The sequence below is a fragment of the Xenopus laevis genome, chromosome 3S (genome assembly GCF_017654675.1).
Source record: "Xenopus laevis strain J_2021 chromosome 3S, Xenopus_laevis_v10.1, whole genome shotgun sequence".
NCBI classification, from domain to species: domain Eukaryota; kingdom Metazoa; phylum Chordata; class Amphibia; order Anura; family Pipidae; genus Xenopus; species Xenopus laevis.
Window position 1 is genome coordinate 15,599,434 of NC_054376.1, and position 144,179 is coordinate 15,743,612.

At 41.2% G+C, this 144,179-nt stretch overlaps 2 protein-coding genes and 1 non-coding gene across 21 annotated transcripts; 2 read left to right on the top strand and 1 right to left on the bottom strand.

Annotated features, from left to right (window-relative positions):
- The first annotated feature begins 8,820 nt into the window (after positions 1 to 8,820).
- cd74.S (CD74 molecule S homeolog) lies at positions 8,821 to 24,990 on the top strand. 2 transcript variants are annotated; one of them, NM_001197112.1, is given in 9 exon segments: positions 8,821 to 9,083; positions 15,397 to 15,575; positions 17,462 to 17,547; positions 17,912 to 17,974; positions 19,126 to 19,221; positions 19,827 to 19,929; positions 20,835 to 21,029; positions 22,066 to 22,137; positions 24,273 to 24,990. In NM_001197112.1, coding segments are annotated over 9 exon segments (879 nt in total). In that variant the 5' UTR covers positions 8,821 to 9,003; the 3' UTR covers positions 24,278 to 24,990.
- Positions 24,991 to 29,768: 4,778 nt separating this feature from the next.
- Positions 29,769 to 76,705, bottom strand: tcof1.S (Treacher Collins-Franceschetti syndrome 1 S homeolog). 18 transcript variants are annotated; one of them, XM_018254408.2, is made up of 30 exons: positions 76,429 to 76,699; positions 71,632 to 71,684; positions 70,598 to 70,725; positions 70,329 to 70,411; positions 68,474 to 68,645; positions 68,095 to 68,168; positions 66,645 to 66,815; positions 62,870 to 63,067; positions 62,577 to 62,771; positions 62,300 to 62,479; positions 62,023 to 62,202; positions 61,746 to 61,925; positions 61,469 to 61,648; positions 61,192 to 61,371; positions 60,915 to 61,094; positions 60,623 to 60,817; positions 60,329 to 60,520; positions 54,347 to 54,538; positions 54,055 to 54,249; positions 51,877 to 52,026; positions 51,463 to 51,789; positions 51,212 to 51,376; positions 50,961 to 51,122; positions 47,906 to 48,094; positions 47,470 to 47,667; positions 40,608 to 40,767; positions 39,907 to 40,332; positions 35,717 to 35,829; positions 32,658 to 32,704; positions 29,769 to 30,401 (listed from the first exon to the last, which is right to left on the bottom strand). In XM_018254408.2, the coding sequence occupies exons 1-29, from the start codon at positions 76,528 to 76,530 to the stop codon at positions 32,675 to 32,677; spliced, it is 4,950 nt and encodes a 1,649-aa protein (XP_018109897.1). In that variant the 5' UTR covers positions 76,531 to 76,699; the 3' UTR covers positions 29,769 to 30,401; positions 32,658 to 32,674.
- LOC108712638 lies at positions 35,357 to 64,521 on the top strand. The gene is made up of 3 exons (XR_001935017.2): positions 35,357 to 35,437; positions 49,025 to 49,147; positions 64,435 to 64,521. It is a non-coding gene; the product is annotated as an uncharacterized LOC108712638 (transcript).
- Positions 76,706 to 144,179: the final 67,474 nt, after the last annotated feature.

Sequence of the window (144,179 nt, forward strand, 5' to 3'; positions counted from 1 at the left end):
GTGGTGTGACATGACAGTCTTTAAGGGGCTTATTTATCAAAATCCGAATTTATCTGATTATTTAAATTAAAAAAAGTCTGACCAAACTAGAATCCACGATTTAACTTTTTTATCAATAAAAAAGCTTTTTTTTTTAATATATTTTTATTATTATTTCATTAAACAACAATCATTTTATAAGATGACATTTAAAAATAAAAAAGCTTGATTACGTCAGTTCGGGTAAAAACTCGATAAAATCAAGTGATTTTTTTGGTGTTTTTTTTCCGAATAGCACCATTTTTTCAGGAGTTTTCCCGAACAGCCCACATTTTCCAGATTTTTGACCGAAAAGCCCAAAAAGGTTGGATTTTCTGGCTAGTTCCAGCACAGACCACAGAAACTTCAAAATAGAATAGGGACCTCTGCCATTGACTTATGTACAACCTCGGCAAAATGGCGAATTTTCATAATCAGACTTTTTGTTGCATCAGACTTTAATAAATCTCGAAAACATTTGAGTCATTAAAAAAGGCCCGACTGGAGTTTCGCATAATACTAAGTCATACACTTTATCTTTGGGAATATGAGGTACAATGGTATTGTGGGTCAGAGGTCAATGTTTAAAGGAACGTATGTTTAAGTTAGCTCTGGCATAAAATATATTGGGGGAATGTAATAAAAGTCGCAAAGAGCAAAACAATTGGCACAAATAAGAATGAAAAGTCTAATTTCGCAAAAAGCTATAATAAATTCGCAAAAAGGCGAATTTAATCACACAGAGGCATAACTTTTTGCATTGCGAGTTACCGACTGAAACCGATAATTCCCCCAATAGTGTATTGTGGATGCCGTGTTGAAGTCAATGCACCAATTACCTTGTGGGTACAGGTCCTCTGTGAAGTAACTTGTGGCTTCTAGAGACGATTCTGTTTTCTCAGCTGCAAAGAAAAATACATTTTACATAGACATATAGTATCACATGTTTTGGTTGCAAAGGGCAGGTTCCCATTGACCAAATCCTCTGTAAGGCTACACACTTATTGTTATTGCTACATTTTATTACTCATCTTTTTATTCATGCCTCTCCCGGACTCCTAAATTAAATCAATGCATGGTTGCTAGTTTTTGAATGATTTGTCTTCTTCTGACTGTTCCCAGCTTTCACTGAACTCATCTAAAAACAAATGGTCTGTAAGGCTACAGTATATAATGCTCATATTCTATTCTCCTTCTATGCAGCCCCAATCTTATTTTTATTCCATTCCATTTTATTCTCTTATTGAAATCAGTGCATGGTTGCTAGGGTAAACTTGAACAAAATAGCCAAACAGCTGAATAAAAAGCTAAATAACGCAAATACAAATAATAAAAATATGAAAACCAATTGCAAATTGTCTCAGAATATGACTCGGTTTAAATTTTAAACTTCAAATTGGCAAAAACCTTTTGAAAAAAACTCTTTATTTTTAGTGATATCCTGAAAAAAACGAAACTGAGAAAGTTGTGTAAAACGTGAACAACCCCCTTTAAAGCCACCATGCGCTAAAATTAGAGAGTGCAGTTCATTAGACTATGTCAGCACTTCCCTGCCATTAGTGCCATACAAATAAAGATTTGAATAAAAATCAAAACAGTTTCTTACTCACACAACCTTTATACTGTCTGGAGTGTTTTTAATCCCAACATCCAAGACTATACCTACTACTCCCCTTCTTTATATGTCCTGTACTAAAATAGACTTGTACCTAGTGAAACCCCATTCACCTCCTGATATCCAAGGCGTCAATCCAGGGGGGGGCCAATGCTAATCCTCTCAAAAAATATTATACATATATTGTACAAATTCTGCTGTAGAAAACCTTCTTTCCTCTGCTTCAACTCCTTCATATGGGGAGCTAGCACAGAGGAGCTAAGCTTATGACATGACAACGAAGAGCTCATCTACAGACACAGTGAACAATTTCGTCCATTCTCATGTTTTTTTCTCACAATGCAACATTTCCCCCCAGAATTCAAGTGGACCTTTTGTACAACACAGCTGCGCTTGATGCAACTGTGTCTGATTCAGCAAAATAGACGCAACTGTGTGTGCACTGTGCCGCTAATCAGACCTAGTTCTGCCAAATATTTTAGAAATCAGTCAGGTGTCATGTTTGGTGTTCAGGTGCAAGCGTGCTGTGCCTACTGATGCAGGATGCTAGGGGAATCCTACAGCTACTGCCATCTCCAGAATCAGGGTTCCTTGCGTCAATAGGCGCAGCAGTGGCTAAATTTGTGATGGAAGACAAGAAGCTTGACAATTGTATTTGCCCACTGCATCTGAGGATGTAAATAAGCCCTACAATGTTCTCTAGCAGGAAATACGCAAGCATAGATTGCCCTAATATACTTATTATACAAATCCACTCTATTGCACCAAATAGCTGACTGGCTGACATCAGCCACCTGGTACAAAAAAGATGTGGAAAACAGATATACAAAGTTATCTAGTAGAGTTAAGTCTAAAGCAACTGGACTTTTTGAGTTTTCTTGAAAACATTTCACCCCTCATTCGAGTGGGAAATTCCCCTAAGGGTAGTAAAGTCACGTGGACACTGCAGTAATTGGATTTTATTCTCTGGGAATTTGGTACTACCTTCAGACAATTGCCGCCTTTGCTCTATATCTATATGGACATAATCATTGGACCCTAACCTTTTTTTTACCTGTGAGCCACATTTAAATGTTAAAAAGAGTTGTGACGCAAAACAAGCATGAAAAAAAGTTCCTGGGAGTGCCAAGCCACAAATTCAAAAATAAGCACCTGCTTTGAGGCAACTGGGAGAAACATCCAAGGTATTGGTGAGTAACATGTTGCCTGTGAGCAACTGGTTGGGGATCATTGTACTAAAGTATTGGTAGAAACTCTACAGCAAGTGCTGCTCGGTGCGCCTGCATGTAGGTGCTCCTTAGGAAATAGGTGCCGCACGCATGCGCAGATGGTGCTGCGTGTCGCCTAAAAATATTTTTTTTTGAATCCGATCGGGAGAGGGGACTGGCCCAACAGTCCAACACTGGTGGATTTTATAATAAATAAATGTAACTACTCTCTACAAGTCATTTGGTGCGGTATAACTTGAAGCTGTGTTGTTTCACCTACAATCTGTAAAGAAATCATCTGGTTTTATGATACTAATTCCATCTACATTGCCATGTTCTTAGATGGAACACTCACAAACTGTCTCTGTGAGTTCCAAAATTTCTTTGGAAGCAAGAACAAAGATAAAGAACACAGAACTGGCACATGAAATTGTTCTCCCGGGCTTTAAATACCTGGGTGTGCTTTGGCTGGGGTGATTTTCTTTGCTTGGGAAGGCTAAAGATGGCCATACATATAAAGCTCATGTCAGGTCATATTATACCCCAACTTCCTCCTGTGGCTCCCAATGACATCACTAGGGACTAGCAGAAGTGCAGACTGCGGTTCATTTCCACCTAAATTGTGCTGGATTTAAACATTCTCAGCAAAGTTTCTCTTTTGTTTCTTCTTATGTTCTCATTTACACTTTCTAAAACCCTGCAGCCCTTGCCACTGGTATTCTGTTACATCAGTGCTTTCCAACTCAGGGGGATTAGCTGGGAAGGACACTGAGAGAGAGTCTGGTATCTTGATACTAAGGATCCTATGTGCCTGTGCATACATGACCCATGAGGTCTGTAGCTCTGCTCTTTTTGTTATTATTGATCTGAAACTACTGCCAAAATCTATTTTTGTTGTTTGGAACGAAAAACTGCCTTTCTTTTGTGCCTGTTGCTGCCAGCTGAAATAAAAGCCACTTTTTCTTTAAAAAACTTTTGCTGTCTTGACACTTACTCTGTGGGAACCTGTCATAGGCTGAAAATGGAATCAGTGTTGACCACTCCCTGTTTTTAAATCACACCTACTTTAAACCACACCCATGTTACCACAAGACCATGTCTACATTAATGGTGGTAGTACACCAAAAAACCAAATGGTTGGTGCTCACTGGAAGGACCTGACTTATCACTTATATGTGAAAAAAGTTAAGTCATATCAAGACCTAACCTTAAATCCATATGCCTCCTCCTCCCCTGTGGATAACACAGCGCCCCAGCACATGATTAAACACCTTAGGGGCCACTGACAATAATTTTAAAATGCTAACAAACCCCCAGAACAAATACCAGGCTTATGTTCCACAGGCAGAGCAGGGAACACACAGGCAGAGTATGGCACACACAGGCAGGGTCGGACTCCCACTCCCATACACTGATGCGAGGTTCGGCGCATCAGTGTAGGGGAGCAGGGGGCTGGAGGGGGGCCCTGGACAGCAGTCCGACATCAAGTATTGCATACCCAAGGACCATAATGACACGCCCAAGAAGAATAGGGCAAGCATAGTATGGCACACCCAGGGAGCATGGGGGAGGCAGAGTATGGCACACACAGGCTGAGTATTGCACACACAGTTAGCAAAGGGAAGACAGAATAGAGCAGGAGGCAGCGTAACCAGGGCCACTCTAAGATGTACTACATACAGTGACACAGTGCTGGTTCCCCTTCAGCAGTTTGCATGAGTGTGAACAGGTGAACAATGTGGGCAGTTTCAGTCTGGCATGACAAGATGGCAACTCCCTTCTATTAAACTGTGTTTTGTGCAGGGAAACACATATGCAGGCAACGTTTTAGGGTATCTCTCTGTACAAGAGATAAGCAAATGTATTGGGCTGATCCTGCTGAACTGTGCTTAGTACAGGAGAATATCTATGTTATTTCCTCAACTTCAGCAGCAAAATGATATCTGTGTCATGTGTCACCCATGTATAGGTGAATTGTGTAATGCTACCAGTGAAATAACAACATTTTTACTAAACCTGTACTTTATAATTTAATAAATGTATCTAAGTTAAAAAAAGTCCCGAAGTCGCAAAAAGAACCAAAGTCACGAAAGGAGCCAAAGTTGAAATCTTGAAGCCACAAGTTCAGTTCTACTTAACACCAATGTGTGTTTTTTTTGTTTATTAAACCCCTGGCCACCAATGTATTATTTTAATACTCTGTAGGCCCCTGCCACCAATGTTTTTTTTATATTCTGGGGCCCAAATGTTTCTTTTTTTGAAAAAAAAACAAACGTTTATGGGGGGCCCTAGTGTCAACTTTTCTTTTTTACTTATGGGGGCCCTGACCGCCAATGATTTTTAAAAAACGTTTATTGGGGGCCCTGGTGCCAATGTTTTTTTTTAACTTATTGGGGGGCCCTGGTCACCAATTATTTTTTATAACTTGTAGGGGGTCCCTGACCACCAATTTTTTTTTAAAAAAAACTTTAATGGGGGGCCCTGGCACACCATTTTTTTAACTTATAAGGGGGCCCTGACCATCAATGGCTTTTTATAACTTGTGTGAGAGGGGTTTACCAGTTTTAACGCAGATGTCTGTGTGTTTTTTTAACTGTAGTGTGGGGTGGGATATGGGGTGGGACTCGGGGGCTGGGGTGGGTCCCGAAAATTTTGTTGTACAGGGCCCCGTGATTTCTAATGGAGGCCCTAAAGCCAACTACCTCCCACGCACCCCCCTCCTGCACGTGTACCTTTTTTTTATTCAGTGACCAGGGCAGGAGAGGGAGGCCGGGGGTTGGTGTCGGGTTTTTCCTAGTGTTCTGCCGGCCCATTCTGACCCTGCATGTCCCCCACCAATGCTGGACTAAGTCTGAATATGTTCTGTACCAACCAAAACCATAATACTTGTCTTCCTCTGTCTTCTGAGCTTCTATTCCTTCTGCTACATCCTTCTCCTTTCTTCTGCTTCTGCTTACATTAATATTCCTGATAAAGTCTAATCTATGATCAATTCAAATAAAAAACTATAACTTAAGCCTTCAAAATCTGCTGTAATTGTTATGCAATTCCACTTGTAACAAGACATAGACAAATAAAAATAATTGAATGGAGCATGACTTGAGACATCGACATACTTAAGGTTTCCACATGGCCAAAAGGCCTCCAATTAAATGAATCAGCTCCCCTCTTGTGTTATATATCTTTATACTGTGCATCTTATGGTAGTCCTATCACTCTTACTAGCATTGCATATTTAATAAAGATAGTAGCATGCTCCTTTTGGATCTATGAGAAAGGTGGAACTGTTCAAATAAACAATGATGCAAAGCAGAAAAGTTATGTGGGAAAGGCCCAGTCTTGGAAATACCCATGAATCGGTGTTTTCCTCCCTAACTTCTTTTTAGATTTTTTAGAGGAGAAGTAGTCTAACATTCGTCATCATATGCATTCCAAATAATTTTTATAAATCAAGCTGAAGGTCATCTCTTCCAAAATATCCCTTTTTTGTTATGCAGCAGTTGCAGGAAGCTGGTACCATTGAGCAGCTAGTTATGCCACTAATTTGTTTATTTAAGTCACTCCTTTTATTGCTTACCCTGGTACAGCTACATCATATGACATTCCAGACAGCGCTGTGCTTTCAACTATGTGGCCAGTGCAATAATATCACCCCAGGCACAATGCATTTTCTGTAACTGATGATAGAGATATGAATGAAATAATTTGTCTGGTCAGCACAGAGCCCTTTTATTAGCATAACACCTGTGGGATGTATTGGAATACCAAAGCAAAATCAGAACTGATGCCCAAATTTAGGGTCCAGCCCTTTATGTATGAATGGTAGCAAATCCCACCAGCAATTTCCTTACATCTAGTGGAAAGCCTTTGCAGGAGAATAGGCCATTACAGCAGCAATATTAACTGGCTCCTTGGTGTCAGCACTCAGGTGGTCCCCCAGCCAAATGCAGAAAGAAACCCCTAAAATGTCTGAGCATTTTTTCAGTATAGCTAGAAACTGTACCTCACATATGGGATGTGACACTGTGGGGGAGGGGGGGGGACATAGGGAGGAGGCCCGATGTGTGTGGTACAGATTCTAGCTATAGTGCAAAAATGCTCAGACATGTTAGGTGTTTCCTTCTGCATTTGGCTGGGGCAACGGAGCACTGACAACAGGGAGCCAGGTGGTCTGGTATCGAGTTTGTCCTCCCTATGTTGCTGTAACGACCTCTTCTCTCCTGCAAAGGCTTTTCACTAGATGTAAGGATATTGCTGGTGTAATTTGCTACCATTCATACATAATAGGCTGAACCTTAATTCTGGCCATCAGTTCCATACCTCCCAACATTTTGGAAATAAAAAGTGGGGCGACCATGCCCTTTTTGGCCACACCCCCTAATTACCAGGTTCATTTTACAACATTTGGCAGGTTATGAAAGTTTGAACATATTTCTGTTTTTTTTTCAGTTATGACAGTTTTGCTAATCAAGGCGCATTGCTAATATGCTAAACTGTGAGTTTAACTTCTCCAAAGGGACCTGTTATCTAAATTGTTACAATTACTTATTTGCTTATCTTAAAATTGTTACAAAAGTATTTTATCTGCACCTCGTGGCTGTTCTGGGCTCTCTGCCAAAAGCCAATTAAGTTAGAAACATCTTTTTTAAGCTGTTCAGTGCAGATAAAATCAGGACTTTCCACTACAAACACCAGACTACACGTTGAGCTGTCAAAAGCGGGACTATCCTACTAAAAACGGGACAGTTGGGAGGTATGCAGTTCAGATTTTGCTTTGGTGTTCCAATACATCCCACAGGTGTTACGATAATAGAGGGGTCCAGTGCACCCCATTCTCCTGCCCACTTCCTGTCCTGCCTCTGTTCCACCTACTCCCCATGTAACTCCACCCACTCTGCGTTCTGACCCCGTCCACTCCCGTCCAACTTGCTCCTCCTTCCTCGCCGCAGGTAAGAGAGTGACTGAGGAGGAGGGTTTTTTTAATTAGCTATAGAGAAAGCAGACCCCACAGTCCAGGCCCCCCTGTTCCCCAGGCCCCCCTGCGACTGCGGGGTCTATTTCCTCTATAGTTACACCACTGCCCCCCACCCCTGCACTACATGTACACACACTCAGTGTTACCATCCTCTGGAAGCCGATCGTGGAATTGGGCTGGGGCCCACCTTGGTAAATATATCCTACAGAGTTTGCTCCAGGTCCATTCCCAGCAGATATGTTTAAAGGGGTTGTTTACCTTTGAGTTAACTTTTAGCAGGGTCAATTTCGTGGCTGCTGCCTGAGGCCAGATGCCGCCCCCCTCTCCTGCTCCGCACTTAAAAAGCAGCATTGGATCAAAAGGGGGCAGCATCAATAGTGCATTGCGCGCAATAGCGCTCGCTGCACTAGCGGAGCCAAATATCCGGGTTAAAACACGGTTTCGGCTCTTAAAGTTACAAGAATCGGCTTTTTGCCTAGGACCGCAAGGCCTCTGAAGGAGGGTGATAGGACCGCGAGACCTCGGAGCTCAGCGGGGTATCAGTGGGCCCTCATACTGCTAAACATTTAGCCTATTTCATGGCCTTTCCCTATTTCTATGAGAACAAAGAGCAAAACAGATGAAATAATAGTCTGTAAAGAAAAGAGACTAGGAGAATAGAGGTTGAATGAGGAGAGGAAGAATAATAGTACTGAGGGTGGGCCCCTGGTCTAAGGTTTTTGGAGGGCCCCTGGTGTATACAGTATACCAACCATAAGGACTTAAAATGATGAAAACCAAACCCTTTGCTGGCATGGTATATTTCTAAAACATGCATCAACGTCTCACAGTAGATGCATCTGAGTGAGCAACATCTGCACCGAGCCTCGCAGCTCTGCGCCTGCATAGAAACAGGTGATGCAACAGAGAGTCCAATAGGAAAATGATATTTGTTCTTCATTCAAGCACAGCCGACTTGTTCCTCTTCTTAAGCAGTGGGGGGGGGGGTGCTTTCCTATGAGGTTATTGCAGGGAGCTATTCTAATAACTTTCACTTCTCAGTGAGATCTGATTGGACTGTTGGGCAGCTTAATATTTTTTTTACTGTCTTTTCTGGTGAATGCTTCAGTAGCCTTAATTCAGATCAGCAGCCAGCGAGGTCCAACAGCAGTCCAGTCTACTCAGGTGTGCACCCCAAAGAGCAAGACATGGCTGAAGAGTCACAGAACTTGGTGCCGGAGCATGTTCCCGGACAAAGTGTGGTCGACGTGGGAAACAGGGAGCCACGGTATTCACTTGCGCATCCCAATTTCATATTTGCCTTGCTCAGAAATAACAAAATCGACTTCTGCAGGGGGAAAAAAAGTCTAACTTGTAACTAAATTCTGTAACTATAATATAATTTACAAAATTGTAAGCTTATATACTATCTTTATTATTAACATTTATTTATATAGCACCAGCATATTTTGCAGCGCTGAGGTCTCTTTATTATCAGGGACTCTTTTCATTTATGTTTATACTTTTTTAGCGTGGGGCATTCGGCAAAGTGATCCACACTGGGCACATTGTTTATAATACATGTAGAAGTTCTCACGTTGTTATTTAACTATAGCTCCCTGCATTCCCTGACAGCTGTTGGAGGATGTTGGGAATTTTACTCATCAAAGATGAAGATCATATTCTGAATTGTTCTGTCCTTTGTTTACAATACACACTGTCATATCGTTTTCTGGAAAATAACTTGCTTTACTGCACGCACACACACACACACAGTTGTAGTCCTTTCTACTTGTACATCTTCTGTACTAATTTCAGACCCTTTCAATGTAACCCCACAGTTACGGACCATTTCCCTGTAACATCTTACCTTACTGTACACACCACCCCACAGTGACAGACCCGTTCCCTGAAACCATTTTATATCACTGTACACGCTACCTCACAGTTATGGACCCTTTTCCTGTAACATCTTACCTTAGTTTACACACTACCCTACAGTTTCAGACCCTTTCAATGTAACCATTTTACATTACTGTACACACCACCCCACAGTTACAGACCCGTTCCCTGAAACCATTTTACATTACTGCACACACTACCCCACAGTTACAGACCCTTTCCCTGTAAACATCTTACCTTAATTATTGACCCTTTCCCTTTAACATCTTACCTAACGGTACACACAACCCCACAGTTGCAGACGCTTTCCATGTAACCATTTTACCTTACTGCACACACCACCTCACAGTTACAGACCCTTTCCCTGTAACATCTTACCTTACATAGTTACATAGTTAAATCGGGTTGAAAAAAGACAAAGTCCATCAAGTTCAACCCCTCCAAATGAAAACTCAGCATCCATACAGTATTAGTGATTTAAAACTGATTTAATTGATATAAATGCACTGCACTTTAATTTAAAAATGAAAATTAAGCAAGCAGAGAAGATAATCTTCGAAAACTTCTGGTCTAACATCATCTAAGCACAAGCACTTTAATTTATGAATTGTAGTTAATTGGTGTTTATACGGTCTGTGTAAGGTAATTAATGTTGGTAATAAACTGACAATTGTATTTATGATCAAAATCTGTTTTAAATCACTAATCTAATTTTAAAATCTGGGTATTTAATTGTGACCTACCAGTAGTATAAACTAGACTATTACCCAGATGGGCTCTTAATTAATTTTCACCAATCGCACCATTGGAAAAGTTTAGTAGGTAAGGGGAAACTTAGATCTAATTTTGTGACCAATATTATAGTAATTAGCTTCTGCTGGGTACTTTCTTCTTTCTATAAGAAATTACTTTTTCAAGCATTGTGTACTGACTTTGTCGGGCCTCCCATATAGCTAATATCAATTAAATAAAAAAAGGGTACCTTTCAAACCTTTCTCATAAATTATATATACCCATACCTATTCTAACTATAGAGTTTAGTATCACAATTGCCTTTGATATTTTGTCTGTCCAAGAAATCATCCAAGCCATTCTTATAGTCATTAACCCGGCAGTGCATTCCACAACCTCAATGTTCTTACTGTGAAGAACTACCATGCTGCTTCAAATCTCTTTGAAATTTCTTTTCTTCTAGTCTAAAGGAATGGCCTCTGGTACGGTGATCCTCTTTATGGGTGCTATTTGTCTATAATGTCCTCTAATGTACCGTCCACACAACTCCACAGTTACAGACCCTTTCTCTGTAACATCTTACCTTACTGTACATACTACCGCACAGTTACAGACCTTTTCCATGTAGCCATCTTACCAGTTCCAGCCCCTGGCACTGACTCCCTCTTGCTTTATTATACACACAATAACAATGTAATATCCCATTCCTCTAATAGCATTGCCCAGAAATAGTGGAGTGATTTTAGTGGATCAGCTTTATTCTGCCATTGCAATGATTCTGCTCTGTCAAATGCTTGGAGAGTGAGCTCTTTTGTGGCCTTGCTTACACCGATCTGCCCCCTCTGTCCATCTCTAATTTGTACTAATGCCCATGGCTCGTTCCCCAACATCTCCAACCCACACTTACAGTGAGCTACCAAGGCCATACGTGGATCTGGGTGTCACTTGCCAGAATTGTATTGATCTGTCATCTTGCAGCTTTCACTCCTGCAACTGTCATGGGGAAATATTATCTAAGCCAAGGGTTGCCTTTAAGTGAAACAAAAACAAATGGGGAGAAATTCCTTTTCTCTAGAATTCCTAAGACTCTGATTACTTTGAACAACATCAAATGCTTTATAAAGCTGTTATTTCCACTGCTGTTCTTTTTTTAGTGTATGATTTTTTAAAGGGTTGGTTTATCTTTAAATTAACTGTTGCCATGATTTAGAGAATGATACAATTTGTAGTTTTCATTTTTTTTGGCATTTGAGTTAGTTAGCTTTTTATTCAGCAGCTCTCCAGTTTGCAAAATCAGCAATCTGGTTGCTAGTGCCAAAATTACCCTAGTAACCATGCACTGATTTGAATAGGAGACTGGAATAGGTAGGAGAGGGCCTGCATGGAAAGGTGAGTAATAAAATGGAATTACAATAAATCTGTAGCCTTACAGAGCAGATGGGGCATTGAACCCCCATGGAAGCTGGGAATTGTTAGAAGATGAAGATAAACAATTCAAAAACTATAAAAAAAGAAGATCAGTTGAAATGATGCTTAGAATTATCCATTGTATAATATACTAAAAGTTAACTTGAAGTTAAACCACTCCTTTAAGCAGTTTACATTACATACTATAGAAATTAGAGATGCACCAAATCCTTCGCAAAAGATTTGGCCAAATACCGAACCGAATCTGAATTCTAATTTACATATGCAAATTAGGGGTGGCAAGGGGAAAACTGTTTTTACTTTCTTGTTTTGTGACAAAAAGTCACGTGATTTCCCTCCCCGCCCCTAATTTGCATATGTAAATTAGGATTTGGTTTTGGTTCGGCCGAATCCGAATACTGTTGAAAAAGGCCGAATCTTGTCCGAATCCCGAACTAAATCCTAGTAGAATGCACACAAATGTACAATGGGCCGTAAGCCATAACAGCAGCCATATGTGCAATATTATAATCAGATATTATGCATGCCCAGAACCAGAGATCTGGAAGGTGGTGCCCATGAGCTCGGCTGCGCTTACTCTGTGAGCAAACTCTTAGGGGCAATTTCAGGGGTAATTAACTATGCAAGGGGGGAAAGCATGAAGGAGGGACTATCTTGGGTAGTAGGTAGGGGCTTTTTTTGTGAGTGGGGGCCGCATCGCTAGTGCTGAGAGCTTAAATGCCCTCTCTGCACTAGAAGAGACGAATTCTGATTTATATATCAGAATGTTGGCTCTTTAATTTACAAGGAGTGGCTTTTTGCCGCCCCTGGTAACCTGCCCCCTCCGTGAGTGAAAGATCAGTCAATTGACGTCAGTAATTTGCACCTAACACGCAGGGGCGGATTAACGCTCAGGCTAGCCTAGGCTATAGCCTAGGGGCACATAGTGGTCAGGAGTCCATGGGTTTTGTTGCCCCAGGGGGGCCAGCACAGTAGCACCCAGCCCGGTCCAGCAGGAGCAGTTGCTTTGTAGCTTTTGTAGCTGTCAGTGGACACATCGCAGGTACCTCTGGGCCACGTTTTTTAAAAAAGTTGTCCAGAAAATATGCTAATGTCAAGTGCCATTGCCTAAGCTTGAAACCGCTAGCGTATTGATACAGCGGTTGGCCTTTTTTTCAAAAACCTGTTGCGCGTACCGCGCCAAAAAAAAGGTGCTACCTTATAAGAGTGCCCTGTGGAAAATGTAGCCTAGGGGCCTCACATGTCCTTAATCCGCCACTGCTAATACGTAATTTACCTGCCCTATCAAAATGTATAGAATTGCCCCCTGAAGCCCTCTGAGACACTGGAGCAAGCGGCAGAGCAGGGCAAAAGCAGGGTCGGGTCAGGATGGCTCAAACGAAAAGATGTAAACCAGACAGGGCTGAAATCACCTTGTAATACGGCTGATTTCTGTGTGAGATTATGCCGCGTGTGCCTGCACCCGGACCAACACAGTTTGGGGTGCAGGCAGGACAGAAGACTAATGCCAGCTTCTGCTGATTCTCGATCTATGTATATTACTAGGCTTTCTTAAGCCCTGTCTGGCATTAGCCTAGAAGGGAAATATTTACTGAAGTATGAAATTCTTTAAATGATCTTAATGTATAAGTTACAAAGTTATGGTATATTATTAAGGTGTAGTTTAATTTACTTGACCAGTGTGTGCTTCAACAAGCCTTGTCTGACCATAGGACACGAACACTATAAATGAATATTATCTTTATTCTGTAAACAACCTTGCTTTAAATTCTTGAAAGCACGGTATCCAAAAAGAAACATTTTCTTTAGAAGAGCCAATAGGATTCATAGGAATACATGACATCACTTGTTGATAGAAAGGCAGTATGTCAAGTTTGCGTAAGAGGATTTTTTTTTATCCTAACTGATTTTGTTCCCATTAAAAGGGTTGTCCACCTTTTATTTAACTTTTAGTATGACGTAGAGAGTGATATTCTGAGACCATTTGCAATTGGTTTTCATTTTTTTTAATTATTTGTGGTTTTTGAGTTATTTAGCTTTTAATTCAACAGCTCTCCAGTTTGTAATTTTAGCAATCTGGCTGCTAGGGTCCAAATTACCCTAGCAACCATGCACTGATTTGAATATGAGCCCGCACATCTCTAATGGGGGGGGGGTAAACTGGTTTTCAAACTATTTGTTTCCCCATCTTGGTGCTTAGAAACTATTTTTAGGTGCTAGTTGATTTGCCCTTTAACTATAGACAGAATTTACAGAAAGCCAGCAACAGAAGTGACATCAGCAGTTGCTAGGTAAAGCTACATTTAACAAGGCTCTCAGCAAATTGTGTGTGGGGGTAAGCTTTAGTGATACTGAGATTTGTGAAACAGGAACTCAAGCTAATTTTATGGTTAGAAATAAAACAGGAATTAATCAGATTAAACAGATTCATTACTGATCCTTTAACAAAACGTGTGATATTCTCTGCAAGACATAGGATTTCTTTGTAAATGGAAAATTAAGTATTTTGGAATGGTATAACCTAGTAGAAGAACTTATGGAGGAGGATATAGCACAGAATTATTAATTATAATATGGGGGTCACTGCTCCCATCTAAACAACAAATACTCTGTAAGGCTACAAATATATTGTTATTGCTACTATTTATTACTCCTCTTTCTCTTCAGACCTCTCCTATTCATATTCCAGTCTTTTATTCAAATGAGTGAATGGTTTCTAGGGTAATTTTGTCCCTAGCAATCATATTTCTGAAATTGCAAACTGGAGAGCTGCTGATTTAAAAGCTAAAGAACTAAAAGAAACCACAAATGATTAAAAATGAAAACCAATTGCAAATTGTCTCAGAATATCACTCTCTACGTCACACTAAAAGTTAATTTAAAGGTGAACAAGCCTTTTTATCTAGATAAGGGAGATAACTATACAGTTTGGGCTTGCTGATATTACGGGCCCCCATCTAAACAACAAATATTCTGTAAGGCTACAAATATATTGTTATTGCTACTATTTATTACTCCTCTTTCTATTCAGGCCTCTCCTATTTATATTCTGTCTCTTATTCAAATCAGTGCATGGTTTCTAGGGTAATTTGTTCCCTAGCAACTATATTTCTGAAAATGCAAACTGGAGAGCTGCTAATTAAAAAGCTAAATAACTAAAAAAAAACAAATAAAAATGAAAACCAATTGCAAATGGTCTCAGAATATAACACTCTACGTCATACTAAAAGTTAATTTAAAGGTGAACAACCCCTTTTATCCTGATAAGGGAGATAACTATACCGTTAGGGCTTGCTGATATTACGGGGCAATCAAACGGCAGCTCGGGTGTTCAGTGCAAGATATGTGGAACAACATTCTATGGCACCGACTGTCAGGGACCTGAATCACAGAATGTGAGTTTGCTCAAAGGAATTATGAGTTTGCTCAAAGGATTTATGCGGCAGAATTTGTCTTTAACTTTAATTTAAAGAATTTGGAATTTAGATTGCTTTATAGTTGTTATGGCTTATTTCTTTTTTTTCTAATTTTCCCAGCAGGATGTCCTGTAACAAAGGGAGCCTGGTGACAGCTCTAACAGTCCTTGTAGCCGTGCTGGTTGCCGGACAAGCTGTTATGGCCTTTTTCATCACTCAGCAGAATTCCAGGATTCAGGACCTTGACAGAAGCACCAAAAACCTCCAGCTGAAAGCGATGATGAAGGAACTTCCAGGATCACGTAAGTGCCAATATATGGTCCTCATAACTCATGATAACAACCTGTATTTATTTAATTGAGCTTTACTACCAGCACAGTAGATAATGTGTAATATGTTTAATTTGGTTCTGCTTTGGGGCTATTTACAAGGCTCTGGGCACTTTTGCCAGGTTACAACTGAATCACACTCTTGCCCACTTACTCTGCTGGTGGGAGCACCTTATATTATCCCTACTATAATAAAAAAAAAATAATAAAAAATAAAAAGTGAAAGCAACAGGAAAGTCGTGATTCGTTTCAGATGCAATTCGGAGCATTTATGCTAGCATTATGGGGAATACAGAATTATGGGTAAAAAAATGCAGATTTGTTTCCTTTCAAGACTAAAGGGTTCCCAATGCAAACCCTCCACATAGTGTTGTCGTAAGTCCTGTAGTTTATAGCGATAATTAATAGAAATACCTGTGTAATGTCACATAGTTTCTAAAAATTATATATTTATTTTTCACTGCAGTTCCTAGCTCTTCTTGCTAACTACACCTATGCTATACACAACATAAAACCCCTATTCTCCTAATAAAATGTACTTTTGCTGGTTCTGGCTATAAATATAGCCACTGGGGCACTGTTTCATTTGGCTCTGTTCATGATATTTCTTTATTTCTTAGCAAAGGATTTAAGATGCTGCCCCCTCTGCTTCCTCTGCTTCCTCTGCCAAGGCAAAATCATATACCCATGTACTACATACAAAAATGAAAGTGCTAAATGTGCTGTACCTTTGTAGGTAAAACTCTGCTCATAGGGAATAGTTTACACATATTAGAATATACATGGTTTTCAGCTGCTGTTCTGCACTTTATTTCTTTCTGGGAACATCCCATTTACAGTTAATTCACTAATATGTGATTTTTGTTGTTGTTGCAGCAATGAAATCACATCAGGCTATTGCCTTAAAGCAGTGATCCCCAACCAGTAGCTCGTGAGCAACATGTTGCTCCCCAACCCCTTGGATGTTGCTCCCAGTGTCCTCAAAGCAAGTGCTTATTTTTGAATTCCAGGCTTGGAAGCAAGATTTGGTTGCATAAAAACCTGATGCACTGCCAAACAGAATCTTATTGTAGGTTGACAATCCACATAGGTGCTACCAAATACCCAATCACAGCACTTATTTGGCACCCCAAGAACTTTTTTCATGCTAGTGATGCTCCCAAACTCCTTTTACTTCTAAATGTTGCTCACGGGTTCTTAAGGTTGGGGATCCCTGCCTTAAAGCAACAAACCAAATATTAGCAAACCCCTCCTTTGGCGCTCCCTAGTGGCAAAACTCAGAATGAAGTCTATTTTCACTTACTGTATGTAGCAGAATCACTGTTAGAAGCTTAGGTCAATGACAGACTGAGACTTTCAGATACAGGGTCAGACTAGGCTGGCAGGACACCAGGAAAAAAACGGTTCCCCAGCCCTGCTCTATGCATGAAGCCCTTGGTATTTTTTTCCAGAAAAGGTGGCAACCCTAGCTGTGACACACGATAGCAGCCACATTTTTGGTGCCTTACTGAGCTCACCTTCAGAGGAATCCCCTGTTAAATGGGATATAGCCAAACAACCTAATGTAAAATTTGTCAGAATGCTGCTCTGATATTAATACATGGGGGCCTTACACACGAGTCACCATGCAAATATCTTGTGCACCAAAAGCACAAGCTTCAGGTTTTGTACAGAAGGGCCTTTATAAAGCAGATGCAGTCTGGGAATATGTAGGTGTTTATGCTGTTCCTGCTGAGCATTGATTTGTTTCAGTAGTCATCAATATGCGTGGTCTGAGTTTACCAGCCCCTGCTTGCTAAACACTGAAATTATATATAAATAATGATGGTATTTATTTTCCTTCTCTCTCCACCTTTCAGCTCCTGTCCCAAGCAAACAAAAGATGAGAACCTTCAATATCCCCATGGCTTTGAAACTTTATGATGGCTCAGAAATGAATATGAATGTAAGTCTGTCTGAACCTTTTCAGTTCTTATGGCTTCTCCTTATTTTGGAAAATATATAAACCTGTACTGCCCGTTATCCTCCTAGACTCTGCTTGCCTGTATTCCTACCTCCTCTGGCTATTCAATTCCTAAATCTAAACTCAGGTTTTCTTGTGATGTGTCTGTTCTGCAAAATGTAAAAGTCAAGGAATTATTGCTTTTACAACCTGCAGTTTTGACAATTAGGTTTATATATGCATATGCAAATTAAGGCTCAGATTTGGTCCCAGAAGGAAGACATTGTTACTTCTATTATTCTAACAAAACGAAAAAAAAAAAGAAAAGTTATTATATAGATAATTAACTGGTTCTTTAAATCGACAGGACCTGGAGCAAATGGCACAGACCGGTAATAAAATGGAAGATGCTGCAAAATACATGTTGCTGGTGAGTAATGTCACAGTTATGGGTGCATAGGCTGGCTGCACCATAGCTGATGGTTTATTCCTGGCTCTTTCTTTCTCCCACAAAACATTAAAATTGCAGTTAAACATAAATATAAAATTACATTTTTTACCCTATTTCCCTGGCAACACCCCTCAACTCCCCCCAGCCACAGTTCAATCCTTAGCCCTTTAGTTTTAGTACAGGTATGGGATTTGTTATCCTGAAACCCATTATCCAGAAAGCTGTGCATTAGGGAAAGGTTATCTCCCATAGATTCTATTTTAATTAAACAATTCTATTTTTTTTTAATGATTTCCTTTTTCTCTGTAAAACAAAAAACAGTACCTTGTACTTAATCCCAACTAAGATGTAATTAATTCTTATTGGACTAAAAACATTCCTGTTGGGTTAATTTAAAGTTTAAATTATTTTTTTAGTACTAGACTTAAGGTATGAAGATCCAAATTACAGAACCCTTATCCATAAAACCCCAGGTCCTGAGCATTCTGGATAAGAGGTCCCATACCTGAAAGATGGATCAAATAATCCAGTTAGGATTGTTCCGTGACCAACAGCCATACCAAGAAACCCAGGAAAGCAGCTCCCATCCTAAGGTGCCGATATGCAAAAGCCTATCTCCTTCCCAGCAGCAACAGGTGCCTCACAATAAGCAGCCTGCTTAGGGTCGGACTGGGGGGCCCGGGGCCCACTGGCGCTGCTGTCTTAGGGGCCCAGCTCTGACCCCCCCACCCATATTGCAATGCCCCCTCTGGGCCCCCCACCGCTCATGCGAGCGCTTTTACCTTTTGCTGCCAGGAAGAGGAGGTTCACAGCAGTGGTGACAGGTCTGGGAAGACATACTCATGTATTTTAAACTTTAGGTTTACTGCATGCCATCAAAGTTGGAGTAACCAATCAGAGGATCTCCTTGTAAGCCTCTGACAAAGACCCATCAACCCTTTTCAACCACAGGCTTATATGGAACCTACTGCATTTGGCAAATTCTGCAGCTCTTTGTTGACAGAGTGAAGCCTAGTAGTTCTAGACCAACATTGTTTGCTTTAAAGAAAATTCAGGCAAGCAATATATTTTGGTGTTTGGAGAAGCATTTATTTGTAAAAACTTGATAAACACAGTATTCTTCTTTCCAGAGAGGAAACCCTCTAAGGAAGTACCCATCATTGAATGGCACCATCCTGGAAAACCTGAGAGAGCTGAAGAAGACCTTGACTGACCAGGAATGGATGGTGGGTAGCATATGAGTCATTCTTAATGATTGGGATTGAACCTAACATCTCTTCATTACTTGTTGCTTTCCCATCAACCCTCCTCCCTCACTCCATAAGTCAGGCTGCCAAAAATGCATGGTAGTCTTGGCAATATGTCATTAACCAAGAATCATTGCAAAGATTTGGCTATCTGGACATTGGTGTGATTCAGCAGTTCATTAGCCAAATGGGAGAATAAAGTTGATGACCCATTTTGCCATTTTGTAAATCAACATCCTGATTAATTCTCAGTGTGTGCCCTTGAAATAACTAATAAGGAAATAATAAACAAGTATATTCTGCAAAGCAGGTCAAGTCCTTGTGTTCATCAGGTCAAAGTAGTCTGCCCAAAATGTTTTGTTTGACACAATAAACACAGGAGCTTGTCCTTGCTTTGCAGCAAATCTGTGTGCTGATGGTTTATTATTTCCTGCATACACATGGGTGTGCAATTCTTGAGATGAATAATACCATGTCATGGTGCAATTCCACATTAAAAGGAATGCAACATGCCATGGGACCCCCCTTCCACCAGTGCTGTATTTGTAAATATTACAGAATTCATTCTGTTATTATTCTTACAGACCTTTGATGCATGGATGCAGCAGTGGTATCTCTTCTTCTTGGTGCAAAACACTGAAAAGCCAGCTGAACCACTACCATCAACCAAGAATACGGCAGTCACAGGTATTTTAAAACTCTATGGCATAGTCACTAAATGCCCTAAATGTGGTGGAAATCACAAATGAATTTGGCAACCATAAAAAAGCACAGACCCAGAAAACTGAATTAAATTCTCTGAGGCTCAAAGTCCACTATGACAAATTATAGGTCAACATATACATAGGACTTCTTATAAGGCAAGCAAAGCCCTGCTAAAATGTTTAACCCTTACACAAGGAACACCAAGGTGACATTCTTCTACAGACTTATTTTTTAAGATCAGTGTCAGGGGAATATGCTAGAATTCAGGTGCAATGGGGTATGCATAACCAATATTTCCAATGTAACCTGTCTACCATCTGTATTATCTACTCCCTCACCTGAAGGTCTGGGATTGTGGACCCTACCTGGACCCTAAAGGTGGCCATACATGCTACACTTACTTTCTTGAAAAAGATCTTTCCAAGAAAGATCGTTCGTTCATGTAGAGCTGAATCGTCAGATATACAGGTAGAGACAATAGAACTGTATCAGTATCTGACGATTCAGCACTAAAGGTGGAAAAATGTTTCCAAGAAAGATCATTCATTTCAACACACGTGTGCAGAACTGAATCTTTAGATATACAGTACAGATAGAAACAATAGAATTCTATCAGTATCTGACAATTCAGCACTAATATATCAGCCGATGACGGGTGCATTCAAAGGCACCCAATCAAAATTTCCCCCCTGGGCCAATCGACGAGCCGACCAATATCCAAACTTTCTGCTGATATCCGTTTGCTCGTCTCCCACCATAAACAATACACAATACACAATTTGTTTCGTATAATATTATTGGTGCGTGTACGGCCACCTTAACTGAATCCTGAATTTAGTGCATCCCTACTAGAAATATGGTTGTGTGATTGGTATCATATCTTCCAGGCGCACCCCTGATGACTGAGTGCCAGACACTATCTAGGATCCACACCATGACTGGCACTTACAAGCCTCAGTGTGAGCAAAATGGTGACTTTAAGCCGCTTCAGTGCTGGCCAAGCACTGGCTTCTGTTGGTGTGTTTACCATAATGGAACTGAGATCCCTGAAACCAGAACTCGGTCAAGACTTGACTGCAGTAGTAAGAGAATTTTTATGCACTGTTGGGGGGGGGGGTACATGGGGAATAATGGCTGCATGTCACCTAATCAATAAATAGGGGAACAAAGTTAGTGTTATCTAGCATTGGTTTTACTGTGCAACAATCTGCGGTATGTTGCTTTAACAAACCATCTCTGGTTCCTCATGTTTATCCCTTGATAATATGCTGGAAAATGCTGGATTTTGCAGCACATTGCTATTGAGGATACAGTATAGTTCCCATTATGTATGTTTGGATGGGAAAGGCACCTGCCACATTTTGGTTCTTGGGGAAGGCGTACTTGTAGAATTCATCTGTCACATATCAGTATATAACAAAAGAAAAACTCCTGTTATTTTAATCTGCCCCAAACATAGAAAGATTCAGTACCCTCTAGTTTGGTGACAACCTGCATTACTGGGGTTTGACTTTGCCCCTCTAGCCAGTGGGTTATAGGGAGAGGGAGCAGAAAGCTATCAGTTGTGTAATAGTCATTTTTTAATTAAACCCCTAGGGGTACTAGGTCACAATCTTTTTATTTTCATTTATATGGGCTTCTCTATGTGACATTATTTACATCCCAGTAGACAACTTGGTTTGGCCCAAGGTTGTGTTTAGTTTAAAAAATAGCTGTTAATGGAATTATGGATGAATAATTGTAAAACGCAGAACACTGTAAGGGCAGACAGACAGGTATAAATACCTGCAATGATATATTTGTGAGTTATAAGAGCCTGTCACTTGACAGCACAGAGCAAATAGTGGCGGGGATACAATTTAAAGTGTTTCTTAACCTCCAGATAATTTCCATGATGTAGTAACTAGGGACATGTAACTCAGCAAGCAGAAGGTGGTGGTCCATGCGCAAAGTGGAAGGAAAAGCTGTCATTGTAGGGGCTGGTGCAGTAACAGAGAAAGGTTTATTTAGAATAAATCTAACAATTTACTCTACACCATCTCAGAATAGACATTATTTTTCTATAAATGTATTGCTTATTATCATTGTGTTAAAACAATGATCATTTTGACTTTACAGGTATCATGCAGCCAGAAGACCCCATGTTTTTGGAATCAATAACCAGCAGTGATGCTGACTTTGGACCCTTTGGTAAATATTATATACTATTAAAGAAAAACTAACACCCCTCCCTTAATAGTGCCACTGACTCCTTCCTAACCCCATGCTCCTCACCTGTCGGAAAATAACCACATCTGGTTTTTGGCTCCCTGTTGGCCTTCACTAACTGGAATCCAGGACCAGGCTGGCTTCTTTGTCTTCTACTCAGCAATTACTAGATGGACGCTGGATGAGACAAAGCCAAACATGGTGGCTTTCATCCCCAAAACACAATTCTGTATTTACAGATCAGCTATAGTGGAAGCTGTGCAGTTGGGGAGGGGGCATGAGGCCAAGAGTTTGGAGTTTTACTTTTACTTTAAACAATGCTATTTTTTGATGACATGTTGCATGATGGCAAGAATGTCATATCTTATTATTCTAATTACCTAGAAAGATGCCTTATCTTACATATGCATGAGTCATACCTCCCAACTGTCCTGTCTTTCGCGGGATAGTCCCTATTTTGACAGCTCAACCTGCAGTCCCGGCTTGTTACTGAAATATCTCGACTTTCTCTTTGATCTCCTGCACTGAACAGCCAGAAAAAGATACAGTTTATAAAAATACAAAGTTTATAAAACTTAATTGGCTTTTGACCCAGAGTATGTGCCAGGTGCACTTCAATACATTTGTTACAATTTAAGATAAGCAAAGAAACAATTGTAACTATTTAAGATAAGCAGTCTCTTGGGGAAACTGTGACTTGCAGCTTAAAGGAGAACTAAACCCCCCTCGATGTTCCCACTGGCCCCCCTCCCTGCCTCCTTTCTGCACAGTCTTACCCCAGAATTCTGTCCCCTCTTGAAATAGTGACCACACATGCAGAGTGAGTGCAGCGGAGCTCACGGGCGCCATATTCTCCTCTTCGGTAATCTTTTTTATATAAATTTGGAGATCTAAAAAATTCATTAATCAGCACTATAATTTAGGGAAAACTCCAAATTCGTGTCATTTCTGTTAAGTCCTTCTACAAATTTTAAAAGTTCAACTTCTCCTTTTTTCCATATCATAATTACATCATCAATGTAGCATTTCCATAGGGACAAACCTGCGCCAGGTCCCGCAATACCATGGGAAAATATATGTTTTCCTTCTGTGAGTCACTTCTGGCTTATGTGACTCGTGCATGCGGGGTCAGGTGTTGGGGGGAAACAATGCAGGTGTGCGGGTCAGGCTGGAGTTAATCAGGTTTGCATCGGGCGCAGGTCTCTAACAAAGGAGAAGCAACTAAAGGGCTAATCATCGCTGTGTGTAAGATCATTTTACTATAGAAAACTAGCAATAAGGTTATCCCTGGCCTGTGGCAAAGTAATTGTAAAAGGAAAAACTTAGACTCGCACACCCTGGCCGTCCAGAAACAAACGAATCCCAGGTGCTCGATGATAGAGGAATTGGGCAACCTCAGAAGCAACGCAGACACAGAACACACCGGCAAAACATGGGTACTACTAGCAGGTATAATAACCTTGCTCGTTTATTGCTGATGCAACGTTTCGGGGCGTGACCCCTTTCTCAAGCATGCTTATACCTGCTAGTAGTACCCATGTTGTGCCGGTGTGTTCTGTGGCAAAGTAAAACACATTGCTGGGCATCAGCATTCTCACTGGTGAATTAATTTTTTTTCGTCAGCAGAATTACTGGATAGTTTGTAATTAAATTGATATAAAATCAGGCGCAGTGGGGCAACTTTGCTGCTAAAATAAGAAAACCATTCATATTTACTAATTAAACGGGAGATTAAATACAACCATAAACAGGGCAATGGCAAGGAGGTGGGCTGAGGCCCAGTGCCCGGCAGTTAGGCAGATTTCACTTGGGGGGGGAGTTAAATTTGACCAAATCTTTTTTCAATGTCATCTACTTTGCTACTATGTACTGTATAATGGGCATTGTACATACAGTATACTACTCCCGGTAGCCTTGCATTTGTAGTGCAACTGAAGAGTCACAGGACAGAATTCCTGTTCTAGAACTAAGAAAAGTAAAAGAGAACAATAGTAAAAATGAACATTTAATATAAGCTTCATCCCATGGAAACAAGAAGCTCCTAAACAGAATCAATGAAACATTAGCTTGAAAGAGAATCAAACACCCGCAATTAACTTACCCGTGTTTCTTTGCAGATTAAAGCATTGGATGAGCGCATGACCCTCTCTGCATTATCTAACCTGATTCATACAAAGAAGCAAAGAGGATTCCTATTAATCGGACTTTATGTTGTTACTAATTGCAATGGCATTCTGGCCTCAGGTTAAGGCTTAAAGGTAGCGTTTACCACTTTTGTTTTTGAATTCATTTCATTTTGTGTAACAAATAATGGATGACATGGCGCCATTCAATTACTTGGAAGAAACTGTGCCCACAGATCCGGGGACTTGTAATTTAACCCTACCCACCACTTTCTTGTGCCAAAATGGCAATGACAAACAGCACCAGAGAAGATACTCAAATTACTCATTGTAGCTGCACATGACTGAAAGGAAGCACCTACCAGGTGGCCAGACTAACTAGTACTTCTGAAAAGTGGCTTGTTCAAGTCCTTATATCATGGACAATTCCTCCACCTCTAGCCACTAACTAATTGAGTAATTTCTATATGGTAAAGGCCAAAGCATCCCAAGTCATTTGACAATTCTGTAGATACAAATAGAGCTCTGATTAAATTGCTGTTTGTTCATTCATCTCTAATTGGGTATCAGTTACAATACAAACATGGCTGCCATTTTCATTTGTTTTCCTTTTTTCTGCTGTTAATTGCTGCTTCTGTCACATTTGCAGGCGTTTGCACCTTTTTGTATAATGTGCACCTCTATTTCATGCCTAATAAAATGAGTGGTTACATTTTTGCATCCCTATTCTTATTGTCAGAGAAAATGACCTCATATGCTACTGCCCATGTACCCCAAAAACCAACACAGCCAGTTTCTTTTAACTAATCCTTTTGATTGAGATATATATATATATGACAATATGATCCCTATTTTCCTATCCAGATGGTTAAAGCCGTCTGCCACATTCATCCCTGCTTTATTCATATATTGTAATTACTTAAATATTAATTATAAAAATCCCGTCTAATTATTCCAATCTGAGGCTGAACAAATAACTAGTCCCAGACTAGAATAACCATTAGAGCAGGTCCAAGTATTATTTACATCCAAGGCAATACTACTTGGACTGGCACTACCCCCCCCCATTCACTAGCACGTGAACACCCAACCCCCTATATTTAATATATTTAAGACATAGTGAGACAGATTATATAAGCCTCCCTCCCACAGGTACAGTTGTGTAAAGAATAATATCATTCCAACATCAGTAACCTGATCAATCTACTTTGGTAGAAATTATATTTTTACATGGCTACAATACTCTATACTGAACTATGGAAAGACAATCTCCCATAGACTCAATTATAATCAAATAATCCAACGTTGAATTTCCTTTTTTTCTGTAATAATAAAAGAGTACTGTGTACTTTATCCAAAGTTCGGAGCCCCGAAATGTTGCACCACCGCAGTAAAACTTTTGCAAAGGCTTGCCCTGCAGACACAAGTCTCGTGTGCCAGTGTGGTTCTTTTCTATGCAGTTCACTGGGAGGTTGCCGTATCCTCCTGCGCACTGAGCGAACCCTAATATTTACACAAAGGGTGTGCGAGTGTCCTCTTCAATTGAAGAAAATGGAAAACTACCATTCGACTGGAGAGAATAGCCAAAATGGCCAAGATTCAGCCAATGATCAGCTACAGGGTCAAAAAAGATCTAAAGTTACCTGTAAGTAATTTTACAATTAGAAGGCGCTTACAGTATGTGAAGCCAAGCTATCTGCAAGAAACCCCAAAAAGTCCCATTGTTAAAAAAAAAAATTCCTGATGAGCAGGGGCGATCCGCCATTGAAGTGAGCTGAGGTGCTTGCCTCAGGCAGCAGGGCCAGCTAGGTTTCCAGGGGCGGCAAAAAGCCGCTCCTGGTGCCTTTAAGAGTCAAATTTAAGTTTTAAAACAGAAATTCCGCTTTACTAGGGTGGGAGAGCGCAATAGCGCTCTCCGCACTAGCGTTGCTGCCTCCCCACCCGGAAATGTAATCGGGCTGGGGGGGGAGGGGTATTACTGGAGCCACCTCAGACGGCAATTACTACAGGATCGGCGCTGCTGAAGAGCTTACAATTTGCCAAAGAACACATTGACTGGCGTAAAGACAGTTGGTGCAACATTTTGTGGACTGATGAAAGCAAGATTATTCCTTTTGGGTCTAGAGACTGCAGACAGCTTGTCAGACCAAACGCTGAAATCAAGCCACAGGACACTGTGAAGACAGTGAAACATGTTGGTACAAGTATGATATGGGGATGTTTCTCATACTATGGTGTTGGGCCTATTTATCACATACCAGGGACCATGGATCAGTTTCAATACATCAAAATACTTGAAGAGGTCATGTTGCCTAATGCTGAAGAGGAAATGCCCTTGAAATTGGAGTTTAACAAGACAACAACCCCAAACACACCAGTAAATGAGCAATGTTCCAGACCAACAAGATTGATGTTATGGAGTGGCCAGCCTAATCCCGGGACCTGGAACAGTAACATCAAAAAATAAAAGTGTTTTCAAGTAAATACAATATCATGTACTATTGCCCTGCATTGGTTAAAGTTACGTGTTTGCATTAGAAACACTACTATCATTTATATAAATAGGCTGCTGTGTAGCCATGGGGGCAGCCATTCAAACTGAAAAAATAGCAGATACGCACTGTAATAGAATACAATGGGATTCTATAGTGTGCATGTGTTATCTGCTATGTAACCTGAGCCTTGAATGGCTGCCTCCATGGAACACAGCAGCTTATTTATATAAAGTATAGTAGTGATTCTAAAGCCAACACACCAATCGTTCTAGTGCAGGGGAACAGTACATTATATTTTAGTTACTTTAAAACACTTTCATTTTTTGTTGTTACTGTTCCTTTAATCCAATAGAAAATGTGGGGTGACATCAAAAATGCTGTTTCTAAGGCTAAACCAAGAAATGCAGAAGAATTGTGGAATGTAACAGGTGCCAGAAGTTGGTGGACTCCATGCAACACAGATGTGCAGCAGTTCTCAGAAACACTGATTATACAACTAAATATTAGTTTTCTTCATCTTTGGAATAGAACGTGCAGTGTTCCCAATGCATTTGTGTGCATGGAAATAAAAGCTATTGTAAGGATTTTGAGCTTTATTCACTTTTTTAAACACACTGCTGTTATTCTATGTATTAATATTATATGAATTAATTAGAGGGGTTGTTCACTTTAAAACAGACTCTTAGCATGATGTAGACAGTGATATTCTCAGACAATTTTTAATCTGTCTTCAATTTTTATTTGTTGTTTATGATTTAGCTTTTTGTTCAGCAGCTATACAGTTTGGAATTTCAGCACATATCGGGTTGCTAGACTCAAAATTGCCCTAGTAACCTGGCAGCAGTTTAAACAATATGTATAGGAGAGGACCTGAATAGATTAGTAATAAAGAGTAACAATAATAATGTTCCAAATTCCGTTATTTGGATCTCCATACCTTAAAGGAGAACTAAACCCTAAAAATGAATATGGCTAAAAATGCCACGTTTTATATACTGAACTTATTGCACCAGCCTAAAGTTTCAGCTTCTCAACAGCAGCAATGATACAGGACTTCAAACTTGTCACAGGGGGGGTCACCATCTTGGAAAGTGTTTGTGACACACATGCTCAGTGGGCTCGGTTGAGAAGCTAAGTTTAGGGATCGTCACGAATTATCAAGCAGAAAATGAGGGTTGTCTTTAATATAAGCGGATTATTAAATTCTGATGCTAACTGCCATGTAGTGATTATCCATCGTGAGCTTCCAGTAGTGAAACCCAAGGCTCAGCACAGATTTTAGCACAGAAATAGAGACTGACCACCTTAAAGAGTTCAAATTGCTGCTTTGCTGGCTTTTATTTGTACAAAACACAAAATCTTCAGCCCACTGGCTTCACATGGGGGAAATCACATATGCTTCACATCATAGCATTAACAGTCCCAATTCTAACACCCTTACTGGTGTTGACTTTACTCACAAGTTTAGCCCTCAATGGCTTTCAGCAGACCACAAATCCCAGAATCATCTTTGGGCACACTTGAGACACTCTTGTCTCCTGGGAGCTGTTTATCTTGTCTTCACCAGTCCTTTGGAGCTCTCTCTCCAACTCAGGTCAGTGGGGAATCACTCGCCTTCCCAGCTACACACAGGCACCTTCCTTCACTCAAGAAGGCCCTCACGTGGTCCCTCACCCTCCTCCAGCTCCAGAAGGTATCCAGGGGAAGAAGCAGCCCTTAGGTGTTGCTCCACACCTCCTTTTAATTACCACATACCTGTAGCTAATAACTGCCATTAGCTTGGCAGCTGCCAAACTCTTACATGGAGCAAGGAATGGAAGCCCACCCTGGTCTCTTCCATCCACTCCAGGGACCCATAATCCAAGCCGGTACAGAATTAAGCGGCATTACTTGCTGCTGCAACACACTTTTCCCTGGAGTTCTGATTTCACCAGCTTAAGGATAGGACCTCACAGACAATTTCTGCGCAAAAACGCAGGCGTCACGTCAGATGTGACAAAAATAAGGTAAGTAATGAAAATGTCCGATAAAGTCGCAGTGTTGATCCTGTCGGATGCAGATGCGTTTTTGCGTAGACGAATCGCGCAGTAATCGTCCATGAGGTCCTACCCCAATACTGGTGAAATACACACAATATCGTGCCCTTTAGACATCCATATCTTACACCATATTAATTACTAATCAGCCTTATACTGTGACATTTATATTGTACGTGTTCTGTATATTTTGAGTCTGTCCCTAAGCTCAGTAAGTGACAGCAGCACAGAGCACGTGCCGTGAATCAGCAGAAAAGAAGATGGGGAGCTACTGGGGCATCTTTGGAGACAAAGATCTTTACTGCTAAAGGGCTGTGGTTGCCTTGGGCTGGTACAGAAGCACAAAACATAAATGTACAACTATTTCTTTAGTTTAACTTTCCTTGTCCATTAAGTCTACTAAAAAAACATTTACATATGAATTACCCCAATAGGATTGTTTTGCCTCCAATAACGATTAATTACAGTACTATATGAACAACGCTCCTCAAGGTTACTATCGTGGAAGATGGGCAATAGCAATGTAGGATGGTAGCTTAGCACATTGTCCAATGCCAATTAGTTAGATAATGAGTTTTAAATAGTCCATGTTTTTTAAACTGCTCATGTGGCAAGTCAAAGCTTAGTCTGGATTAGGTATTCACAGCATCCAGGATTCAGCTAGATCGCAGCACTTTTTGAAGGATTCAACATACAAGGGCCACGTAAAGCTGGCAACTCCGCTTCTTCAGACCAATTTATTGGCCTGTGTGTGGGATCCTCAGAAAGGCCTGCCAATATCTATCAAGCATCCCATTGGATGAGGACTGAATACAGGTATGGGATTTAGTGCCTAGAATGCTTGGGGCCTGGCATTTTCCGGATAAAAGATCTTAACATACCTTAAGCATGCTAAAAAGAATTTAAACAAAACAAAAATTATTTTGTGCCCAATATGGATTCATGCAGCTAAATTAGGATCAAGTAAAAGGCACAGTTTTATTATTACAAAGACAAAAGGAAATCATTTTTAAAAATTATTATGGGCAATATAGGTGGTGGCCTTTCCATAATTCAGAGCTTTCTTGATAACGGGTTTTAGCGATAAGGGATCTCTGGAATCACAGTAATCTAGTATCTGTCATAACAAGCTAGCTAAAAATAAATGGTCAAAAAAGCCACATTCCAACACCCAAATCACATCTGTTAAAGGCTGATATACAGTAGTAAAAAAATGCATTTTTAAATGAGAGATTACAAAAGAAAAAAAAAAGCCCGAGCGGTCACGTTTCAAACCGCAGATTCAGCAACCTGCGCACATTTATAAATATATAGGATTTTTATTTTGTGAAGAGTCCATAAAATAATTCAAGTCACAGATAAAAAAAAAGCAGCTGTCATTTTAGAATGATTCCACACTTTTAAAAAATTCCATATAGAGGTCAGAGTTGGGAGACGTGCTTCTGCTAAAAAGCAGAATTAAAAAAAAAAAAGATTAAAATCATCCACTTTATTTGCAGGTTTTCATTTCTTCTGGCATCTTCTTCCATATGTACACGCATAAAAAGATCATGGCTTGTAAACCTTTGTATTCGGCAGGCAGATATCAGGCCCTGGTGAAGATAGAACACTATTAGAACAAGAACCATGGCACAATGTTATTTTGAATTTTCTCATTGTAATTTAAATCACTTTGACTTGAATATATTTCAGCTGGTTAGTGCCTAAAACAAAGATGACATCCACTGAGATTCAATGTGCAATGACCAGAGGCGACTGTTCCCCATGGCCTTCCCAGTACCCTACAGGGATAGGAGGAGCCGCATCGCTAGAGGGACACCCCAAGGGGCACTGCCACCAGAGGCAAGTTTCTCTTCTCAGCAAGTTTCATAGGCACCATAATTGCATAGCCATGCTGGCGACTCACAACCGTCTGGCATTCACTCCCTCAAAAAAGCTTTATACTGCTTTCTGCCTGAAATAGCACAGAGGAATGTCATAGGAAACAGGACTCTTCTTCCTCTCCTGTGGGTATCCTTGGTCAGTCCTCTGCCCAGATGATGGCAACGCAGTACCCCAGACTGATGCATTTTTTTGAAGAAGAGAGGCACCAGCCTGGGGTAACAGCAAGCAACCAAAATTACTACAAATTGGCAACACCAGCTTTCTTACCTTTCCTTACCCTTTAAGAAATATTAACTTATGCAGGTGAAATATTGAAGAATAAGTCTAAAAACAACCAGTATTTATAGAATTTGCCAAGCTCTGTGCATATTTGGCGATTCCATATCATTTAGCTACTACTGTATATGGAAACATAAGGTGGGGTCAATATTTCCCATGTCAAAGCCTGATTGCCCTCCTATGCAGGCCTGGACTGGCAATATGTGGGTTCCGGCAAATGCCAGAGGGGCTGCTGTAAGATGTCATGGACAGTCTTTATTTATTGGGCATGTGGAGGGCTGATTGGGCCTCTTTGCACATGCCAGGGCCTATTCTGAACCTCAGTCTGGACTAATCGGGGAAAATCCAGAAGTAAACTAGTCAGCACAGTGTTTGTTCAAGTGTCCACTTCCCACTGGCAATCTATTATCAGAACCTGAAACAGGACCACGTTTGGACTGCCGTTATCCTCTACTAAAAATTCAATAAAGGCATTTTGATTTAAACCTGCAATGTGGTGCTGTTTTAGTTTGCAGTAGTGAATGGTAAATTCCTTCAATAATAGAATAATAGATAATAGAATATGAGCTGCATATAGGAAAGAAAATACCAGCTATTAGCAGCTTGGATTCAACAGCAAAATAGTTTTGAAGGGCACCTGTCATGCAAAAATGTTTCCCCATCAGAAGTGTGGGCTAATAGAGCTCCTGCACTTCAGTTGGGGGAAAAACTGGTTTGCCAAGTGCTACGTAACCAGTGCTGACAACCATGCTGGGGAACGCATGCCATAATGAGCGATGCACATGTATGATGGTGGAATCACTGGCAAGTTCTCTGATCCTACGTCACATACATGATGGACCAGTTATGAGCAGCGTCGGACTAAGGGGGGGGGGTCTGGGCCCACCAGGTCTGCCACATCAGGGCCCCCCGCCACAGCAAATCCCCTTTGTCCTCATTAACAGCAGGAGCCGTCGTCTGTATGGAGCAGGTCTCAGCCAGGCCGGTCCAGTCCAACTCTGCCCCAACATGGCTGTCCATAATGGAATCTCCCACTCCGGGTGATGTGGAGCTTGCAAGGAGGGTTTTTCTTTGCAAAATCCTATTGTATTCGGGTTTCACCCAATCGGAAAGCAGCCTCTATGAGCCCGCAGTTCCGGTCTGGGAAAAAACCCTTTGCATGATAGGTGCCCTTTAATATCAAGCAAAATGTTTTACTTAGTAGTGATCTCAATACATTTATGTTAAGTATTCATTTAAAAAAACAAAAACAAACCCCAATAAACAAATTCAGTAGGGGGTGAATTTGTCAGGCACCACGCAGTGTATCTAATCCTTAAGCTTGCACCATAGACCAGTGCTCCTCTTTTAAAAAGGCACTAAGGATTCTGGTTAGTAGAGTTCCACCATCTTTTTCTATATTCCATTTGTTTAATTGCACCGCCCGGCCACATGTATATTATAGTGATTTTTCCAGCACTATTACCTTATGCTTCCCTGGCTGGTGCTTTTTTAAAGAAGAGGTGTGTCGGCTCCCGGTACAAGCTTAGCTATTAGATACACTTGGGATGCCTAAAAAAATTGTCACCCCCCATGAAATGGCCTTTTATTGTTCTTTAAACTTGAGTCTTTCAAGGGAAAAGTCACAGATGAAAATATAACACAAATCTAATGTAAGGTGACAAGCATACAGATAAAAGCCATACCTCCAGACGTGTGGTCCTCAATCAACTTTATCCACTTTAATTTTCTTCTATAAAATAAATAAGGAAAGGGAACGTCAGCAACACATTCAAACATATAAAACTCTGAGGCATCCATTTCTACTTCCATAGCATTACATTACTGAATTCCCGGGCAACCATAAGAAGCAGCAAGTGCCAAGGTGTTGGTGAAGTTGGTCTGCCCACTATGACATCTCTGATCTTAAAGAGCAAAAATATCTACATAGCTTCTTTCTGTAGCATGGACAACTACCTAAAGGTGGCCATACACGGGTCCTTTAGACAGATTTGGCAGCTTATTTGCCCATGTGTGGGGACTCCCGACGGGTCCTCCCGATTGATATCAGGCCAAAAATCGGGCAGATATAGATCGGTCAAATTTGATTTTTGGTACGACCCAGGACCACATCGGCTAGTTGATGCGGTCCTGCGACCCACCGGAGCCCATTCATAGTATTGTAAGCCCCAAGGCCGAACGTTTGTTCGACTGACTGTTTTGCCAACCTGACTGTCCTATCTCAGCCTGTCAGTTAGAGTTTCTAATGCTAATGGACTACTGCTGCACAAACATGGCAGCTCCCTCATAGACGAGCACGGGGAGTCAGATGGGTAAAGTAAAAGCTTTGAGGAAATACTTTATGGTAAAATTATAAGTAGCAAACAAAGCCAATACTTTGTAAAAAATGGTTTAATTTCTGGTGTCAGTATCTCTTTAAAGGGGTCACCCAGACATAAAAAGCTGTTTAATAAAAGTTCTTTCAATTTAAACATGAAACATAAATTCCTTTTTTAATTAAAGTATCCATAGTTGTTATAAATGTATTTTAAATTCTCAGCTGTCAATAATATATTGCCTGCCCAGCCTCTATGCCTTAGAGTTTAGAATTTTGAATTATTTTCTAGGGTAACAGGTCAACTTTAAAGCAAACCGTGTAGCAACTTCCACAAGAAATTCAGGACTAAGGCTAGTTATTGCATTGTGCTCCATTTGCTATTAGAGGTATGGAACCTGTTATCCAGAATGGTCAGGACCTGGGGTTTTCCAGATAACGGATCTTTCCGTAATTTAGATCTTTATACCTTAAGTCTACTAGAAAATCATGTAAGCATTAAATAAACCCAATAGGCTGGTTTTACTTACGATAAGGAACAACTATATCTTAGTTTGGATCAAGGTACTTTGAGGAAACAGGAATACTTGTGGGAATAAATCTAAACATGGAAAAGCCAGTGAATAATCAGTGCTGCAGAATGGGGTAAAGTCAGCTACGTAGGCTTCCTCCAGTTATTTTTTTTAATTGCTGTACAGAGTACTAATAGAAAGTCTATAGATTTCAGCAAAATTCTCAGTACCTACACTGCCTTTTCCTTGTGTTCTACTACCTCTTACCCTACCTACATCATCTGGTATCCATCTACATCCCTCTTGCCTTTGGGCTCACCGTGCTCTCCTCAATTTTTAAATGTTACCAATTTTGCCCTGCAAATGCAGCTTTATACCCATTTTGCATAGTGCATTCTCCCTTCGGCATCCATTCCTAGTTCTACTAAACTCCGTATTTTTAAGTGGTGTGATTGGAGCATTGCGAATCTCTGCAGACACTCCAATCAGTGGCATAACTCGTATAGACCTCTATAGACTATAGGCCACAGACTATGGGGCCTTCTGCAGCACTTTCTCTGTTAAAATCAGCATGCCTATCACAGCATGGTCACGTGAGAATGCGTGGGAAAAGCTGGCGGATGCAGGGTTGCTGTGTGAGCCAGGCTCCTCCGAACATTTTTTTCCTGGGGGGCCCAGCAACTTCATGGTATGCCACTGAGCATGGCCCATAACTTTATTTAAAAAAAAGTGCAAATAGGAAAAACTGCCCACCACTGACCACAAGGCCTGTGGAACACTGGGATTTTCCCAGGTATTCCAGTGGGCCAATGAGACCCTGGCTAAATACAATGTGAAATTTAAATGAGTGTATTGGCCCTTAAATGGGAAAAGACAAAAGCAGGATTGAAATTAGATTGTAAATTCTTGGGAGCATGCCCCTCCTCCTATTGTTTCCTAACGATATGCAACTGTAACTATATGTGGTTATTTGTAAATGTCAAAGCTCTATGGTTAAGAGAGAATCGTGTGATAGGCATTAATGGGGGAAATGCAATTTTAGAAGCACTGTTCACTTCCCGCTCATGTATTTTAATCTGGGAGGAGGAACTCAGCAACTATATACTAAGAGATGGTAATGCGGCTTGGAGTTTCTAAGGGACAGAGAGGTGCTAAGAGTCCATTAGCCAGACAAGGCTAGTATTTCTTTGCTCACCACACCATCCTCTTGTGTTTATGCTTGGTATAGAAACTTTTTGTTTCCTTTATGGTGAAACACTGAGCATCAAACTAGTCAGGCAGAGAAAACCCTACAGTTCGTGTGGGGAACTTGCAGCTGTGAATTGAAAAAGGCACAACTCACTGTGTGCATTGTGGAATAGGCGTCTTGTGTGGATTTTAACATATAGGTGAATCAAATTGGGCTTTTAAGATTGTTGTTTATTAAAAGCTAAGACTTATTTCACATTTCCTAGGGTCCTTTTCTTTTTTTGTGAACACAGCCTCTGTGGTTTGGATTCTATACATTTTTGTGTATATGTTAACTGTTTAGTTAACGGTTTTAACTGTATATCTTAATCTTCGTAGAGGGCTCGCACACCTAACTACCACTCCCTCCACCTGCCTGCTCATGTTCCCACTCTCCAGCAGTTTGCACCAGGTAAGTTAGTTTGCAGCTTGGCAGGGGGTATTTCTTACAGCTATAGAGGAAGCAGATTCAGACAGTCCAAACCCTCCTTCATGACTGCAGGGTCTACATAGTTAGGCCACTGACCTTTACTCTGTAAAGAACAGAGTGTGGGGGGAGGGGTGGTTGGTGATAGCACTATATAAATAATAATGTAAATGGTAACCACTAATTTATCTGAAATATATAAGGTTTATCTTTAAACTCCCAGTGGCCTGAAGAATGTGCTGTATATGCAGTTTCAGCCATTACCTTTTTCTTTGGTTTAGGGGAGATGCCAGTTGCTGAACCTGGCACAGACTCTGCCTTCTTGGTTTTCTTTGAAACCTTTTTTTCCCCGTCCTTTTTTTTCTTCTCCTTTTTTTCTGAAATTAAAGAAAAACCTGTCATTAAAACATGCACACAATGCCAATGAAGGTCGGTCGACAAGTTGCTTACCATAGACCAATCTATGAATATACTGATGTTAATGAACTTCCCCATTAATAGCGTTTTGTTTTTTATGACAGTTTAGAAGGACAGAAATACAATTTGACACAACTCTATATAATACAATGTTTTAACTTCAAAAAAAGTCTAACTGCAGACTGTAGATGGTACAATTTAATAAATAGGTCTGTCTGTGATCGAAAACAGGTCCTGGCATTTAAAGTACACAGAGGCCCAAACAGCCCCCCATGTGCCCAATAAATCATGACTGTACACGGCAGACCCTCTGACATTTACCAGAATGTATAGAGTGCCAGTTCAGGCCTCAATATAAGGGGCAATAAGTATAAAACATATGGGAAATATGGACTCCCCCACCGCTCCAAGTATGTTTCCATATACAGTAGTAGCTAAAGGATGTGTAAACCCCAAATTTGCACAACGTTTAGCAAATGCTAGAAATATTTGTTCGTTGTTGGGAGACCCATTCTTCAAGATGTTGCCTGTATGAGTTGCAGTCATTTTGGTCTCTTACCCGTTACCCTGGGCTGGTGACGCTCTTTAAAAAACACACAAGTATGGTGTACTGTGCTGCCATTATTTGGGCAGAGCGTTCTGACAGAGGATGCCCACAGGAAAGGAAGAAAATTGCAGATGCATTTTTTTTGAAGAAGAAGAGGGGCAGCACCTTGGAATAACGGGCAAGCAACTAGAATCGCTACAGCTTTGCACCCCTTGAGATTTTACCTTTCCTTGCCCTTTAAACTATAACGCATAGGACATAATTTCCGCTTTCTCTATATTGAACAGACTTGGGCACACGCAAATTCAAAGTTCAGTAAAATCTTTGAAGCTCTGACGACATGGCTGGTTACCTGCATGCATCATTGCTGACCTCTAAGAACACGCGCCAGCATTTACATGGCAGTGGCCGTTCATTGCCCCCATCCCCTTCCTTTGAGCATATGCACAAATTTTCAGCATGGGGTTCCGAGTACCGTGGATTGGTGTACAGGAAATTTTTAAATAAGATTGTATTTCCTACCATCCTCAGTGCTTCTGAACCAATGCAGGTGTGGTTGTGTGGCATGCTGCCCCCCCCCTAAAATTTTGCTGCCCTAGGCTATTGTGGCCTTTAAACAAATCCAGGCCTGGGTACTGGATTTCATTTCAGTCAGGGAACTTTCTGCAAGAAGTTTATGTTTTCTCCTGCATCTGCACGATTTTCCTCTGGGTACTCTGATTTTTTCCCACACTCCAAAAACATACAGACAAATTAATTGGTTCCTGATAAAATTAGCCTTGGTGAATGCGATAGGTACCATAGATTATAAACTCCACCAGGGCAGTGAATGGTGTATAATCATCACTATATAAGAATAAAAATAAAGGGTTACTAGTTGTGCTTTATGGGAATGCATTACTTGCAACAGATCATGCTCTGTGTTTTCTGAGAGCAGTGCTCTGATTTTGAGTATCTGTGCCATAAAGCAAGGCAGGACTGCTGTGTTTTGACAAGGATGATGAATAGAAAAATAGACAATATTTTGTGTGCTTCAACCACCTTACTTAACCTTGTAGGTTGGGTGAAAAGCAGTCCGGAAACCCTTGCCAGGGGTTTGCATAGACATACAGGAAAAAGATTACTGCTGCAGCACCTCTTTGTTGCAAAAAGTGAAAACTTGAATTTATTAGGTGAAACAACCAGGCAACGTTTCAGGCTTGAGAAAGTGCAAGAGTCAGCCCGAAACGTTGCCTGGTAGTTTGACCTAATAAATTCAAGTTTTCACTTTGTGCAACAAAGAGGTGCTGCAGCGGTATTTTTTTCCTGGATGAATAGAATTGGGACTAAACAGAAAGACAATATAAAAAAATAAATCAGGTGTTGCTGAACTTGGCAACTAGAAGAAAAACAGGTTTGTGGCTTCACCTCGGTCTATTCACCAAAGCTCAAGAAGCAAGTACTGCATCTTAGGGGCATTTTTATAAAGCTGTGAAAAAAATCTGATATGTTGTTCAGTGGCAAAGATATATAAATATATACAGCTCATGGAATTCTGAGGTGCAGTGCACTTGTATGCTTATATTTAACAATTAGAGGGTTCCTAGAGAAACCGGTTTTGCTAGACTAACGCTATAGTGACTTTTAAAGGATAACTAAATCCAAAAAATTAATATGGCTAAAAATGCCATATTGTATATACCGAACTTATTGCACCAGCCTAAGGTTTCAGCTTGTCAATAGCAGCAATGATCCAGAACTTCAAACTTGTCACAGGGGGTCACCATCTTAGAAAATGTCTGTGACACTCACATGCTCAGTGTGCTCTGAGCAGCGGTTGAGAAGCTAAAATTACGGGTTGTGGCAAATTATCAAGCAGAAAATGAGGTTGGCCTGTAATATAAGCTGATGCTGCAGGGCTGATTATTAAATTCTGATGCTAGTTGCACTGTTTCTGTGCTGCCATGTAGTAATTATCTGTATTAATTACTAATCAGCCTTATATTGTGACATTTCTATTCTATGTGTACTGTATATTGTGAGTGGGTCCCTAAACTCGGTAAGTGACAGCAGCACAGAGCATGTGCAGTTAATCAGCAGAAAAGAAGATGGGGAGCTACTGGGGCATCTTTGGAGACACTGATCTTCACTGCTAAAGGGCTGTGGTTATATATATATATATATATATATATATATTTAATTAAATTATAAATGTAATTAATTAATCAGTAAGGAAATATGTAGCCAGAAAAAGTCATAAGCCATGCCTCACCAAAATACAGCTTTCAACGGCTATTGACGGCATGACTGGGGTTAGGAGAGTTGCAGTTTGACAACAGCTGAATAGCCAAAAGTTGGGAATGTATACCTGTGCTATACCATCTCTTTAAATTGCATTGCAATGGCAACATATAAGATTAATAAATGCAATGCAATGCAAGCTGGCCGAATTTCTATGCACGCACCCCTCCTTTAGGAACGGCTCCATTTAAATTGCTTGGATTTCTACAAACCGATACTTTTGCGGAGTGGAAAAGCATAGCTTCACAGGGTCAGTCTATCAAAGTGCCAGAGGAATTAATTAAAGCAATAAATCAAAGCCAGAGCACAGCAGTGCCTGTGGCTTAGAGCTACTGGCATGAGAGTTACATGCCCAATGGAGAGCAGCCAACTGACTTTCCTTTTTCTTGTTCTTACCCTGAATAGCTAAACGCATTTTTATTTACAATTGGGGGGCAGGTAACGGATCTAAATGCTGAGCTGTGAAAAGTGGCATTGACAGACAAATTCCATTGCTCCATTTTGCATACCCACTTGCTGTGTTGCATTTGCCTTGTTTACCATTTAAGCAGAGCAAATCGAGTTTGACATTTTTTTAAATGGAAAATGCTGAGCTGTGAAAAGTGGCATTGACAGACAAATTCCATTGCTCCATTTTGCATACCCACTTGCTGTGTTGCATTTGCCTTGTTTACCATTTAAGCAGAGCAAATCGAGTTTGACATTTTTATAAATGGAAACCAGTGCTGTCCCTCATCTTTTAGAATACAGTATGGGAGCCTGAGGAAACCAAGGACTATTTTCCTATGAGACACCAGGCAGAAGGCTGGGAAAAGCTAATCTGTATGTACTTTCGTTATTTGCAAACCCTTTGCACTTATCATATGAAAAACAGATGGACAATAAAAAAACATTTGTATACCATATGTCTCCCTCCAGAGGCTGACTCACGAAGGTTATTAGGTCAGTTTACAAACATCCAATAAGCAACGTAGGGACAGGTCTTGCTGCTTGGAGCGCATGCTAGTGAGCACATAAAATATAGCAAATAGAAGTGTCACAACTAAAAGGCATGCTGTTTAAACATTCCTTTAATAACACAAATGTAGCCTAACATATACATGGGGTAAGTTGCAAACAAGAAATTTGTCTTGTTCAAAACCACAACTTGAAAATAACATAAAATGGAAAGAATATTTACATGCAAATGGTACTCAAAGCAAATACATACTTTTACTTGATTTCTTTTTCTCAGATTTCTCTAGCTTCTTTTTATCTTTTTTGGAAGATTTTGTTTTTGGGGTAATGGCTCCAGCCTCTCCTCCTTCAGACTTTGATTTCTTCTTTTCTTTCTTTCCTTCCTTCTTTGCCTTCTTAGATTTCTTTTTGGGTCCATCTTCCGAGGAGCTCTTTCTTTTTTTAGCGTTTTTCTTTTCTTTCTCAGTGGTCGGTGGCATGGGCTCTGGCACTGGAGTCGTTATATTTAATGCTAAAGTTCCAACATCATTCTCACCAGACAAGTCTGAGACACTGCTGTTCTTTTGCATAGAAACCGAAGCAGCTGCTTTCAGTTCCAGTTTGGATGGCTTCTGCTTATTCTTCTTTGGGCTCTGACCTGTAAGCAGAGCCATTATGGTCTCCTCTTCAGAGTCAATCCCTGCAAACAAAAACATAGTTAGAATACATATAAAGACTAGGTGTGTCCTTAGTGTAACCTTTTATAAATATCATATTATGGTACATAAAAAAACTGCAGGGTCTTCAACAGACCTAACTATGTAATGAAGCCATGCCATGTTTATGAATAGCTGTGGGTTCTAGGATTTTGGAGGGCTGCAAATTACTATCAAATATGATAGAATAATAAACCGGCATCATTGCAGTGGGGACACACAATATCAACATGAAGTACATCAGCTTAGATGTACTCACCTGTAACTGGTGCTGGCTGAGTAGATGTCACTTGCTCAGCTTTAGTCTTCTTTTTCATGGATTTTATGGAATCAACAGAAGGTAGAGTAACTTCTTTGATTTTTGAAGCCCTCTTCCGTTTCTGTGGGGTGGGCACTGCAAGTACTGGTGTTATATGAGACTGCAAGTGAAGGAAAAGAAACAGACTAATATAGTAAGGCAGAATTGTACTTAAAAGACCAATAGGAAACCTGCTATAGAGTATATAGTAGAAACTGGACATTTATAGTGTTCTTGGAAACTTTCAGAAACTTCAGTTCAATGGTAGTGAATTCCCCAGCATTTAAACTCTTAATTGTAGTACAGTCACAGATATCCACAATGGTTCGATTGAACTTCAGTAAGGTGTTGGCTGAAACGCACAGAGGTGTAAAAGGGTGATCTAATCACAACAGGCTCCCTTCTCTGTTCAGGGATGGTATTTACAGTTTGGCCACCTTCAAACAATCTGTCGTCTCTATCCAAAATGTGCACATTGCTGTCCTCAAAGGAGTGTCCCCTTTCCTTGAGCTGTACATAGACTGCACTGCCCTTAGGGGTTTAAATGTCGGGGAATTTCCCCACCACTCAATTGAACTGAAGAAGCCGCTGGTGAATTGTTAATTCACTGTTAATCTTTCGTATAACCAACAGAGGGCGCTGTGTGATATTGCCATCACTGTTAATCCTTCATATAATCAACAGACGGCGCTGTTTGATATTGCAGTCACTGTTATTCTTTCATATAACCAACAGATGGCGCTGTGTGATATTGCAGTCACTGTTATTCTTTCATATAACCAACAGATGGCGCTGTGTGATATTGCAGTCACTGTTATTCTTTCATATAACCAACAGAGGGCGCACTGTTATTCTTTAATATAACCAACAGAGGGCGCTGTGTGATATTGCAGTCTCTCCCCAAGCGAACTGTTGGTATAGGAATGATTAAAAGTGACTGCAATATCAGCTACTGCCCACTGACTCGAGTATAAGCAGAGGTAGACTTTTTCAGCACATTTTCGATGCTGAAAAACTCTGCTTATACTCGAGTATATACGGTAGCAGGAAACATTTTAACAATAGTCTGTCAACTGCCACCTCTAAGCCCAAATGTATTGCTTCATGTAACACTGGCTGTGACACTTTGTTCCTGTAGGAATAGAGGATATAACAGGGTTGAAGGCAATGGTTTGGTGACCAGAAGTAAATGCAAAACAAAGCAAATCCATTCTCATACAGAGAACTTTAATTTCTAAATGTGTCTAAAATTTACCATCAATAATGAAAATGAAGGGATATTACTAAAGCTTATACCTGGTCTCAGAAATGTCAGATACATTGGGTTTTTGTAAAGAAGTCACTGGTAAAGAACTGGGCAGTTTCTACTTCCCACCACTGGCAGACACAGGTATTGATTTAGCTCCTGTCCCAGACTACTTTTTGAGAACTTGGCTGAGAGATTGGTGTAGGGAAGAGGGTTTTTCGAAAACTGGGTTGATTTCTCAATCGAAATAGCAGTCTGATATAAGCTCTGCGCAGAGTCCTTTTAAATTAAGTAATTAGCAGCACCAAGGCAGGTGTGGATCCACTCATCCACGGAGTAAATACAAGTAGTTTCTAGGATCGGTGCACTGGTAATTAGTTTATGAATCCACAGGTACCTAGATGTAAGATATAGTACATAGTGAATTACGCTCCTTTAAGGAAATTGTACAGAATTACCGGATCTACTCACAAGGGGTTTCTTGGTTAAATCACGGGGTTAACACCACACAGCAAGGAAGACAGAGCCAGTATTTAGCACACCTGAAAAAGATGCCGCAATAGTGCAATATTGTAGGGACTCAATGCTGGTTTTACGGGTAGTAGCACTTACCGAGTCACATACACAAGAAAAGCCACATTGATTTAAAACTCGCTGTGTGCCTATGTCTCTCCCCAGGAAGTGGTGTTTGCCGGCCGTAGGGGATCAGGAGATATCACATTGGTGATATCAGATGACCCCTTGTGAGTATATCCGGTAATTCTGTACAATTTCCTGAAAGGAGCGTACTTCACTATATGTTATATCTTACATCTAGGTACCTGTGGATTCATAAACTAATTACCAGCGCACCAATCCTAGAAACTACATGATTTCTCAACCGGCTTCAGGCTCTTTGCCAGGGATGGGCTGTACCCCAATTATGATGGTGCAGCTGCTTTGGGGGGAGAAGATGGCTAGAGGGTTGGCGGAGATTTTAAATTAAGCGTAGGGGGGGATGTTTCAGTAAAGGATTCTGTGGAAGACAAGTTAGATGAGGTAGTGGGCAAAGGAAGGGAAAACAGGGGAGGAGATATGGTTGGGGATACTGTTAAGGACAGGGAGGATCACATGTCATATGTTAAATATGGTACAGTATTAAATGTAAGTTTGCATCTTCACCGATTGTAAAGAGTCCAGCAAATTAATTGTAAGAGTATGCTATAGACCCCCTAATGTAAATGAGGAGGAGGCTAAGCTCCTGATGCAAAAGAAAGTAATGATAACGGGTGTTTTAATTACCCAGATATTGACTGGAGCAACAGTACTACCAGGTCAGTTAATGGAAACAAGTTTATAATTGCATGACAATTTTATGGCAATTAAGTTGTTGAAGAGCCAGCCAGAAAAAATGCTATTCTGGATCTAGCGATCTCTAATGACCCAGAACGTCATTGAACCCCTGGGTAATAGTGACCATAATGTGATCTCACTTAGGGGCAGATTTACTAAGCTCGAGTGAATTTTAGAAGTCCAAAAAGTTTGAATTTATTTCAAACTGAATTTTTGTTTGAAGTTATTTTTTGGATACTCTGACCATCGAAAAGGATACTACGAATCCGAATTTACTTTGATTTGAAGTAAAAATTGTTTGAATATTCGACCATTCGATAGTCAAAGTACTGTCTCTTTAAAAATCCTTCGATTTCAATACTTTGCCAAATTAAAGCTACCAAATTGCTGTATTAGCCTATGGGGACCTTCCAGTGCATTTTTTAAAGTTTTTGGCATCGAATAAAAATCCTTCAATTGATCGCTAAAAATAGTTCGATTCGAAGGATTTAATCGTTCGATCGAATGCTATTTTAGAGCTAAAGCCTTCTAATTCGATATTCGAAATTTCAATTTGATGGTCGAATTTCGAGGGTTTTAACCCCTCGAAATTCAACCCTTGATAAATCTGCCCCTTAATGTCTGCTGCAAAAAAACAAATATACACTGGGGCAACAAAAACTATGAATTCAGAAAAGCTAATTTTAGTGCCTTAAGGGCTGCCCTTCAGAGCATAGATTGGGGCATTGTGTTTTCTGCTAAAACACAGAACAGCAATGGTCTAAATGGTTATTGTTCTTAATTTACTCCCTTAAGGAATAAAAGTAGAAGCACCAAGAAACACCCTATGTGGCTATGTAGTGTAGAAGTAAAGAAGTTAATAGGAAAGAAGAGAAAGGCATTTAAAAAGTACATGTCTGTGGGGACAAAACTGCATTTAATGAATATAAACAGTATAATAAATGTTGTAAAAACGCAATCTGGAAGGCAAAGATAGGAGATGAGGAAAAGGTTTTTTAAGTATATTAATAGTAAAAAGATGCAGGTTGAGAGTGTTGCTCCATTAAATAATGGTACCAGTATGGCTATAACAGATACAGAAAAGGAAAATGTGCTAAATCAGTTATTTTCTTCAGTGTATACAATAGAGGAGCCTGAATTCCCAGGCTTACTTCATAGCTGCACTGATGGCTCAGCTCAATCTAGTCAGTGGCTAACTCAGGATTTGATTCATGAAGCTTTAATAAAATTATTGTAAACAAGGAGCCAGGGCCAGATGGCAAACACCTCTGGGTTCTATCTAAGAAAGCTTAGTTCCATTTTATATGGGCCTCTATTTTCTCAGATTCACTTTCATCTGGTATGGTACCTTTGGAATGGAGGAAAGCGAATATTTAAAAAGGGATTATGATCTCAGCCTGGCAATTACAGGCCAGTAAGTTTGACATCTATGGTGGGCAAATAATATTAAGGCTTGTTAAAGGAGAATTCAACCCTTAACTAAAACAAAAACCCTACCCCCTACCCTACATAGAACCCCCCTCCCATCTCCCCCCCCAGCCTAGCTGTTCCCACCGTGGAAATGCCCCTAACCTTTTACTTACCCCTCGGTGCAGATTAAGGGATCACAGTTCACGGCAGCCATCTTCCGGGTCTTTGTGTCTTCTTCCGGTGCATTGGGCAATTTCCATCCATTTTGATGTATCCGTATTGTCGCAAACCAGGAAATTGCTCAAACTGCACATGCTCTGCTTCACCGGTCTCAGTCTCAGATTACTGAAGACCCAGAAGATGGCTGCCGTGAACTGCGATCCCTGAATCTGCACAGAGGGGAAAGTAAAAATGTAGGGGCATTTACCGGGGGGGGGGGGGGGGTCTACGTAGGGTAGGGTTTTTTCTAGTTAAGGGTTTAACTCTCCTTTAAGGGATCACATTCACATTTTCCGTAATAGTGAATGGCATTATGAGCAGCAATCAGCATGGCTTTATGAAGGATAAGGATGAGAGACACCTATGACTAAGTGCCGGAGGGTACCAAAACGCATAAGGTGGGCCATGTGGGGACAGTATGTATCTAAATTTTAATATGATTCTAAATAAATAATTTATTTTTACTAATGAAAAGCCTTGGGACGTATATATTTTTATATAAATTGTTGTATTTATGAAAAATAGGTCATGTCAGACAAATGTAATTGCTTTTTATGATGAGGTAAGTAAGATGCTGGACAGTGGGGGAGCAGTAGATGTGATCTATTTGGATTTTGCCAAAGAGTTTGATACTGTGCCCCACAAACAACTGCTTTCTTAAGGGTGATATGATAACTATGTATAAATATACAAGGGGATCATATAATAATCTCTCTAATTTATTTACCAGTAGGTCTTTCCAGCTGAAATAAGGTCTCTTATTCTGATTAGAAGAAAGGAGGTTCCATCTAAATATTCGGAAGGGGTTTTTTACAGTCTGTGAAGGTGTGTGTGGATAGGAAACTGGCTACAGGATCAGATACAGAGGGTGGTTGTTAATGGTACATTCTCTACTTCGAGCAAGGTACTCAGTGGGGTCCCTCAGGGCTCGGTATTGGGTCCACTTTTATTTCATTTGTTTATTAATGACTTAGGGGAGGGAATTGTAAGTAATCCATCAGTGTTTGCAGATGACACAAAATTATGCAACCCAATTAAAACCATCCAGGATGCGGCATCCTTGCAACAGGATCTTGACAAACTGGCAATCTGGGCAGCTAAGTGGCAAATGAGATTCAACATTGATAAATGTAAAGTCATGCACCTGGGATGTAAAAATATCCAAGCCACTTATACCCTTAATGGAACTGCACTAGGTAGAAGGACCTTGGAGTCCTTGTAGATAATACAATTGGCTGTAGCAAACAATGGCAGCCAGCAGCATCAAGGGCAAATAAAATCTTGAGCTGTATTAAAAAGGGGCAAGGATTCACGGGAGGAGGATTTATTCTTCCACTGTACAGAGCACTGGTAAGGTCCCATCTAGAATATGCCATATAGTTTTGGTCTCCAGTGCTCAAACAGGAAATTATTGTTTTAGGGAGGGTACAGAGAAGGGCAACTAAGCTGGTAAAAGGTATGGAAAATCTTAGCTATGAGGAAAGATTGGTCAAATTGGGGATGTTCACACTGGAGAAGAGGCACTTAACGGGTGATATGATAACTATGTATAAATATATAAGGAAATCATATAATAATCTCTCTAATGCTTTATTTACCAGTAGACCTTTCCAGCTGACACAAGGTCACCCATTCCGATTAGTAGAAAGGAGGTTCCATTTGTTTTTTTTACAGTGAGAACTGTGAAGGTGTTGAAATATCTCACTGAATCAGTCATACTGGCTAATATATTAGATAGCTTTAAGAAGGGTTGGATGGCTTTTTTACAAGGGAGGGAATAGAGGGTTATAAAACATAGCTTGTAGTACAAGTTGATCCAATGACTAGTCCGATTGCCAGCTTGGAGTTAGAAAGGATTTTTCCCCCCTTCTGATGCAAATTGGAGAGGCTTCAAATTGTTTTTTTTTGCCTTCCTCTGGATCAACTAGCAGTTAAGCGGGTTATAAATAGACTTAAAAGGTTGAACTTGATGGACTTGTGTCTTTTTTCAATCTATGTTGAAAAGATGTAACCTTTAATGGTACAGATAGTGCCTGATAAGGAACACACACAGAAAAAATCCATTGATTTCAGCTAAATAAAAACAGCTTGTCTTCTTCGAGTTTTACATAACTGCGGTATGGACCAAAATCTCTATGTCCAAATACTAAGGATTGGGTTAAGCCTACTGAAGTAGTGACAGATAGGTTAATAAAAAGGTCACCTGATCAGTGTCCTCCATATCCTGTGTCCAGCTATTTCTCAGACTTAAACCCACCCATTGGTGGCAAACAGAAGCCAAAGACTAAAATGTATATTTTCAAATAGAAATTCTCCAGGAGTTTTATCCCAGGGCCTGTTAGCAGCAGAACAAACATATTACATGAAAAACTGCAGGAGAAATAGGGCCAAGAGCACAGATATAAAACAGGATAAAGTATGTTTATTACTATACATTGTATAATTGCACTATTGACACTCATCACTTTTTTCCTTGTATATTTTAATAACTGAATTAAAGAGGCTGGTCAGATGAATTGTAAAATATTTTAAAAGTCTTGACTGGATCTGTCTTGTACCCATTGTACAGAAATATACATTGTTCATTGGCAACTCACAATAATTACTTATATATACCTTAATTCCTGGTTCCTCTTCACTGTCGCTGCTGTCCGAGCTTGTAACAGCTATTTTCTGTGCTTCTGCTGGAGTTTTAGCTGTGCTGCTGACTTTGCTTTTGGTGGCTTTCAGGCTGGATGGTGTGACAGTTTTTGCCAATATGGGTACAGCCTTTCCTTTTGTTGCCCTGATTGGAGCAGGGGTTGGAGACACTATCTATAAAAAAAAAAAAAAAAAAAGTAAAACCTCAAATTAAATTATACGCATAAAAATACTTTATACTATCAACAGAGGGAACCATGTTCTATATGAATCAATCTCAGGAATATGCAACTTCTCAGAATAATCAAACATCCTTTATTTGTATCCTTTAATTGTCCTTTATAATCCTTTAAATATCCTTTTATAGTCCTTTAAATATCCTTTAATTGTCGCACATAAAAGTTCCTTCTACCTCATCAATATCAGTGGTGTCACTGGTCTCCAAGATATTGGCAATCGATGGTTGCGCCACCAGAGTCCTGGATTTGCTCTTGGCTTCTTCACTAGTGTCACTACTCTCATAGTCCTGTTTGGCAGTTAGCTTCAAAGTTGTAAATGCTTTGGTCTTTGATGTTGTAGGGTTCAAGGGAGCATTTAATTTCTACAAAGCCAACGGAAATGGTCAAACGCAAGAATTTTGTATGGAATGATGACAGACGCACATAACGACAACTTTGGTGGGCAAAAGGGCAACTGAATTCTGTAAAATCCACTGTACCAAGCACAGACGGAATACAATTCCTTCCAATGTAAGCTATTGAAATACACCATGTGATCTTAGCAACTGCATGCTTACTAATGGAATGCTTGGGACCTGGGGGTTTTCCCCAATAAGGGTTCTTTCCTTAATTTGGATGTCCATACCTTAAGTCTATTACAAAATCATTAAAACAGTAATTAAACCACATAGGATCCTTTTAGCTCCTATAAGCATCAATTATATCTTAGTTTGGATCAAGCACAAGGTACTGTTTTATTAGAACAGAGAAAAGGGAAATATTTATTTCAATTTTGAATTATCTTATTTTAAAATGTCTATGGGAGACGGCCTCTGTTATTCTGGATTACTGGTTTCCGGATAACAGATCCCTTGCCTTGCTATCAGCTGCTGATTGTATAGTTGATAAAACTGTGGCTAAGGACTTGACAGGCAATGCTACCCTTCTTGAGAATGTAAATATGTATGAATGCTTTGGTTGGTTGTGTCTGTGCTGCTTTGATGTCTGCAACCTAAGCTTTATAGATATCTACTACTACACTGTAGTTCTTGATGTTGGATTTGAAGGGACTCTGTATTTATGGTACAGGTAAAGGATCGGCTATCCAGAAACCTCTGTATTGGGGGAAGGCCATCCCCCATAGACTCCATTTAAATCAAAAAATAAAAATTTTTTAAAAAGATTTTTTTTTTTTCTATAAAAATTGCGCAGTACCTTATATTTGATCCCAGCTAGGATATATTTTTTTAAATAGTCTTAAAGGAGAACCATGGGCTGACAGGTGCCATCTTCTTCTCTTCGGTCTTCTTCAGGAAATAAGCGATATATTGGTGCATGCGCTGAAATTGACTGAAACTGCCTAAGCACCGGCAGAAGACCCAAAGAGCTGGAAGATGGCGCCCGTAAGTTCTGCTGCACTGAATCTGCAAAGAGAGGTAAGTAAAGAGTTAGGGGCATTTATGGAAGGTAACCGCTAAGCTGGGGGGAAGCAGGGAGGGGGGGGCTATAATTAAGGGTTTGGTTCTCCTTTAAAGGAGAACTACCCCCCAATATGAAAAGCTCCATCTACTTCCTTAGATACCTAGATAGTCCCCCATTCCCTGCATTCTACCCGTATAGTGCTCTATTCCAGAAAGGGTCCCTGGACAGCATGCTCATTTATTTATGCAGAGTGCATTGGAGCTCATTGGCGCCATCTTCCGTGTCTTCAGATTTCTTCTGTAAGGGAATGACGTATTTGTCACTTGTGCAGTTGGAGCAGTCCGGTATTTGTACTAACTGCACATGTGCCGCAAAATTCTCTGTATAAATAAGTGAGCATGCTGTCCAGGGACCTTCCTGGAATAATGCACTATGTGGGTAGGAAGCAGTGAGGGAGGATTATCTAGGGTAGTAGAAGGGGCTTCTTTTAAGATGGCCATATGTGCAAAGATCCGATCGTACGAATCATCGTACGATCGGACTTCCCCCATCTCCCAACCATTCAGATCAAAGTCTTACCAGATCAAATAAAGTAGTTAAAGAACAGATCAGCCAATGTTCTGCCCCTGACAGCAATCGTACGATATTTATGTCCGACAAATCTAGTGACAGTCTCCCACTGAAAATCGTATGATCGGCAATACACGCAGAGATATTATCGACATCCGACAGAAATTTTCTAACCTGTCCGATTGACCAAATGACGATCTCCGCCGGATGAAAAATGTCGGTCCGAAAATCGTACAATTTCTCGATTCGTATGATCGGATTTTTTGAGTCTATGGCCAGCTTTATTGTGTGGTTAGTTCTTCTTTAAAGCATGGAGATCAAAAACATGGAACAATCCCTTATATGCATTCTGGCTAACAGATCCTTTACCTGTACCTATTCCTTCTCTGTACCTATGTCAGACAGTCGTATTTACTTTAGTAGATTCAGCCTTACATGAAAGTGTTGTGAGTTATCTCCTCAATTTATGCAACCAAACAATAAGCAGTGTCAGAAGTATGATCATTTTATATCTACAAAAGCATTTTTCCGCCTATGCATTTCTTACACAAAGCATTATATGCAGCTATAGATCACATAAGTGGGCAACAAGGAGCAATATTTCCTCCAGCTTACAGAAAGTTCTCTGAACTAATAAACACATCTTGAACCCCTCACTCACTGTTTAATGAGGGACTGTTCCCTGGCAGCGCTTCTGTGTTGCAGTTATTTGGTCCCTGGTGACTTTGTCTTCTGATAAACACACAAATGATAACACCCAATGTATAGGAATAACTCATATTGCAGTTTTTTCCCTTCCTTGTATCCAAAGTTAAGAGTAAAAATAAAATACTGTGAAGTGCCAAATTTCTAGTTTATTGCTTCCTTTCTGGCAAATTTTATCTACTTTTCTGCTTTGCTCCTCCTAACTGTCACTGCTGTCAGAACTATCAGGAATGGTTGGTGTCTTGGCTGACACTGTAGCAGTGGCAAGGCCAGGCTGCCCCACAGAAAAAACACCTTCAGAGAGGCCCCGGCCCACAGTTATACCTCTCGGCCAGAGCTCACAACTAAAGGCTTTTTATGCAATCACAGTTGTATTGGTTGGTGTTCACATTTTATCTCTATTGGTCAAGAGGACAATAATCAGCACAATGGTCTTTTCTGGTATATCTGGGTCATTGCTTGGTCAAGTTCCGACACATCAAGAATAAACGAAAAAACAAACTCTAAACCTCAACAAGGGTTACTTAACCAACAAGGGAATAATCTACCCACAAGAGTGTTCTGTTCCTCCTCACTATCTGACGAGTTGCTGCTCTCAGCTGTTGCCGGCTGTATAACCACTGGCTTCTTGGTTGGGGTTGCAGCATTCCCTTTCTTGACCAGGAGGGGTGCTTTGCCCTTTTTCTGGGGTGATTGGGGAGGCACTGCATTCTTCTGTTAAAAGAAAAAGTACCAAAAATGCTGTAAAAATCAAAATTATCAAAGTGACCAACATGCCAACATATTCAACTGCCTATCATTACCTTATCATTAAGCTCCTCCTCACTATCTGAGGAGTTCCATGTCTCAGAGCTCTCCTCTGCTAGCGGCTGCGTAACCACCGGCGTCTTGGCTGGGGTTGCAGCATTCCCTTTCCCTTTTGCAGCATTCCCTTTTGTCTGGGGTGATTGGGGAGGCACTGCATTCTTCTGTTCAAAGAAAAAGTACCAAAAATGTTGTAAAAAGGAAAATTATCAAACATGCCAACGTACCGTATTCAACTGCCTTTCATTACCTTATCGTTAAGCTCTTCCTCACTATCTGAAGAGTTGCTAGTCTCAGAGGTCTCAGCTGCTAGCGGCTGCATAACCACTGGAATCTTGGCTGGGGTTGCAGCATTGCCTTTCTTGGCCAGTAGGTATGCTTTGCCCTTTTTCTGGGATGACCGGGGAGGCACGGCATTCTTATTGTTAAGCTCCTCCTCACTATCTGAGGAGTTCCATGTCTCAGAGCTCTCAGCTGCTGGCGGCTGTGTAATCACTGGCATCTTAGCTGGTGTTGCTACATTCTCTGTCTTGTCTTTGCCCTTTTTCTGGGATGCCCGCTGAGGCACTGCAGTCTTCTGTTAAAAAAAAATGATCCAAAAAGTTATAAATGAAAATTATCAAAGTGGCCCATATACCATATGTATTCAACTGCCCATCATTGCCTTATTGTTCAGCTCCTCTTCACTATCTGATGAGTTGCTGCTCTCAGAGCTGTCAACTGCTGCCATCTGTGTAACCACTGGCATCTTGGCTGGTGTTGCTTTGTTCCCTGTCTTGCCCAAGAGGACTGTTCTGCTATTTTTTTTGGATGCCTGGGCAGGTTGTATATTCAGTTAAAAGTAGACACAAAACAACAAATGAAGACAAATGGATAAACGGAGGGCACACCATACAATTAGATATTTGGCAAAAATATGAGTTAGAGGTGCAAAAAACCAAGGTCACCCCTACAAAGATTGGCCTTATAATCAATATACCAAACAATAGGTTATGCACTCTCAGAAAGAAATTTTTAAACATAAACTCAGGTGGTATCAAACAATCTTTTACAGTTTAAAACAATTTGGCAGTTTACAATAGCGTTAACAAATGTTCAGTTTATACAACAATGATATACATAGTAATAGTATACATACCACCCAAATGTTTGTGTGAAGCAAAAAAAGGAGAGCGGATATACTCCCCTTGACAAAGGCATTTGTGATGAAACGTTGGGGTTATTCTTATTTGTGGGAAATATATCCGCTCCTTGTTGCTTCCTTTTTTTTTTTTTTTTGATACCACCACACTGGGGACAGGTGCAAGTCCTATGGTGTTATAGCCTTTGTTACAATACTTTAAAGGGGCTGAAAATAAACGTATAGCATAGTTCAGATGTAGAGAGCAGAGCAAATTCATTGTTATTTTTTTTTTAACTATTCTGTGGTTAAAAATTATATGAGAAATTATAAAAAAGTCTAGCAATAAAAGTTAAGTTACAAAGACAATGTGTGCTTTGAGTACTGGGGACCCCCCCCCCCCCGCCATCATCTGCCCCTATTAACCATACAGAATTTTCAGTTGCAGTCTGGAAAAAGGTTACCAATTAAAAGAAAACATATAAAAACCATGCAGATCAACTGAAATTGCTTAGAAGATTCCATCAATAACATGCTTAAAGGGATTGTTCCCATTTAAAATAGCTTTTATTATGCTGTAGAGTTATATTCTGAGACAATATGCAATTGTTTTTTATTTCTTACTATTTACGGATTTTGAATCATATTTTTTTTAGTCAGCAGCACTCTAGTTTACAATTTTAGCAATCCGGTTGGCAGGGTCTAGATTACCCTAGCAACTATGGAATATGAATATGAGAGGTCCGAATAGAAAGATGAGTAAAAAAAAAAAAAAAAAGTAGCAACAACAATAAATGTGTAGCCTAACAGAGCATTTGTTTTTTAGAGGGGGTCTATTTGAAAGCTGGAAAGAGTCAGAAGAAGGCAAATAATTCAAAAAGTAGAAAAGTGAAAAAAAATATAAAGACGAACCGATAAGTTGCTTCGAATTGGCCATTATAAAATACTAAAAGTTAACTTAAAGGTGAAAGACCCCTTTAAGATTTTCCCATTCCCACTGAATGATTTATATGGTCCAGAAAGGTATACACGGTTAATGAAATTCATATCAAGAGATATAAATGCTGATCCAGCAGAAAATGTAAATGGATAAACATCCATGGACAAACATTTATGCTGAAAGGATGAATGCTGAAGTGCTCAAAAATAAATATTTCAAAAATTACTTCACTGTGTAATACCCACACATGGTACTCATCTCTTACATGCCCCTTCCCATACTTAATCCAAAAATAATTAAATGAAAAATATGACCATCTTGACCATATTTGTATAGGTGTCTTGTTTATCTTGAATAATATCTTGACTTGTTGTATTTGCACAATGCCCAGCTATATGTAGACAAAAAAAAGCATTTGCCACTTCTTTACTGCCTGCTACTGATGATCCATGTGCATTCACAGAGAATTTTCCAAAGGTACGCTGCTCATTCATTGGTCAAAAACAGTAATAAAATAAAGGGAGACTGCAGCACCAACACTACTAGTACTCAAAGCACACTTCATTTATATCAACCTACACAATATGCTAGGGGTTGCCTAAAATTGGTCAACACAGGCTTGGTCAAGAGTGGTGTCTGTGTTCCTGGTGGACGTCTTTTTCTAAGATGAAGCGAAAGGCGCTGCTGTTTTGTGATTAAAAATGCACAAAGTACCAAAAAGGTAGCAAAAATAAAATCTGCTATTTAATCGCATGGCAGCTCATTCAACATCCCATCATTACCTTAGCAATAAGTTCCTCCTCACTCTCTGAAAAGTCACTGCTGCCGGTGCTCTGATCTGATGGTGGCTGTGTCTTGGCAGGTGTTAGCACCTTCCCAGTTTTTGCCAAGAGTGGTGTGTGTGTCGCCGGTGGCCTTGTAGCTATCGAAAGTGCAAGCGTCTTTTTATGGGATGACTGGAGAGGAGCTGCTGTTTTCTGAAAAAACATTCACAAAGTATCCAACGATTAGCAAAGAGACAAGGAAAGACCCAAATTGATCAGCATGGGAGCTCATTTAACATCCCACCATTACCTTAGCAATAAGTTCCTCCTCACTGTCTGAAAAGTCACTGCTGCCGGTGCTCTGATCTGATGGTGGCTGTGTCTTGGCAGGTGTTACCACCTTCCCAGTTTTTGCCAAGTTTGTTTGTGTCCATTGTGGCCTTGTGGCTATGGAAGGTGCAAGTGTCTTTTTCTGGGATGACTGGAGAGGAGCTGCGGTTTTCTGAAAAAACATTCACAAAGTACCCAAGATTAGCAAAGAGAAAATGAGATTTTGTGTACTCACCGTAAAATCTTTTTCTCTCTGGTGGCTTGGGGGACACAGGGAACCATGGGGTATAGCTGATGCCATTAGGAGGTAGGACACAACAACTGAAAAACTAGCTCCTCCTCCGCTGGCTATACCCCCCAGCAGGCGGAGCCTACTCCAGTTTGTCCCAAAGAAGGAACGAAGGAGGTTTTACTATTTTTAAACTTCAACAATTAACTTGAAAACTTATCACACATGTTACTGAGAAAAAACAGAAGAGGCCTCCACGAGGGAGGGAAGCCCTGTGTCCCCCAAGCCACCAGAGAGAAAAAGATTTTACGGTGAGTACACAAAATCTCATTTTCTCTAGTGTGTGCTTGGGGGACACAGGGAACCATGGGGACGTACCAAAGCTGTCCCCCAGTCTCAGGGCGGGAGAGGCCCTAACTGGATTTTTCGACTGCGGCCTGAAGCACCTTTCTACCAAAGCGTGTGTCATGTGCCGCAAATGAATCGAAATGATAGAACTTTGCAAAGGGGTGGATGGATGTCCACGTAGCTGCTTTGCATAACTGTTCTGCTGAGGCCTGATTCCGAAAAGCCCAGGTTGTGCTCATTCCCCTTGTTGAATGCGCTTTCACTTTATCCGGAGGTGTTAAACCTTGTGCTACATAAGCTCTTTGAATCGTCTGCTTGATCCATCTGGATATGGAAGCCTTAGTGGCTGGAGATCCTTTAATTGGACCTGAGGTTAACACGAAAAGAGAATCAGTCTTTCGTACTTCCCGTACTCTATGTAGATAGAACTTTAAGGCACGTACTGGATCCAAAGTATGCAGTGCTGCTTCCTTGGGGTTTTTTGGTGAAGGGCAGAAAGTAGGAATAGTTATTTCCTGGTTGATGTGAAATGCCGATACCACCTTGGGTAGGAAGGAAGGTACTGTACGAAGCACTGCTCTGTCATGCTGAAAAGTGAGGAACGGAGATTTGCAAGATAGTGCACTGATTTCGGACACTCGTCTTGCTGAGGTAATTGCGAATAGGAACACTGTCTTTAATGTTACCAAATGTAATGGTATTGATGCCATTGGTTCAAAGGGAGCTCTCTGTAGTGCTTTAAGAACCAAGGTAAGATCCCATGTCGGAAAGGATTTGCGGAAAGGAGGAACCACATGTGCTACTCCCTGTAAAAATGTTTTGACATCCGATAGGAGGGCTAGCCTTTTCTGGAATAAAATAGAGAGGGCAGAAATCTGTGACTTGAGGGAACCGAGAGATAATCCTAGAGACACACCTTCCTGGAGGAATTCCAACAATTTTGCCGTAGAAAAAGACTTAAAGCCTACTTTATGTCTGTAGCACCATTGTCTGTAACTAATCCATACCCGATAGTATGATCTGGCCGAAGAAGGCTTTCGCGCTGCTCGCATGGTTTGAACTACAGCGTCCGAGAATCCCTTCTGCTTCAGAATGCTGGTCTCAAGAGCCACGCAGTCAAGTTGAGGCTGTGAGGCTTCGGGTGTAGAATTGGGCCCTGATGTAATAGGTCTGACACGTTTGGCAGAATCCACGGCTCCTCTATCGACATATTTACGAGGTCCGAGAACCACGACCGTCGAGGCCAATTCGGAGCTATGAGAATGAGGGTGGTGTTCTCCTTTTGTGCCTTTTTGATTGTTCTGGGTATCAGTGGAATTGGAGGAAATGCGTAGGCTAGTTGAAAATCCCACGGGGCTGTGAGAGCGTCCGCTGCTAGTGCCAGAGGGTCCCGGCACCGCGCAAGGAAGGTTGGTACCTGTCTGTTGTGGCGAGACGCCATTAGGTCTACTTCCGGCAAACCCCATCTGGCAGTTATTTCTTGAAAAATCTCCTCCTTCAGCGCCCATTCTCCTGGGTCTAATGTTTGTCGGCTGAGGAAGTCTGCTTCCCAGTTTTGCAGACCTGGTATGAAGATGGCCGATAGTCTGGCGTTGTTCTTTTCCGCCCACTGAAAAATGTGCCTGACTTCTTGTAAGGCTGCCTTGCTTCTTGTGCCCCCCTGGTGATTTATATAGGCCACCGCTGTTGAATTGTCCGACTGTATCTTTATTGGTTGGCCTGCTAGTTCTGTTTGCCAGTGCCTGAGTCCTAGACGAATAGCCCTGATCTCCAGAAGATTTATGGGCAAGCGGCTTTCCACTTGAGTCCACAGACCTTGTGCTGATTTGCCCTCTAATACCGCTCCCCAACCTGACAGGCTCGCATCCGTCGTCATTAGTCTCCATTGTGGTTCTCCGAGAGGTCTTCCCTTGGAGATGCACTGTGTTCGTAGCCACCAGGTCAGGGATACTCGCGTCTTGTGAGAGAGACGGATCTCTTGAGACAAGTGTTTTCTTTTCCATAATGTAAGAATGTTCCATTGAAGTTCCCGCATGTGGATTTGGGCAAATGGAACCGCTTCTATTGTAGATACCATGACCCCCAGTACCTTCATACAGAATCTGGTCGAATGGCTTGTCTTTGCTAGTAAGGAACGTATGAGAGCTTTGAGATGAACAATCTTTTCCTGAGTCAGGGACACTCTTTGTGTCCGTGTGTCGAACAGTAGTCCTAGAAACACCATAGACTGACTGGGTGTTGTGGATGATTTTTCTAGGTTGATAGACCATCCGAGTTCTTGTAGTTTGTTCATAGCAAGATGGGTTACTCTTTGTGCTTCTGCTAAGGAGGGTGCCTTGATTAACAGATCGTCGAGATACGGGGTTATGGATATGCCTAACTGCCGTATCTCTGCAGTGGCTACTGCCATGATTTTTGTGAACACCCTTGGTGCCGAAGTGAGGCCAAAAGGAAGAGCCCTGAATTGGTAGTGGCGGTTGTGTATGGCGAATCGTAAATACTTTTGATGAGAAGGGAAGATTGGCACATGTAGGTAGGCGTCCTTTATGTCTAGGGACGTCATGAATTGGCCTGGGGTCATTGCTGCAATGATAGAGCGTAGAGATTCCATTTTGAACCTTCTTGGACGAATAAATTTGTTTAGTCCCTTTAGATCCAGTACTGGACGTACTGATCCGTCTCTTTTGGGAACGACAAACAGATTGGAATAATATCCCTTGAAGTGCTCCTTTGGGGGGACTGAGGAAAAGACCTCTGTTTGTGAAAGAGTATACAGCACGTTTTGAAAAGCCTTGAACTTGGCTGGTTCTCTTGGGATTCTTGACATGAAAAATTTGCGAGGGGGCAACAAATCGAATTCTAGGTGATAACCCTGAGTTACCACCTCCTGTATCCAAGAATCTGATGTGATTTCTATCCACCTTTGAGAAAAGTGGATTAGCCTTCCCCCCAGAGGTGTTCCATGTGGCGGAGGCCCCCAGTCATGCGGTGGAGGGCTTGTCCGACGTTCTGGTAGAGGGTTTGCGAGCCTGCCAAGAGGTTCTGGGTTTACCCGTGAAGCGTCCTCTGTTGGATGTTGTATTCCGTGGTGGAGAGTGTCTCGAGCTCTTGTTTTGTGAAGGCCGAAAAAACCTCCCTCTCCGAAAGGAAGAACGGGCTTTTGGTTGAGGAAGTAGCGTGCTCTTTCCTCCTGTCGCTTGACTAATGATCTTATCCAGATCTGGGCCGAACAGGAGTTTTCCCTTGAATGGCAATGATGTAAGCGATTTTTTGGACGATAAATCAGCTGACCATAGTTTCATCCAGAGTGACCGCCGAGTGGCAATAGATAGTGCTGAAGCTCTGCTAACTGCCTGGGTTGCGTCTAATGCCGCCTCGCAAATATATTCGTTTGCGTCTTTAATTTGCGTCGCCAGCTGCGAAAGTTCTTGTCTTGGCACTCCCGAAAGGATCGCTTGAACGAGGGAATCCGACCATGTTTGCACTGCCCTGCTGACCCATGCTGTAGCCAGGATTGGGCGAAGGGCAGTGCCTGATGCTGAGAAAAGGGAGCGTAGTAACCCGTCCATTTTCTTGTCCATCTGGTCCTTAAAGGACGAAGCATCTGGTACTGGAAGAGCTGTGTTTTTGGATAAACGAGAGACTGGAGCATCCACGGAAGGAGGGGAAGACCATTTCTCTGTGGTATCTGCAGAGAATGGGTAGAGTTTGAGGAATCTGCGATTTGGTTGGAAACGACTTTCTGGCTTGTTCCACTCTTGTTGAATTATTTGTTCAAGCTGCGCGTGAGAAGGGAACGTAGGTGAAGATCTACTACTTCTTTTAAATAGGATCTTAGACTTATCTGTACTTGTCTCTGGTTCCTGTATGTTAAGAGTTTCCAGAACGGAAGTGATTAAGTCATCTATCGCTTCAGCTGAGAATTTTGAAGGTTCCTCATCTAACATATCTGAACTGCAAGATAACTCCCCTTCTGATAAACCAAGGGTCTCTTCCCTGCCTAGTGGCACTGGAGACGAACTTCTGGAATAATTATCACTCTCTTCGTCTGATGACGAAGGTGCTCTGCGTTTTGATCCCCTATGTCTGGGTTTATCTAGTCTTGACAGGATTTTATCCAAAGACAATGCTAATTTAGGTATACCAGTAGCTAACTGGGCTGCCCAGTCTGGAATAACTGTCTGTACTGGAGTAGAAACGTCTGGAATAGACACAGCAGGTGTCTGAGGAATTTGGTCTGTTTGAATAGGAGCAGGGCCTGGGGGTTCCTTATCAGACTCAGCCATTTTACACTTAGAGCAAATAGGCTCTTTTTGCCCTGAGGGAAGCTTTTTGCGACACTTGGCACATGCAAGGTATCTTACAGAGGCTGTTTTCCCCCTGGAAAAAATGGCCTCACTGTTTTCCTCAGACATGATATGGTAAGCAGATAAGAGTAAAGATACTCTGACAGAGCTAGGGAGTAAGTCAGGGAAAAAGGGGCTAGTTTTCTAGCTTAATAAGCTGCCGTCCCGACAACTGAGAGTCACAGGATACGCGCTGACTGCAGCCTGAATAGAATGCGCTGTTCCGGTTGGAGGATTTTCCCCCTGAAGCCGCCTTGCTTTCGCGCCAGTGCGCGTCACGTGGTATGCGGCTGCACTTACCCGGAAGCGCTATAGTAATACGCTTGTGAGCGTATGTGCTCTGTTCCTCAATTATGCGGTATAAAAGAAGGAGCGCGCATGTTAAAAAAAGATGCCGGCAGAACCCGCGGCTATGTTCCCCTATCAGTTAGGCGGATAAGCCGTCTGTGCGCACTGTTACCTTTCCTTGTGTGTCGCTGGTAGCGTAGGGTAAGGTGACAGTCTACTCTCCCCTCCGGTCCAAGGGGGAGGGAGGGGGAGAAGGAAGGCTCTTACTGAGATACCGGAGACTAGGGGAAACACAGGTATACTTACCCTCCCCCAGGGTCCCGACGCCTTCCGTGTCCTGGCCAGTTCACTCCTCCTGTGCACAATGAGAGAGGGTGATAAGGCAACTGGATGGTAGTAGCTGTGCAGCAAGTACCCCAGGAACACTTCCCACGATGGGAGAATATATGCCAAGGCATCCTACACAGTGTAGGCGACTGGTATAACTCCTTATGTCATAAAAATAAAAATTTCTTGAGAGAAAAAAGGAACATGTCCTGACCTCCTGAGGACACAACAAAAAACTGGAGTAGGCTCCGCCTGCTGGGGGGTATAGCCAGCGGAGGAGGAGCTAGTTTTTCAGTTGTTGTGTCCTACCTCCTAATGGCATCAGCTATACCCCATGGTTCCCTGTGTCCCCCAAGCACACACTAGAGAAATAGAAAGATTCAAAATGATCAGCATGGCAGCTCATTCAACATCCCACCATTACCTTAGCATCAGGCTCCTCCTCACTGTCTGAAGAGTCGCTGCTTCCAGAACTTTGATCTGCGAGCGGCTGTGCAATCACAGGTTTTGCAGCTGGTATTACCAGTTTTCCAGGTATGGAAATGGTATGGTATGGTATGGGTGTTTGTGAAGATGCAAGTGACTTTTTCTGGGATGACTGAAGAGTTGCTGTTTTCTGATAAAACATATACACAGTACCAAAACCTTAGGAAACCAAAAAAAAAAAAAAATCCCCCTGTTGATCAACAAGGCAGCTAAGTCAACATCTCATAATTACCTTCGCATCAGGTTCCTCATCGCTGTCTGATGAGTCACTACTCCCAGAGCTCTGATTTGATAGTGGTGGTGTTTTGGCTGATGTTGACAACTTCCCAGGTTTGGCCAAGAGTGGAGTATGTGTCCCTGGTGTCCTTGTGGCTGTGGGAGGTGCAATAGACTTTTTCTGGGGTGACTGGATAGACGCTGCTGTTTTCTGATTAGAAACACAAACAGTACCCAAAGATGAGAAAATAGAAAATAAAATGTCCAAATTGATCAACATGGCAGCTCATTCAACAACTCAACATTACCTTAGCATCAGGTTCCTCCTCACTGTCTGGGGAGTCGCTGTTTACAGAACTTTGATCTACCAGCGGGTGTGCAATCACAGGTTTTGCAGCTGGTGTTACCAGTTTTCCAGGTTTGGTCGACAGGGGTGTTTGTGTAGGTGCAAGTGACTTTTTCTGGGATGACTTGAGATTTGCTGTTTTCTGATAAAACATACACACAGTACCAAAACCTTAGCAAATCGAAAAGAAAATCACAAAGTTGATCAACACGGCAGCAAAGTCAACATCTCATCATTACCTTAGCATCAGGTTCCTCCTCACTGTCTGGGGAGTCGCTGTTTACAGAACTTTGATCTGCCAACGGCTGTGCAATCACAGGTTTTGCAGCTGGTGTTACCAGTTTTCCAGGTTTGGCAGACAGGGGTATTTGTGTAGGTGCAAGTGACTTTTTCTGGGATGACCGGAGATTTGCGGTTTTCTGATAAAACATACACACAGTACCAAAACCTTAGCAAACCGAAAAGAAAATCACAAAGTTGATTAAGACGGCAGCTAAGTCAACATCTCATCATTACCTTAGCATCAGGTTCCTCCTCACTGTCTGGGGAGTCGCTGTTTACAGAACTTTGATCTGCCAACGGCTGTGCAATCACAGGTTTTGCAGCTGGTGTTACCAGTTTTCCAGGTTTGGCAGACAGGGGTATTTGTGTAGGTGCAAGTGACTTTTTCTGGGATGACTTGAGATTTGCTGTTTTCTGATAAAACATACACACAGTACCAAAACCTTAGCAAATCGAAAAGAAAATCACAAAGTTGATCAACACGGCAGCAAAGTCAACATCTCATCATTACCTTAGCATCAAGTTCCTCCTCACTGTCTGGGGAGTCGCTGTTTACAGAACTTTGATCTGCCAACGGCTGTGCAATCACAGGTTTTGCAGCTGGTGTTACCAGTTTTCCAGGTTTGGCCGACAGGGGTGTTTGTGTAGATGCAAGTGACTTTTTCTGGGATGACCGGAGATTTGCTGTTTTCTGATAAAACATACACACAGTCCCAAAACCTTAGCAAACCGAAAAGAAAATCACAAAGTTGATCAACATGGCAGCTAAGTCAACATCTCATCATTACCTTAGCATCAGGTTCCTCCTCACTGTCTGGGGAGTCACTGTTTACAGAACTTTGATCTGCCAACGGCTGTGCAATCACAGGTTTTGCAGCTGGTGTTACCAATTTTCCAGGTTTGGCCGACAAGGGTGTTTGTGTAGGTGCAAGTGACTTTTTCTGGGATGACTTGAGATTTGCCGTTTTCTGATAAAACATACACACAGTACCAAAACCTTAGCAAATTGAAAAGTAAATTATAAAGTTGATCAACACGGCAGCGAAGTCAACATCTCATCATTACCTTAGCATCAGGTTCCTCCTCACTGTCTGGGGAGTCGCTGTTTACAGAACTTTGATCTGCCAACGGCTGTGCAATCACAGGTTTTGCAGCTGGTGTTACCAATTTTCCAGGTTTGGCCGACAGGGGTGTTTGTGTAGGTGCAAGTGACTTTTTCTGGGATGACTTGAGATTTGCTGTTTTCTGATAAAACATACACACAGTACCAAAACCTTAGCAAATTGAAAAGTAAATTATAAAGTTGATCAACACGGCAGCGAAGTCAACATCTCATCATTACCTTAGCATCAGGTTCCTCCTCGCTGTCTGATGAGTCACTGACCCCAGAGCTCCCAGCTGCTAGCGGCTGTGTCTTGGCTGGTGTTGCCAACTTCCCATGTTTGGCCAAGAGTGGAGTCTGTGCCTCTGGTGTCCTTGTGGCTGTAGGAGGTGCAATAGTCTTTTTCTGGGATGACTGGATAAGCACTGCTGTTTTCTGATTAAAAAACACACACAGTACCCAAAGGTTAGCAAATAGAAAAGAAAATGCCCAAATTGATCAACATGGCAGATCATGCAACATCTCATCATTACCTTTGCATCAGGTTCCTCCTCGCTGTCTGATGAGTCACTACTTCCAGAGCTCTGAAGTGGCTGTGCAATCACAGGTGTCTTAGTAGGTGTTGCCACCTTCCCTGGTCCGGCCAAAATTGATTTTTTTGTCACTTGTGGCTTAGCAGCTGTAACATCAGTGGACTTCTTCTGGGATGCCTGGGGTGGTGCTGCTGGTTTCTGATTTAACAGACACAGGATAACAGGAAACATTAATGAAAACATTTCAAAGAGATCACCACGACTACAAATTCAACTACCTTAGCGTCAGGCTCCTCAGTGTCTGATTATTTCTTTCAAAGAGACTGATACTGTGGTTTACTGTGATATATGGCCAAAGTTGTCACTGATCGACATTCAAATTTTAACAGTTTTATTAACCCCACACCATTCCACTTTAGCAGCAGAATAAATGCAATTCCAAAATTACTGAACCCCCTTTTATCTGAAAAACCCAGTCCCAAACATTTGAATAATAAATCTAATAATAAACATTGAGAACAATGGATGTATAAGTTATGGGACCCATCATCCAGAATGTTTGGGATCTGGGGATTGCTGCAATGGGCAGTTGATGGCATTAAAAAATGTTAATGCTTTTAACCATATTAAGTGTGGACGTAAACTTTAGAAATGAACCACCACTGTTCTCGGTTATAGGAGAAGAGGTCCTTGTATAAAAGTAGATCAGGGAGACCAATACCTTAACAGTATGAGGGCTCAATTTTGGATCCTGATAAGTTAAGAATCTCTGGTCTAACAGCAATTTGATTGCTAGAGAATCATACAGCATTCATAAATCATTCTGTTAGTTCTTTTATGGATGTTCTGGCATTCCCAGTGAGCTGTAGTTCCTCTCGGATATGCTGGCCTAGCCAGCTATAGCAACAATTTTAGCCAGCTGCAGTAAATAATGACCAATATCTCTAAACTACTGAAATAACATTATCAGGACATTTATATATTAGAAATATATATTATTTTCTATAAGTACACTGGATTTAAGTTATAACCAGGTATGTAAGAAATTATAATAGCACAAACAAGTGTCACCTATCAGTAAGAGTTGGTCTTGAAGTCCCTCTGCTTTCCAGTGAATTTGTGCACTGCCCATTATGTCAATGCTTAGTATGAAGTTGATTTATTGGCACAACATGTTTTGGTTTCTAAGAATCTCAGTCAAATAAAAGGTTCTCAGGAAGTGAACCAACAATATTGACACCATCAAAGAATATCTGTCCTGGGCTGATAAGTTAAATACCCCAAAGGAAAGCCTTTGCATAGCCATATTTCAAAAAGTAAAAAATTCTGACATTTCCTAAACTGTATAGTTGTGTTACATTTAAATTATAAACAGCAGAGGGACATTAACAACAATTGTTGTTTTTCTTTTGCTGCATCTGATTTTTAAAAAAAGCAGTGACAAGTACAGGTATCCTTGTGTAAGAGCCTCTTAAAGATGTAGCTTGTATGAAAATCCCCTTAAGAAGCGTGGGTATTAAAATATTCCTTTTTTTTTTTTTACATTTCTTAATTTAACTTAACAGGACAAAATGGATGGAAGCCAAAGTCAATATCTACATATCCATCTTGGAGAGATTCCTGAAAACGTTAACCAGGAACAGGGCTTTATACCCAATGGAGTCAATGAAGAACCACAAAGGGGATACCCAGAAAACATCAGTCAGACACAGGCACTCCAAGCCAGCAGGATCATTGAAGCACCCAATCAACAAGCCAACACAAGGATACGAACAAGGGGGCAGATGAGAAGATTGTATCAAAAGATTGCAAGGCTTCCCCAGCGCATTGTGGGTGAGGATGACAACAACGACTTGTGTATAATCTGCATGTCAAATTATGAGAGTGGGGAGAAAGTCAACAGTCTGCCCTGCAACCATCAATTCCATAGCAAGTGTATAAGGCAGTGGCTAATAGAGCACCCTGTGTGCCCTCTGTGTATGGGGCCATTTTGCTCTACCTAAAGCTAAAGGGAGCATTACTGAATGATTAATTAAAGCCATCTCTGAAACCAAATACTAAACTAACTGGCTGTGTTTTATGTATATACTGAAAAATATGATTAAATATAAAAGAAAAATTAGGGTAGATAATGGTCTAGTGAAACGAAGAGACATGCTGGGATGCGGTGAGCCAAGATAAGGTTTGCTCCCTTTATAATAAAGTAGTGGGAGGAGATGTGGTAGCAAGGGGGCTCAGTTTGAAAGTGTGAAAGACATTTTGGGGTGAGCTCTAGATATTGTTTGAACTTCGAATGAATGCCGTTGAACCCTGTCATGACTGGGTGGGCTCTTCCTAAAGGGTGACTTAAATAGACACTAAAAAATGTTAAGAACGGCTGTCTTTTTTATCAATGTATTGTTCTGGTTTACAATGCTGCTTTTATAAGTAGTGCTATAGAAATAAAAATATACATACATCTAAAAAACAAGGGAGGGGAAATATGAAGATGTCTAATACAGGTAATGTATACCTGACAGTATTATAATATTGGAGATAACCTACATGGAGAGCTACAGCAATAAATAAATAAAGCAAAGTCCACATAAAAGCCATAAATGTTGCAGCTTTTTCTTTAACCTTGCACAAACTCAAATTAGCGAGTATCCCCAGGACCACTGTAGTCAGGATATCTACTTTTAGTGGCATATTCTGTTCATAGCAACGAGCCAAATGGCAATAGAAAAACTTGTTTTCTAGCTTTTAACCTATTCCAGTTAGCATGTAAACCAGGAACAAATATAGTACCATACTGCCAAGTCACAATGTTACGGGATAACATTTTTGGAATAAAATAGAGCAGAAGTTATATAAACCATGATAGCTTTATTGGCTAACTATTATGATAATCATAGCAAGTGTTTAGAACATTCTAGTTCTTTTTTCAAGCAGACTTGACCATCCCAGATCTTTATATTTACCTTTACAGTCATGCACAATATGATCTGGCAACACAGAGCAGCTGTAAAACAGATAATCACTGCCACCCAGCTTGTTGTGTTGAATTGCTAAGTATAGCTAATGTGGCTGGCCACCTACTCTCAGATCTATCCAGTAAATAAATGAGAGCTATGACACTTGTGTGTTGGCCGCTGAGTTCAAAGTGCCCCTGCCCCTGTCCTTTTGATAGCACCATATTGAATGAGCAGTGCCATCAGGAGCAGTGATGAGTGTTTTATCCACTACTGTTTTTTGTTGGAACTACAAACTCATCCATCACTAGTTCTTGACTCAACAACAGTGTTGGGTTATTAAAATTGTTGCAATAAATCAATAAAAGCAGCAGCACTCCGGTAATATTTGTGGAAAAATTAAAACTTTACTTAAGTGCCAAAGGCAACATTTCAGGCTTTACTCCAGCCCTTTATAAAGGCTTGATAAAGGGCTGGAGTAAATCCGGAAACGTTGCCTTTGGCACTTAAAGTTTTCATTTTTCCACAAATATTACCGGAGTGTTGTTGCTTTTATTGTAGTATTTTACCCTGGCTTGCACCTGGGGCTGCAAAGAGTCTTCCACTTTGTAGCACACTAACTGATTATATTTAAAATTGTTGTAATAATCCCAACAAGCCACTAAAAAGATCCTTGAACTGCAGCAATGACGCCCTTCCCATTTTCACCCAGAAACTCCCGCTTATTTGCTAGCTATTCAACCCAAAATGTGTTTAATGTAATAATTAAAACAAAGAAGCTGGAAGTTGGGGGTTTCACTACTTTTTTCTGTTCTCACACATACCTGGTTAACTATGACTTCACTATCGGATGAATCACTGCTCTCTGACTTCTCAACATCTGCTGGTTTTGTGACAATAGCAGCTTTACGTGGCACAGTTATCCTTGCAATCTTTGACGAAGAAAGCAGAGGTGTCCTTGGTAATGCATGAACATTGGCCAAAACAGTATGTGTCTACAAAAAGTAATGAAAGAAATGAAAAAAGAAAATTAACAAACAGCTTCAACATAGATATAGAATCTGCTTACTATAGCATCTATTTTTTCAACCCTTTAAATTTAAGTAATGTTAACATTAAAAGACAAAAGTAAAAATTTTTAACACATTGAGAAAGGCTTTTCTCTTACAAACCAGATGCAACTTGGCACTGCTTTAGCAGTTTTGCAAGGAGAAATATGGGGAAAAAATGCTGTGTCCAGATGTGCCGAGACCGGCCTCTCCACACAGATTAAAAACTAATTGCTGCCAAAGGTCCATCTACTAAACTGTATATCAGCAATAAGTTATTTTGCGTATTTTCATTGCAATTCATTTAAATAGCTTTGTAGAAATCGGCTTCACTTTGACAGTCTAGTTCTGTTAAGAAATATTACAAAAACAAAATGAAATCCATTGTGATTTATTAGTTAAAACATAAAATTGTTCAAGGGGATGAATTTTTATAGGAACTGTAAAGGCTTAATATGCTTAGCACCACCATCTACTTACACAGTGTACTCAAGCTCATCTAAGCCAGATATATTCTCACAGAGGATTAAAAGTATACTGTAACCATGACTGAAAAGAATGTATGTTTTGTATGTTGTGTATAATATGCATTATGGAGTAAGAGAGGTAATGGCTATACTTTAAGTGAACCACTCCTGCCAAATGCAGGAGTGCTTCACTAATATTAATTTACCTTACATATGCAACAGACAGTGAACGACAAGAATGCCAGGAGATAAATGGAGTGACAAATATGGACATATAAAGCTTATCTATACATGAATCAAAATTGATTAGCCACTGGCCCCATCAAGGACCTCCTCCATGGAAAGTGAATACGATCTCTTTTCCCAATATTCAAACACATGACTCTGCCTGGCCGGTAAAAAAAGACGGCTGATCCCAATGTTTTTAATAGGGACAAAAGAAAAATATATAGGATGGCCAGTATTTTTTTCAAAAAAAGGGGGCAACCCTTGCTACATTAGGCAGAGGTTTCTTGACAGAGCCTGGTGTTGCTGTCAAATTATTTGACATGAGCTGGTTTCCTACAACATTCTTAAATGGATAGCCATCCTTATCATAATAATACATATTATGCATTTCTATCAATGGTCTCACTGGGTTTTCATTTTCATATAGAAAGCCACCAAGATGGATGGTAGAAATTCAGGGAAACAAGTCTCCCAAATATTGGATAAAATACAAATGTGCGTGATTCATCCTTAAACTGCCAGTTACTCACCTGTCCTGCAGTATCCATGTCTGATTCAGAATCAGATGAGCTTTCAGTGCTTTCAGCTGCTGGATTTGAGGATACTAAAATAAGCAAAAAATAAATTTTAAACCCCCAGCCTATAAAAATGCAAACACTTAAAAGCATACACCAACAAAATATGTCTAAAGGTTTTCATATTTAAGGCATATTCAATCCTTCCCAAATCCACTACAAGTTAAAACAGCAAAGTCCAACTCTCTGCCAGTCAACTGCATATGTACGATAATATTTTTACTAACTATAGTAACTCTCTGGATCAAATACTGTTAATTAGTAAAATTAAATATTTTCATTGCAAATTAAAACCACAATTTGCTTTCTTCTTTTTGCTATTTTTTTTCCTCACTTGTCACTGGAGCAGCATTTGGAGGTGCCGGATCGTCTTCACTATCAGATGAGCTGCTAGTCTCCATCACAACCCCTTGAACTTGTGGTGCAGCTGAAGAAGCCTTTTTGTTCTGCCCAATGGCAGTAGTACCCCCTGATGTGCTCTTTGAAACTATGGTGGCTGTCTTCCCCTGTGACACAAAATATATAATAATCATTTTAATTCTTATTAAAACAGAGAAATTAAAATTTGTATATATATATATATATATATATATATATATATATATATATATATATATATATATATATATATATATATATATATATATATATATATATAAAAAAAAGATTATTTAGGTTCAATTTCCCATATTCTTAATACAATTTTTACACAGATAAGGTTGCTGCCTCTCCCTGACCCACACCTGCCCCTTCAAGGCCCACAACTAATGCAGAATTGTTTCCTAGCCTTGTGCGCACAAACAAGCCTGTGTAGGGATAGGACTAGTTGAAAATGAGTAAAGGGGTTTGATGCCATGCGGGTCAATATCAGATGCATGCCTTCTCCCTGCATTCAGCTGGTCGATTTGCATTGTTCCATGTTGGGGAAAGTTGGCAAAAATACTACAGTGGAGATGATTTACCAATATAGAATCTAAACTTCAGCAGTGTATTTGCCTATAGGAACCAACAGACATTTGTTTTCATTTTCTAATTTGTAGTAGTAGATGTAGAAAATTGCGTACATAGCAAATTCATTTCTGTGTGTATGAACAACTTCAATACAATTTTCTTTATTTAGCAAGCTTATTTTAGATTAGAAAATATTAAAGGAGAACTCCACAAAAAAAATAATAAGCTTTTTGAAAAGTAAACATAATTTCAAGAAACTTTGCAATATAGATTAATTAAAAAATATGCAGATTTTTATGTTTTTTAATGTTTTGGAACAATTCCCTAAGCCTAGCCCCCTGCTGATCTCTCGGACTACTTTGCTAAGCTGGCTGACTACTGTTACTTTGTATCAACAGCCAGGTGCCTTTAGCCTGCATCCTGCAAAGCCCACAATTCCCTGTACACATTATTTAAAAAAGGAATGGAACATCACAGTGCAATGCATTGTGGGTTATGTAGTTCCTGCATGCTGTCTGTAAGCTGCGGACACTTTGTAAAATCAGTGTTTAGTCCCTCCTTCCCTGCCAGAATTTCAAATAATGCAGAAAGAAAACTGTTAAACAGCTGGATTTCAGCATAAAAAAGGACATTTATTCATACTTTTTGAAGAAATAGGTAACTGTGATGAGTATATTAGGGATTTATGTGTTATGTGGGTCTCTAACTTAGAAGCTGTACTAGGAGAAAGAATGATCCTATAAGCAAGTCACACTCATTCTATTGAAGCAATGTGCACAGCTCATTAAAGGGGTGGTACACCTTTCAGTGAACATAGTGCGTTATAGAATGGCTAATGCTACGCAACTTTTCAGTTGGCTTTCATTTTTTCTTTTCTATAGTTTTTGAATTATTTTCTGCTGGCTTCAGAGTCTTTACAGCGTTCAAATGGGGTTCACTGACCTCATCTAAAAACAAATGCTCTGTAAGGCTACAACTATATTAATAATGGTCCTTTTAATTACTTATCTCTCTGTTCCACCCCTCTCCTATTCATATTCCAGTCTCTTATTCAAATCAAAGTATGCTAAAATTGCACACTGGAGAACTGCTGAATAAAAAGCGAAATAATTCAAAAACTACAAATAATAAAATATAAACACCAATCACAGATTACCACCCCCTACATCATACTAAAAGTAATTTTAAAGGTAAAAAACCCTTTTAAAAGACAAAAGTCCAACAGAAGAAGCACATACCTTGGTAGTTGGTTTCGTTTTACTCTTTCTCTCTTTAGCCTGTTGCACCTGAGGGGTTGCATTTGAGAGAGCTTTACTTCTAGCTGGGGAACAGAACAACAAATTTTAATATAGCAGGGGTGTAGGAAAAAGTGAGCTAGAATGGCCTTGAAGATGCAGCAAAGACCTAATAGACTAGAGAAGGTAAACGGTGTACTAGCGTATCTAGTATTTGTACCACTCCAAAGCCTGGCACTGCTGTTAGTTTAGATATACAAGGAATATCTCACCTGCAGTTGCTCCTTTTCCCTCATCTTCAGAGCTCTCGGAGCTACTCTCTGGATCTGGCACTCGTACTTTCACCCCCTGATTGTTAGCAACTTGAAGACTTTTTTTTGACTTGTTTTTTTTTGGGTGTCTACATTACAAAGAAATGTAAACATTAAATGCAAAGTTTAAATACACTAAACAATAGGCTTAGAAGCAATTTTATGCTTCTTTCTGCGTGTTGGCTCAATTTCTACACTCGTTCTTAAAAGTGCTCATTTTCTGTATTGAATGACATGATCTATAAAATGATTTCCTCTGAAGCTCTGAGAGCTTAGCACTGCACATCAGAGGAACCGTCTTATTTCAGCTACAGTAAAGATTTACTTTATAATCCCTCACGGGTCTAGTGACGCTGATCTTACCATGACCTCATTATTATTCAATATTGTATCAACACCTAGTTGTGCAAATTCAGCACAAAGAAATGTAATCAAATAATACTAGGAGCTATTATACAGTTTCTCATGACTCAATACACAGTAATGATATCCTATTGTACCCTCTAAGGGCAATTGCACACAAGATTATTAGTCATCTGCGATAAATCTTCCCTCCTGTGAGCGACTAATTTTCTCCAAATGCTTCCCTGTCAGCGATAATGAAGATCACCAATGGTAAAACATGCACCACTTTCCAAAGTTGCATGAATCGGTTTTGTGAGGCAACGTCTTAAAAAGGAAATGGAGCATGTGTTTCCACCTGCAATTTAAATTATTACTGGTGGTTAAGCATTTGCAGGAGATAAGTTGGCCGCAGAAGAACAGATTTATCGCAGGCGACTATTCTCCTTATGTGCCATTGCCCTAAGGAAAAAGTAATATGACCACTGCTACCTGCATAAGAAATAGCAAGACAGCAATCATCTGTGCACATTTAAGAATAGGATAACATCTTAGAATTGTATTTATTTCTGGTTTTTGCCCTTCTGAACATCTAGTAAATATATTTACGAAGGATTCCCTTTCATTTCACGGTTTCCTATAGATGCACTTACTGAATCCAGTCTTTGTAAATATCCTGGAGTGACACTTCAGGGGTAGAGAATTTCTGCATGTGAAAAAGAAATAATGGTAGTACAACAATTTACCTAGCATCAGCATATTCCACAACTATATTCGATAACATTTGTAAGATCAATATACACATATTAAAACCTAATGCTTTGGGTGTTCTTCCCAGATAGTCTCTGCATCTGTCTGCACCTCAAGGCAAAATCAATGGCATGGACAGCATTATTAGCTATGTGGGTAACCTGAAGCAGCTTCATAAAGAAGTGCATTTTTATCCACTACATTCGTTCCCAGAAATACACAGTAAAGGCCACCATACACAGGCCGATAAAAGCTGCAGACAGACTGAGCCGGCAGATTATTGGCCCGTGCGTGGGGCCATCCGACGGGCTTCCGCGATCAATATCTGGCCAAATATAAACCACCCGTATTGGTTCCAAATATTATCTGATCGTTGGGCCCTAGGGCCCACCACTGGATCAGCCCGATATCGCCCACTCCAATGTGGGCATATCGGGGTGAGATCCACTTGTTTGGAGACATCGCCAAACGAGCAGATCTCTACGCCTACGGCCACCTTAAGTGTGACAACTATATACGGGGTAAGGATTTGTTCTATTAAGTAATTGTAATTAGCTTGTAGTCCTTAACATCCATGGGTTTGATTCAGCTGGTTCAAGTGCAAAGACAGCTGGTCAAGACTAGGTATAAGGTACATGAAGCCCTTGCACCAGAATGTATTGCAGCTTACATCATTCACCAAGGTAGCAACAACAAGCAAATGAATGCACAGTCTGGACCAAAAGGAAAAGATGACAAAAGATGCCTAAGAAGATGATAAAGAGGATCTTCTACTGAAATATTCAGGCTGGTCGGTACAGTCTGTTTTTATCAAACAGGAGCATCAGTCTGGGGAATCAGGTATAATCTCTGGGAGGTGCCTAACATTTTGTTGTTCCCCTTTAAAAAAAATTAGACACACACAAACACACACAGATGCTATTCAAACATTTACAGTTCAAAACATTCTATATAATGCACTGTAGTAACAGGTTAAAACATATATTCACAACCAGCATACTAAGGAGTTAATTTATATAGCGAAATGTTATATATTTATATAAAATACATTTAAAGTACTATTTTACAAAACTTTTAGCATTTACTTTGCTTTTAAGGCAATGGCACAAAGGTGCTGGAAGCTGGTTTCTATTCTGCTGAACAGGAAACCTGCGGCTGACAGAACACACATACAAATCGCTCAAGAAAACAGCCACTGCTATGTTTACAAGGAGTATTCACTATAGTGTGGGCTACAGTACAAAATCACATGCACCTTGTTTACCCCAAATTTTTGTGGTGCTTCTGGGTGTCCAGCCAAGCATCACTGTGTATTTTGTCTAAAATAACAACAGGAATGCACTCACATGCATTTAAGCCATTTAGACAGTTTTAAGGAGCCACAATCTCGTCTGTGATTGAAATACGTTTCACTGGATTAAATTTCCTTTCTTCAGAAATAAAGTGACAACATAAGGTGGTAGTCATCCCACTGGAAATCAAAAATTAAAAAGTTGCTAAATGCACGTGAATGCTGTTCCTGTTGTTCCTGTTGTTACACAAGTCTTTGAAGTGGTTGACTGGTTTATTCAAGACAATACACAGCGCCATTCCAGCATCTTTAGATTTATCACTACTAGACATAAAATGATTTACACAGCATTTAATTTTCCTTCACTGCACAGAGGTTTGCTAAAGTGAAAGCAGTGCAGAACCAGGCATACAGATTTAGTACTGACAATGTTGAAAGGAATGTCGACAGAAAAACACCTGAGGGGCCTCAGGTTTTCAATGCGTTTTTAATATCTGTAAAGAGGTTGCTCTCCTTCCAACACTTTTTGTAGTTACAGTTGTTTTCAGACTGGTCACCAGATACAAAAACATATTTCAATGACTTTTTAGTTTCTTGTTGTGACCGTTTTTCGAATATTTTTAAACCGACCCTGTAAACTGTTCTAAATTGATACATTAGTTGATACATTTGTTATCTTTGTCCCTGCTGACCAGAATCCCTGAGTTTCATTAAAGGACATGTAACAATTTTTTTTTTTTTTTAAATTTGTTTGTACATAAAAAAAACCACCAAGACACATTTAACTTTAAATTACCAAAATCTTTATTAAGAAATAACTTGCTGTTACTCCACTTCAGAAAAAGCGACGATCCATCAAGTGCCGTTCGATTTCTCCTCCCTGGCTATCTCCTATATATGGCAGGAAGGAGAAATCAAGCGACGTATGATGGATCGTCGCCATGTCGCCTTTTCTGAAGAGGAGCGCAAGCAGAATAATGTTAAGTTATTTCTTAATAAAGATTTTGCGAATTTAAAGTTAAATGTGTCTTAGTGGTTTTTTTTTCGTAATGTACAAACAACATTTAAAAAAAAATTTTTTTTGATGTTACTGGTCCTTTAAAGGCAACTGTTAGGACAGATACAATAGTTGCTAATATTCCACAGATGCTGCTGAGAAATGTAACAACTAATGTAGCACATTGTTCAGACTCTGCATCTGGATTATGGAGCGGTCAGACTGAAACACCAGAAACAGGAACAGTAAATCATAAACTTTAAACTGTAAAAAATAAAAATAAAATAAAAATGGAATGTAATTGAAACAAGTCTTTATTTCTGAAGACCAATGATGGGCGAATCTGACCCTGTTTTGCTTCTGTGAAAATTTGGCAAAATGTAGTCTATGGGCACCAAAATTTTATTTGACGCATGACAAATTGTATAACAAATTTTTGATGCGCAACTATTTTTTTCACCCATTAGAGTCTTTTGGCATCATTTTTGCGGAGAGACTTGAGAAAAAAAAGTTTTTGGAAGGGGGACAACTCCTTTCGAGAGGTTCATTAAAAGTTATTTGTAACTGCAATTTAAAGCAGCAGTTGTCTGCTGCCCTTTCTGCATTTTTGGTTCTAACTGTTGAAATAATGTAGGAGAGGGGTCAGCCCTCTTCCACTCATGACAGGTAGTGCAACAAAAAACAAGGGATATGTATTGCTTTCACATACAATCACATTTAAAAACTACTGAATAATTTTAATGAATAGATAACGGTATGGGAAAAAGTTACTTAGAATATCTTTTTTTTTTAAGATTAAAATGCAGCCAGTCTGCAACCTACGCTTACCCAATTACAATTACAGCCAATAGCCAATTACAGCCCTTATTTGGAACCCACAGGGATTTTTCAAGCTTGTTTGCTCCACAACTATTTTTATATTTGAACGTGGCTTACGGATAAAAAAAAAAGTTTGGGGACCCTTGGTCTAAGGCAATAATCCCCAACCAATAGCTCGTGAGAAACGTGTTGCCCCTTGTATGTTAAACTAGGGGGGTTGTGGATGCAATCTCTCTCTCTTAAAAGCCATAGATGCTAGCGGCATGGGAGGATCTAGCCATGAAAAAAACAACGTCCCATTAGACACTTCTCTATGTACACACACTTATTGTGTTATTCATTTAGTTCTCCTTTACACTCTTTCATTCTATGCTTACATTCATACACATTCCCAAATACACACACACTTTTCCCTTTTCACTACCATACACACCTTCACATTTCACCATTGTGCAACTGCACATGTCACTCTACTTTGTTTTTAATTACAACAATCAGAACAGAATGAGCGAACCAAATCAGATACATGTAGACCTGCTGTTTCAACACACACCATCCATCATGTGATAAGCATTCACGTTATAGAAATAAGAAACAGACCAGGAACAGGAAGTACTTTAGTCTGCAAACACCCTTTATTGGTGTATTCTCTATTCTGTTTAATTACAACACCTTACTTCTACTTTTCGAAAATGGGCGTTGGTTAAGGCACTTTCTCCCTCTTAAAAGCCGCTCAGCAGTTGGCTGGGGAGGATTTAGCACAGAGTTTGAAACCAAGGCACAGGAGATGTTTACATAAAGAATTAGTACTACACAGAGAGGTAACATTCCTTTTTTACTATGATTAAAGATAAATAATTTAGGGACCACCATGTGGGGGTTTACCTTGACGTGGTATGGTGGCTTATCAATATTATGATCATAACTTTGTAACCAAAAAAGCCTGTTTCAAAATTACATGCACTTGCATATTTACTTGAATCATTCAGACAGGGCTTTAAACTTTTTGAAATTGGCCTCAGGTGTGCATCCACAACCCCCCTAGTTTTGTATTTGCCCCTTGTATGTTGTTCCCAGTGGCCTCAAAGCAGGTGCTTATTTTCTAATTTCTGGCTTGGAGACACGTTTTGGTTGTATAAAAACCAGGAACACTGCCAAACAGCCAATCACAGCACTTATTTGGCACCCCAAGAACATTTTTCATGCTTGTGTTGCTCCCTAAGTGCTGTGATTGGCCATTTGGTAGCCCCTATGTGAATTGTCAACATACATCGAGGCTCTGTTTGGCAGTGTTCCTTGCCTTCAAGCCAGGAATTAGAAAATAAGCATCTGCTTTGAGGCCACTGGGAACAACATACAAAAAACTCAATTTTCTCCTGAATTTTGCTCAAGGGTTCAAAAGGTTGGGGATCCCTGGTCTAAGGTGTCCGCTCACACAAGAACATTTTGTATTAATTCTGACCTGAGCGCACACAGATTTTACAAATTGCCCACACAATTTTAAAATGTGAGCACAAAAGAATTTGTTTGTGCACACAGCCCAGAAAGAATTAGAGGGAGAATTAGTCATTGAGTTTTCTTCCAGGCACTTACCTTGCCGTTCTGTAGTTGCAGTTCTGTGGCTGCTTTACTGTATCCAGCCTGCTGCAGATGCTGGTGAATGAGAGCCAGCAGGGATCCCTCCACTTCCTTCATGATACAGGCTTGACGTTCCCTTCAAGCCTGGAAGCAGCCCTGGGCAAATCAGTCCGTTCAGCTACCTGTCCTGCAACTTGCTCTCTAACTATTTCCAACATGTGCGTGCTGTAGCACTACTTCCGGCGTCTACAAGGAACGAGGGATGAAAAACGGAAGGGGCTAGTTCCAATCCTCTGAAAGGACTTCCGTGACGTCACGATCATGTGATCCGACCATGTGACCGCTCCATTGCGCAGTCATTACCTATTATTGAGCGGTAAATAAAAAACAGGCAGAAGCGTTTATGGATTCTACTGGCAGGCAGCAGCGACCTGCAACTTAATACCCGGGGTTGGACACTTGTAATATTGGGTTGGTACAGGTTTCAACCTCTAGTCTAGGTTTTGGGGCAGTTCACTGTGTTTCTGGATGTTTGTACGGGGTGAAGAGGTTTCACTGTTCTGGATGCTCATGTGGGGTGAGGGGGGATCACTGTGCCTCTGCATTTCTATGGAGAAATTTCCCTCAGTTCTTCCCCCTCTGAAGACAAGGTCAGTGAAGGGGAGGTGGTTTCTTCAGGCCTATTCAGACCCTGAAGGGGGGTGAGAGCTCCCTTGAGTCCCACTCCAATGTCGACCACCTTATACGGGTGGTTTTGGAGTAATTACAAATTGAAGGCACGACTCTGCACGGCGCACATCTAAAAACCTCTTTCAGAAACGCAAAATCCTTAGCTACCTTCCCAGTGCACAAGCAATTGCAGGCGATAATCCAAGATGAGTGGCAGGTACCTGAAAGAAAATATCGGGTTACTAGGTGTTTCACCAAACAGTATGCCTTTCCCATTGACAAATGGAGCACTCCTCCCATAGTGGACGCCCCGGTATCTAGGCTTTCATCAACGCTACTGGTCCCCGACGCTTCAACGTTTAAAGACCCCAAGGCCACCTTTTCAGCCTCCGGCTCAGCGCTTCTCCCAATCCTGGCATCCTGGGTGAGCAGGGCCATTGACACATGGACCAACGCCCTCCTCCAACTGATTCAAGATGATGATGCATCACATCAAGTCTCCCAGCTGGTCTGGTATATACTGGAGGTGGTCTTGGATGCAGCCAAGTTAGTCGCTCGCTCTTCTGCCCTCTTCATGGCCGCTCACAGATCCCTCTTGTTAAAATAGTGGTCAGCGGATCTCAGTTCTAAAAAGTCACTGATTTTCATTCCTGTTAAGGTATCCAAGCTATTTGTGGAGGAACTAGAAAAGATCTCACAGGCTGCATGAGGAAAGGGCACACTGCTTCCCTAGAACAAGACAAAATGGGCATTCGCTCCCAGGTGAAGCAGCTCCTTTCGCAATCTGGGAGCACGCAGTTACAAGAACGGCTCGCTTTCCCGCTCGTCCTTTAAACTGCGGTTGACCAACAAGGGCAAGTCCGCTTGGCAGTCACAGAGGCCCTAGTTCAGACCCACTGAGAACAAGGTTTCCTCCTCCTGACTATGCCACAGGCAGGCTGGTCTCCCAGAATCTTGGGGCAGACATCTTTTTGCAGACACCTCGGCCCGTCACACCAATGATGCCTGGGTCCTCAAAACCATTTCACTGTCTTCTTCTGCGTCAAGATCCCCCAACACAACCAGTTAAAAGGAAAGCCTTCCTAGAGATCGTCTATTCCTTGAGAGAAGCAGGGGTGATTGTTTCAGTCCCACCATCACAATGTTTTCACGGATTCTACTCGAGTCTGTTTATTGTGCCCAAAAGGGATGGGTCATACGACTGGTGTTGGACCTCGAGAAGCTGAAGAAGACTTTTAAAAATTTGAATTATTTAGATAAAATTTGGTCTATGGGAGACGGCCTTTCCATAATTCGGAATACCTGGTTTTCTAATAATCTCATACCTATATTGTTAGTCCCTGCTGAAGACTTTCAGGGGATTTGGGAGCTGTAGTTCAGTAATATGTGTACAATTAATTTCGCACAGAGAAAATGTGATTTCACCACATTTTTTATTTTTAATCCATTAAAACAAATTAGAACTCTTATTTTAACCCTTTAGTGTCTGAAAAGAACACAACCAAAAGTATCATTTGTGTATTTAATATTTTTCTCTTTATTGTTTGCTGTCATTTATTCTTGTAGAAAAATCCTTAACCTCCATTGCTGCTGGTCATCTCTTTGATTTGCAAATACCTCCCCCTGCTGCTACAAGTGCATTTCATTTTGATAATGTCAGTTTCACAAAATTAAAATTTGCCCATAGACTACCTTTAGCAGTAAAAAAAATATGCTGAAATGTTTTCTAGACCAGTAAACAACACAGGCCATCGGGGATATTCTTTCAGAGCTTAGCACAGCTATCTTAGGTTTTCATGACATGACCAATGTATGTGCAGTATAGAAAACTTAAAATACTTACACAAATACACAATCAGGAGGTTCTTTGGAAAAATAAGAAGCTGAATTGGAGGTGCGGCACTCAGAGGGCACTTGAGACAAAAAACGGGGGTAAGTTATCAACACTGGGTACATTTTTCAGTGGGCAGCAACCAATCTAATTGTTTAGCTGCAGCTGGATAAATAAAATCCACTCACTGATTGATTGCTATATATACTCTCCATGTAGTCAAATACAAGAGTCCTCTGCACTCAACCCATTATCAATATATTTAAGACAGAGACATTTTGTGCATACTGCTACTAAAAATGCCTTACCCTTTAAACAAAACAGGGATTGTTTGTCCATATATTGCAATATATTTAAGCTGGCCAACTACGTCAAAGTCATCCCATATCTGGCCAGTCATATGCTTAATTTTATCTGATTCATTTAAGAATTCTATTGCTTCATTATACATTTTACAAAGGGACTATGTTTTACCTGCAACTTACTAGCTGCTTTCAAAGTAAAACTCCCAAACTTGGTTGCCCTTTTATTAGACACCAGTGGGATTACCTGACTATAGCTGGGAAGGGTGGGAGCTACAACATGGAGCTGGCCGCTGCTCCTGTATAAACTATAACAAACAAGGGAAAGTTGTGCTCACCACTATTTTTTAAAACCATTAGGCGGGGGTGCAATGAGGCTGCGACCACAAAATACATATAGTCAAATACAAGAGTCCTCTGCACTCAACCCATTATCAATATATTTAAGACAGAGACATTTTGTGCATACTCTCCATGTGCAAAATTGCCCAGTGTTGATAAATGAGCTCCATAATTACCAAGGGGGAAACCCAGTGCCTTATTTAGTAGTGGGTTAAAATATATTGCCTCCTGCATGGTATGGACTTGAGTTTTTTCATGTATGGCAACCCCCCAGGAGAGTGACTGGATTCTTGTGCAGGTTTGCTATTCTGCTCATAACAATCACTTTTGGCTTTGGGCTTGGCCCTCAGATACTCGGTTGTCACCAGAACCTCCCATACAATAATCCAGTACTCCCACAGTGGCAGGCAAGGGAGTCAAACATATACTCTGTGAAGAAGCCGGTACGGAATGAGCTGGATTTAGTCAGACAGGCCAGGTCAGAACCAAATGACAGTTGCAAGCAAACTCAAGGCCAGGAACAAGCCGGGTCAGAACCAGGAAGTCACACAGGGGACAGGAACAGAACTCAAGGAACCAGCAAAGCAGTATTCAGAGCACCTAGGACCAAGCACACTTGAATATAATGGACCATAAGTCAGTGCAGAGCAGGAGTGCAGAAGCCAGACTAATGGCTTACACTGATCACCTGTGGCCAGATAAGGTACAGGTGAAACAAGCCATGCTTACCTGCAAATACAGGGATAGCAATATAGGTGAACCAGTACTGTTGCTGTCCGCTCATAGAGCAGTGGTAATGTAAACAACATGAAAACACCAGATCATTGGTTCAACTACAGACAGGATGTTACCCTTCTCTCCTCCCCCCCCAAGGGCTGCCACTGGACCCCATAGTTGGTGTCTTGGAGCTGCTTAAAACGAACCTTGACAGGACTTAGAGTTTCAAGAATTTTGTATGGAACAAATAAACGTTGGTCGTAACTGGACAGAGGGAACCTGGAATTGGATATTTTTAGCAGACTACTAAACCTCGGTACCTAGGAGGAGTCCTATGATGTCTATCAATGTCTCTTTTCTAGTGGGTACGAACAAGTAGATTAGGGTACTGCACCTTTTGCTAACCCTGGTCTCTTTGGGCTGCAGCAAACACTGACCTGGGAATATTAGTGGTCTTTACAGAGATATCAGTAAAATATCATTCAACACATTCAAGTAGACTGTCAAGGACTGTAATGGGCACTTAATGCAGACTGACGCAGCCAAGACTCCATTGCAAAATCTCCCCAGTACTCCAATGTGTGGGTTATGTAGCCTTAACCAGGGCAGGATTGCTTGCACAGTGGATAAGGTGGAAATCTATCTCTTCAGATGTAACTAAGCCATTGCCAAGGGGATTTTAATCTATTTACAAGAGAGGAATAGAAGGGACAAACATTTTAGCAGCAAAAGTTGCATCAAGAAAATTCCCAGCAGCCCTTGAATCAATGAAAGCCTTAACAGAAACAGGTGTGTTATTCCAGGACAGAGTGTCAGGAACATAAATCTTAGAACTAGTGTTAAAGGGAGTAGAAGTATAACTCAAATTAATCTCCCCATCCTCATTCAGGCTCAGGAGTTTCCCCACCTTTACTGGGCAGGTACAGACAAAATGGCCTTTAGCACCGCATGCAGAGACCCATTGAACATCTGTGGAATTGTTAGTCAAGTGACAACTTGGTGGTCCCAATCTGCAGGGGATTGAGCAAGAGTAAAAGATTCACAGCAAATCAAGACCTTGCTATTAGGAGCATCACCAGGTCATGAAACATTTCCTGATGCCTTTCCATTAATCCACCTGTATAACTAGGTGCATTAATGCTTTTCCTGTCACAAGTTGCAGAATATGCTGAAGCACAGAGATCAGTGTAATCATAGAGTAATGCATTGGTTTTAAAATATGCTTTTAAAGAGACTCTTGCAGAGTCAGCTGGAGGTAAATTTAAAGCCCAAATTTGGGTATCCCCCTGTAGAGTTATAACAAATTTAATTTTGGCCTCTTCTAAAGGCAAAGAGCATGGCAACAAACTTAAATAAAACTTACAGGTTTCTTGGAATGCAAAAAACTGGGAAAGGGAACCTTGGGTTCTGGTTATTAAATGCAGGCATTTGTTGCAAGGCATCCAGACAAGCAGTTCAGAGTTGCATGAACTGGACTATCTGGTCCTGGTTTGCACTTTTGCACATACAAATGTTGCAGGAGATCAGAAAACAATTGCTCGGCTGGAACAGGAGGCAATGTAGTTCCTGTACTGTTAGAGAAGGTCCTTAGACAGGATAGGAATTAGCTTGTTCTTATATTAACTGACTAGTTTTTATCCCTGTACTGGACCTGTCAGGTAATTGCCTAATACAGACGGTTCCTGTACTGTTAGAGAAGATCCTTAGGATAGGAATTGGTTAGTTCTTATATGAACTGACTAGTTTTTATCCCTGTAAAGGACCTGTCAGGTAATTGCCTAATACAGACGGTTCCTGTACTGTTAGAGAAGATCCTTAGAAAGGATGGGAACTAGCTTGTTTTTATATGATCTGACTAGTTTCTATCCCTGTACTGGACCTGTCAGGTAATTACCTAATCCAGATGGTTCCTGTACTATTAGAGAAGGTCCTTAGACAGGATAGGAATGAGGTCAAGCGTGTCCAAAGTCTGGCCCGTGGGCCAATTGCAGCCCGTTTTCAAATTAACACCGGCCCGCAGCCTCCATCATGAAATTAATAATAACGGGCCCGCCATTTTCTGAGGATCAAAATATATCACCTTGAACTGTAATTATGGTGTCTGAGTCACAAATGAATGACCTGTAAGATAGTGCCAGAACACACAAATCTAGTATAAACTGTGATTAAGAAAAAAGGTATCTTCTTTCTATACCATGCATGTTGAGCATTGTAGAAATCAAATTGTTAAAGGGGTGGTTCACCTTTAAGTTAACTTTTAGTATGTTTTAGAATGGCTAATTATAAGCAACTTTTCAATTTTCCTTCATTTTTTCTAAATTATTTGCCGTCTCCTGCTGACTCTTTCCAGCTTTCAAATGGGAGTCCCTGACCCCATCAAAAAACAAATGCTCTGAGTGGCTACACATTTATAGTTATTGCTACTTTTTATTACTCATATTTCTATTCATATTCCAGTCTCTTGTTCATATCAGTGCACGGTTGCAAGGGTAATTTGGACCCTAGCAACCATATTGCTGAAATTGCAAACTGGAGAGCTGCTGAATACAAAGCTAAATAACGAAAAACAACAACTAAAACACAAAAAACAATTGCAGATTGTCTCAAAATATCACTCTCTACATCATACTACTAAAGGTGAGCAAGCCCTTTAAACAAACTAGATTACCCAACATGCAACAGGCCAGGTACAATAGGGGAGAACTTTGTTTTTTGTTTCCAAAGTACAAGCCTGCTGAGACACAAAACCTAGCATAAATCAGTGCCTTTTTACATTTGTACTATAAGAACCCACCTCGGCTTTAAAGGGGACCTGTCACATGAACAAATTACTTCAAATCCTATTTTATCCCACTAGTTAAGCAAAATAAACTTTAATTACACTATATAAATTATTTGAATTTTGTTTCCTTCGGTCTGGGAATGCATAATTATAGCAAGCAGGCAGGTGCCATTTTGTCGACACAATCCTTGCATCATCTCAAAGTTTTGTTTGTGCACCAGAATGGGGGACCTGACGTCCATCCACATGCAGTGGTTACACAATTAAATGGTAAACTCAGAGGAGGAATGTGTAGAGAGCAGTGACATCTAGGAAGGCATAGAGGAGGGGCAGGCAATATTTGATTGAAAGCTGAGATTTTGAAATGAGTTTACAACGGCTATAAATGCTTTAATAAAAAAAAGAATTTGGATTTCATGTTTAATTTGAAAAGGACTTTTATTATACAGGTTTTTATATCTTGGTGACTGGTCCACTTTAAATAAGTAGCCCAGTTTGGTGGAAAAAACACCAACCTGGCAACCCTGATCCATGCAGTGGATTACAGACTGCGCCCTTGAGTTTGTTCATTCCAGTACACTATAATTCTTTAAGTCTTTGTAGCAAACAGAGTAGGTGGATCACCTTTCAAATATGAGTGAAAATAACCTTGTATTACAAAATTAAAGGTGGGAAAAATCATTATGTCTCAATAAGGTTGTCACATGCTTTTTCTAGTTAATGCAAATAAAAGATGTGTAATGGCTGCGCATTTACACTCAGTAGGCTGGCAGCTCAAAGGAGAAGTGGGGATTGGTCCTAACCTCTGTTTCATCAGAAAGCTATAAATGAGTAACTGTACAGCAATGATTCACACTTTTTTTTAAATGAGTTTTTTTATTTCAAATTGATGTTCAGAAGAAGAGACTGCAGTAGCCTCTGATGGAAGCAGGGAGCTGTAGTGATACTGAATACAGGGAGTCCTTCAGTTACAAACATCCGACTTACATACAACTCACACTTACAAACGGAGGCTATTACAGTAACATACTATGTTTGCTTGGCCTTTATTAGTGTGGTGTTTATACAAATGGCCTGTAGATTTCACTGTGCTCAAGACTTAAACTGTGCACACTTTCTATACAGCTTGTGGTGTTAGAGTTGCTTATAACAATTAGCATTTAGTTTTAATGAATCAGTCACCCCAATCCCCTCTGGCATGTGTCGTCTGCTGCAGAGCACTGAAAGTTAAAAATAAATACTATGTTAAAACAATCTGTCAAGTTGCAAAATTCAACTTAATAACATACCAACAGAACCTCATAAGTAATGTTGCTTATGAAGGGGGTTTTTAAAACTGATTAGGAAAGGTTTGGCTTGTAAGTAGAGTCCTGCAGCGGGTCGGGTACCCGCGGGTTACCCGCAAAAACCTGCGGTACCTTGCGGTTTGAGGGGAGAAGTTCTGGGTGCGGGTAAAGACGCGGTTCTGCGGGTCGCGGGTCGGGCCGCGGGTCTTCTCAATAGCAATATTTACTCCTATGTCACAGCTACTTCCAATGACGTCACATAGTTATATTACTGGCATGAGGCTTTATTATAAATGTAGTTATCCACGTGCTTAAGTCTCTAATCGATTGCTTATAAGCACATTGTCACTGAAAGGGAAAAACTGCTCTTACCCCAGTCCAAACGCAGGGGGATAATACAGTCAGGTTTATTACCACCTATAACACAAGTAGTAAACAAATTAACAACATTATCAATAAACATTGGCCAGTTTTGAAAGTGGATGCAAGTTTAGACTCTATCTTACAAGATATAGTATCTATATGCTACAAACGCAGCCCGAATCTTAAAGACATGCATCCAGGAGCCACAAAACCTATGCAACCCCAAAAATATCAAGGGCTGCTTTCCATGTGGCAACTGCAATGTGTGAGTGACAAAATGAAGAAAATGTCAACCTTCACTGATAGATTTAATAAAAATCATCAGATAAATGACTATATAAATTGTAGGATGAAGGGAGTCATATATGTTTTGGAATGTCCATGTCAAAAATAATAAGAAGGAATGACAACACAGATGCTCAAATCAAGAGTACAACAACATTGCAGCTCGATTCAAAATGCTGATAATATAAGGAAAAGGCCTGTACAGCTAGGCTTCTAATAGCGTCTTATGCGTTTGATGCATGTTTGAGGATTGAGCCTACCTAATGTATCAGCTAAATGATACCATTATATTTTGCCTGGCTGTACTAATGAGTGGTCGTGCTAAACTACAAGGGAGATTTTGATCAGTTTTTTGGGTCAGATATTGTCTGATCTTGCCACACAACACCATACAACACCACACAATTGCAAGAGATTTGTATTGCTAGAATATAGTCAGTATAAAATGATATGTAGAGCAGAAAAAGTTAAAGGGATCCTGTCATCGGAAAACATGTTTTTTTTTTTTTTCAAAAACACATCAGTTAATAATGCTATTCCAGCAGAATTCTGCACTGAAATCCATTTCTCAAAAAAAAACACCAATTTTTTTATATTCAATTTTGAAATCTGACATGGGGCTAAACATTTTGTCAATTTCCCAGCTGCCCCTGGTCATGTGATTTGTGCCTGCACTTTAGAAGAGAAATGCTTTCTGGCAGGCTGCTGTTTTTCCTTCTCAATGTAACTGAAGAAGTCTCAGTGGGACATGGGTTTTTACTATTGAGTGTTGTTCTTAGATCTACCAGGCAGCTGTTATCTTGTGTTAGGGAGCTGTTATCTGGTTACCTTCCCATTGTTGTTTTGTTTGGCTGCTGGGGGGGGGGGTGATATCACTCCAACTTGCAGTACAGCAATAAAGAGTGATTGAAGTTTATCAGAGCACAAGTCACATGACTTGGGGCAGCTGGGAAATTGACAATATGTCTAGCCCCATGTCAGATTTCAAAATTGAATATAAAAAAAATCTCTTTTGAGAAATGTAGTTCAGTGCAGAATTCTGCTGGAGCAGCACTATTAACTGATTCATTTTGGAAAACATTTTTTTCCCATGACAGTATCCCTTTAACTTATAACAATTAGCCTGCAATTTAGCAACACACTCTCAAGTAATTAGAAACAATGCGGGTTAAATTATTGGGTTCCAGTCGCCACCAGTACCCTCCCTTTCACCCTTCGCTTCGTTCAAGCCCAATAATTTAACCCACACTGTGTCATTAGCGAACATGAATATTAGAATTCTAAAAACAAATTACTTTACCCACCATCGTTCCATCCTACACACGTGTTTTTTTAGGGACATGGTCCTGCACAGCTATGAAGATAATATGCTGTGAGTCTGTGTGTGTTGGCAGTGCAAATGAATTTTTATTGGAACAATCATTAAAGGTTAAGTTTTAGATATATTTAGATATTTTTTTTATAACAATTACCTGAACTAGTTGGCTTGTTACATTGTAGATGGAAGTGTGACTGGGTCACTTTCCAATCTAATTTGTTTCAGTTTTGTTTCTAATAGAATGTAGTCAGACCAGATAAAGTTGGACGGTGTGGATTGTGTCAGTACAATTCAATGCATTTTAATGAAAAAAAAAATTGTTTGGGTCGCATGGAAAATTTTCCATGTGGTTTACACATCAGATTCCATTATATGTTGACCCATGCAACTACATCCGACTTGTAGGATCCGTTTTTGTCGATCTGAAAACCATCCTAAAAGATCTTCCATGGAGTTAAGCCCTTCAGAGTTGCATTTTATTGCATTCGTGCTTTGATGCGTTGCTTTGGGATACCAAATGCTGTATTTTCTCGCACTTGATGTGCTTTCATAAGACAATAGGATTGAGAGTTGCGTTTGGAAATCACAAAATCACACTTAGGTGCGTATAAAAAAAACTCACACAAACACAATATATATATGATTTGAAGCTCTTAGCATGCTTTCATAAATGCACAAATAAAACACTGGTGTGTAAGAGCTCTAAATTATTTTTACGAAACACTCCTTTCAAGCATAAAATGAACTAAAGGTATGGGACCGATTATCCAGAATAATGGGGACCTGGGGTTTTCCAGATAACGGATCTTTCTGTAATTTGGATCTTCATACCTAAGGACTCTTACTGACGAGCAGTTGTAGCTGCGCTCCCCTGCGTTCCGTTTTTCTCCTTTCAGCCGCAGGGGAGCGCAGAATAGACGCATTACATTTTTTCCAATGGGGATGTACTCACACAGTCGGGTGTAGGCGCCGAACACAGGTTGAGACGCAACATGCTGCATTTTTCCTGCGTTCGGTGCCTACACGCGCCTGTGTGAGTACAGCCCCATTGGAAAAAATGTAATGCGTCTATTCCTGCGCTCCCCTGCGGCTGAAAGGAGAACGCAGGGGATCGCAGCTACAACCGCTCGTCTGTAAGAGCTCTTAAATCTACTAGAAACTCACGTAATATTAACTAAATCAAATGGGCTGATCTTGCCTCCAATAAGGATTAATTATATCTTAGTTGGGATCAAGTACAAGGTACTGTTTTATTATTGCAGAGAAAAGGAATAATTTTTACAAATTTGGATTATTTCATTATAATGGAGTCTATGGGAGATGGGCATTCTGTAATTCAGAGCTTTATTAATGGGTTTTCTGGATGACGGATCCAATACTTGTATTATAGTGGCCTTTAAAGGTGGTAGATGAGGGTAGATTGTGTGTCTTATACAACATACTGCCTAAATATAATGATGTGTCTGCCAATTATATAAATCTGTACTGCTGTTAGTTATATAATACACCAAATGAAAGAATCCTATATACTAATCGAAGGCCTATCTATGTCCCGAGTGGCGGGGAGGCAGATGCGCACGCAACTTCGGTTAAGGAATGCGCGCGCAACTTCAGCCGAAAGACATAGATGCGGCCTTCGATTAGCAGATGCGCGCGCAACTTCAGCCGAAGCCTTCGATTAGCAGATGCGCGCGCAAGAGTCGGACACTGCTGCGCTTACCTGCGGGACGTCATGTCAGGCCTAGGCGCTCTCTTCACAGGGAGAGTTCAATGAGCGAGCGCCCGCTCTCCTGTCGCTGTTTCCCGGCAGCTGTTCCCGATACACCCGGCTCCCAGCAGCGCGGCTTCATATACAGATCCGGTCACCCCCCAGCTCACATTCTCCGGACACGCCCACAATGACACCATAGCCCCTTATGGTATCCGCCCACCTATTCCATAATAAGCGCAAAACCCAGGACGGGTTAATACCCGGGACTTTTGCCTTTGGTTTTGATGCTCAACTGCAACTTCCACCAACTCCAGCAAAACCGCAGCTTCGCAATTAGTGGCCTAAGGCGCCACCTAGAAAAGACTTTCCCTGACAGATTGACCAATCGCAGCGCTGACTGACTTGCAGCTGTAGAACGCTGCTCGCTTATTGGGTAAGTGCTCACCTTGCGTCACGCTGACATGCGCCCGCCCCCTCCGGAGTCACGGTCCCTGAAGGGAGAGGCAGTTAAAGGGCCAATGGAATTTTCACCTGTGTAGTTTTCTGTCTCTCTGTGATGTAACAGTGATTATCAATGCTGCTATTGCTTTGCATGGAAACAATACCTGAAGTTGCCTTTGAGTGTAGGGGACAGAGCAAAGATCCTATATACTAATCGAAGGCCTATCTATGTCCCGAGTGGCGGGGAGGCAGATGCGCACGCAACTTCGGTTGCAACTTCGGTTAAGGAATGCGCGCGCAACTTCAGCCGAAAGACATAGATGCGGCCTTCGATTAGCAGATGCGCGCGCAACTTCAGCCGAAGCCTTCGATTAGCAGATGCGCGCGCAACTTCAGCCGAAAGGTTAGGATCTAGGGAGGCAGATAGATGCGGCCTTCGATTAGCAGATGCGCGCGCAACTTCAGCCGAAGCCTTCGATTAGCAGATGCGCGCGCAACTTCAGCCGAAAGGTTAGGATCTAGGGAGGCAGATGCGCAGATGCGCGCGCAACTTCAGCCGAAAGGTTAGGATCTTGCGTACCTGCGTGGGTGGCACCGCGCTGCCCAATCAACACGCACCATTCAGGTCACAAGGGTCAAAGCAAACTAATCCGCCCACTGAACGTCTGTATATTCCATTGCGCCCTTTCTCCTCAGTTAAATCTCCTCAAGACTGTTCATACAGTGTGTTGTTCCTCACTACATCTCTCTGCTGAAGCCATCAGGGGCACCATTTGGGGATACAGCTACTAAACGTCTGTATGTGCCATTGCGCCCTTTCTCCTCAGTTAAATCTCCTCAAGACTGTTCATACGGTGTGTTGTTCCTCACTACATCTCTCTGCTGAAGCCATCAGGGGCACCATTTGGAGATACAGCTACTAAACTAGCACAACCACTGCCAGCAGCTACTCCACTGCCTCTGTCACACCAGTTAATAAACTGTCTGCCTCGGTCACCAGTACCGGCAGCTACTCCACTGCCTCTGTCACCAGTGCCGGCAGCTACTCCACTGCCTCTGTCACCAGTGCCAGCAGCTACTCCACTGCCTCTGTCACACCAGTTAATAAACTGTCTGCCTCTGTCACCAGTACCGGCAGCTACTCCACTGCCTCTGTCACCAGTGCCGGCAGCTACTCCACTGCCTCTGTCACCAGTGCCAGCAGCTACTCCACTGCCTCTGTCACACCAGTTAATAAACTGTCTGCCTCTGTCACCAGTACCGGCAGCTACTCCACTGCCTCTGTCACCAGTGCCGGCAGCTACTCCACTGCCTCTGTCACCAATGCCAGCAGCTACTCCACTGCCTCTGTCACACCAGTTAATAAACTGTCTGCCTCTGTCACCAGTACCGGCAGCTACTCCACTGCCTCTGTCACCAGTGCCGGCAGCTACTCCACTGCCTCTGTCACCAGTGCCAGCAGCTACTCCACTGCCTCTGTCACACCAGTTAATAAACTGTCTGCCTCTGTCACCAGTACCGGCAGCTACTCCACTGCCTCTGTCACCAGTGCCGGCAGCTACTCCACTGCCTCTGTCACCAGTGCCGACTGCCAGCAGCTACTCCACTGCCTCTGTCACCAGTGCCGGCAGCTACTCCACTGCCTCTGTCACCAGTGCCGACTGCCAGCAGCTACTCCACTGCCTCTGTCACACCAGTTAATAAACTGTCTGCCTCTGTCACCAGTACCGGCAGCCACTCCACTGCCTCTGTCACCAGTGCCGGCAGCTACTCCACTGCCTCTGTCACACCAGTTAATAAACTGTCTGCCTCTGTCACCAGTACCGGCAGCTACTCCACAGTGTCCGACTCTTGCGCGCGCATCTGCTAATCGAAGGCTTCGGCTGAAGTTGCGCATTCCTTAACCGAAGTTGCGTGCGCATCTGCCTCCCCGCCACTCGGGACATAGATAGGCCTTCGATTAGTATATAGGATAGTCATGCTGTTAAGAAACCTTAACACTAAGCAAGGTTTATGTAACGGTACACGGTTGGTTGTGAAGAGCATGAGACAAAATGTTATCAAGGCAGAAGTGCTTACAGGATCCCATAGCGGTCATACTGTTTTGATTCCCAGAATTGACCTTACCAGTTCTGACCACGAATTACCTTTTAAACTTAAACGATGACAATTCCCCGTTAAGGCTGCATTTGCCATGACAATCAACAAATCACAAGGACAAACATTGGATAAAGTCGGCATTTACCTATCTGAGCCTGTGTTTGGTCATGGTCAACTTTATGTTGCATTTTCAAGAGTGCAGCGTTCATCTGATGTTAAAGTCAAGATTTTAAATACAGCTCACCAGGGAGAACTCATTCAAGGACAGGAGAACATTTTCCCAAAAAATGTTGTTTATAAAGAAATTTTTCAGTAACACTTTACTACCAATAAACTCAAAATTTAAAAATTCTAATAGCAGATAGGTAATAACAAGCAATAGGCACAGATTCACTCTACATCCCCACAAATTAGCGTCGTCAGTTGCTGCCTGGGAATGCAGAGTGAATCAGCACCCATCGCATTTTGCTGCCTCACTGTTGTTAGCATTCTTTCATTAACGATTCTTTAGAGAATCGGGGGTTTACTGGTATATGAGAATATGGTCTGAACTACATGGACAATTCTCGTCAGATCCGTCACATGCAATTAAATGCGACAGGCGCCAAATATTATAGGATTGAGAAAAATCGCAAGTACAAACTATCTGACACAACTGTCAGACGCCTCACACTACGTCTTCATCCGACAGTCGTGTTGTGTGTACTTTGCACCTGCAATTTTGTTGCATGTGCTGGATCTGATGAGAATCGTCCTTGGAGTTCAGCCCTAAAGGAATATTGTACACTTGGTGATTTATTCCCAGTTGGTGTGAGGCTCCTTAGTGCTACTGTAATTGCCAGCTCTGCTGATCGGATCTGAAGAAGGTGCACCGTGTGGTTCAGCCCTAAGGCTGGAACTACACGGTGCGCGTCCTTCCGATCCGATGTGATGGACGTGAGAGGAAAGCAGGCGTTACGTTGGATGCGCCAAATCTAATGTAAGTAATACAAATATCGAATCTACAAATTTATTGCATCCTACACAACATGGCTGTCGGATGCGAACACTGCGCGTTGCGTCTTCATCTGACAGTCGTGTCGGATGCAATCAGTTTGTGGATGCGACATTTGTATTACTTAAATTAGATTTGGTGCATCCAACGTGACGCCTGTGCTTCCTCTTAGGACTGGCACCATGTAGTTCCAGCCTTATTCATAGATTCTATAGTCATTGCAATTAGCTATAATTAGGTGCACTATAGGGTAGAACTACACTGGAGATTTTAAAAAGATTTTGTTGGTCAGACATATGCAACACCACACTACGCCATGCAACACCACGCAACCGCACAAGCTTTTGTAGGATGCAGCAAAATCTGATGCCCCTAGGGTAGAACTACGCGGACGACTTGCAAGCGTTTTCGGTGGATCTGACGCGCCAAAATGCAGGCGTCCAGTCGGATGCGAAGGAAAATAAGGTAAGCTATAGCAATGTCGGATGGTGTCGCAGCTTCATCCGACGCAACATGACTGTCGGATGCAGACACAGCGTGCAGACGCAGAATGCTTTTCCTCTCAGTGCGTCGGAACGGACCAGCTCGCACCATGGAGTTCAGCTTATATTTACTTCATGCCATTAGGCACTCTCACACAAATACTTCCATTTAGACAATTTGACTCCAAATTTCAAGTGTATATTTTTTTTCTTTGATGCACCTCAAATAGAAATCATAGAATTTAGCTTATTCATGCCACAGACATTTCTTTTTGCTACTGAATCATTTCTTTGTAGTGCAAAGAAGATGCAAGTCTTTGGATTAACACAGTGTCTCTCTCATCTACCGACTTTTATTAACATCAGCTGCAAATTCAAAACCCATGTATTTAACTAGGAGCTTGTGAATTCATATGTACCTTATAACTACCAATCAGAATTGATTAGAATAAACAACCGCGATTTAATGTGCGTTTTTTTGGACCTCTGTGTACCTGAAATGCCAGAGCCTATTTTGATTCTCAGTCCAAACTTCCATCAGGCCATGTAAAATACTTAAAATCTGGCATAGTCATCAAGCTTTGTGTTGATTTTCGGGAATCAAGGAGACCGGTGTATAAAGCAGCAGTTGCTTGGAAAATGCTGTTTTGTAAAGTTATGGCATCAATTGTGGCATAAAGCAGCGTAAAAAGATATACACACAACTATAAATACGACTAGTTCTTTTTCATAGATTATTTCAGGGATTGGCAATGGACAGCATAGTCTACACCAATGCTGTCCAAGTTCTGTGGTACCGAGGGCCAAAATTTTACTGGCCTATGTGGAGGAGGGCCGATAATGGAAGTCAGTGTTGGCCACTCCCCCTTTTAAACCACACCCGCTGTAAACCACATCCATATTACCACAAGAACGTTTAAGATCATATCCACATTAACGGTGGTAGCACACCAAAAAACCAAATTGTTGGTGCTCACTGCAGGCAAATCCCTCATTACTTATATGTGAAAAATTGAAGTTATGTTAAAAACATACCCTTAAATCCATATGACTCATCCTCCCCTGTGGAGAATACAACAACCCCCAACACATGATTAAACACCTTAGGGGCCCTTAACAACAATTTCCAAATGCTAACAAACCCCTAACAGGCTTACATCCCACAGGTAGGGTAGGGCAAGCAGCACTGGGCAAGCAGAGAATGGCACACACAGGGAGGCAGGGCCGGGCCAAGGTATTTTTGCACCCTAGGCAAAGGCTTCAATCAGTGCCCCCCCACCCAGTCCTGCATTACCATTTCCCACCTTACCAGTCATATAGCCCCCTGTACCTGTGCCAGAACCTATCATATTGCCTCCATTTGTACCTATGCTAATGGCAGTCAATCCCTCAGATCTATCATATTGCCCTCAAACATCTGTGTACCTGTGCCAGCAGCCACCATATTGCCCCATGTACCTGAGCCAGCAGCAGCCAATCCCTTATATTGCCCCCAATCTGTACCTGTGCCAGCATCGGCCAAAAAATCCACACTATTGCCTCCATATATGTACTTGTTCCAGCAGCAGCCAAATATCCATCATATATCATATCTTTATTGTCATCTCAGCAGTATACGAATATACAGTGAGACGAGACGACGTGGCTCCAGCTAGTACATATCACAAAAAGGCACTTAAAAAATACACAATAAATATGTAAACGTGAAATGTGCAATATATAGGCAGAAATTGGATATATACATGTGTAAACCTTTAGAATTGTGCAAATAAATTAACAGTTCACAAAGTTCAGATTAGAGTCTGAATTTGAGGTTTAAACAATGCAGGATGCAGTTTATCTCAACAGTGATACCTTTTAAAGCTTACATATGGTAAACAGACACAGCATCTGGGGGGCCAAAGAAGGGGGGGTCGCGGGCCGCATGCGGACGGGGCCGCCAGTTGGAAAGCCCTGGTCTACACAAAGTCACACTCAACCACACTTTGGGGCAGATTTATCAAGGGTTGAATTTCGAAGTTAAAAATACTTTGAAATTCGACCATCGAATTGAAATACTTCGACTTCGAATATCGAATTCAAAGTTTTTTTCATTAAATTTGGCTATCCTGCGGTCGAAGTAAAATTGTTTGATCGAATGATTCAAAGGATTTCAGCGATCGATCAAATGATTTTACTTCGACTACAAAAAACTTCGAAAAATGCTCTAGAAGGTCCCCATAGGCTAACACAGCACTTCGGCAGGTTTAATTTGGCGAAGTATTGAAGTTGAAGATTTTTTACAGACAGTACTTCGATTATCGAATGGTCGAATAGTCAAAGTATTTTACTTTGAATCAAATTCATAGTAGCCTATTCGATGGTCGAAGTATCCAAAAAATTATTTTGAATTTTTTTACTTTGAAAATTCCCTCGTCACTTTGACCCTTGATAAATCTGCCCCTTTATCTTAGCATTAACCATTTTACACAGCATGATAAATGTTAATATTTTATTTGTTGGACTGCACATTTTTTTGGAGCCACAAGAGGGAGTTGGGCAGCTCAAAAAATCACTACTAAATTACTAAATCACTACAAAGTAAATTGGGAGGGGGTCTGAAAACCGCGCATAGCAATGGAAATAAATGTCTTTTTAAAGGACAAGTTTACCTTTAAATGCACTTTTAGTATGATGTAGAGAGTGATTTTCTGAGACAATTTTCAAATGATTTTGATTTTTTTATTTGTGATTTTTGTGTAATTTAGCTTTTTATTCAGCAGCTCCGCAAGTTCAGCAATCTGGTTACTTGGTCCACATTAATCTACCAACCATGCGTTGATTTGAATAAAAGGCTGGAATATGAATAGGAGTGGGACTGAATAAAAAGAAAAGTAATGAAAAGTACCAATAACAATACATTAGCGGCCTTAAGCAATTACACACACAGAGCTATTAGTAGCAGCTACTTGTCACGGCTACAAAGTGCTTAGACACTTTGTGTGTTTTAGCAGAGGTAGTTCTCATTATTGTCTTTGTCCAGGGTATTTTCTGGTGCTCTGTACCCACGAAAAGTAGCTGGCTACTAGTAGTTCTGTGTGTCATTGCCCTTACAGAGCATTTGTTTTTATATTTGATCAGTAACCTCCATTTGAAAGCTGGAAATAGTCAAAAGAAAAAGGCAAATAACTATTAAAAAAGAAAAAATTAAGATCAACTGAGCAGTTGCTTAGAATAGGGTCCCAGGGGACGGCCCTTATTTCTTAAAATGGCAATTTTCTATTAATGATTACCCAATGGCGCATACAACTAAAAAAGTATATTTTTATGAAAATAGTTTATTTACATGAAGCAGGGTTCTACAAAGCTGTTTTATGCAATATCTTTTTTATAGAGACCTATTTTGATCTGGGCTATAGTTTTTCTTAAAGGTGAACCACCCCTTTAATTTTGAAAAAGTTATATTCCTTTGTATGCTATTGTGTTCCTTGTTGAACCTTGTCCCATTTAGTGGCCTTGTGTGTCCAGTAAAAAAAAACACTCAATGAAATTTCTTGTGGACATATTAATATAATTATTATCATCAGTCATTCTATAGTGCTAACACGTTTACACATCACTGTACAAAACTAACAATCTATCCCTATAACATTCATACACACTAAAGTCATCAGGAGCCAATTAACCATCTTGTATGTGAGGGAGGAAATCAAAGTACCAGAAAGAAACCCACACATACACGGGGAGAACCATCACGCACCTTACAAATAGTGCCCAGGTTGAAATCGATTTTAGGACTTTAGCACACGTGCATGGGATATTCAGAGATTCAGAGGGTCCTAGAAGAAGCTAGCTATCTAATTTTGGAAAGAGGCTCCAATCCAATTGCTCCATATGATCACTGTTTGTTGGTCTTAGTAGTGTTGTTTTCACATGGATATGAAACTGGCTAAAGGATCATGGACAAAGCTGTATAATGAGGGGTATAGGTTTGTAGGAGAAGTGGGTAAGTGTTCCCTCTTCCATCTAGAATATGGTGTGCAGTTTTAGTCTGCACTGCTCAAATAAGATATTAATGAAGAAGTGCGGAAAGTCTCACTTACAAGGAAGGACTGGCCAAGATGGGAATGGAGTACTTTAGGGGTTATATGATAACTATTATGATAACTATAAGGGGGTCATATAATAATCTCTCTAATGCTTTATTTACCAGCTGGTCCTTCCACCAAACACAAGGGCATTCCGATTGGAAGGAAGAAGCTTTGAAAAAGTTTCTCTCACTGAAGTGCTTGTACTGGCTGATACAGTAGATAACTTCAAGAAGGGTTTGGTTGGAATTTAGGCAAGTGAGAAAATACAGTGTTATTGAAAATAGCTATTTGTACAAAGTTGATCCATGGACTGATCTGACTGACATCTTGGGTGGAATATGGAGCTTTGGGTTTTTTGCCTTCCTCTAGATCAACTTAGCTTTGTAGACCAAAAGGTTGAATCTAATGTCCAGAATTCATATTCTGCTGAATTGCAGCAATTTTTTCAGCTGGCAAAGTCCTGCTCCGTGTGCTTTTACACTTATGATAACACTAACAAAATGGGAACAGAAATGGCCACTGGTTTTCATTTTTAAACAAGGAGGTGTAGGCCCAGCTGCGATCACACCCCCTGCCCCCCGGTAGTTATGTCACTGCCTACTGCACAGATGTGGAAGCTCTTGTGCCCAGTATAACGCTGGAGACTGGGCCTTATAGTTAACTTCCATATTAAAGCGAAAATACAGTATATCGATTTTCAACATTTAGAGCTCAGATTAAACTTGCTTACAGCCACTATAGGAATGAATGGGCTCTGTTAACCCATGCAGTCCCTTGTGGTAAATAGCATAAAAAGAATGCTCATGTGTAAAGGGCCCCTAAAGCTGAAATTAACTGGGGCCAGGGTCGGACTGGGCCGGTGGGACACCAGGAAAAAAACCTGGTTGGCCCCACCAGCCCAGATTCGCACCCATATCTGCTTCTTAATGCCACAACCTCCCTTAGTCGGGAGGTCGCGGCAAAAATATTGCATGCCCACAAAAAAGTCGACGTAGCGGTGGGGCGAGAGGGGGTCCTAGAGCAGAAACACTGGTGGGCCCTGGGCCTCCCAGTCTGACCCTGACCGGGGCTAATCTGCTTTCTAGTTTCTGTGGTCAGCCTGTTACATTTTAGATTTGAGAAAGGAAGAATGGGAAGGCAAAATAGGCAACAAATAAAAACTAAAGACTAGTTAGAACATGCCTGTCCGTGTTCTGATTATACAGAAAAGGATGACAGGCATTCCCTTCATGATTAGATATAGGGCATAAGAATCCCAAAAGCAGCTAAGGGACCAAAATAAAAACCCAGCTTTCTACCTTTTATTGAGGCCTGGAGATCAAACTGGAGATCAAACTGAACACTCTGCAGGGAGTCTGCAGCTGACAGACTTGAAACAGACTTGACACAATCAAGTCCATTAGCTGCAGCCGCCCCCCTCCATCCTTTGTGTAGCAGTCACAATCCATTTATCATGATACAAGGCCTACTTTCACTGCACAGCTACGAAAGAACCATTTATTCTCCTTTTGTGGGGACACCAGCAGAAAGCTTGCACAGACAAGCTTGAAATCTGGCCCTCTGCCTGATCCGAACCAGCACATGGGTGGCCAAATTGCTTGCTTGGCAAACTCGAAGATTATGACCAGCTTTACTCTGGAATCGTTTCTCCAGGGCTCCCAATTGCCACATATTTGCACAACCTAACGGCAGAATGGAAAATGTATTTGTAGTATAATAGTTCTAGACAATCATCCCATGACAGATAACTTTTAAGGTGCCAGTTGACAACATTTTACTGGCCTCCAAATCATTCAGTTGCTGAATTAAAGGGGTTGTTCACCATTAAATTAACTTTTAGTATGATGTAGAGCAGTGATCCCCAACCAGTGGCTTGTGAGCAAAATGTTGCTCACCAACCCCTTGGATGTTGCTCCCAGTGGCCTCAAAACAGGTGCTTATTTTTGAATTCCCAACTTGGAGGCAAGTTTTACAGAGCCTCCTGTAGGCTGCCAGTCCGCATAGGGACTACCAATAGCCAATTCGAAGAAGGAGTCAGCACTCAGCAATGGAAACTTACTGCAAAAGGGGTGCACGTCACAGGTAGCCACTTCCACCCAAACATCAAACTCAATTTTCCCAGATAGACCGCATCACACGTTCAGAGAAATTCCTTAAAAAGCCTTTATTTGCACAAGGGCTTGTATAGGACAGAAATACAGCGACGTTTCAGGCCTACATCAGCCTTTCCTCAAGCTAATTACTGCATCAAGTGAACACGTTTATATACTCTATCTATACACCGCCATCTAGTGGCTACAATTAAAAAAGAAGCAGCTGAACTTCCTCAAATTAATGAAAACACACAATGTTGCAAAATCCATCAGGGCTTCTCTATATCTTGAAACAATTCTTCCTATTACATCCGGGAATGTTGCCATGGGCATTACATCAATCCAAATGATACAAATCTGTAAAATACAAATATGTGAGAACATTATACTACTAAAAAGGCATTATTGGAAAATTTTATGCAGCTCATACTCTCTGTTCAACCCCCCTGGTGTGAGGGTGCCCAGTAATCGTATCTACATTAATTTTTAATAGTAATTTTAATCTGTCGCCCCTGCGATGTAATATCGGGACCCCGTCAACTACTTGGTATTTCAACTGATGGATTCCGTGTCCCTCCCCCACAAAGTGACAGGCCACCGCCTGTTCTCTTTTATTTGTTCTGATAGCAGACTTATGTTCACGTATGCGGTCTCTGACCATACGAGTGGTCTGACCCACATACTGAAGGCCACAGGGGCATTTGATCATGTAGATAACATATGTAGAGGAACATGTAAAGAAACCTTTAATTTTTATTGGAGTGCCCTTATGGGAATGATAAATGTATTCCCCTCTTTGGCAATTCGAACAGCAATTACATAACAAGCACGGGCACGTCCCTGGCTCTCATTCTTTGCTCTGAAGGACCCACTCCTTCCCCACCTTCTGCTCTTTAGTGCACTCTATCTTTCCTCTTACACCCTTGGACTTTTACTCATGAGAACACAATGAAGCACAATAAAGTGTTGTCAGTGATGCCAAGCATTGCACCTTTATAACACCATGGTCATGGTCATACAGTGTCAGAAGGGGAAGGGAGGTGTAAAATGGAGAGGGGAAACTGATGAGATAGAAGTGGAGTGTATGAGTGGAGTAAATTAAAAGATTAAAGATGATAACGAGGGGAAAGCAGAAGATGCTTGATGAGAAAGGAAGATCAGGATATAAATTGAGGAGTGGGTATATTATATGAGCAGGGGGTCCTATGTTCAGTTCCAGCCAGGGACTATCTGCAAGGAGTTTGACTGTGTATCTCCATGTACTTCAGTTTCCTCCTATATTCTAGCTACATACAGGTGTGTTAGTAGGCTCTTAATAAAAAACTTATCATAGCTAGCTAATGTGATAGAAACCTTAAATTGTAAGTTCCACCAGGGCTGTGGTATAATCATGGATGCAGGGAGTGCAATCTCAACCAGGTCCCCATCCCTTTGTGCCTGCTGAAGTCATGATAAAGCTTATTGTGGACAACACAGTGGGCACACATCTGGAGCGCAAATGAGGAGAAGCGGAAAGGGGCCTGGATGACATCCTGAATCCACCACTGTTAGTTACTCTATTGTGTATAATTTTAAAAGAAGAGGGAGAAAAAGAAGAGGAAAGGAAACCCATATAGACAGAACAAGCTACGCGGCTTAGCATTAACTTTAATAGACACCAGCAGGTGGATTTTGTCCCAAAAATGCATTAGAGTATGTTCAGAGTTATAACAACCTTTACCCTGCTCAGTGAAGACAATTTCTATTAATGTCAGTGAGGAGTAACAAGGGTGTGGATATGGGCATTTGTCTACTGTTGCCCAAAATTGCCTTATTTTTGAAGAACTACATCTAGGGTGTCTTGTATGTCTATGTCCCTGCTTCTTTAAACTTGTATAATCTGATTCCTAGTGACAAACCTACTCAGTCATTATGCCAATACACAGCAGAAAGCGAATAAAAGCCTACAGCAGTCTATAAGCTGTGCCCTGTTTGGTCAGGGTTTATTTATAGGAAGGAAGTAAAAGCAGTAAGATTACTGCGAGCTCCAGCTAACCTTTTAGAATTACAGGAATTATTCCGCCAAGCGTTAGCAAAGGCAAATGCAAAATGCAGGACGAGGGTATGGATTTTATGGATTAGTAGCAGCTGAGAGACCAGGGGGAAGGCTTTTCTTGAGAAAATGTATTTGGATTTCATGATTAAGACATCGTTAAGAGCGAAACATTGATCTCTGGCTGCAGTATGGGAGAAATGCAGCAGGATCCTGGCATTGATTAAATTCATCATGAGCAGGGCCGGACTGGGAATAAAAAGCAGCCCGGGCAAAAAAATCAAAGCAGCCCACATGTAAACATGTGATGGTCTCGTACTCATCCACTCATATATTGGGGTACAACTGCAAAAAAGCTGCATTTCTCACTTTAGTGTAATAAATGTAAAATATGTTAAAGGTTCTGCTGCCTGAGCCTTTATGTGGTCAAAGAACCCCTCGGTGACTTCGAATATCCTTATCATTTACAGTAGGGGGGTACATTATCCCTTATAATACATGAGTGATACTCAGAGTTCCCTGTATAACTCAGCCTGCAGCCTTGTGTCTTTATATGGTCACAGAACCCCTCAGTGACTTCTTTTCGGGACGTTCAATGGCACTAAGGTTTGGCCACCAATAAGCCTAGGTACTTGAGCGTGTTCACCTTCTTAATTATCTTGGGAGCGGCCCACTTGAACTAAATATAAAGCGGCCCCTTGGGCATTTGCCCGTACGGACACCCGGGCCTGGTCAAAAGCATTACAGGTATGGGACCTGTTATTCAGAATGCTCGGGACCTGGGGTATTCTGGATAATGGAACTTTCCATAATCTGGATCTTCATACCTTAAATCTACTTTAAAATCATGTTAACATTAAATAAACCCAAAAGGCTGGTTTTGTTTCCAATAAGGATTCATTTTATATTTGGTTGGATCAAGTACAAGCTACTGTTTTATTATTACAGAGAAAAAGGAAATCATTTTTAAAAATTTGGATTATTTGGATAAAATGGAGTCTATAGGAGACGACCATGCCATAATTCTGAGCTTTCTGGATAAAGGATCCCATATCTGAAATAGTTTATTTGGACATAAGGCTAAAATAAAATGATTCTGTTATAACTATTGCTTATGACTTTTTGAGAGACTCACATTATTTGTATGACATGAATGATGAGCATATACACTTAAATGGGGTAAGGGTCATTTGTGACTTTATGTTCCTCATGCTTAGCCTCTTGCTTACTTTACACTATAATTTAAGATTGGGGTATTCTAAGTTCTAAAGCACTATACTCCTTATTTGACATACTTTTATTTATACAGTGGCAAGGCATTTTTACATTAATTGTTTCTGTATTGTTGTTTACGTGTGGCAGGTTGGCCTCTGGCCGTTAGCTGGCACAGTAATGAGCTTACTCACTCGTTCCAGCTGCAGTTTTCACTATTCCGGTAATAGAAGGTTGCAGCGTGAGCCATGTTTGGGCAGGATTGGGATCCATAAATCTATGAGACATGGTTACCTTCAGTGCAGGGACGTGCTTGGGACACGGACAGATGGAAAATACGCACAACTGAGGGCCCAGCGCTAGGTGCCGCCAATATCTCCTGTACTCCCTCTGCATGTGCGCGCATACGCGCGCATACACGCTTGTGAGTTTTTTCTGCAGGAGCGGATCCGGCCCCCCCAGTGGCAAACTATTGAGCATCTCCTGGGTGTGCATGCGCGCGCATCCACGCGCATCAACGCTTGCAAGTTTTTTGGTTATAAGAGGAAGTACAGGAGCGTTCTGGGCTGTTGGGGCGCAAAAGAGCCTGGGTCCACCGGCCCAGTGCGACCCTGTGTGAGCGGCCCACTTGAACTAACTATGAAGCGGCCCCTCGGGCATTTGCCCGTATGGACAGATTGCCAGCCCGGGCCTGATCATGAGGATTTACAGAGAATTAGTCATATTTCCAGTGTACAAAAAAGTTCAATTTGTTATTTGTAGGATGCGCAACAGCACCTGGCAGCTGACATATGCTGTGCAAGTATAATATATTTAGCATTGTGCCTAACAGAACGATTTGCATCATTAACATTAAAACGTTTTCCACTGATATTTTGATGTACATTATATATATACTGTATACTTAAGATCCCTTTATCAGCGGTTTCAGGTGCCTGACATGGATGACACTTGCAGCTGAGTGAAGGGGCATATTAGAATTGGAAATGTCGTATAGTTTGGTGAAAATAATAGAAATATCAGGGCAGCCAGGGTGGTTACAAGTTAAATCTCACCACTTAAGTGGATTATATGTTAATAAACAGCACTACCTGGCCCTAAATACTTACCTCCAACTGGGGCTCCTTCATCCTCCACCAACAGCTGTCTGCTTATGGGGAGGTTATGCTTCACACCCTTTTAAAAAGGGGTGAGGGTCTAAAGGATGGTTTCAATAAGACAAATGTAACCCCAAATATACTCCTCAACGCGTAACACAGCTTTGTTGTTTAGGGATGTGGCATAAAAATGGCTCAATGATCAAATCCGGAATAATGAGAGTTAAATAAATCAAATAGCATAATTTTTTGCATGTAGGGTACTTGCCAAAATAAGTAATCTCTTTCACCATGACTGGATACTTGTACAGTACATTAATAGTCTCTGGGTTATAGATAGAAGCCACACAGAGCTCACTATTTGGCTTACCATTCCAAAGCTACTTTTTTTTAAATGCCAGCAAATTATATTTAGAATAAACAAACTTTCTTTTTATGACACAGCTGAAAGTCTATCAATATAATTGTCCCACAGGTAATGTGGCCTATATATAGGGCACTTATATATATGAGCTTGATGAAGAGAAGTTCCAATGTTTAATTTAAAAGTTTTTTATTTATCATGCAGGTGGAACAGTGCATATCCGAAGATGGACACAGCTTCTTGCATTACTAGAACAAAAATGATTACAATTTGTTCTGAATACAGTGCTGCCTTTATACAACAGTGCTGCATTTAGATGGGGCATATGGTGGGTGGCACAAAGGTATGAAGTACAAGGGTGCCTTGTGCCCTCTGCATCTTATACCTTATGTCTCAACCCCTTCTTCTTTTAGATTATAAGCTCTTTTGGGCAGGGTACCCTTAGCTTTTGTATTTGTTACTGGTCACTATATATGTATTTCTGTTTGTTCGTATATTGTTCATTTATTGTACAGTACTGTATGTTATTGTTCATTTATTGTACAGTGCTGTATGTTAATGCTCTAAATATACATGTTATTAATAATAATAATAGTAATAATAATAAAAGAGCTGTACACATGAAATGTATACAAAAGCTATGCGCTGTTACATACAGGCAATATATTCCTATGTGGTTGCTTTTGCATGCATTGCATATGTTAAAGGAGTCTATACTTTTCATTTGTCCCTGTACCCTGGGGCCCAGTAGGCCCATGTGAGATCCTCTGGTATATATGTAGGCCAGTTTACCCTGTAGATGTGTTGGTACAGAAATAAGAAAAAAACAAAAAAAGATGCTCCTTTTATGCTGTCCTTGCATTACTGTATAGTTGGGCTTGGCACCACTCAATCCTTTCGGCTTTACATTTTGAATTGGGCATTGCTGCACCTACTGATGCAAGAAAACCCTGGAGTTACTGTCGTCTCATCACTGAGCAGTAGTTCTAGGGTCCCCTCATTCCCTGCATCAATAGGCACAGCACACCTACAGAATCAGGCGCAGACACTGGAAATTACATCAGGCCGACTTTTAGAATCTTCAGCATTACCGGACCTGATTTGGAATTGAAGTGTATAAACATTGTATCTATACTCACTCTGTACGCTATAGTCTATACTCAATAAAAAAAAGTACATTTTTTAAAACCAAATATGGTCAAATTGAGTGGTTTATGTGGCAGATTTACATGCAAGCTACATACTGTACTGAATCGTATGTAGCCATGTAGAATTAATTTACATTAACTTCACATTAGCAATGCAGAAGCAACAGATTAATGAGCCTCTTTTTACTTCGGTGCTTTTATGCAGAGCAGATGGTTTCTTCTAGTGCTGTTAGTCGTCAGCTCCTCTCTCTAAACGGGGCCCCTGTAATACATATGCTGTACAATGAGTTAGTCATTTCTCTTTCTGCATTTATTAAAAATGAACCTTTCTAGGTAGATTTGCTGAGCACTCAAACTCTAATTTGATTTGCTTTGTTGCATTTTAAAGTGCCTTAATCCTTTTAGTGTCCCTGATGTCAAATCTACAGTGCTTGCATTACTAACCATTGTTCTACAGGTTCTGGTCTCTCTCTTTGACATATGCTGTGCGGAGTAATTTCTGGCAAAACAAGCAAAACCAAAAAGAAGTGCCACAGAAAGAGTTAAAAACAGAGCTGCAAGTCCCATGTGTGTGTTAAATTATACGTGCAATTGCCAATTGTGATGACAGGCATGTGTTTGAGCTTTGGGCAGGTCAATTCGGGCTGGCTGCAATTAAAGGGGTTCATCACCTTTAAGTTAACTTTAAGTATGATGTAGGGAGTGATATTTTGAAACAATTTGCAATTGTTTTTTTTTTTTTCATTATTTCACTGTTGTTCCTCCGGCCAAGCCAACCGGAAACCCTAGGGAACCTGACTGGCCACCATGCCCCCCCCCCTCCGCCCCGTGTACAGATGCGAAACCATGAATCTGCACGCGCATGGGTGTAATAGGGGAGGGAGGGGATAGAAAGCAGAGGAGAGGGCAGGTGGAGAGCATGAAAGAGGGAAGGTGAAAGTGACAGAGGGGAGAATGGCAGAAGAAATCAGAGGTGGCAGAGGGGAGGGGAGAGTGGCAGAGGGGAAGGGAAAGTGACAAAGGGGAAGGGAAAGTGACAGAGTGGAGAGTAGCAGAAGGAAGCGGAGAGTGGTAGAAAAAAGCAGGGAGTAGCAGAGGGGAGAGTGGCAGATCGAAGCAGAGAGTGGCAGAGAGAATAGTTGTAGTTGCAGATGGAAGCGGAGTGTGAGAGAGGAGAGTGGCAGAGGGGAGCGGATATTGGCAGAGGGGAGAGTGGCAGAGGGGAGCGGATATTGGCAGAGGGGAGAGTGGCAGAGGGGAGGGGAGAGTGGCACAGGGGAGGGGAGAGTGGCAGATCGAAGCAGAGAGTGGCAGAGGGGAGTGGAGAGTGGCATAGGGGAGGGGAGAGTGGCATAGGGGAGAGTGGCAGAGGGGAGTGGAGAGTGGCATAGGGGAGCGGATATTGGCAGAGGGGAGGGTAGCAGAGGGGAGGGGTGAGTGGCAGATTGAAGAAGAGAGTGGCAGAGGGGAGGGAAGAGTGGCAGAGGGAAGCTGAGAGTGGCAGAGGGGAGCGTATATTGGCAGAGGAGAGAGTGGCAGAGGGAGGCAGAGAGTGGCAGAGGGGAGAGGATATTGGCAGAGAGATGCAAACATAAACTAGGGGTAGGCAGAAGACCCTTTTACAGGTACCTGCCCAGTGACACTCCATCATTGTGCTCTAGGCAGGTGCCTCTTCTGCCTACCCCGAGTTCTGGCCCTGCTCTCCAGTTTGCAATTTTAGCAATCTGTTTGCTAGGATCCAAATTACCCTAGCAACCATGCATTTATTTGAATTAGTGACTGGAATATGAGTAGGAGAGGGAGTGAATAGAAATATGAGTCCTAAAAAGTAGCAATAATAATACATTTGTAGCCTTATAGAGCATATGTTTTAGATTGGGTCAGTGAGTCATCTGGAAAGAGTCAGAAGATGCAGGCAAATAACTAAATAAACTATACAAAAATAAATAATGAAAACCTACTGAAAAGTTGCTTAGAATTGGCCATTGTTATAACGGTGAGAGATCATCAACTGCACTTTTAAAAAATATAATATAGATTTTGGTCACTAGAGGGCACAATTAGTGTTCAACAATCCACAAATTAAAAAAACAAAACCATTTGTTATTGTTTATCAGCTCCAAACAAATTATTGTAAGCTTTACAAGTCAGAAGGGAGAGCAATATATTTTTACAAGCACAAGGCAATCAACAGAGATGGCAAAATGGCAAGCTCACTAAAGTAGAGAAGAAAAAATATGTCTAAAACAAGCAAATCATAGTCCCAAATATTATAAAGGAAAAATAATAAAAAAAAGTGTTCATTCAGCTTTACCTATAATAGGAACCAGAATGGAAACAACCGTTGTAGTTCATCCCAGGTTCCCGCAGATGCACAAAATTAGTTCCAGTATTGCTAGGAAGATCCAGGGTGGCAGCAGCAGTAGTGCATATGCCCAGGCCTTCCCTTGCTCATAATCATTTTATCAATTGTATTGGATCCAAAACCATTCATGCTGTGAAAGGAATGCAGCAGGGTAGAATCGTGATTTTTTGGTTTATGGAGGCTAGAAGGTTTTACCACTAGGGTAGAACACCACGGGCGATTTTGGAGTGATCTGACGACGCACTGCGCAAAAATGCAGGCGTCAAGTCGGATGCAATGGAAATAAGGTAAGCAACAGGAACGTCGGATGGTGCTGCAGCATTTGTCTGACGTGACATAGACTTCATCCGACATTTCCATCTCTTACCTTATTTCTGTCACATCTGACTTGACGCCTGCGTTTTTGCGCAGCGCGTTGGATCACAACAAAATCGCCCTTAGTAAACGTATAATTATATATGAATATATAGAAGCTGATCAATACATATATAAAGCTTGCACTGCCCTGCCTCTTCCTTGTCCTTTTTGGCGGAGGAAAGTGCTGAACCCTGCTGGCTATGCATACATTTTATCACAAACAGAGCACTTTTCCATTCCCTAAATTATTATTTTGGTGCAGGGTCAGCCGGCCCTTGTAGGCCCTGCCGACTCAGACCTCGCCCTTGTGCGCTGCCCCTGACCCCCAGCCCCTATCGTGGCCAGGAGAAGAGGAATCAAGGTATGCTCTGGGAAGAAGGGTGGTAAGTGGGTTTTGGCTTTGGGGGGGGGGGGTTGCAGCTAGGAAGGGGGGGGGCCCCTGAGGTTTAAACTCCAACAATGTTTTGTTAATATACACTTGTAGGGAAGACAGGAAAATGGTTATGAGTTGTAGTTCAACAAGGCAAAAAAGTTATTTCCCAGGAATTAGAGCCAGATTTTTTCCAATAGTTCACGATTCGTGAGGCTTAAGGCTGCTGAGAGTTCAAATCCGGCTGTGCTCTTGAGAAATTCCAGAACTGTGTATCTGGTGAGATTATTCCAACTTCTTTTTGGGGGGCCTTTGCAGCTGGCAAGGAGGAGGGAGTGGGGGATGCCCCAACAGGGCCGCCATCGGGGGGGGGACAGGGGGGACAAGTGTCCCAGGCCTGGGCATGAAGGGGGGCCCGGCAGTGCTGCAGTTTGGAAAAGAGTCGGGCCCCCCTTGAGAGCACCGAAGCCGTGAGTGCGGCCATCCCGAACAGCCGAAATGCAGAACAGCCAAAGGACCCAAAGTAACAAAAACAGCCGAAGCCGAACTCCCGAAGCAGCGAATTTTTTTTTGAGGCCTTCATTTTATAAGGGGGGGCCCTGGCGCCAATGTTTTTTTTTAACTTATAAGGGGGCCCTGACCATCAATAGCTTTTTATAACTTGTGTGTGGGGGGTTACTTTTTTAGCGCTGATGTCTGTGTGGTCTATTGGCGGGATGGAGTGGGGTTGGGTGGAGTGGGCGGGATCTGGGGCGGAACTTGGGCGCTAGTGTGGGCGGGCCCTGAAAATTTTGTTGTGCAGGGCCCCGTAATTTCTAATGGCGGCCCTGCGCCCCAATATACCCCTTTTATAATCTGCTCTCTAGATTCAGCCATCTATTGGCCTGCCTGTTTGATATATCTAGCTAAGCACTCTGCACACTTCACTGCTTCACCATACAGGAACAACTCCGGCTCTAATTCGTGGGAAATAAATTTTTTGCCTTGTTGAACTACAACTCACAAGCATTTTCCTGTCCTTTAAATTACAAGCATATACCAACACCAAGGATCAGTCAGTTGAATTTTCCTTACAGGAAATGTGATTACCGTGAGTATAAGCCGAGTTTTTCAGCATCCAAAATGTGCTGAAAAAGTCTACCTCGGCTTATACTCGGGTCAGCGGGCAGTAGCTGAGATTGCAGTCACTTTTAATCATTCCTATACCAACAGTTCACTTGGGGAGAGACTGCAATATCCCACAATGCCCTCTGTTGGTTATATAAAAGAATAACAGTGACTGCAATATCGCACAGCGCCATCTGTTGGTTATATGAAAGAATAACAGTGACTGCAATATCACACAGCACCCTCTGTTGGTTATATGAAAGAATAACAGTGCGCCCTCTGTTGGTTACAGTATATGAAAGAATAACAGTGACTGCAATATCACACAGCACCCTCTGTTGGTTATATGAAAGAATAACAGTGCACCCTCTGTTGGTTATATGAAAGAATAACAGTGACTGCAATATCACACAGCACCCTCTGTTGGTTATATGAAAGAATAACAGTGTGCCCTCTGTTGGTTATATAAAAGAATAACAGTGACTGCAATATCGCACAGCGCCATCTGTTGGTTATATGAAAGAATAACAGTGACTGCAATATCACACAGCACCCTCTGTTGGTTATATGAAAGAATAACAGTGCGCCCTCTGTTGGTAATATGAAAGAATAACAGTGACTGCAATATCACACAGCACCCTCTGTTGGTTATATGAAAGAATAATAGTGCGCCCTCTGTTGGTTATATGAAAGAATAACAGTGACTGCAAAATCACACAGTGCCATCTGTTGGTTATATGAAAGAATAACAGTGCGCCCTCTGTTGGTTATATGAAAGATTAACAGTGACTGCAATATCACACAGCGCCCCTCTGTTGGTTATATGAAGGAATAACAGTGCGCCCTCTGTTGGTTATATGAAAGAATAACAGTGACTGCAATATCACACAGCACCCTCTGTTGGTTATATTAAAGAATAACAGTGACTTCAATATCACACAGCACCCTCTGTTGGTTATATGAAAGAATAACAGTGAGCCCTCTGTAGGTTATATGAAAGAATAACAGTGACTGCAATATCACACAGCGCCATCTGTTGGTTATATGAAAGAATAACAGTGACTGCAATATCACACAGTGCCCTCTTTTGGTTATATGAAAGATTAACAGTGACTCTAATATCACACAGCGCCCTCTGTTGGTTATATGAAAGAATAACAGTGACTGCAATATCACACAGCGCCCTCTGTTGGTTATATGAAGGATTAACAGTGATGGCAATATCACACAGCACCCTCTGCACATGGTAGTGGGACAGTGGGACAATGCACACAGTAATCCGTTTGGCAATTCTCTGTCACCATCAACTTTGCAAAGAAGTCCGGTTGATCGCTGGGGGGTCGCTTTGGCAGAATGTGCACTGCTGGGAGACAGGGCTGTAGTTGTGTCTAGGCTTATACTAGAGTCAATAAGTTTTCCCAGTTTTCGTAGGTAAAATTAGGTACCTCGGCTTATACTCGGGTCGGCTTATACTCGAGTATATACGGTACCCACCTGGATTGTATTTATTATTGATTTTACAATTATTTAATCATAATTTATTCACTTTCTTGGCCGGCCAGTGTTTTAGTGATTATATAATAAATTGTATTTTTAATATATTGGTTTTGCAATCCACCTTCTACTTGTACAATAGGACCTTGGGGATTGAAGGTGTGTAGTCTTGACCAAATATACGGTAATACCTTTCCCCTATCTGTCACAAGACTTCTATTTGACTTGTAGGGAAGAGTTTGAGTATATGTGAACAAAGCATTTTGAACAATAACTTTATAGCAACAGAACATTGTGGCTTGCCTACTCATAATTGCACATTGATAGGAATGTGTCAAAATGGGTCAGCTCTTTCACCTATTTGTCCACCTTGAGGTTGGGTACTGGGCAGATCTGATCGTGTGGCCCTTGCTGTTATGATGATGGTTGAATCAAGGGCTGCATCAACATGCAGATCCGACAGGATGATCAAACCTGCCCAATCAACACCTGGAGAGACAAATATCTGTCTGAGGGCCCCACACGAAGGCAGATAAGCTGGCGAAATGGTCTGAAGGGGCGGATCTGTAGCTTAAATCTGCCCATGTATGGCCACCTTTAACCCTTTGTTTCTTAACCTAGAGTCAGCAGTCTACACGTCCGGTGCCAGCATCCTTCAAAGTACAGGTATGGGATCCCTTATTCAGAAATCAATTATCCAGACAGCTCTGACTTACAGCCATCTCCCATAGAGATGATTTCCTTACTCCCTGTAATAAAACAGTACCTTAGTACCATAGTAGGCTCCATCAAATAATTTAAGTTTTTAAAAATGATTTCCCTTTTCTCTGTAGTAATAGAACAGTACTTTGTACTTGATCCAAACTAAAATATAATGAATACAAACTGGAGGTGAAAAAGCCCTATTGGATTTTATTAATGTTTAAATATTTTTTCAGGTCTGGAGATCCAAATTATGGAAAGACCCCTTATTTGGAAAGCCCCAGGTCTTGAACATTTTGAATAAAAGCTACCAATACCTGTACTTGATGGTAGCTAAGCTGCATCTATATTGGTTGCAAAACAATCCTTATGGGCTTATATAATATTTTAATTTTAGCATATTTTATTCTAGCATTCCGAATAATAAATCCTAAATTTAGAAATTCTGAAACACCTGGGTTCCCAGAGTTAAAAGGGGTACTCTGCTTAAAAACTTATTTTTGTATATTGAAAGTAAATGTAATTCCAAGAAATGAAACGATGTACATTAATTAAATATGTTTAGTAGTTTTAAAGTTATTTACCAAATGTAATTTCAGTTGAAAGCACTGTTTGTTTGTTTGTCCCTTTCTGGTCTCTGATTTTGACGCGTGAAACAATGCAATAGGTGTTCTCCGAGTCTGCTAATCAGATTGCTTCTGCTAGAGTTCTATTTCAGGAGTCACAGCCAGCAGTGCAGGTAATGTAATCAGCCAGCCAGCAACTACATTTATATTGACACTTGACACTTTTTAATGAATTTATACTGAAAAGTTAAATAGAATTACATTTTCTTTTACTATACAAAAACAGGACAGGAGGCTACAAAAAGCAGCGTATACCTTGGGCAAGCAATAATCTTTTATAATAGCCCTTTGAATAAGGTGCAGACTGCTGCTCTTTGCTTGTCAGTTTCTCCTATGCTAGCAAATGTATCAGGTGGGTGAATTGGTAGGTAGTTCATAGGCAAAAAGTGGTCTGAAATGATTAAATAAACAGATATCAAAGGTTCTGAATGGTTTCTACGCAAACCTGTAACACCCACCTGGCTGGAAGAATATGTCTGTAAAAACCACGGTGTGTGTTTTCCTGTTAAGATTGAGGAAAGTCAGACTTTCTTAGATCTGGGGCTTGTTTATTTAGAAAAAAAAACTTCAAAACTGTTACCCTAAAATAACAGGTCTGACTTCAGCTGCTTGAAGTTTTGAAGTGGGAGGCCTCTCTAAGGAATGCACTGAAATTAACGCCGACCAAAAACAGAGGGAAAAAAATTGACTTTAAACAGTTTACTTAGTTTATTTTGTGTAAATAATGTACCTATGACTGTGTGGAATAAATTGTCGCTATTATGATGCTGAGAACATAAAAGTAGATGGTCACCTTGCAAATAATTTGTATATAGTAGACAACTGAAGCAATACTGTAGGTTTTTTAAATTAAGTTTTTGCTCTGTAGGTTTCCTAGTCTGAATTTAAAGGGATAACGTTATCAAAACTCTGCATGTAACTAAATAAATACAGGGTTGTTTCTGCCACGAGGCAATGTGAGAATCTTGCTTCAATAATCCAGGAAAACAATTGAATCATAAACAGTAAATCAAGTGTTGGGGTCAGAATGAAAAAAAAACTTTTTTACTCTAGAATCTTGCTTTTGGCAGCAGTTCCCCAGAACTTACCCGGGTCGCCAAAAAGCCAGTCCTGGTAACTTTAAGAGCTGTATTTTCGGTTATTAAACCGGAAAATTGTCTTTTCTAGTTAAATCTGCTTAAAGGGATACTGTCATGTTTCTTTTTAAAACGCATCAGTTAATAGTGCTACTCCAGCAGATTTCTGCACTGAAATCCAATTCTCAAAAGAGCAAACAGATTTCTTTATATTCAATTTTGAAATCTGACATGGGGCTAGACATTTTGTCAGTTTCCCAGCTGCCCCCAGTCATGTGACTTGTGCCTGCACTTTAGGATGGAACTACTTTCTGGCTACTTAATGTAACTGAATCAGTCTTAGTGGGACTTGGGTTTTACTAATGAGTGTTGTTCTTAGATCTACCAGGGAGCTGTTATCTTGTGTTAGGGAGCTGCTATCTGGTTACCTTCACATTGTTCTTTTGTTAGGCTGCTGGGGGGGGGGGAGGAGGGGTGATATCACTTGCAGTACAGCAGTAAAGAGTGACTGAAGTTTATCAGAGCACAAGTCACATGACTGGGGGTAGCTGGGAAACTGATATGTCTAGCCCCATGTCAGATTTCAAAATTGAATATAAAAAAAATCTGTTTGCTCTTTTGCAAAAAACTATTAACTGATGTGTTTTTAAAAAAATCATGTTTTCCCATGACAGTATCCCTTTAAGCAATGTGCCCCTCCCCCCAGACCCCTGGCAGAAATGTAAAGGTAAGAGTGCGGGGGGGGGGGATCAAAAACTCAAGGATCAGCCCCTTTTTACATTTGTAATATAATTGGAGTAAACAAATGAAAAGATGGCATGTAGTGATAGGATCTCTTTTCTCAGAGGAATAGAGAACCACTTTGCACACTTGAGAGCACAGTGGATGGGTGTTCAGTGTTTTGGGTTCTTCCCCTTTCTCAAGTGCAAAAGACCGGTGTGACCTCCATTGCCTATATGTCAATACAGTGGACTTAATTGTAACCTGCCCCCACTCATAATTCCGAGGAAGCAGACCATTGCTTAGCCACCTGTAGCCTTGGAGCCCCCTATGGGAGCTGTTGGCAACCATACATAGTTTTCATACCACCCAACTGTCCCGTTTTTCACTGGACAGTCATGATTTTGACAGCTCAACCCACAGTCCCGGTTTGTTACGGAACAGCCAGAAAGAGATACAAAGTTTCTAAAACTCAATTGGCTTTTGGCAAAGGGGTCAGAATACATGGCAGGTGCACTGAGATACATTTATAACAATTTAAGATAAGCAAAGAAACAATTGTTACAATTTATGATAAGTGATCCTCCTCTGTTCTTACCTCCTGGTGCATCTCTGCTCGTATCAAGGGGCGCAGGCGTCTGGTGCTGACGTCACCCAATGCGAATGGACACCTGCTCAAGCATGTATCCTGTTTATGGATATCTTGGTTTTGACTTCTGCCTGATCTTTTGACTACGATTATTGCCGCCTGCCTTGAACCCTTCGCCTGACTCTGATTACGCCTTCTCTTTATTCCTGCCGGTACCTCGTTTATGTTCCTGCTACGCACTTCCTCGTTGGCTTCCGCAGCAGAAAGCCCTCTGCCCCAAAAGGGCGTCGGTGAAAACCTGTGCATCTAAAGGTACCGTTCACTACCCAAGGAGATTGTTACAATAAGCAGGCCTCTTGGGAAAACTGACCTTGCATCTTAAAGGGCATTCATTCAATATCAAAACTGTAATAACACATAAAAATCACAGAAATGTGTTCATTCTTCATAACCTGCCAAATTTTGTAAAATGAACATGGTAATTAGGCGGTGTGGCCACAAAACGGGCATGGTCATACAATGCTCTGCTCACCTCTTTCTATTTCCAAAATGTTGGGAGCTATGAATTTTACATGTTAGAGAGAAGCAGATTTGCAATTACAGAATTGCCTTTATTATGGCTGCTGAAATTTTTTCACGTCCTGCCTTCATTTTGCCAGGTAAAATATTAATTAGATTCTGGACAGAAATAACTGAGCACGCTCATTCTAAGCTGGCTATGTAAGCATTTCCTTATTAAAACACTTGGCTGTGCTGTTTGATACACTGGGCCAACAGCAACAGTTGCACAAGCTTGTAAAGGTTTACATTGGTTTCAGCAGTCGCAGATTGATGGAGTTCTACAAGTCTGGGGTAACTTCGCTGTTTGTCTTACGGTGTATTGCATCCTTGGATTAAACTCTGATTTGTTATGAATCGTGTCGAGAGACGAGTAAGAGGAACCAGAGCATGAGCGTGAAGTGAGATGGAGAATTAAGTTTGAAGGAATGACCTACACTCACATTTATTACATTTACGGTAAATAAGGGTAAAAAACGGGTGGGGCAGGTCAGACAGAGACTTACTGGAGACATTAGGCATTAATCCAAAACGTGTGGGATTTGTTACTGTGTAATGTAAAACGTAACTTTTACCAGGACAAACAAAAAAAACCCCTAAGGCTGAGAAATGAATTTTAAACTTCAACTTCAAGTTAACTTTTAGTATTTTATAAAATAGCCAATTTTAAGCAACTTCCCCATTGGCCATCATTTTTTAATAGGTTTTGAATTATTTCCCTTCTTCTTTCCAGCTCTTTCCAGCTTTCAACTGGGGGTCACTGACCCCATTTCAAACACAAATGCTCTGTAAGGCTACACATTTATTGCTACTTTATAGTACTCGTATACAAGATATAATGGAGAACCCCCTTTAACCTTTAACATGTTTTTTTTCAAAACGCATCAGTTAATACTGATGCTCCAGCAGAATTGTGCACTGATTCCTTTTTTTTTTAAAGCGAAAAAACATTACTTAATTTTGAAACTTGGCATGATGTCCATTTCCCAGGTTCCCCAGTCATGTGACTTGTGCTCTGATAAACTTCAGCCAATCATCACTACTACACTGCAATTTGGACTGAAGTTCATCAGCAGCCTAATAATAGAACAATGGACAGCTAACCAGCTAGCAGCTACATCTGCAGACACCTCTGCATTTGCTTGCATTGCTAAAAGTACTCCCTAGTGGTAGATGTAAGAATAGCACCCAAGCAGGAAAAATCCTAGTTTACAAATAGGTGGGGCTAGGAAGCATGACTTGGGTCGTACTGAAGTACAATGAAAAGGAGCGAAATAATAGCTGTCTTAAAGCTGGCTCCCTCTCAAAGCTCAGAATCAGGCTGCCTCCACGCTAATATTACAGCTAAAAAAATACATTTGTTGGTTCAAGAATAAAAATTTAAATGGAGTAAATTATTTGCAATGTAATTCAGAAATAAACCTTAAAAATCATGACAGAATCCCTTTAAATATAGGCTTGTGTCTCACAATTACTGTAAAGATTATTTTTACCCCTGTGGCTATTAAAGTGACTAGTGCTAACTATCTGCAAATCTAGGGATACCACAAAGAGGGAGAATGGGAGGAAAACATGGACCCTGGACTCGTTAGTTACCTTCCCTAGTACTTGCTTAGGAGAGAGCTATTTTACCTATTAACCCACAAACCTAATGCACCTTGGAATAGAAGAGAGAAAAAGGGAAAATATATATGAAAATATGCATCTCAAAACCATTCCCTAACAGGTGAGACCCTTTGCCCCGCAGGCTTACATTTTATACTGTTATCTCGCATTTGACTATTTTTGACCAACCTCTATAGTTACCTGTACCTTCAATTAGTTGTTGCCTTATTTCCTAACTATCCCTTCTCAACTGTGCTGATCTCTTAGGGTAAGGTCACATCTGGAGATTCTGGGAGATTTAGTCGCCCGGTGTCGCCTCATCTTTGGGGCGACTAATCTCCCCAAACTGCTTCCCCCTGTCTTCCACCTGCTACAATGAGAAATTGCCTGCGGCATGGCAGTCGCGGCGATTCGTTTTCCGAAGTCATCAAGGTTGCCTCACGAGGAAACTTCGGGCGACTTCGGAAAACGAAGCGCTGCGAGTGCCATGCCGCAGACGATTTCTCATTGTAGCAGGCAGAAGACAAGGGGAAGAAGAGGCGATTAGTGGCCGGGCAGCTAAATCTCCCCGAATCTCCAGGTGTGACCTTACCCTAAGGCAGTGGTGTCCAATCTTTTGGCTTCCCTGGGCCACATTGGAAAAAGAAAAATTGTCCGGGGGCCACACATGAAATACACAAACACTTTTGATTTGTAAAAGTAAAGAAAATACACAGTAAAGAACTGCAATACCAGTTGAATAACAAGATGGAGCTATACATTAGAACAGTGATCCCCGACCAGTAGCTCGCGAGCAACATGTTGCTCACCAACCCCTTGGATGTTGCTCCCAGTGGCCTCAAAGGAGGTGATTATTTTTGAATTCCCGGCTTGGAGGAAAGTTTTGAATGCATAAAAATCACGTGTACTGCTAAAAACAGCCTCCTGTAGGCTGCCAGTCCACATAGGGGCTACCAAATAGCCAATCACAGCCCTTATTTGGCACCCCAGCAAGTTTTTGCATGCCTGTGTTGCTCTACAACTCTTTTTCTTTTTGAATGTGGCTCACGGGTAAAAAAAGGTTGGGGAACCCTGCACTAGAATATTGGACATCTGGATATTAAATAGACTTATTATTATATTATTATTATGACGTTTCCTCGGGAACTGAGTTTCAAGCTGGGCCACATTCATATCCATCCTGGGCCGCATGTGGCCCTCGGGCCGCAGTTTGGACACCCCTGCCCTAAGGCAGTGATCCCCAACCAGTAGATCATGAGCAACATTTGGCTCTCCAACCCCACAGATGTTGCTCCCAGTGGCCTCAGAGCAGGTGTTTATTTTTGAATATGTTTTGGTTTTCAAGTTTTGGTTGTATAAAAAAACAGGTGCACTGCCAAACAGAGCCTCAATGTAGGTTGACAATCCACATAGGGGCTACCAAATGGTCAGTCACAGCACTTATTTGGGTCCCCAGGAACATATTTCATGCTAGTGTTGCTCCCCAACTCCTTTTACTTCTATGCAAATCAAACAGAGAGCTGAGAGAAAGCAAACGAAGAGGCAGAACTTGCTGCTAAGTGCTCTTTATTGCACACAACATGTTTCGGGCCCAAAGCCCTTTATCAAGTGTACAAATCATTATGTGAACAGACTTTTTAAGGTGTAAAACAGGAAGTGAGATCATAAAACATGATATGTCAATCAAAAGTGGCATGGTATTCATGTCGTCATAATTTATGTTAATAAAAATATATAAAATACCTTTGTTATAGTTCAACCGTGATACAGTGCTTATGTCATCACAATACGTGCTCATAAAATCGATAAAATATAAAAATAGTACAAAAATAGTCCAAATGGTCTTTTGACTTCATTCCAAGGTTACGAAATTTATATAAGTATTGCACAAAGGTTGTATCTACACAGTGTTTCACTAAAGTGCTGATATACTAATGAACACAAAAGGAACTGCCCATTTCTAGGCCTACCACTAATACAACAAGATCACATGTCTATTTTACATAGAAGGATTACCCAATATTCTTACCACTAGTTGTACATATATTGTAACTATCTTGGGCTCAGTAATTCTGTTATCTGCAAGGAAAAAATAGAATATAAGTTTTAAGGGAAAATACATTACAAATGTATCAAAAAGGACGTCTCAATGGGCTGTAAAAAAGTTAAAAAGTTATCAGTCATCGTATACACAAAATAGAGATAAGGGATGTTACAATGTAGTTATAAGAAACATTTGACACTCCAGCTATCATTCATGCCTTTTGGATAGAGAGTATCCAGTTTTTTAATCCAGTATGCCTCCCTCTGTGACAATTTTTTCCTCTGATTGCCTCCTCTTTGCATTGGGTTAGCAACTTCAAGTATAGCCCATCTTAGCTGGGACTGATTATGGTTGGCAGTATTAAAGTGTCTAGATACTGTTGTGTCGGTGGCTGCTCCTTTTTTAAAATTCCTTATATTCCCTTTATGTTCCTTTATGCGTGTCTTAACTGCTCTTATGGTTTGACCAATGTATGCAAGCCCACAGGGACATTTTAGCATATAGATCACATAGCTTGTATCACATGTAGCAAAGTGATTTAGCTTAACAGGAGTGCCGTTTGATGGATGTCGCAAGGTTTCTCCTTTAATGATAGCGGAGCAACAATTGCAATTTAGACAGGCAAATGTTCCCACTTTAGGCTGACCCAGAAACCTCTGGGTACCCAGTATACGGGGCGGGTTAACTTCCGATGGGCATAATATATCTCGAAGACACCTTCCTTTGTTGTAGCTAAATATTGGGGGTTTTGTCAGGGAACTCCTTAATGTTTTTTCCTGTAATACCAATGGCCAGTATTTGTGGATTATACGTTCTATATCTTTGCTTTTGGTACTGTATTGGCTTACAAATGGGAAAACATCCCTTCTTACAAATGGGAAAACATCCCTTCTGGGATGTTTTCCCATTTGTAAGCCAATACAGTACCAAAAGCAAAGATATAGAACGTATAATCCACAAATACTGGCCATTGGTATTACAGGTGGTTGAACATAAAGATTGAGTAACCACAGATGTATCTCATCCAAAGGGCAAGGTGAGATGAACATAAAGTATAAGTAACTACAGATGTACCCCATCCAGACAGAGGGCATGGTGAGTTAAACATAAGGAATGAGTAAGCACAGATGCACCTCATCCAAACAGAGGGCATGGTGAGTTGAACATAAAGAATGAGTAACCACAGATATATCTCATCCAGACAACGGGCAAGGTGAGATGAACATAAAGAATTAGTAACTATAGGTGTACCCCATCCAGATAGAGGGCATGGTGAGTTTAACATAAAGAATGAGTAACCACAGATATATCTCATCCAGACAAAGGGCAAGGTGAGTTGAACATAAAGAATGAGTAACTACAGATGTACCTCAACCAGATAGAGGGCAAAGTGAGTTGAACATAAAGAATGAGTAACTACAGATGTACCCCATCCAGACAGAGGGCATGGTGAGTTGAACATAAAGAATGAGTAACCACAGATGTTTCTAATCCAGACAAAGGGCAAGGTGAGATGAACATAAAGAATGAGTAACTACAGGTGTACCCCATCCAGACAGAGGCATGGTAAGTGTAACATAAAGAATGAGTAACTACAGATGTACCTCAACCAGATAGAGGGCAAGGTGAGTTGAACATAAAGAATGAGTAACTACAGATGTACCCCATCCAGACAGAGGGCATGGTGAGTTGAACATAAAGATTGAGTAACCACAGATGTATCTCATCCAAAGGGCAAGGTGAGATGAACATAAAGTATAAGTAACTATAGATGTACCCCATCCAGACAGAGGGCATGGTGAGTTGAACATAAAGAATGGGTAACCACTGATGTATCTCATCCAGACAATGGGCAAGGTGAGGTGAACATAAAGAATGAGTAACCACAGATGTACCGCATCCAGACAGAGGGCATGGTGAGTTGAACATAAAGAATGAGTAACCATAGATTTACCCCACCCAGAGAAGCACACACAGAATAAGCAACCTAGCACAATAAGTTCTGAGTGACAGCAGTAACCCCCTTATCCATTTCCCCTTCAGGCTAAATGATACTTACAGGGTTAAGTTAGTCGTTCTGCTGAGAGCAGTTTGCAGTGAGTCAGAACTGACTCATACAGCCTGCCTGGATTTGCTGTCTATGTCTGCAAGTTTTTTGACCACCATTGCCCTCTGAAGAAGAGCTGCAGTGATCAAAATACCCCTGCCTGCCAGCACACCTAACAATCAGCATATTCTCTCAAATAAAATGGTCATCAGGAGTTAAATGTTGAAATTGCTTTGTTTTACGGTGAATACCCTTATTCTCTGCCTTCTCAGCAGAAAATCCTCTTTCCAAACACATCCCGTATAAAATGACAAGCCAAGGAGATGGCTATACCTGAGAAGGAAGTTGAATTAGTCAACTAGATTCATAAACAACAGTATAAATAACAGTAATCCCTCGTGAAAGCAATTCACTTTATTAAAACTGAAACCTGATCTTTGAAAGGAGCCATACAGCAAAATATTCTTAGGAAACCAAATAGCTGGAGCAACGTTAGTCACTTGATTAGAAATCATAGAGCAGTACAGAGATCACAACTTTGCTCTGACTAAGAAAACTTTAGGCTAACCATGTTCTTCTGGATATTCATCTGTAACCTTTATAATGTGTGGCCAAGGCAGTTACTGCCCGGGTTGGACTTGGCTAGTGGGACACTGGATAAAAACCCAGTGGTCCCGCTGACCCAGACCTGCACCCGTTTACAGCTCTCTCTGCCCTCTGATCTCACCCCCCTCCGGCTCCAATCACGGTGCAACTACAGGACAGACGGTGGGTAGCAACTGAGGCAGGGGGCATGTATGGGGGGTTGTGGTAGAGGCAGGGGGCCCGGGGGGCCCTGTGATGGAAGATCCAGTGGGCCTCCAATCTGTCATTTTGATGCTGGTTACTGCACTGTACAAAAGGAATTGCCTAACTGCATTGGTTACTGGATCTGATGGTGGCCTTTAGTATTTTTGATTTAGTATAATCAACTCATATGGTTTCCACTATCACCTCTATGCTGACAATACTCAGATCTATCTCTCCACTCCTGATCTCAACCCAGAACTCCTAACTCGGGTCTCCTCCTGCCTGTCCGCTATCTCTACTTGGATGTTGCAACACTACCTCAAATTAAACCTCTCTAAAACTGAAATGGTTCTCTTTCCTCCAACTAACACCTGTAACACCCCAGATGTATCTATCATAGCTAACAATTATACTATCACTTGGGGTTATCCTAGATTCTGCCCTGTCCTTAACTCCTCATATCCAGTCACTTATTAAATCACATCACTTCCACCTAAGGAACATATCCTAAATTAGATTCACTTATCACCCAAAATGCCACCAAAATTCTTTTTCACCCTCTCGTCATATCACATCAAGACTAATGTAACTCTCTTTTAATTGACCTTCCCCGCCAGCCACTGTCACCTCTCCAGTCCATAATGAACACTGCCGCCAGGCTTATACACCTCAGCAATTGCTCCTCCTCTGCCATGCCACTCTGCCAATCCCTGCACTGGCTTCCACTACCTTTCAGAATAAAATTCAAATTAATGTCCTTGACATTCAAAGCACTTAATAACTCTGCCCCAGCCTACATCTCTGAATTCATCTCTACATACTCACCCATCTGCTTACTACAATCCTCTACAGACCTGCTACTCAATTCTTCTCTCATCACCTCCTCACATGCTCGCATTCAAGACTTTGCAAGGGCTGCACTCCTCCTCTGGAATGCTCTCCCACGGTCTGTCTGACTTTCTGCCAACCTTTCTGTTATTTAGAGAAGCCTACCCTCACTCTGCTTAATTACCAAATGCAATACCACATACAGTACCACATCTGTCACCCACTTCATTCTGATCTTGCCCACTCCCACACCTTGTGTATTATTCCCTTCCCTGTAGATTGTAAGCTCTTTTGTACAGGGCCTTCCTCACCTTGTGTACCAGTATTGGTTGTGATGTATGTAACTCCATATATTCTATGTATGTAATTCATGTGATTTGGTTGTATAAACACATTTACTTTACATGGCTGCAAAATATGTTGATGCTATATAAATACATGATAATATTAATACCCTCGTAAAGTGGTAGTTCATTTTTAAGTGGAATTTTAACACATGATAGAATGTCCAATTCCTAGCAACTTTGCAACTAGTCTTCATTATTATTTTTTTTTAATTTGTCTTATTTCTCTGCGTCTTCCCAGATTTGAAATGGGGGTCATTGCTTAACTTCCTATTCATTCCAGTTTCTCATTCAAAATACTGTCTGGGTGTTAGGGTAATCTGGACCCTGTACACCAGACAGCTGCTGAACATAGAGCTAAATAACTGAAAAACTACAAAAAAAAAAAAAATATGACTAATTGTAAATTGTCTCAGAGTATCAATGACTACATCATACTAAAAGTCTTACGCCAAGGAAGGAGGCATCCAGGCACACAGAAGTCTTTTAATCATTTTCCATGAAAGACTCTGTTCAGTTATATATGCTTTGTATATGTTATAATCCATGTGCAATGATGAAGACATCAGATATGCATTAACTGCCACATGTCTCCAGACCTCAGATAAACTTGCGGACTGAGGGGCTGCACAACAACAGCTTATAAGAAATACATGCACTTAAACAAGCAATACTGTAACTACAGGGATCCCTTTATTGCTTGAACACATTTGCCCATATACTGTATATACTTCTATGTGTTATGGGACTGATGTGTCTGAATTTCAAAACTATAAGAGCACTTACATATGAGCACTTAAACCTGCCCCTCCCCTTCGTTCCGCCTTAAAGTGGTCAGCTGCAGGGGAGCACAGGATGGAGCGCATCTTAATTTAAAGGGGTCTGTACTTGCACAGCCGTATGTAAGCACCAAATGCAGGTGGAATGCAGCATGTTTTTAAATAAAATAGTCATGGTCAAGTCATTATCTCTGCTTTCAAATAATCCTCTAGTGTTTGAGGAGCTAGGCCAGTAATATAGAATATTTAAGGAACAGTAACACCAACAAATTAAAGTGTATTAAAGTAATTAAAATAAAATGTAGTGTTTCCCTGCACTAGTTTTTATAGAGAAGCCATGGGGGGCATCCATTCAAGGTAGATAACAGATGCACTCTGCAGATTCCCATTGTATTACTTTACATAGCTTATTTGTTATCCTGTGCCTTTCTCCTTTTCGTCAGTGTAAATAGACTTTCTAAAGCAAACACATACATTTTTCCAATACAGGGCAACGCACGCACGCACGCACGCACGCACGCACACACACACACACACACACACATTTACATTATTTTTATATATTTTTATATATTTTATAAACATTATATTTTAATTTCTTTAAACGTGTATATTTTTTGGTGTTACTATTCCTTTAAGCATGCATGTAATGAAGGAAGGATAAGATGTTGAACATGCTTACTGTTCATGCTTTCATTTTCATTGACCAGAGATACTTACAGTGACGTTCACATAAAGGACTCGAAGCCTAAAGTACATTAAGGGAGACATTTCAGGGCTAATGTATTGATTTGGATGCTCTTGAAACTATAGTTGGGTTTACCTATAAACATTTTATGAACTGTGGGGACCTGACTAAATGTTGACCAAGAAAATTAGGGAGCTGAGCTCAAAAAGTGTGAAACTGTCTGCTTTACATCATGCTAAAAGTTAATTTGATTGTGACCGTAACTTTTAAGGCTTTCAGCATCAGCCTACAGCTATACTGTATATTCTTTTTTTCCAGCTAACAGACTCCATTTTTTGAGGCTTGTTTTAACTTTGGACTGAACCACATCTGCAATTTCTACTGCCCCCACCCTAGACTAATCCAAAACTATTGGCCTTGCAGCAGCTCCAAGGAATGAGAGCTTCTTTTCTCCTCTTGTTATACTCATTGCCATATGCTATAGCAATCATACATCTCTAGTTTTATAAGAAGCAGCTGCTAGTGATTCACACACACTGCCAAAACAGAGATCACTGCTCACATGAGCTGTACTTCTTCTCCACTACTCACGCCACGGAAGATTCCCTGCGACAATATGGCTAAATTAAAAGATGAAATTTAGCTGGATCAGTTTGGCAATTAATATTTAGCAATATAAAGACATTGTTCTAAGCCAGATTTCTTGCTCTTAAAATTAAAAGGGCAAGGATGAAATGGGATAAATATTTATGGGAAGGTCAAAGGAACTCAGGATAAGAAAGGAAAATGTTGAAGGGAAGAAGGAAACAGGGAGCAGCTGGTTGGAGAAAGCTTAATGGGACATACAACTGAAAGAGGTAGTTCAACTCTACATAAACTTTTAGTATGTGCTTGTCTAAGGCACTTCATTTGGTCTTCATTTTACGTATAACATTTCTTTATTTTGTTCCTTCCAACTTTCAAAGTAGGGTTCAATGACCCCAGCAGCCAAAAACGATTGCTTTTTGTTTTGATGTTACTTTAATGTCACTTTTAATGACTTATCTTTATATTCAGGTCCACTTCTCTTCCTTTTCCAGCCTCATATTCAAAGCACTCTGGTGAAGAGCTGAGTACCTCTTTGATGTTAAAACTTTGGCAAAAGACTCATAAGGTTAAACATACAGTATTGGAAAACATTGATGTATCTGCAGTTTAGCCACAATGACCTTCAGGGTGGTGGCACATTTCCCGGGAGGGTACTAATCTCCATGAAATGCCTTCCAAGAAAGAATGTGAATCACCGGTGGGATGTCATTCGGATCGCTTTGTTTCCCGAAGTTGCCTAAAGTGAAAACAAAGTGGTCCGAGTGCCATCCTGCTGGCAATTCACATTCTTGCTGGCGGGAAGCATTTCATGGAGATTAGTCGCCTGAAAAAGTCACCACCCTCAAGATGAGCAGAGCAAATAGGCATTCTCCTCAAATTACACTGCATCCCCCCTCCCCCTGTACATGTCCTCCTGCCCGCTCCCAATGTGCCACCTGTTTGCTCCCTCCCAACGCAGCACCAGCCAGCCCCTAATTGCTTGTACTGCCTCCTTCTCCTCCTAAAAACTTGTTTGCACTGATCCTGGTGGGGGCAGGCCTGGGCCGATGGGGGGCCAGTACAACCCTGAGCATCTTTACCTTCTTCCCTCCTTGTTATACCCTTGGCTCCAAATACTTATCCCCAGATAATTATCCCAGAGAATATGAACAGCAGCTACAAAATGTGCACATCAAAAGTGACATTTGCCGGATGAATCATATGCAAATCTGTCACAGTTCCCAGCATGAACATATGCTACTGGCGTATAATCAGATTTGCATTATGTCTTATGTAACTGCTCCGAATGCAAAGAAAAGGCCACTCCATGTCAGTTGACATTGTGTACCAAGAAAATGATGTTTCAAAATGAAAAAAAAAACCTGAACATTCTAAGAAGACAGTCTGTATCTAAAACTGTATTATGCTCATCCCTGATACACTTTTTCCATGAATTGTTTGTCTTTTATAAATTGAATAAAAATCTAATTTTAAAGGAAGGAATCCTCTCATGTAGAGCTTACAACCTGTTAGCTGTAGTGGGAATGTCAGGTGAACATGGTTCCTTTCTGAGTTAGTTAACAAACAATGTTACCCTTGTTGTAAGTAACGAGTGGACACTTGGGGGCTGATTCATGTAGGGGCTGATTCATTAAGGGTCGAATATTGAGGGTTAATTAACCCTCGATATTCGACTAGGAATTGAAATCCTTCGACTTCGAATATCGAAGTCAAAGGATTTAGCGCAAATTCTGCGATCGTACGATCGAAGGATTATTCCTTCGATCGAACGATTAAATCCTTCGAATCGAACGATTCGAAGGATTTAAATCCAACGATCGAAGGAATATCCTTCGATCAAAAAAACGTAGGAAAGCCTATGGGGACCTTCCCCATAGGCTAACATTGACTTCGGTAGCTTTTAGCTGCCGAACTAGGGGGTCGAAGTTTTTTTTCGAACGATAGTCGAACGATTTTTAGTTTGAATCCTTCGATTCGAAGTCGTAGTCGTAGTCGAAGGTTGAAGTAGCCCATTCGATGTTCGAAGTAGCCCAAAAAATACTTCGAAATTCGAAGTTTTTTTACTTCGAATCCTTCACTCGAATTTAGTGAATCGGCCCTTTAGGGTAGGACTACACGGCCAATTCCGACGCAATCCGATGCACTGCGCAGGCGTCACGACGGATGTGCCGGAAATAAGGTACGTAATTCAATTGTCGGATCGTGACGCAGCATTGATGCGACGTGACGACTGCCGGATGCAGACGCTGCACGATGCGTCTGCATCCGACAGTCGTGTCGCATCAACAATGCGACACAATCCAACACTGGCATTACTTACCTTATTTCCGTTGCATCCCACATGACGCATGTGATTTTGTGCAGCGCGTCGGGTCGCGGCGGAATCGGCCATGTAGTCCTGCCCTCAGGGGCAGATTTAGCAAGGGTGGCGTTTCGAATAAAAAAACTTCGAAATACAAATAGACCAACCGTAATTTATATAAAAAATAAAAATAAACATTCAGGTGAATAGGCTGTTTTCGTTCAAATTGGAATCTCACGAATCTAAGTAACATCGTATTCGATCTAATTCGAATCAAAGTTTAAAAAAAAAAATTATAAAATCTTTGATTTTTCAAAGTCCACCAATTGACTCCAAAGAGGTTCTAGGTTACCCATAGGCTAAAACAGCAATTTAGCAGGTTTTAGATGCTAAATGGTCGAAGTTGAATTTTTGAAGAGACGGTACATGATAAATTTCAATATTTGAATCGAATTTGGATGATTCCCTAGTCCAAGTACACACAAAAAATAGCTTGAAATTTGAATTTTTTTAATTAGAATTTTCACTTCGACCCCTGATAAATCTGCCCCTAAAAGTATATCCCAGACCATAAAGGGACAACACAGCAATTAAGCAGGCCTTTTGGCTTCGGTTTTCTGAAATCATAAAGGAACAACACAATTCCATTTTCCAAGTTGGTGGTTAATTTAGCTATAATAGGATTTCACAGGTGTAAGCCTTGGATTGCCCAGTAACTGATATAAATGTATTTGGCTTACTAAAAATGGCATCTTTTTTATATTTAAAAATCCACAGGACAAACCCCCATTCTTGGCATCTCACCTAGTTTTGACATTTAAACCTAGCGACACCAGTTTAATTGAAATCAAAACTTTATTCTGGCTTAAATCCACTGTTTAGCTAAGTATAAAATAAGGCATTTAGCCACCTCAAAATTGCTTCGGATTGAGAAGGTTCATACAGATGCCGGTGCCAACGGTCTTCTGGAGATGATCAAGCAGAGGCTTTTTAAACATTTTCACTGAGCTAGGTATTTTTATAAATGCATTGTTAGGAATCAACTTTTTTGTCTCAGTGACATATTATTCCAAATGCATTAAAGTCAATGATAGATGCTGAGGGCCTGGGTTCAATGCCTGAGTATAGGACCTACTTTAGAGTTTTCCTGGCTGTGTTATAATTATTCTCTGACTGGTTTTCTGGATCCTGACCCTCTTGTCTTGTCTCCTGACCTTTTAGATTGCCGCCTGTCCTGATCTCTTCTCCTAAATACTACTACAAACTTAACCCTTTGGATATTGCGTATTGGACTCTCTGTGTACAGCTTCCTCCTTGGTCCCTACCCCTACCCACTTGTGCTGGTTGGCCCTGACACCTGGCAGCTCAGAAACCAACAAAATTAATATCAGAATTAGCAGCCCTGTAGCATCAGCTTATATCAGAAGCAAACCTAATTTTCTGCATTATGATTTGCGACAACCCCTGAGCATGAGCGTGTGGCAGAGACTCCTAACAAAATCCAAGATGGGGAACTCCTAAGACCACTTTAAAGGCTTGTATCAGTACTACTATAGAGATTCTGAACCTTTAAACTGGTGTAATTAATTCAAATTCTTCCACTTTATAGAGCACTGGTAAGGCCCCATCTAGAATATGCTGTACAGTTTTGGTCTCCATCCCTCAAACAGGACATTATTGTATTATAAAGGGTACAGAGAAGGGCAACTAAGCTGGTAAAAGGTATGGAAAATCTTAGCTATGAGGAAAGACTGGCCAAATGGGGGATGTTCATGCTGGAGAAGAGGCGCTTAAGGGGTGATTTGATAACTAGGGATTCACCGAATCCACTATTTTGGATTCAGCCAAACCCCCGAATCCTTCGTGAAAGATTCGGCCGAATACCGAACCGAATCCTAATTTGCATATGCAAATTAGGGGTGGGAAGGGAAAAACATTTTTTACTTCCTTGTTTTGTGACAAAAAGTAATGTGATTTCCCTCCCCACAACTAATTTGCATATGCAAATTAGGATTCGGTTCGCCTGGCTGAAGGATTCGACGGAATCAGAATCCTGCTGAAAAAGGCTGAATCCTGGCTGAATCCCGAACCAAATCCTGGACTCGGTGCATTCCTAATGATAACTATGTATAAATATATAAGGGGATCATATAATAATCTCTCTAATGCTTTATTTACCAATACAGTTTGAAGACTTCCTCTACAAAGCCCCATCCATAGGGGTGCATCACTTCAGCCAAAGCTCAATACTTGTAGCTAAAAATAATTCCTTAGGATTTACTGATCTGGAAGCAGTACTGCACAGATATTGACCTGATATAGCAATTGCCCGGATGTAATTAAGAGTGATGTTCAATAAAGTATAAGGGAGTTTATCTAGTATAAGTTAATCTAAAAACAACTGGACTTGCTGAGTAATCAATGAAGACGTTTCACTACTCATCCGAGCAGCATCTTCAGTTCAACTGGTGTGGGAAGTTCTCGTCATATAAACTCTTCCACTAATCATTCTGTGTAGTTACTGTGATAGGATTATCCAATTTAGAGTATCCCCCTCCTGCCGTTCTCTTTCAGTCTCTCAACTGCGTGAAAAAAACATGCCTCTGAGGAAGCTGATTGGTCAGTGAAACGCGTCAGGCGGAAGTGACGTCACAAGCAGAACACGGAGCAAACACCACGAGAGAGAGAGACGCCGGCACAATATTCTCCTTTGTTTTACAACTGGTGACATCTCCAAAAAAGGACTTGCTTACATGTGACAAAACCTTGCAAACAAATGTGAGTGTAAATCTTTTAATGTTTTTTAACATTTTTTTTTAATAAAACGCTATTGCACTATGTACCCTTTGTATTCCTATCTGGGAGCCCAATGGTGACTGACAGGAGGGGAGAATACAGGAAACCAAAACTACATGTGATAAAACTGCCACTGTCTTGTAAGTAGGCAATTTTACTAAATTTCGGTGAAGGATTCTGAAAACACTATTTTTGCTTCTACACATCTTGGGAAAGGAAGATCACTTTCAAGGGAAAATAACATATTTTAATGCCTTTCTGATTTTTATTTTTTCACTTTTTATTATTTTTTCACTTTTCAATTTTTATACTTTTTCATCACAGGGTGTTCTAACAAATTGAAAATACTACACCATATTATGCCCCTGTTTTTTTGCTCTCTCCGTTTGCTTTAGGCGCTGTTCTACAAGAAAACATATATATTGTTTCAATTGGAATATATATATTTTTTTCACTTTTTCTGGAACTCCTAGAAAGAGGTGTTACTTGTGAGAGTTGCATGAATGTATGTGTGAAGTTTTCTGAAACTGCCGGGGTACACATGTTAGAACAGCATAGTATGTAGCAGACAGGTGGTGTCGAAGGCTCCCGCATCTGTTCAGGGATGGTTTCTCCACCTTGACATGAATCGCCTCTTTCACGCCTCGTTCAAACCAGCGGCATCCTTTATCCAATATTTGGACCTTGCTATCTTCAAAGTAGTGTCCCCTGACTTTTAGGTGTAGAAAGACAGCTGAGTTTTGCCCTGTAGAGGTCGCCCTCCTATGCCGAGCCATTCGCTTGGTGAGCAGTTGTTTTGTCTCCCCAATGTATAGATCTGTACACTCCTCGCTTCATTGCTCTGTTTTTCTTTAGGGGTTGGATACTTTGGATGTACCAGTTTTTGTCTCAGTGTGTTGCTAGGTTTGAAAAACACAGGGAGTGGTGTTTGTTAAAAATCCTCCTGAGTTTCTCAGACACTCCAGCTACATATGGGATGACTATGTGTTCTGTCCTTGCTACGTATTACCCTGGGGCAGTGTGTAGTTCGACATGCAGCTAAACCTTCCCACAATTCAATAAAGAGACTAAGCTTGGAGTCTGTAGATTTTACTGAATAGGCAAGTGGAATAAGGTGAAACTGTAATACAAACAGCAGAAAATATAATAAGTATGCTTGCAATGAACTATATAAAAACATGCAAATGAACATATAACTGCAGTATAAAATATATATACTGGCACAAATGTCTCTGTAGCAATGTCTCTGGGTTTTCTGGCAGTTGTGGAGGAGTTTTGGTGTAACTATTTCCTTACCAGCGATTCTATCATAAGGGAGATGCAGAACTGTGTGCTTCTTCCAGCAGCATGGTCTGTAAAATGGAGTCCTGGCTCCCACAAGGCATTGCTCTAGGTCACATGGTGGCAGTACAGTAGCCTGATTAGTCCAAATTCTGCCATAAGCCTTATGGAGGTGTAGAATGTATATACAGGAAGTGACGTTGTGCACTTACAACAAGTGTCCAGAGGAGGGAGCTCCGAGCAAATGAATAGGGAAATCCCAAATATGGTAAAAGCGTATGCTGGAGACATGACACTCCCCGTCTGGCATCTATGGATGCCACCACTTTCTTCGGGAGACAACAATAAAGTTCGTTCCGTCACTGGTCTGAAGAACAATTTGGTTTCTCCTTGCTTGGAGGTCTTGACCTCAGCTTTACGGACTCTCCCATCCTCACTTGGAAATGTATTGGTGACAAGACCCAAGGACCATTCACTCCTTTGTGACTGACAGTCTTTCAACAGAACAACATCACTTGGTTTGAGGTTGGGCTTGGTAGTTTGCCATTTGCAAAGTGGCTGCAAAGTTGAGATGTATTGCTTTCTCCATCTGTCCCAGAAGGTATTCGCAAGATGGCCTCCTACTCTCAATGGGCTAGTTTGGACAAGGAATGGGTCACGCTTTCTCAGAGTGTTGTCTTTAGGGACAGGTTTGTTTCTTGTGATGCACAAGGATGTCGGTTCTGTGAGCCAAGTTGTGTCTTTGAGCTGACTTGCTGTAACTGCGTGGTCTGCTAGGTTGTAGTCCGTATAGAAAACAGTCTCTTTGGGCTCTGTGCCTGTCTTGGTTGTGATGGGCTCAGCTAGCTCTACAGCTAGAATGGCAACACAGAGTTCTAGTCTGGGTATAGTGTGTTCGGGAAGTGGTGCCAGTTTTGCCTTACCCGTAACAAATGCAGTGTGGCGTTGTCCATAGATATCCACAGTTTTCAGGTATGCGACGGCAGCTATGGCTTTGACAGAAGCATCAGAGAACACACAAAGTTTTTGGCTTTGTACCTCTGTAGAAGGTATTGGGGCATATGGGTGTGTAACACAAAGGTTGGAAAAGGTTGCTAGAGAACTTCTCCATTCTGCCCACAAATTCTTTTTTTCAGGAGACAGCGGGTTGTCCCAATCAGATGTTTTGAAGATTAAGTCTCTTAAATCATTTGGATAGTCTTGTGAAGAGAAGGTTTCAATCGCTACTTTGTTGTTAGAAGCTATTTTGTAAAGCCTGAGGTTGGAGCAGGCGAGTGTGTTTCCTGCGCTCTTTTGAGAAGACTGATTGCAGCTTTGCTTGAAGGTATCAATTTTAAGCGGTTATCTGCATAGAAGTTTTTTTCTACTGATGGTCTGGCATCTGATCCATACTGTACCTCACTTTCTTGGGCAGAGCGACTGAGTCCGTGGATTGCAACTGCAGACGAAGGACTGTTGCCAAAGGTGTGCACCCTCTTACGGTACCCTGTGATGTCTTTGAAAGGGTTTTTATCTCTGAACCTAAAAGATAGAGGGGTGACCCATCTGTTTGAATCGTGTTTAACTAGTTCTTGTTTGATTATTTTTGGAAAGAGTATATCCTCAATAGACATTGCTAATTGGTTATCTTCTTTTGTTCTCTGGAACACTGTACATCTCAAATGATCTTGATCACTGTCACGGGTGAGATTATCATCGGAAATGTTTAGGGGTGTGTGTACCAGGCTGCTGCTGTAAGGTTTTTCCTTTATTAGGAACTGGTTGTTGCATGGTGGGAAAATGGAGGGGTGTCCATTTTCTAGTGTGTTTGTCAGCATGCTGTTTACGCAGACTGGTTCATGTACTCTTCCTGGGCAAGCGTCTCCTATTATGACCCATCCGAGATCTAGCTTCTGGGCATAAGGTGCATTGTGAGGGCCATTTATCTGGTCCCTTGCTTTGTGGACCCGTAGCATATCTCTTCCAAGGAGAAGCATTATCCGAGCCTTGGGGTCAAGTTCGGGGATTAAGTGCATTATACGTTTCAAGTGTAACTGGTGCTTAGCTACGTCCGGTGTAGGGATTTCGGATCTATTATCGGGGATCTGGTTGCATTCGATTATAGTTGGTAAGGGTAGACATACCTTTCCATCTATGGACTCTACTTGGTAGCCGGATGCCCTTCTTCCTGCTGTCTTGATAACTCCTGCACATGTTTTTAGAGAGTAAGGAGTGTTTGGGCCCTTGACATTAAATGCATCAAAGAAGGCTGGGCAGGCTAAAGATCTGTTGCTCTGGTCATCCAGGATCACATAGAGCTTAATGGCTTTATCTGTTTGGCCTGTCGGGTATACTTTGACCAGGCAAATTTTGGAGCAGGATCTGCTGCCTATGGCACCGTTGCAGATTTCTGTGCAATGAGAACTGACCTCTGTAGTGTTTGTGGCACTGTCATCTTCCTCCCCGCCATGCTTGCTGGCGCTCTTGGTGTAAGGTACAGTCCACGGGGCTGGCCCAGGGTGTAAAGCTGTGTTGTGATATGTGCTGTCACATTCTGTGCATTTTACACTGACCTGACAGTCCTTGGCAAGATGAGATGCTGATGAACAACACTTGTAACAGATGTTGTGTTCCTTTAGGAAAGCTTTGCGGTCTTCTATGGACTTCTCTCTGAAGGCTCTGCATTTCAGAAGAGGGTGAGGCAGTTGGTGTAAAGGACACTGCTTACTAGGGTCTTTGTACCTTGTCTCCTCGTGAGAAGGTTCTGCAGATCTGTGAAAAGAATCTAAAGAGGAAGCATTAGTTTTGTGTACTGTTACTGCTGCTTTGCAAGTATTAGGTACTGAAAGGGTGGCATGTGGCAAAGTGAAATCAAAGCTGGGGTCATTTCTCATCTTGGCTTGTTGGTATACAAAGTCCATGAATACAGTGAAAGGAGGAAATGGAACATTGTGCATTTCTTTGAATTTTGACCCGTGTGCCATCCACCGCTCTTGTAAGTTATAGGGCAATTTTTGTACTATGGGGTTAACACCTCTGGCTGTGTCCAGGAATGCAAGCCCCGGTAAGTCTCCTTCAGCTTTAATTCCCTAAGTTTTTGGTAACTTTTATTGGTTATTTTAGGGAAGTCATCAATTCTCTTGAAGAGTGCATTTTCTACAACCTCTGCTGAGCCATAGCATTCATTAAGTCTGTGCCAGATCATTCTGAGACCAGTCTCTGGGTGATTTACAGTGGTGTGAAAAACTATTTGCCCCCTTCCTGATTTCTTATTCTTTTGCATGTTTGTCACACAAAATGTTTCTGATCATCAAACACATTTAACTATTAGTCAAAGATAACACAAGTAAACAAAAAATGCAGTTTTTAAATGAGGGTTTTTATTATTTAGGGAGAAAAGAAATCCAAACCTGTGTGAAAAAGGAATTGCCCCCTGAACCTAATAACTGGTTGGGCCACCCTTAGCAGCAATAACTGCAATCAAGCGTTTGTGATAACTTGCAACGAGTCTTTTACAGCGCTCTGGAGGAATTTTGGCCCAAAAATTGTTGTAATTCAGCTTTATTTGAGGGTTTTCTAGCATGAACCGCCTTTTTAAGGTCATGCCACAACATCTCAATAGGATTCAGGTCAGGACTTTGACTAGGCCACTCCAAAGTCTTCATTTTGTTTTTCTTCAGCCATTCAGAGGTGGATTTGCTGGTGTGTTTTGGGTCATTGTCCTGCTGCAGCACCCAAGATCGCTTCAGCTTGAGTTGACGAACAGATGGCCGGACATTCTCCTTCAGGATTTTTTGGTAGACAGTAGAATTCATGGTTCCATCTATCACAGCAAGTCTTCCAGGTCCTGAAGCAGCAAAACAACCCCAGACCATCACACTACCACACCATATTTTACTGTTGGTATGATGTTCTTTTTCTGAAATGCTGTGTTACTTTTACGCCAGATGTAACGGGACGCGCAACTTCCAAAAAGTTCAACTTTTGTCTCGTCGGTCCACAAGGTATTTTCCCAAAAGTCTTGGCAAACATTGAGATGTTTTTTAGCAAAATTGAGACGAGCCTTAATGTTCTTTTTGCTTAAAAGTGGTTTGCGCCTTGGAAATCTGCCATGCAGGCCGTTTTTGCCCAGTCTCTTTCTTATGGTGGAGTCGTGAACACTGACCTTAATTGAGGCAAGTGAGGCCTGCAGTTCTTTAGATGTTGTCCTGGGGTCTTTTGTGGCCTCTCGGATGAGTTGTCTCTGCGCTCTTGGGGTCATTTTGGTCGGCCGGCCACTCCTGGGAAGGTTCACCACTGTTCCATGTTTTTGCCATTTGTGGATAATGGCTCTCACTGTGGTTCGCTGGAGTCCCCAAAGCTTTAGAAATGGCTTTATAACCTTTGAAATTGAACTCAGGTGTGATAAACCACAGTTAAGTTATTTTTGAACAAGGGGGTCAATCACTTTTTCACACAGGCCCATGTAGATTTGGAGTTTTTTTTTCTCCCTTAATAACGTAAACCTTCATTTAAAAACTGCATTTTGTGTTCAATTATGTTATCTTTGACTAATAGTTAACGGTTTTTGATGAGCAGAAACATTTAAGTGTGACAAACATGCAAAAGAATAAGAAATCAGGAAGGGGGCAAATAGTTTTTCACACCACTGTATGTTAATGACTCTGATCCTTTTGGCATGCTCTGCAGACTCAGTTCCTAGGTATTTGATAAGGAGGTCGATTTCCTCACTGTATGAAAGGTCTAAGCCTTTGATAGTATTTTGGAAGGAGGATCGCCAGGCTCTGAAGCCTTCTGTGCGGTCGTTGAACTTTTCAAGTCCTTTTGTGATTAGCTCGCGCCGTGCAAAGAACTTGGCAAAGTCCATTGTGACTTGGTTGGTATCAGGATGAGAGGGTGGATGAGTGTAATAGTGAGAAGGTGTTGTATAGTCATACCTGTCTGGTGGTTCTCTTTTAGGCTGGACTGTGACATACTGTTGTGACACAGCTGAGGAGGTAGGTGCAGGGTTAACCCTAGGCTTGGGTACCTGGCTGAAGTGGGTGTTGTAGGCAGGATCACTTAGCTCGACGTGGTCTCTCTGATGCAATTGCAGCTTGCTGATGGCCTTTGGAGGTGTATGGCATCCTTGGCTTGGTTCAGGAGCAGCATGTTGGCCTGGTTGCTGTGCTGAAAGAGAATCTGTGTCTTGTTTGGAGTGCTGGTAGACATACTCTCTAGTGCGTTGTAGTGGGTCATGGGGTTCAGTCTCAAGATTAGGTACCTCACTGTGTCATTCGCTGCTAGGGTACACAATCATCTCTAGAGCTTTTGCTTCTGCCAAAGTTGCTGCAGCTTCTCTCTCTCTGGCCAGCTTTTCTAGGGTTGCCTCTAAGCGAACACTTTCCAGCTTTGCCTCTACTGCTAGGCGTGCATTTTCTGCTTCTAAGCGTGCACTTTCTGTTTCCCTTTTTGCTTCTAAGTGTGCACTTTCTGTTTCCCTTTCTGCTTTCAAGCGTGCACTTTCTGCTTTCAAGCGGGCATTCTCTGCTCTCCTTTCTGTTTCTAAGCGTGCACTCTCTGCTTTCAAGCGGGCACTCTCTGATTCCCTTTGCTGCTTCTGCTTTTGCGCGGGCAATGGCGGCAGCATTAGTAACAGATGAGCGTTGAGAGGAGCCTGAGACCTGGGATCTGGTCACTAATGAGGATGTCTTTTTCTGTGACATTATAGGACTCTGGATAAGCCTTTTTAGTTGCTTTTCTGTGCTGTAATGACTTAATAGCAGTGTCTGTATCCGGATCACTGTAATATACTGTTGTCTGAGCTTGCAGCGTAGCTGGTTTAATCACTTGTGTGTCAGCTGCTGTTTTACTGCGCATGCAGTGAGTTATAGTTCAATCCCACCTTTGTGGTAGCGCTTAGTGATGGGCGAATTTATTCGCCAGGCGCGAATTCGCGGCGAATTTGCGCGATTCGCCGCCAGCGAATAAATTTGCAAAACGCCTGCGAAAATTCGCGTCAAAAATTCGCCGGCGTCAAAAAATTGTTTTTTTTTCGAAAAAACGGACGCTGGCGCCAAAAACGGGCGCCGGCGTCAAAAACGGGCGCCGGCGTCAAAAACGGGCGCCGGCGTCAAAAACGAGACGCCGGCGCAATTTCGCGAATTTTTCGCCGTTTCGCGAATTTCGCGCGAAATTCGCGAATTTTTCGGCGAAGCGAAACGGCGCAAATTCGCCCATCACTAGTAGCGCTGTTTCACTGTTCTGTCCTCGCTACGTATTACCCTGGGGCAGTGTGTAGTTCGACATGCAGCTAAACCTTCCCACAATTCAATAACGAGACTAAGCTTGGAGTCTGTAGATTTTACTGAATAGGCAAGTGGAATAAGGTGAAACTGTAATACAAACAGCAGAAAATATAATAAGTATGCTTGCAATGAACTATATAAAAACATGCAAATGAACATATAACTGCAGTATAAAATATATATACTGGCACAAATGTCTCTGTAGCAATGTCTCTGGGTTTTCTGCCAGTTGTGGAGGTGTTTTGGTGTAACTATTTCCTTACCAGCGATTCTATCATAAGGGAGATGCAGAACTGTGTGCTTCTTCCAGCAGCATGGTCTGTAAAATGGAGTCCTGGCTCCCACAAGGCATTGCTCTAGGTCACATGGTGGCAGTACAATAGCCTGATTAGTCCAAATTCTGCCATAAGCCTTATGGAGGTGTAGAATGTATATACAGGAAGTGACGTTGTGCACTTACAACAAGTGTCCAGAGGAGGGAGCTCCGAGCAAATGAATAGGGAAATCCCAAATATGGTAAAAGCGTATGCTGGAGACATGACACTATGTTTCACCTACTATGTGTCTCCGGGCGGTTATTTCTATTGGAGTTCCCGTTGGGCTTGGTTGCTGCTGTTTTGACAAAGGCCCAGTCTGGGTAGCCACACGCTTTCAAAGCTCCTCTAAGATGTTTTTGCTCTTTGTCTTTGGACTCTGTATCAGTTGCCACACATTCCGCCCTGTGGTGCAGAGTTCTAATGACACCCAATTTGTGTTCCAGCGGATGGTGGGAATCAAACAACAGATGTTGATCCGTATGAGTGGGTTTCCTGTATACTTCCGTCTTCAAGTTACCCCCCTCTTGGATGCATCACAAACAGTCCAAAAAGGCAAGTTTGTTTTCGTGGACATCTTCCCTTGTGAACTTGATGTTATTGTTAATGTATTGTGTAAAGGCCGCCACTTCATTGGATCTGATTTTAAACCAAGTGTCATCCACATACCTGAACCAGTGACTCTGTGTAGTTCCCTGGAAAGTAAGTAAGGCCCTCCTTTCCACTTCCTCCATGTACAGGTTTGCTACAATAGGAGAGACTGGAGAACCCATTGCACAGCCATGTTTCTGTCTATAAAAAAGGTTCTTGTACTTGAAGTATGTGGTGTTAAGGCACAAATCTAGCAACAAACATACTTGGTTGGGAACTGAGCTTCGTTCTGCTGCTGAGGGTGTTATCTTGTTGCAGTCAATTTCCTACTCTCACAAGTAACACCTCTTTCTAGGAGTTGCATGACACATTGGGTAATCCTATCACAGTAACTACACAGAATGAACACCTCTGTGAATTTCTTCAGATGTCACCTCTTTGAAGAGTTACAATGTGCCATTGTGATTGGATTAGTGGAAGAGTTTATATGCCGAGAATTTACCACATCAGTCAGTTGAACTGAAGAAGTTGCTCGGATGAGTAGTGAAACGTCTTCAGTGATTACTCAGCAAGTCCAGTTGTTTTTAGATTTACTTATACTAGATATACCATGACCTGGATGAATGAAAATCTTCATAGTCATATAAGGGAGTTAATATACCTGATTCTATAAAGAAATACATAAACAATAAACATTTTAATAATGGCTACAGCTCATAATCCACATTTTTATTGGATAAAGGAGGAATCTCCTGATTTGCAAGGTTTTTTGTCATATCTGAAATCTCTTTGCCTTTAGGAAGCGAGCAGATTTAGGTATGAAAATTTAACAATTAGAAAATATTTCCTAGATTGTTGGTCGATATGCCGAGACAATCTTTGTTGTTAAGATTTGCTGTTTTCAGCATTTTGACATTTGATCTCAATCTATTGTCTTTTATTTTTGCTCAGATACTATATTGAAGTTTTTTTTAATTCACCAGAATTGATTATATTCAAACCACAATAAAAACAACTGAAAAGGAAATAATTATGAGGGATTTTGGTTACAATCTGTTTGCTTCACCAAATTCATATCAGATATGCTACTTTGTATCCAAATTTGGTTTGGTGGTTGGCTAAATATTTTGAAAGCATTTCGCTGTTGGACTGAAATATCCCACAAATTAAGGGTTTGACTTTTAATCAGAAGATAATTAGAACTTTGCTACCCACAGCACATAAATTACATTATATAGATGATCGAGGTGACTTCAAAATGTGAATATTCCGCTTTATTTTTTCACCAGATCCTGTAAACAATGTGGAGCATTGATCTCAGGATGGGGTGGAACGCAATGAACCATTCACTTGGCAGTATGCAGATTTTGATTGCCTGGAGAGGGAGAGGGGATGTTGAGGGTGTGAGCGGGGTGGGTGCAAGAGGGAGGGACAGAGTAGGGGGAGTCGGGTGCCAGCAGGGTGGTTGGGTTCGACCAGAGTGGAGGTCTAGGGGTGCAGCATTTTGAAATCCAACCCTGCTCTCTCCCCACCTGAACCATCCCCTCTCCCTGATCATAGGGGAAAAGTGATGTAATAGGGTGCACAGGAAACCAGTCCTGTGGGCCCCGGCATCCCATCCTGACCCTGGTAGTCAGGTCTGGGCCAAGGCTTCCTAGGCAACCCAGTCAGCCGGGTACACGTGCTTGCTTACCCCTAGTTCCAGCCCTGCAAGCAGTGTGCATTGTGCAAAGGTATTAAAGAAAATGTGTCCATGGCTTATTCAAATGTCATCTACAGACCACATCACACACACCATGTTATGTAGGCAGAAATTGTGATACCTCACTTTTTAACGGTTTAATTGCCAGAGAAATACATCTCCATACTCCTGCCTCTTTGTTACTGTCTTCTTGTAAAGAAGTGGAAATATATTGCCTTATAACTAAGTGAACTCTTGGCAACATTTAGAAGGGTTTTGTGGAAAGCCACAGCCTGGCTAAAGTGTATTATTTTGTGGTAGTGTCATGTTTGTGCAAATTATTTTAATTTATGGGTTTTTTTCATATACAAAATGTCTGTTTTTCTTATAGTCCTATAACTGTTTTAATATTTTAAAAAGCATTGCTATCTTTTGGTGCTTGCTACCATGGAGAAGTAAGTTATAGTTGGAGGGGCATGTATTTTAAAACAGAAAAAGAAAAAAATCCAAACCATTTCTCAACTGAATTGCTCTGAATTATAGATTATAGGAGCTTTCTTTGCAGTTACAATTCAAAGAACATATACATTGGTTCTTTAAGTATTCTATACCATCACTTTTTTTTTCTTTTGCATTTGTCCAGTGGATGAATTTAGAATTATTTTTAGAATTAATTTCCAATTGCTGAGCCCCTTTCCCCCAGTTTCTGTGAGTATGTTACAGCATCATCTTGCCTTTGAATTTGCCATACCTGCCATTGTGTTAAAATCCCTAAAGGCAAAAATGTATATAGCTGGTGAATGGAAGATTTGCAATTCAGTTATTATAGGTAATGTACCCACTTCTGCAAAATATAAGGATAGTATATGTCATATGAGATATTCTGTGCCCATGATGGAAAGTCACAGGTTGTGAGAGGATGGGATCTATGCTTGATCTAGCAGCAATTTTACTGAGATACGTAAGCTCTTGTGGAACATCATGTACTGGAACTGTACTGGAATCCTAATCTATTCTATTGGTTTAAACCAGAGGTGTTCAACCTGTGCCCGAGGGCCGCATGCGCCCCAGGATGGAAATGAATGCGACCCAGCTTGAAGGAAAGAGAAAAAAAAAGAAGGGAAGAAATTAAAAAAATAAATGTATGGAAATACAGAGAAAACGAGAGTGAAATAACACTTTATTTCAGTCTGTCGTCTTGTTAGGAGCAGGCTTACTATGCCAGGTTGTAACAATGTGGTGACCTATGGTGTAGGGAGGATGGGGGACTCTGCCCATTGCCCAGTTACTAATAATAATATAATAATAAGTCTGTTTAATATCCAAGTGTCCCATATTCCAATGTACAGCTACATCTGGTTATACAACTGGTATTGTAGTTCTTTTCTTTGTATTTTCTTTAATTTTATAAATCAAAAGTGTTTGTGTATTTCAATTGTAGCCCCAGACAATTTTTCTTTTTCCAATGTGGCCCAGAGATGCCAAAAGGTTGGACACCCCTGGTTTAAACCCTATATCTACACATACGTTGTCATAGAGTATTTCTTTCTGGGCTTATTTGCTATGCAAATGCAAAGTGCAAAATCTGGACTCAAATCTCAAGAAACCCTTAGAAAAAAAAATTTGCATACAAATTTACACTGAGTGACTTTTACATAAATGTTCTATGTCTAGTGGTAGCTGCGAAATGAGCAGTATAAAAATGCTAAAGAAAATTAAAGGCCATTACTTCCTCCCTTCTGATATTTAATTGTAGTATAAAAATGGGAAGAGCTCAGTAATGTCCATTTGTTGGCACGATGACCCACTGGGGCTGGTAAGCAGGATTCTTAATGGCAAATCCTCTTGTATCTGTAATTAAGTAAGGGCCACCTATTTCAGAGACATTGGGGGAGCAGTGGATGAGATTTATGGACAATTTACAGTACATTCCTATTAGTGTAAAATAGTGCAGCACCTGCTCCTTTTCCATGTCAAAATGTGCAGCAACAGAACAGGTACCCAGGAAAGAGAGGCGGCATGGTCGGAACTACAAGTGGGCAGAAGAGGCAGATGCCAAGGGTGCAAGCAGGGCTGGACTGGGCCAATGGGACAGCATGAAAAATCCAAGACCTGCTCCCTGTCTGACACTTTGTACACTACCCCCTATCCTCCCCCTGGCTCCAATTGTGGCTGTGAGAAAAGGAAACAAGGTACTCTCTGGTAAGGGGGTGACAGTAGGGGCACAACAGGAATTACTTATAGGGCCGTATAGGACCGAGGTGAATTTGCTGGGCCACCCCTTCCCCAGGTGTGTGTGTGTGGTACGTGACCTCCAGCCCCCCCTTCCCTCCACCAGGCCATAACAATGGGTAGGCTACCTGGCAGGAAAAAGAGGGGTGGGCTGGGGGAGAGATAGCGGGGGCTGGTGCTGGGAGAGCAGGGATTTAAGGGAAAGAGAAGCCAAAACAGGTAGACTAACTTTTGTTTTTGTTTCCCACCCTCCCACACTAGGTGAGAAGGATCGGAAAGTAGGTGCTCCAGGGTTCTCGACTGATCGTCTAGAAGGAGCTTGATGTCAGTGCAGCTCCAGGAGAAAAGACGGTTACAGTGTAGGCCTACCCTTGTGGAGTTACTCGTGTGGAGCAGACTTTGACTGCACAGAAAGTAAAGAAAGTGACACAAGCCTCAGTGTCATTGTTGTGTGTGATGGGGAACAACCCTGTGGAGTAGGGGGGGGGTCAGTTGCTTATTGATGATATGCAGGGCTGGATTTTAAGATGGCTGTGTCCCTAGGCTACTCAAACCTCCACTGCATATCCCCACCGACCCTCACATGCTCCCCTGCTGCTGCTTTCCCTAAGCACAGGCACTGGAACTGTCAAAATCTCCCGCCCAGTCCCCATTTTAGATGTGGCCAGCTGGCAGCATGCCGCCCCTCCCCCCAAACTTTGGCTCGCTAGGCCTGGGCCTTTATCACCTGCTTGCAAATCCATGTCTGATTATGGGTGAATGCAGAGGACCTATTGTCTTGGTCAGTTTGAATTTTATGGCCACAGCCTCTTTGTGCCCATGCCTAATAGTTTAAAATTACAGGGGCTATATTTGGATTGGATTAGGCTTCATAAAACTCATCTTTTGTATAAAAGATCTGAGGGTCAGAACAAGAATATGTGCAAGTAAACCCATGACCCTGACTTTCATTCAAATAACCAACAGTTTTTAAAATTGAACAAAAATTGAACAGTCCTTAAATAGTTGAAGTGGTTGCACTGTTGCTATGCAATTCTGTTCATTGTCCTGCAAACTTAAAATAGAAATATTATAACACCTACTTGGTTGCTTGGTTTCTCCGACTCTACAAATCATTTGAAAAGGTTTTTTTTTTTGGAAAGAAATGTGTCACTTGAAAATCTGACGCAAAAGGAATAAAATAATGGCATTCATTTAGAACCGTACCTAGGGAGAATTGCCACTTTCTTCCTTTTAGTACGTCAAGGAATACAAAAGCTTAATAATTTGTGGCTCTAAATGTGTTTGTTAACACTTGGCAAATGTGGATGTCAGTCTGATGGAAAGCTATAATAATGAAAAAGAATATTCTAACTCTATGTGAAAAGGCAAGGTAGAGTGAGCCAGAGCCAGGGCAAGCCTTAAGGCTCATGGGCAGATTTGTCACCTGTGAGGAACCTTCAGTTGACTAATAAAGCGAAGCCAATTTTTTTTTTTCCTCGTTCTATTTATTTTGTTAACTGTGTGGGAGATTGTTATGTTATATATTGTGTATGTATATATGGTGAGCAGGATCATATGAACAGACGGGTCTTGAACAGGGTAAAATCCATTTATTGTTCACATATAAAGATTCTGTGAGCAAAGCAGCATAAAACAAAATAAAACAAAACAAAATCCTTGCCCCACTTGGGCTCTAACTAATACACAGAGTAGTTTCCCTCTCTACTACCGGTCCCCTACTGGGATTTCCGGTCAAACACAAACAGTACACCTCCCCAGAGTCACAGTACCTTTGCAAAATCCTTTCCTTTTGGGGAAACATAAAAAGCCGCTTCCAATGGCCACACTCAGCTCCCAGCTCTCCTCAGTGTGTCTCAATCTCTCACTCTGAGCCACAACCCTCTCTAGCAGCTAGCTGATCTAGCTAATTATTCCCCAGGTGAGACTTTCTAGGGGAATTAACCCACTCAGAACTGCTATACATATGGGAGTAAGACATGAACCTAGGGGAAATATATCTTCCTTCACACTGTGCTCCAGTTACCGGTTCACATATCCCCCCCCCTCTGCTTCAGCCCATAGGGCTTAGCATACTGTAGCATACAAGAACCCTTGAGAGGGCATCGGCATTCCCTTGCAGTGCTCCAGATCTATGTTCCACTGTAAACTTAAAGTTTTGCAGGTCCAGGAACCATCTGGTGACTCGAGCATTCTTTTCTTTATTTTCAGACATCCACCTAAAGGGGAGCATGATCTGTGACCAATCGAAACTTTCGGCCAAGCAGATAGTATTTGAGGGCCTCTAATGCCCACTTAATGACTAGGCACTCCCTTTCTACAATAGAGTACCTACTCTCAGCCGGTGTAAGCTTTCTGCTTAAGTACACTACTGGGTGTTCCTCACCATTTACCATTTGGGAGAGGACAGCTCCCAAACCCACATCTGAGGCATCAGTTTGCACAATGAATTCTTTCTGAAAAACTGGTGTTATTAACACTGGTTGCCTACAGAGGGAATTTTTAAGTTCTATGAAAGCTTTTTCAGCCTCAGCTGACCACTTAACCATTACTGAGCTCTTCCCTTTAGTAAGATCTGTAAGGGGAGCTGCAATAGAAGCAAAGTTAGGCACAAACCTACGATAGTAGCCTACTTTACCAAGGAAAGCTCTGACTTGTTTCTTTGTGACAGGTTGGGGCCACTTTTGTATTGCCTCCACTTTATTTATTTGAGGCTTTACTGCACCTCTCCCAATTACATAACCTAAGTATTTGGCTTCTTCCATTCCAACCGCAAACTTTTTAGGGTTTGCAGTAAGCCCTGCCTCACGTATAGAGACTAGCACTGCCTGTACCTTTGGTAAGTGAGACTCCCAATCAGAGCTGAAGATAACCACATCATCCAAATAGGCTGAGGCATAAGGATTATGTGGTTTAAGAATACGGTCCATTAGTCTTTGAAAAGTAGTTGGGGCCCCGTGTAAACCAAAAGGTAGTACATTGTATTTG

Bases quoted from the DNA above. Each gene is read 5' to 3' on its own strand.
- cd74.S (XM_018254359.1), top strand. From the start codon at position 9,004: ATGGCTGAAGAGTCACAGAACTTGGTGCCGGAGCATGTTCCCGGACAA. The intron at 15,576-17,461 runs GTAAGTGCCAAT...TCCACCTTTCAG, and splicing joins GAAGGAACTTCCAGGATCAC to CTCCTGTCCCAAGCAAACAA. The intron at 17,548-17,911 runs GTAAGTCTGTCT...TTAAATCGACAG, and splicing joins GCTCAGAAATGAATATGAAT to GACCTGGAGCAAATGGCACA.
- tcof1.S (XM_018254408.2), bottom strand. From the start codon at position 76,530: ATGAAGGAAGTGGAGGGATCCCTGCTGGCTCTCATTCACCAGCATCTG. The intron at 62,203-62,299 runs GTAATGATGAGA...ATGTTTTATCAG, and splicing joins AGGAGGAACCTGATGCTAAG to AAAACGGCAAATCTCAAGTC. The intron at 35,830-39,906 runs GTATGTATTTGC...CTTTAATTTCAG, and splicing joins GAAAAAGAAATCAAGTAAAA to AAAAAAAGGAGAAGAAAAAA.